The 144,179-nt window shown below is 44.6% G+C and overlaps 4 protein-coding genes across 14 annotated transcripts in view; 3 read left to right on the forward strand and 1 right to left on the reverse strand.

Moving 5' to 3' along the window:
- Window positions 1-21,496: 21,496 nt before the first annotated feature.
- Window positions 21,497-27,656, forward strand: FABP1 (fatty acid binding protein 1; the record flags this gene model as incomplete). Its single annotated transcript, XM_080683932.1, has 4 exons — window positions 21,497-21,563; window positions 23,481-23,653; window positions 25,346-25,438; window positions 27,546-27,656. 4 exons carry the CDS (start codon window positions 21,497-21,499, stop codon window positions 27,594-27,596), a joined length of 384 nt encoding a protein of 127 aa, XP_080540058.1. The 3' UTR covers window positions 27,597-27,656.
- A 14,216-nt stretch (window positions 27,657-41,872) lies between these two features.
- Window positions 41,873-87,364, reverse strand: SMYD1 (SET and MYND domain containing 1). Of its 10 annotated transcripts, none has more exons than XM_080683883.1 (11): window positions 87,151-87,325; window positions 66,092-66,268; window positions 61,997-62,210; window positions 57,708-57,838; window positions 55,657-55,695; window positions 52,128-52,239; window positions 49,029-49,121; window positions 46,876-47,039; window positions 45,749-45,917; window positions 44,149-44,318; window positions 41,873-42,399 (listed from the first exon to the last, which is right to left on the reverse strand). In XM_080683883.1, the coding sequence occupies exons 1-10, from the start codon at window positions 87,285-87,287 to the stop codon at window positions 44,160-44,162; spliced, it is 1,395 nt and encodes a 464-aa protein (XP_080540009.1). In that variant the 5' UTR covers window positions 87,288-87,325; the 3' UTR covers window positions 41,873-42,399; window positions 44,149-44,159. The 10 variants fall into 10 exon arrangements, with proteins under 10 accessions (XP_080540009.1, XP_080540003.1, XP_080540007.1 ...); XM_080683877.1 differs by having other exon boundaries at window positions 52,128-52,317; XM_080683879.1 differs by having other exon boundaries at window positions 41,874-42,241; window positions 52,128-52,317.
- A 3,862-nt stretch (window positions 87,365-91,226) lies between these two features.
- On the forward strand, window positions 91,227-107,989 carry KRCC1 (lysine rich coiled-coil 1). Its single transcript, XM_080684243.1, has 3 exons — window positions 91,227-91,362; window positions 102,958-103,071; window positions 106,889-107,989. The coding sequence occupies exon 3, from the start codon at window positions 106,911-106,913 to the stop codon at window positions 107,658-107,660; it is 750 nt and encodes a 249-aa protein (XP_080540369.1). The 5' UTR covers window positions 91,227-91,362; window positions 102,958-103,071; window positions 106,889-106,910; the 3' UTR covers window positions 107,661-107,989.
- A 22,390-nt stretch (window positions 107,990-130,379) lies between these two features.
- CD8B (CD8 subunit beta) overlaps window positions 130,380-144,179 on the forward strand; it is a gene marked incomplete at its 3' end in the record, with an annotated part of 14,596 nt that continues 796 nt past the window's right edge. Inside the window, exons 1-5 of one of the 2 annotated variants that reach the window (XM_080684603.1) lie at window positions 130,380-130,493; window positions 133,989-134,345; window positions 138,211-138,300; window positions 140,677-140,766; window positions 142,216-142,252. In XM_080684603.1, the coding sequence (XP_080540729.1) occupies window positions 130,448-130,493; window positions 133,989-134,345; window positions 138,211-138,300; window positions 140,677-140,766; window positions 142,216-142,252 (620 nt within the window). In that variant the 5' untranslated portion in view covers window positions 130,380-130,447. Of the gene's footprint in view, window positions 130,494-133,988; window positions 134,346-138,210; window positions 138,301-140,676; window positions 140,767-142,215; window positions 142,257-144,179 lie in introns of those variants that run through there. The other variant, XM_080684604.1, reaches the window with a different exon arrangement.

Here is a 144,179-nt window from a genome sequence, read left to right on the forward strand (position 1 = left end):
ACGAGCAGTCTGCCCTTGTCCGAGGAACAGCAGCCACGTAAGCAGCCGGCCCCATCCAAGGAGGAGCGGACATGAGCAACCCGTCCCCATCCGAGGAGCAGCAACCTCATAATCAGCCCACCCCCGTCCAAGGAACAGCAGCTATACAAGCAGCCTCCCCCACCAGCCAGAGGAGGCACCACTGCTGCGAACAGCACTCACCAGAGGAGCCGCTGCCAACTGAGAAGCAGCTGCTACCGTAACCGCCCAAGGAGCAACCGCAGCCAGAGAAGCCACTACCACCCAAGGAGCAGCCCTTGAACAGCTTGACATCTAGATCAGTCGGTGAGACCAAAAATGGGTAGACAAAGATACCCGCAAAGGAAAGAAAAGGAGGAATCGCCAGAAAAGCAGCTAAGTGAAACAGAGGCATGCAATATGTCAGAAAAAGAATTCAGAATAAGGGTCTTAGAGTTCATAAACCGAATGGAAGAAAAAATCAACACCTTATGTAAGAATCAAGAAGAAATGAAGAGTGATATAGCTGCAATAAAAAACACCATGGAGAGTTTCAACAGTAGACTAGGAGAAGCAGAGGACCGAATTAGTGAACTAGAAGACAGGGAAGCAAAACACAGCCAAACTGAATTGCAACTGGAGAAAAAAATTAAAAGACAGAAGGAGAGCCTAAGGGAGCTATGAGACAACATGAAACGAAGCAACATACGAATAATAGGGGTGCCAGAACAATAGGAAGAGGAACAAGGGTTAGAAGAACTATTTGAAGAAATAATGTCAGAAAACTTCCCTGATGTGGTGAAGAAAAAAGTCACACAAGTACAGAGAGTCCCAAACAGGATGAACCTGAAAAGACCCACACCAAGACACATAATAATTACAATGGCAAATATTCAGGACAAAGAGAGAATCTTAAAGGCTGCAAGAGAGAGACAGAAAGTTACATACAAGGTAGCTCCCATTAGATTACCAAATGATTTCTCAACAGAAACACATCAGGCCAGAAAAGAATGGAAGTAAATTTACAAAGTGATGCAAACCAAGGGACTGAATCCAAGAATACTCTATCCAGCAAGGTTATCATTCAAAATTGAAGGGGAAATAAGGAGCTTCACAGACAAAAAAATGCTAAGGGAGTTTATCACTACCAAGCCAGCAATGCAAGAAATGCTAAAGGGACTGCTGTAAAAAGAAGAAATAAAAAGGTAAGAAGGAACACAGACACAAAAAAATAAAAATGGCTACAAATAAGTTCCTTTCAATAATAACATTAAATGTAAACGGACTAAATGCTCCAATCAAAAGACATCGAGTGGCTGAATGGATAAAAAAAAAACATGACCCATATATATGCTGTCTACAAGAGACCCACCTCAGAAAAAGGGACTCATACAGGAGAAACCAAGATGGCGGCATAGGTAAGCACCTAAACTGCTGCCTCGCACAACAATTTCAAAACTACAACTAAAAGACAGAACGGACACCATCCAGAACCACAGGAAAGCTGGCTGAGTGAAAATTCTACAACTAGAAGGAAAGAGAGAAGCTCACAGAGAATTGGAGGTACGGCAAAGGGTCTTTGTGTGCGCAGAGAGGAAGGGCGGCTGAGAGCCTGGCTGACTTTCTCTGGTGGAAGGGAGAAGGAAGCCGCCGACCGCACTGAACCCCAGTTCTGACTGCACTGAACCCCAGTTCCAGGCGAGCCCCTGGGGACCCACGCTCTTGTGGGGGGAGTCTGGACTCTCGGGCAGAGACTCGGGAGCCGGGGAAGGCAGAGGTCTGAAGGTGCGCACGTGCCAGTGCGCACAAAGGCTGCGGAGGTTGCCACAGGCTTTCCCTAGTGGAAGGGAGTCGGAGGCTCCTGACTGCACTGAGCCCCAGTTCTGACTGCACTGAACCCCGGTTCCAGGCGAGCCCCTGGGGACCCACGCTCTTGTGGGGGGAATCTGGACTCTCGGGCGGAGACTCGGGAGCCGGGGAAGGCAGAGGTCTGAAGGTGCGCACGTGCGCGCAAGGGCAAGGCTGACGGGAAGCCAAGACTGAGGCTCCACCCCATTCAAGCTGAGCACAGAGGCTATTGCAATTTGGCAAGTCTAATCCTATAAGGCTGTCTCCAGCACCGAACTTCTCCCAGCATAGACACAGCTGATCCTTACAGCCAACTGGCCTGGAGGTCAATTCTTCCCAGTGATACCAACAACAATCAAGACTTAATTACAACGAGGCTGTACACACAGTCCACAAAGGGGTGCACCAAGAGTGTCCACCTCAGGTTAACTGGGGAGGCCGACCCACTGGGCCATATTGGAAACCTAGCACACAAATCTACCTTACCAACTCAGGGAAGCAGTGAAAATGCGGCGTCAAAGAAACAGATCACAAACGAAAGAAATGGAGGAAAACAAACAACTGGATATAGAATTCAAAACCACGGTTATAAGGCTTTTCAAGAATATCCTAGAAAAGTCCAATAAATATAATGAGACCCTTGAAGATATGAAAAAGGACCAACTAGAAATTAAACATACACTGACTGAAATAAAAAATATTATACAGAGACCCAAAAACAGACTAGAGGAACACAAAAATCAAGTCATAGAATTGAAATACAAAGAAGCAAAAAACACTCAACCGAAAAAGCAAAAAGCAAAAAAAAAAAAAAAAAATCCAAAAAGTTGAAAATAGTGTAAGAAGACTCTGGGACAACTTCAAGCGTACCAACATCAGAATTATGGGGGTGCCAGAAGAAGAGAGAGAGCAAGATACTGAAACCCTATATGAAGAAATAATGACCGAAAACTTCCCCCACCTGGTGAAAGAAATAGACTTACAAGTCCAGGAAGTGCACAGAACCCCACACAAAAGGAATCCAAAGAGGACCACACCAAGACACATCATAATTAAAATGCCAAGAGCAAAAGACAAAGAGATAATATTAAAAGCAGCAAGAGAAAAACAGTTAGTTACCTACAAGGGAGCACCCATACGACTGTCAGCTGACTTTTCAACAGAAACTATGCAGGCCAGACGGGAGTGGCAAGAAATTTTCAATGTGATGAATAGCAAGAACCTACAACCAAGATTACTCTACCCAGCAAAGCTATCATTCAGAATTGAAGGGCAGATAAAGAGCTTCACAGATAAGAAAAAGCTAAAGGAGTTCATCACCACCAAACCAGTATTATATGAAATGCTGAAAGGTATTCTTAAAGAAGAGGAAGAAGAAAAAAGTAAAGAGAAAAATTATGAACAACAAATACATATCTATCAACAAGTGAACCTAAAAATCAAGTGAATTAAAAACCTGAGGAACAGAATAATCTGGTGAATATAATAGAATCAGGGGCATAGAAAGGGAGTGGACTGATAATTCTCAGGGGGAAAGGGATATGGGGGGTTCATGAAGAGACTGGACAAAAATCATACACCTATGGATGAGGACAGTGGGGGGGAGGTAAGGGCAGAAGGTGGGGTGGGAACTGGGTGGAGGGGAGCTATGGGGGGGAAAAGGAGAAACAATTGCAATAATCTGAATAAAGATTTATTAAAATAACAATAATAATAATAAAAAGAAAAGAAAAAGGGACTCATGCAGACTGAAAGTGAAGGGATGGAAAAACATCTTTCAGGCAAATGGAAATGAATAAAAAAGCTGGTGTAGCCATACTTATTTCTGACAAAATAGACCTCAAAGTAAAGGCCATAACAAGCAATAAGGAAGGCCACTTCATAATAATAAAGGGATCGATACAACAAGAGGATATAACCTTGATAAACATATATGCATCCAATGCAGGAGCACCCAAATACATTAAAAAAAAAAAAAAAAAAACTCCTGGAAGATATCAAGGGAGAGATCGACAACAATGCAATCATAGTAGGGCACTTTAATACACCACTGACATCACTGGATAAATCCTCTAGACAAAAAATCAGCAAAGAAACAGCAATTCTAAATGACTCACTAGATCAGATGGACCTAATTGACATCTTCAAAGCATTTCACCCCAAAGCCACGGAACATACATTCTTCTCAAGTGCACATGGTACATTTTCAAAAATAGACCACATATTGGGTCACAAACAAAGTCTCCCCAAATTCAAAAAGATTCAAATCATATCAAGCATTTTCTCAGACCACAATGGCATAATATTAGAAATAAACTACAATAAAAACCATTCCAAAAAATTCAAACACTTGGAAGCTCAATAGCATGCTATTAAACAATGATTGGGTTATCAATGAGATCAAAGAAGAAATAAAAAACATCCTGGAGACTAATGACAATAAAAACACAACAATGCAAATACTATGGGACACAATGAAAGCAGTCCTGAGAGGGAAGTTTATAGCTCTACAGGCCTACCTCAAAAAAAACAAGAAAAAATGACAATAAATCATCTAACTCAACAACTCAAAGAATTAGAAAGAGAGCAACAAGAGAAGCCCACAGTGAGCAGAAGGCAGGAAATATTAAAGATCAGAGCAGAAATGAATGACATAGAGACCAAAAAAACAATACAAAAGATCAATGAAACCAAGAGCTGGTTCTCTGAAAGGATAAACAAGATTGATGAACCTCTAGCCAGGCTCACCAAGAAGCAAAGAGAGAGGACCCAAATAAACAAAATCAGAAATGAAAGAGGAGAAATAACAACAGACCCCACAGAAATACAAAGGATTATTTAAAAATACTATGAACAACTCTATTCTAACAAACAAGACAACCTGGAGGAAATGGACACATTCCTAGAAAAATACAACCTTCCAAAACTTACTCAGAAAGATACTAAAAATCTCAATAGGCTGATAACTATGGAAGAAATTGAAGTAGTCATCAAAAAGCTTCCAGCAAACAAAAGCCTGGGGCCAGATGGCTTCACAGGGGAGTTTTACCAAACATTCAAGGAAGAACTAAAACCTATCCTCCTCAGACTATTCCAGACAATTCAAGAGGAAGAAACACTTCCAAGCTCCTTCTGTGAAGCCAGCATCACCCTAATACCAAAACCAGATAAAGACAACACAATGAAAGAGAATTACAGACCAATATCCCTCATGAATATAGATGCCAAAATCCTCAACAAAATTCTAGCAAATCAGATCCAGCAGTACATCAGAAAGATCATACACCATGACCAAGTAGGATTTATCCCAAGCATGCAAGGATGGTACAATATCCGCAAATCAATAAATGTGATACATCACATAAACAAATTGAGAGATAAAAATCACATAGTCATATCAATTGATGCAGAAAAAGCATTTGACAAAATCCAATACCCTTTCTTGATAAAAACTCTCAACAAGGTGGGAGTAGAAGAATCATATCTCAACATAATAAATGCTATATATGAGAAACCCACAGTTAACATCATACTCAATGGACAAAAACTAAAACCATTTCCCCTAAGAACAGGAACAAGACAGGGATGCCCACTCTCACCACTCCTGTTTGACATAGTACTGGAAGTATTAGCCATTGCAATTAGACAAGAAGAAGAAATAAAAGGCATCCAAATTGGAAAAGAAGAAGTAAAGCTGTCCTTATTTGCAGATGACATGATATTGTACATAAAAAACCCGAAAGACTCCATCAAAAAACTAACAGACTTAATAAATGAATTCGGCAATGTAGAAGGATACAAAATTAACGCCAAGAAATCTATGGCATTTCTATACACCAATAGTGAACTTACAGAAGGAGAGAATAAAAAAGCAATCCCATTTACCATCGCACCAAAAAAATTAAGATACTTAAGAATAAACTTAACCAAGGAGGTAAAAGACCTATACGCGGAAAACTATAGGACACTGAAAAAAGAGATAGAGGAAGATGTAAACAGATGGAAGAACATACCATGTTCATGGATTGGTAGAATCAACATCATTAAAATGTACATACTACCTAAAGCAATCTCTAGATTCAATGCCCTCCCCATTAAAATACCAACGGCATATTTCACAGACCTAGAAAGAACTCTCCAAAAATTCATCTGGAATAAAAAAAGACCCCGAATAGCCACAGCAATCCTGAGAAAGAAGAATAAAGTAGGAGGGATCTCAATACCAGATTTCAAGGTGTATTACAAAGCCACTGTCCTCAAAACAGCCTGGTACTGGCACAAGAACAGACATATAGATCAATGGATTAGAATAGAGAATCCAGATATCGACCCAAACCACTATGCGCAATTAATATTTGACAAAGGAGGCATGAGCATACAATGGAGTCAAGACAGTCTCTTCAATAATTGGTGTTGGGAAAATTGGACAGATACATGCAAAAAAATGAAACTAGATCACCAACTTACACCATACACAAAAATAAACTCATAATGGATACAGGACTTAAATATAAGATGGGAAACCATAAAAATACTAGAGGAATCCACAGGCAGCAAAATCTCAGACATATGCCAAAAGAACTTCTTCACTGATACTGCCCCTAGGGCAATGGAAGCCAAAGAGAAAATAAACAAATGGGACTACATCAAAATAAAAAGCTTTTGCACAACAAAAGAAACCATCAACAAAACAACAAGAAACCCCACTGTATGGGAGAACATATTTGCAAATGTTATCACTGATAAAGGTTTAATCTCCAACATCTACAGACAGCTTATACAACTTAATAAAAGGAAGATAAATGATCCAATAAAAAAATGGGCAACAGACCTAAATAGAATCTTTTCAAAACAAGACAGAAGGAAGGCCAAGAGACACATGAAAACATGCTCAAAGTCACTAATCATCCGAGAGATGCAAATTAAAATGACAATGCGATACCATCTCACACTTGTCAGAATGGTTATCATGAACAAATCAACAAACAACAAGTGTTGGCAAGGTTGCGGAAAAAAGGAACCCTCGTGCACTGCTGGTAGGAATGCAGACTGGTGCAGCCACTGTGGAGAACAGTATGGAGTTTCCTCAAAAAACTGAAAATGGAACTCCCATTTGACCCAGTAATCCTACTCCTAGGAATATATCCTAAGAAACTAGAAACACCAATCAGAAAGGATATATGCACCCCCATGTTCATAGCAGCACAATTTACAATAGCTAAGATTTGGAAACAGCCTAGGTACCCGTCAGCAGATGACTGGATCAGAAAACTATGGTACATGTACACAATGAAATACTATGCTGCCATAAAAAAGAAGGAATTATTACCATTTGTAGGCACCTGGTTGGAATTAGAGAACATTATGATAAGTGAAATAAGCCAGTCAATGAAAGAAAAATACCACATGATCTCACTCATTTGGGGATAATGAAAAACATTATAAACTGATGAACAAAAAGATAGATACAGAGGAGGTAAAGCATCAAACAGACTGTCAAATTACAGCGGTAAGGTTAGGGAGAGGTGGGGGAAATAAGAGATCAACCGAAGGACTTATATGCATGCATATAAGAGTAACCAATGAATGCAAAACATTGGGGGGTGAGGGCATGTATGGGAGTGGGGTTGGGGGGCAATGGTAAGATACGTACACATATAATACCTTAATAAAAAATAAAAATTAAAAAAATAATAATTAAAAAAAATACTAGAGGAATCCATAGGCAGAAAAATCTATGACATATCCCAAAGCAATTTCTTCACTGATACTGCTCCTAGGGCAATGGAAACAAAAGAGAAAATAAACAAATGGGACTACATCAAAATAAAAAGCTTTTGCACAGCAAAGGAAACCATCAATAAAACAACAAGAAAGCCCACTGCATGGGAGAACATATTTGCCAATGATATCAACGATAAGGGTTTAATCTCCAACATTTACAGGGAACTCATACAGCTTAACAAAAAGAGGATAAACAACCCAATGAAAAAATGGGCAACTGATCTAAATAGACACTTTTCCAAAGAAGGCAGAAGGAAGGCCATGAGACATATGAAAACCTGCTCAAAGTCACTAATCATCAGAGAGATGCAAATCAAAACAACAATGCGGTACCACCTTACACCTGTCAGAATTGCTATTATCAACAAATCAACAAGTGACAAGTGCTGGCGAGGATGCGGAGAAAAAGGAACCCTCGTGCACTGCTGGTGGGAATGCAGACTGATGCAGCCACTGTGGAGAACAGTATGGAGTTTCCTCAAAAAACTAAAATGGAACTGCCATTTGACCCAGTGATCCCACTTCTAGGAATATATCCCAAGAAACTAGAAACACGAATCAGAAAGGATATATGCACCCCTATGTTCATAGCAGCACAATTCACCATAGCTAAGATTTGGAAACAGCCTAAGTGTCCATCAGCAGATGAGTGGATTAAAAAACTGTGGTACATCTACACAATGGAATACTAAAAAAGAAGGAATTCTAACCATTTGCAACAACATGGATGGAGATGGAGAGCATTATGTTAAGTGAAATAAGCCAGGCAGAGAAAGATAAATATCACATGATTTCATTCATTTGTGGAATATAATGAAAAACATAAACTGATGAACAAAAATAGATCCAGAGACAGAGAAACATCAATCAGAACGTCAAACCTCAGGGAAGGTAGGGGACAGTGGGGGTAAGGGGGAGAGATCAACCAAAGGACTTATATGCATGCACATAAGCCTAACCAATGGACACAGACAACAGGGGGGTGGGGGCATGAATGGGAGGTGGGGGGTAATGGGGGAATAAGGACACATATGTAACACCTTAATCAATAAAGAAATTTTTAAAAAAAAAAGAAAGAAGGAAGGAGAGAGAGAGAGAGAGAGAGAGAGAGAGAGAGAGAGAGAGAGAGAGAGGGAGAGAGAGAGAAAGAAAGAAAGAAAGAAAGAAAGAAAGAAAGAAAGAAAGAAAGAAAGAAAGAAAGAAAGGAAGGAAGGAAGGAAGAAAGGAAGAAAGGAAGAAAGGAAGAAAGAAAGAAAGGAGTCAAAACATCTCAAAGAGTTGCATTTATCTACTGTAAAAGATAAACATATCAGCTTGGGGAAGTGGCCCCAACTGTCCTTCTTTTTCAGATCCTAATAAGAATGGCCTTTCTAGATAAGGAATGATTTTGATAATGGCCTTGGTACATATTCCTCATTCCATCCATTGGCTCAGATTTTCTGGGAATGGGTAGGGCAATCAGTGCAGTTGTGAAGTCCAAAGGTCCTTAGCCATTTTGTCAAGCATGAGAAGACCTTTCATCCACACAGGAGCCAGGGTGCAGCTCTGCCTGTTATCTAGGGCCATCAGAGGCCTCTGGACTGAGTGCTGAGTTCAGAACATTTCAGGCCCCATCAAAGGAGCCATTGGCTCCTGCTGCTTCCTTAATCTCAAGGAGATTAATTTTATCTGCAAGTCAATGGTCATAGGACCAAGTTCTTAGATAGGAAGAGTAGACTCGGGACCACTAAAGCTGTGATCTGCCCACTGGGACGTGTGTGCTGACACAGGACTCCCAACCACTGCCCATCATTCTTCTCAGCCCAGAAAGAGAGGCCCCAGGTAGAAGGAGGGTGAGAACAGGGCAGATACATCAGAGTACTCACCTGCCCAAGATATTTATTTCCCCCATTCGCCTGCTGTCCTCCTCTTCTCATTCCTAGTCTGAAAACTCCACTATTACATCATGACTGGGTTAGATAACATACCAGAATAAGGTTACCAACTGTTCTATCTGCGATGATGCCTTTCTTTGTTTGTCTTTTTTGTTGTTGTTGTACTTATTTGTGATATGACATGATAGTCCATGGTATCTATTATTATTCTATTTTAACATCTTTGTAACAAATCTTTTGAAAATGTTACTGGTTTATGAAATCCAAAAATTGGGGCACAGGGTTATAAACTAAGGTTGGTAAAATGCCCCCCTTTACCATCCCCTACCCAAGTCCTTTTATTTTACTAGACTTCTTTTGTCACTTCATCTAGTTGACAATGAAAACCAAAAAGTAATAGGAATAGACAACATACAGAATTTTAAACCTCACATCTACATAAACATGATTCACAGATTTACCTCTACTCGACTCAGACAATAGGTACCCTCCAGAATGAAAGTCAGTATATCCAAGGTCATTATAACCCAACCAAGTCTACTTTTCCAATCTCACTTCTCACCACGTCCATCCCTCCCTCAAACACTCATCGCTCACAGTCAAATAGACTATTTGCTTTCACAGCCCTGCTTTTTCTTCTGCCTTTGGTCAATCTGTTGAACTCCTACTCATTCTTCAAGATTAGGCCTCAGTATCACTGCCTCTGTGAAGTCCTCCCTGATTTCTCCCCACACCTTTTCTTTCAGGCAAATCAAATGCCCTTTGTCCCTATGTCCATAGCACCCTGGACATCTCTCTTTTTTTTTCTAAAAGTAACAACTTTTTAATGACACATAATATATGAAAGGTAGAATACTTAGTGGGGGGAAAAGCAGAATGTAAAATTTTATATACAAGCTCAACTGTATTTTAAAAGAGAAAAAAAAAACAGCCCAGCTGGTGTGGCTCAGTAATTGAGCATCAACCCATGAACTAGGAGGTTATGGTTTAATTCTGGGTCAGGGCACATTCCCAGTAGGGGCGTGCAGAAGGCAGCGATCCATGATTCTCTTTCATCATTGATGTTTCTTTTTTTTTTTAATAAATCTTTATTGTTCAGATTATTACAATTGTTCCTCTATTTTCCCCCCATAGCTCCCCTCCACCCGGTTCCCACCCCACCCTCTGCCCTTACCGCCCCCCCCCCTGCACTGTCCTCATCCATAGGTGTAAGATTTTTGTCCAGTCTCTTCCCGCAGCCCCCACACCTCTTTCCCCCTGAGAATTGTCAGTCCCCTCCCTTTCTATGCCCCTGATTCTATTATATTCACCAGTTTGTTCTGTTCATCAGCTTTTTTATTCACTTGATTTTTAGATTCACTTGTTGATAGATATGTATTTGTTGTTCATAACTTTTATCTTTACCTTTTTCTTCTTCTTCCTCTTCTTAAAGAATACCTTTCAGCATTTCATATAATACTGGTTTGGTGGTGATGAACTCCTTTAGCTTTTTCTTATCTGTGAAGCTCTTTATCTGCCCTTCAATTCTGAATGATAGCTTTGCTGGGTAGAGTAATCTTGGTTGTAGGTTCTTGCTATTCATCACTTTGAATATTTCTTGCCATTCCCATCTGGCCTGCATAGTTTCTGTTGAGAAACCAGCTGACAATCCTATGGGTGCTCCCTTGTAGGTAACTAACTATTTTTCTCTTGCTGCTTTTAATATTCTCTCTTTGTCTTTTGCTCTTGGCATTTTAATTATGATGTGTGTTGGTGTGGTCCTCTTTAGATTCCTTTTGTTTGGGGTTTTGTGTGCTTCCTGGACTTGTAAGTCTATTTCTTTCACCAGGTGGGGGAAGTTTTCTGTCATTATTTCTTCAAATAGGTTTTCAATATTTTGCTCTCTCTCTTCTTCTGGCACCCCCATAATTCTGATGTTGGTACACTTGAAGTTGTCCCAGCGGCTCCTTACACTATCTTTATATTTTTGGATTCTTTTTTCTTTTTGCTTTTCGGTTGGGTTTTTTTGCTTCTTTGTATTTCAAATCTTTGACTTGATTCTTGTGATCCTCTAGTCTGCTGTTGGATATATGTATATTATTTTTTTATTTCAGTCAGTGTATGCTTAATTTCTAGTTGGTCCTTTTTTATATCCTCGAGGGTCTTGCTAAATTTATCGGCCTTTTCTAGAAAATTCTTGAAAAACCTTATAACCATGGTTTTGAACTCTATATCCCAGTCGTCTGCTTTCCTCCATTTCTTTCATTTGTGACCTGTTTCTTTGTCTCTGCATTTTGGCTGCTTCCCTGAGTTGATAGAGTGGCTTTGTGTGCTAGGTGTCCTATAGGGCCCAGTGGCTCAGCCTCCCCAGTTACCTGAGGTGGACACTCTTGGTGCACTCCTTTGTGGGCTGTATGCACAGTCTTGTTGTAGTTAAGCCTTGATTGTTGTTGGTATCACTGGGAGGAATTGACCTCCAGGCCAGTTGGCTGTGAGGATCAGCTGTGTCTATGCTGGGAGAACTTCTGTGCTAGAGACACCCTTATGGGGCAAGACTTACTTCAGTGGGGCTTTGGTGCTCACTGAGTCTGCCCCCTGAGTATGTCCCTTATGGATCTGAGGAGTTGTAATCTGGATGGTCCCACTCTGACCCCTGGGTACACTGGCTCTTGGATCTCCAAGGAGGTGCTAATTTAGCCTATGCCTGAGACCACCCAGGAGGAGCTATGGAGAGATCTGCAGATTTCTTTTCTTTGTTTGGGTTTTGAAGGTGCCCAGATAAGGCCCAGCTGTGAAGCAATGCAAGCTGCTGTGGGGCCTTGGACCTTCCTTTGGATGTTCTGGGTCTCACTGACTCAGCTGCAGTTTGTTAAGTAAGTTAAGAATGCAAAAGAATAAGGGCATTCATATGCAAAAGCCTCTGTGCTCAGCTTGGATGGGGCAGAGTCTCAGGCCGGAGCAATCAGCAATGGCTTTGTGGGGTGGGATCTCAGGGCAGAGCAAACAGCTATGGCTTCCCATCAGCCCTGCCCTAAGAGGCCCCTGTGTCTCAGTGTCCCGCGGTAATCGCTGCAAGCACCTCTGAGAGAAAGCCGCCCTTGAGTTTCACCTGCTGCCAGACAGTCCAGTTTCTCCCCTATGAGTCTGGGTCTCCAGAGTCTTGCCAGGAACTGTAGTTCAGAGCAGTTGGGAGCTTTTGTCTCCCTCCCAGTTGAGAAAGCCAACCACGTACTCAGTTGCCAGCCCTCTCCACACGTGCGCCTTCATACCTCTGCCTTCCGCAGCTCCTGTAAGTCTCAGTGTGCTTTTCTCTTTCCTTCTAGTTGTAGAATTTCCACTCAGCCAGCCTTCCTGTGGTTCTGGATGATGTCCATTTTGTCTTTTAGTTGTAGTTTTAAAATCGTTGTGCGAGGCAGCAGTTTAGGTGTTTACCTATGCCACCATTTTGGTTTCTCCCTCTGGACATATCTCTTGTTCAGCATGTAACACATGGCATTTGGAACAGCTGACTTGCTCTTCTGCTTTCCCTAATAAGCTACAACTGTCCCTCAAAGCCTTTACCACCTGTGTCTTTCTACATCCAGCATCTAAAATAAACTACTTGGCATTTTGTGCTAAGGAGATTATTGAATTCAAAAGAAACAGATTGAAGCAAGTAAAGCTTTATTGGCTAAAACCAACATCAACCATTATACTTAGTTAAAAAATTAAGAAAACTTAATAAAATTAAAAGTAAGGCAAGGTAACTTACTATGACCATTATTCTTATCACGGTTTTGGGGGTCCTGGCCAAGACTATAGAGCAAGAAAGAGAAACTATAGGTAAAAGAATTGTAAAGGAAGAGATAAATTGTTATTAGTTAAGATTATATGAACATCAACAATTAAAGAGAGAGAGAGAGGACTTCTGTTTCTGGCCATGATTAACCTTCCTGCCTGAAACAACCAAAAACTAACAAAATATATGAAACAACAGTTTTGAAGCTACTGGACAGCATGCAATGAGGAAAACTGATCTCCAAGAGACTGGAAATAGTTTATATGGACCTTACAATCGTCCCTATTTATGGCCTTGAGTTTCCAGGCTATGGCACAGGTAGGGGAAACCCAGACAGACCATAGTGAATTCCCTGAGCTGAGTTGAGGAAACAGAGCTGAAACTCCAGGAGGAATAAGTCAGCTGGAGTTTTCAGAACAGAGTACTGGAAAAGGGAGTGGCATAGGCAGAGAGCCCCAGAGATCTGCAGAGTGTGGCTGTAAGTATTCACCAGAGAACTGATCAACAAGGGAACTACTCAAAGCCAGCAAAGAATGAAGCAAATGGATTAAAGCTAACAGTGTCTGGTGTTTACATGGGCCCAGAAATACTGCCTGTTCTATGACATGATTTATGGAACATTGGATACATCACACTGAAAGGTCTTGTCTCAATACTGTGGAATAATTATCTCTAATCAGAACATTGATCAAGTCCTGCCTGTTGAATCTTAAGACCCAAAAGGATCAAATTATTTTGAAGTAATAAAACTATATCTCAGAAAAAAGGTCAAGAATATTAGTGGGAATGCAAAAATATCCACAACTCAACAGGGTAAAATTTACCAATAAAAAATTACCAAGCTTGGCCTTGGCCAGTATTGCTCAGTGGTTGGAGCATCAGTCCACATGCCAGTGGGTCTTGGGTTCAATTCCTGGTCAAGGGCACATGCCTGGGTTGCAGTTTTGATCCCCAGACCCAGTCAGGCATGTGGGGGAGGCAACCAATCAAAATCTATCTCTCACATTGATGTTTCTCTTCCTCCCTCCATCCTGCCTTCCCTCCCTTCCACTCCCTCTAAAAATCAATGGAAAAATATCCTCAGGTGAGGATTAACAACAAACAAACAAAAAATTACCAACCTTGCTAAGAGACAGGAGAAAACAACCCATAATGAGGAGAAAATTCAATCAATTATACCTTTTCAGACTGACATAGATGTTAGAATTGGAAGATAAGGATGTTAAAATGGTCATTGTACTTGTATTTCATATGTTCACTATGTTAAGTACAGATATCAAAGATTATTTAAAATCCACATTGAACTTCTAGAGATGAAAACTGCAATGTCTGAGATGGAAAATACAATGGAAATAATTATATCAAACACTAAATGAAATGTCAAACAAAAAAAGAGTGTATAAGATATGATTTCATTTGTATATAAAATTTTAGAAAATTCAAACTAATTCATAGTGACAGAAAGCAGACCAGGGGTTGCTTAGGTATGGGGGCAGTTAGTGGCAAGGAGTGGTGGGAGTGGGGGGAAGAATTACAATGGACATGAGGAGACCTTAAGCTGTGATAAACATGTTCATTATATTGATTATGGGGATGGTTTTAAGAGTTCATATATGTCAAACATAAAAGTATACATTTTAAATATGTACAGTTTATTATATGTTAATTAGTTCTAAGTAAAGCTGTTAAAAATTATCTCTTAGTATAAAATAGTTCAGCAAGGTTTCCAGCTTTCTATCAACCAAAAATAATTGCATTTTTCTGTATCAGGAATAACAGATTAGAAAATATGATAGCCCAGCCGAAACCGGTTTGGCTCAGTGGATAGAGCATCGGCCTGCGGACTGAAGGGTCCCGGGTTCGATTCCGGTCAAGGGCATGTATCTTGGTTGCGGGCACATCCCCAGTGGGGGATGTGCAGGAGGCAGCTGATCGATGTTCCTCTCTCATCAATGTTTCTAGCTCTCTCTCCCTTTCCCTTCCTCTCTGTAAAATATCAATAAAATATATTTAAAAAAAAAGAAAGAAAGAAAATATGATAGCCCAGCTGGTGTGGCTCAGCGTCAACCCAAGAACCAGGAGGTCATGGTTCAATTCCCAGTCAAGGCATATGCCCAGGTTGCCGGCTTGATCCCCTATAGGGGGCATGCAGGAGACAGCCAATCAATGATTCTCTCTCATCATTGATGTTTCTATCTCTCTCTCCCTCTCCCTTCCTCTCTCTGAAATCAATAAAAACATATTTGAAAAAAAAAGAAAATATGATAGCATTTACAAAATCAGCAAAAATCATACAGTATTTAGGAGTTAACATTATAAAACATATGATACCAGCCCTGTCTGAGTAACTCAGTGGTTGGAGCATCAGCCTAGGGTTCAACTCCCGATCAAGAGCACATACCTGGGTTGCAGGTTCCATCCCTGGCCCCAGTTGGGGTGTGAGACACAAAGATGATTTTTCAATCACTGCCTACATTTGGAAGATTTATTCAAACCCCATTCTGTTCAAAAGGCAGCTCGAACTGCCTTCATGCTCCCTGCTAGACAGTTAGTTCCTTTGTAGAGTCACAGTATAACCCCACATGAAATTACATGGTGGGTCAGAGTATGCTTGTTGAATAAATTATTCAGAAGTGGATGAGTCACCCTAACCGGTTTGGCTCAGTGGATAGAGCATTGTCCTTCAGACTCAAGGGTCCCAGGTTCCATTCCGGTCAAGGGCATGTACCTTGGTTGTGGGCACATCCCCAGTAGGGGGTGTGCAGGAGGCAGCTGATTGATGTTTCTCTCTCATCGATGTTTCTAACTCTCTCTCCTTCTCCCTTCCTCTCTGTAAAAAATCAATAAAATATATTTTTTTAAAAAAAATAAAAGAAGTGGATGAGTGGTGTGTGGCATGAATGGAACCTGAGGCTGGAGAAGGCAACCCTGGATGAGGAAAGAGAATAATGTGCATGATCACCACTGAGCACAGGTGTGTGCTTACAGAGTGACCCAAATGGGATGGTCTGGTAAGTCCAGTATAGGATGAACTACAGATCCCAGCTTCAAAACTTTAGTATTCAGTGAAAGTGCTTTGCGCTGTACCGCTACCAAACACATGAGCCTGGCTGCCATCTCAGGATCTTTCATTTCTTTGTGATCTCTCTTCATGCACATGGACTGTCAGCTTTTTTAAATTAGAGTAACCAGACATTTCTGAATCAACAGTCACCCAACAACCATTAATGATTCAAGAGGTCAATAGCACCTGGACTATTGTCCTATCCACATTTTCCAGACACGTCCTCCACAGAAATGCAATGCTAGGCTCTGGTTCGGAAGAATTTTCAGTAGAGTAACCAAAATGCACCTCTAAACATTATATTATGGAAATAATAAAAATCAAAGACACAAGCTTTGGAGTCCAACAGACTGGGTTCATTGGTCCTATTTGTCAGCTTTCGACTTAAGTAGCTGGAAGCAGTTACTAACCTCTTCATACCTTAGTATTCTCATCAGAAAAATGGGAATAATCTAATGCTTGCCTTACAATTGTTTTGAGATTTCAGTGTGACAGTACAGACAAAGCATCTACTTAGTGTTCAATTAATGGAAGCTGCTATTTTACCACTATGAATAGAACTAATGGAATAGAATAGAAATTGCTATTGGGGACACTGATCTAGAGGAGCTGAGAAAGCAGCGGAGCTTGGAGGGATGTCAGTGGAGTGGCTGTCCTGGCTCTGGAGGGCTGATGGCTCACAGCTCAAAAGCAAAGAGGATGCAGGATTGCAGGGTGTGGATGGCAAGTTAGCCAAGGATCACTTGGAAGAGATTTCTCTTTGATGTATCAGGCTGATCTGATGCCAACTGGACCAGCGTTCAACCCTCAGAGGGCAAAGGAACACAAGAACCCAGTGATACAAGACAAACAAATGCTATTAGCTTTTTACAACCAAAATAGGAGACTTATGAACTAGCCTTACAGGTAAGTTTTGAGTTCTTCCTTGATTGCATCAGCCCTCAAATGATCTCCACTGCCTGCCACGTAATCCACGGGTTTCCCTCTACTGTTCACAGCAAGGGAGATCCCACTGGGGACCTAAACTAAATCCTAATAAGGTCTCAATTTACACAATAAGGATATTTCTGAAAGTTATTATGTAAGAGGAAATTTTGCTGAGTACACTTTTCAGAGTAGTCTGTGTAGTCTGATTCCTTTTACAGTGCAAACCACCACCCACAATGTTTGTTTGCCATATGTGTACTTTTGACCCTCAGTGGGTCTATGTCTAAAATATCCTGGGCATTACATGGCTTTAATGCAGATCCCGCTCTAGGTACTGGACTGTTGTTACCGGGCACTCTTTAAGGAATTTACAGTGAAAAGAGACAGGGTAGGCATACGAAAGAAAAGGCTTAAGAATGTCTTTTAAAAGTTTTCCTGCCTTGACCGGTGTTGCTAAGTGGTTAGAGCACCGGCCTGTGGACTAAAGGGTCTCGGGTTCAATTCCCATCAAGGCCACGTACCTAGGTTGCAGGCTCCTCCCCAGCCCCAGCCCTGGTCAGGACTTGTGCAGGAGGCAACCAATGGATATGTCTCACATCGATATTTCTCTCTGTCTTTCCATCTCTTTCCCATTCTCTCTAAAAATCAATGGAAAAATATCCTCAAGTGAGGATTAATAAAAGAAATTAATTAATTAATTAATTAATGGCCCAGCCAGTATGGCTCAGTGGTTGAGTGTCGACCCATGAATCAAGAAGTCACTGGTTTGATTCCTGGTCAGGGCACATGCAAGGGTTGTGGGCGTGATCTCCAGTAGGGGGCATGCAGGAGGCAGTTGATCAATGAATCTCTCTAATCATTGATGTTTCTATCTCTCACTCTCCCTTCATCTTTCTCTAAAATCAATAAAAACATTTTTTTTGGTAATTAATGGGGAAAAAATCCTGGGGTGAGGATTAATAATAATAAAAAAAAAGATTTTCCTGAAGGATATATATCCTGAAATCCCATCAAAAGGATTTAAAACAGCACAGAATAGCCCAGCTGGCATGGCTTAGTGGTTGAGTGTTGACCATAAACCAAGAAGTCACCATTCAATTCCAGGTCAAGGCACATGGCCAGGTTGCAGGCTCAATCCCCAGTGGGGGGCGTGCAGGAGGCAGTTGATCAATGATCGTCTCTCATCATTGATGTTTCTATCTCTCGCTCCCTTTCCCTTCCTTTCTGGAATCTATAAAAATATATTTTAAAAAATAAAAACAAAAACAGCACAAAATAAAAACACAACAGTTCCAGGACCTACGACATGGCCAACAGAGCTAATGCAAACTCTTTACTCAGCACAGCTAGAAGGTACAGAAATACAGCTGAGGTCACAAACAAGGATTAAAATCCCAGGTGCCAGTAGCACAGAGGGCACTGAAGGTCAGAGCGATGAGCAGTGAGATGAGTCTGGGCACCTGGCGTGGTTGCCAGACCTGGAGACAGGCCCGGTGGCCAGGAGCATGGCTTTTCATACCCCTCAGGAGAGGAGACCGTAGGTCTGACACAAAGTGAGCTGTGAGACGCCTGGTAGGGCAGCTGCACCATAGTAAACCAGGGACTGGAGACACTACCCAATGGCCCAGGGAAATAGGAAGAAGCTTGTCCCCAAGCCCGGAGACAAAAATAAAAATTGGTCCTGGGCTGGTGACACCTGATAACCTCTGGACACGTGGCAGAAGCAAATGCAAAGTGCTCTGAGTCTCTTTGATATGAGCTCACGTTCTGTGTGACTGTCACACAGTGCTTTCACAGGTGGAGAGAAGTGGACACTCTGAAAGGCTGAAGCCTCGTCCAGGCGGAGAAAAGAGCTGGGCCCAAACCCAGTACTTCCCATCTGCAGCCCTGCCTCTCGCCGATGGGTTCCCAGGGCACACAGGGAAGTGGGCAAGCTAGTACTGTAGAGCGCCTGGGATCAGACACAGGTGCACAGGTGCCTCACTTAGAATGAATGCCAGTCATATCCTGGACATTATCTCCTCTCCCTCACCTCCTTGCTGCTCAGCTGAGAAGGGAGCGTGAGAAGAGGGGACATCTAGTGGGGACTGGAGGGGCACTGGAGCCTCTGGTTGACAAAAATCAGAAGCCGTTCCCATGAAGTGGGAGTCTCTTCCTTGAAAGCCACTTGAACTTTGTCATCCCAATCAAGCTTATCTCTTCTTGTGTTTGCTTAGCTCGTGGGTGGGAAATGTCATTCCCCTCTCCTCATTTTATGGAACACTGTTCACAAGTGATAAATTTTGAAATGGCCACTAACCTCCTTGGCCTCATAACTCACACACAAGAAACCTGACCAAAAGGAGGCTAGTGGGGGTTGCCTGAGGATTGCACTGTCAGCCTGGGGGTTGGGCGGGGGGGAGGGCCAGATCCTTGCCTTGTGACTGCCAGCTTTGTCTACCTGCCTCTCCATCTGTCAGACTTCCATTGGCGGCGGGAGCTGTCAGCTCTTCACTGGCTGTGCCAGACCCCTGACCAGGCTATGTGCGTTCTGCCCAGGCATTGCCTGGAGAAGAAGCACAGGCAGTCACAGGCCCCGCTTTTCCTCAGACCCCGGGAAAGGACTACCCAATGGATCCAGGCTTCCTAGAGGCCTCTGGGATGGGTGCTGACTTGCACTAAGGAGAAACTTTCTCAACCCTCCTTCCCAATCTCCACCTTAGAGCCCAGTTAGCAGCACTTGTTGGGGGGGGGGGGGCGGGGCGGGGTGTCACCTGACATCTGTGGTCATGGGAGAGGGTCTGGATGTGGAATTTATATGCCAGGTGTAAATCAAAATGAATTTGAGGCTGTAATAAAGAGTGCAAAGCATTTCTTTCAGCAAAAAGGGGCAGCAGCTCAGGAAACACAGATTCTAAATTGTGTTCCGCCAAGACAAAGGGGAAAGTTCCCCACCAGGTTCTCAATCTCCCGGCTGCCCAGCCCAGTGATCCCGTGGTTTGAGAGTGTGTGCCTACCGGACTACTCCATATCTCTCTGTGTCCCTTCTTTTCCTTTTATGGGAAGAGCTGTGGCCTCGGTATGTTTTGACGGCTTTATTTGTTGACCCATCATTAATTGGACACCTTTCAAGCGCCAGGTATTGGGAATCCCAAGGAAGAAGTGCCGTGAAAGAGAATACATAGAGACGTAATCCCAGTAGGGGTTAGAGTATAGGTGTTTGCCAATGCTCTCCGGGCCCAGAGGAATCCCAGAGGGGGTGAACAGGTGAAGGAAAGACGGGCACAGAGAGCGGAGTGAGAGCAAGCACGAGGCATGGGCAGCCCTGACCTGTCCAGTCGGCTCAGCAGGTACTGCCTTCTTTCTCTCCACTACCCTTTATCTGCCGAATAAAACGCATCTCAGTTGCCACACCGCTGGTTTAAAGGCTTACACCTTCTCTTTAGTATGTACTGTTCTAACAGTTCAAAAAGGAGACTGATGCCCTAGCCAGTTTGGCTCAGTGGATAGAGCGTCAGCCTGAGGACCAAAGGGTCCTGGGTTCAATTCTGGTCAAGGGCACGTACCTTGGTTATAGGCTCAATCCTCCGCCCTTGTCAGGGCACATGAGGGAGGCAACCAACTGATGTTCTCTCTCCCTCTCTCCCCCTTCCTTCCACTCTCTTTAAAAAAAAATCAATGGAAAAATATCCTCGGGTGAGGATTAAAAAAAAAAAGGAGACTGATTTGGACTGCGGAGGAGCCTGTCGAGGAGACAGTCCCTGGAATACAAAATAGCTCTAGGGGCTGATGGCATCTTTGTAAAAATTAAGTCTGTGGGAAGAGATTAAAAGGTTATGTAAATAAGGTGAGGTTTTGAGTTTAAAGGGATTATTTAGTATTTTCCTGTTTGTCTAGATACACACACATATATATATACACACATAAACATGTATGTACAGATATGTATACACACACACACACATATGCACACATTTCATGGGTGAGTAGCACCTTAAAGGCTGCAGGACCATAGGGCTTTGCACTTGATTGACACCCGTTAATGTTTGCTGAATTAGAGCAAATCTCTGCTGTGCCCATCCTGTGTGTTTTTTATCGTTGACCATTGCTCTCGAGTTAATATTTGAACCTGGCCATAAAGGAGGTGACAGATGCTGACCTATGGCCAACACTTCAAGGGGAAATAGCCTCTTATAAATCAGCCCACACTGGACAGTCCCACCAGCAGAGCTGCCGATCAACTGTGGAGGTAGACTCATCACCACCATGAATTTCTCCGGCAAGTACCAGCTGCAGAGCCAGGAAAACTTTGAGCCCTTCATGAAGGCAATTGGTGAGTGCTGACCTGGACACCATGCCGGCGGTCATGGCAATCAGTGTCTGACCTGGCAGGTGGTGGCCAGTCACAAATGCAGGCTGGATGCTGGGATGGGAGGAGAGGCTCTGGCTTTATGCAGACCAGGGCCATGCTGTACTTGCTCCTTTTGCAGTCACTGGCAGCTTGTGCTGGTCCTCACTGGATGAGCCACTCATAGGCAAGTGAACTAGTGAAGGAGCACTGAACTAGTGTCTGATTTGGATTGAAGCCACCTCTGCTAGTAATTCATTGTGTGACCTTGTTCACTCATTCATTCATCCAGCCAGCCATTCATTCTCCTAACATTGATCCAAGGCCAACCGTATTCTAAGCACTGTGCTGGACAGATACAAGGGAAACATGTCAATGAGCCACATTTCCAAAGTCACAGTTTAGCGAGGAAAAGGAGACGAAATAAATACAATAAAGAATCTCCTAATGTGTACTGAGTGTTGACTCGGTGCCAGGCACTGTGCTAAGCCCTTGACATGCAATATCCCACTGAATCCTCAATGAAAAACTCTGAGTTGGGTACTATTATTTCCCCCATTTTACAGTCAAAGCAACTGAGACCTTGAAAGGTTAAGTAATCCCAACCAAGGTCACTCAGGTAGGAAGTGTTTGCACCAGGAATTGAGGCAGGCACTGGTTCCCAGAGACCCCACTTTCACCTGCTGTGTCCCCCAGAGGATGTGCAGGAGGATGTGGTGCTCACAGGAGGGCAAGGAGAGGAGGTTTGATGGTGATGACGGTGAGCCTTGACTAAACCTTGGAAGATGAGCGGGTGTCCACTAAGGGACTGGAAAAGGGGATTGTACTCCCGGTAGAGGAAGCCTTATGAGCAAAGGGGCCATGTGACAAGGAAGGGTGCCAAGAGGGAGAAGGGTGGGAAAAACAGCAAAGACAGAGGGAGGAGGACCTTCAGAGAGCTTGGATCTCCTATAGGGCAAGTCATGCTACCTCTCTGTGGTTCACATCCCTCACCTGTGCAACAGGACCCCCCGCCCACTATCAACGCATGTGGGTTTATAAACCTCAATTCATATGACACCACAGACATGCTCTGAAATTTGTAAAGCTCTGTCCTAGGGAAAGAGACTCCTGATACCTCCTCTTCGAGAGCCTTGCCAGCAGAGGTCAAGATAGGCCTAGGTGGACAGATGTTGACCAGGACAGGCCCAGTTGGTGCATGTTGCTCTGGCATAGTAGCATCCCCAACCCCACTTCTCACTCTCACGAGTGATATGGCTTGGAAGATAAACTGTATCAGCCAACTTGAGTGTGGAGGATGAAATGCTTATACTCAAAGAGCAAATTCTCTGGGTGTTAAAGGAGGAAGAGTGGGGAAGGAGAGTGAGCAAGAACCAGGTGCTCACAATGGGAGAGGTCTTCAGCCCTAGCTGGTTTGGCTCAGTGGATAGAGCATCAGCCTGCAGACCAAAGGGTCCCAGATTCTATTACAGTCGGGGGCACGTACCTTGGTTGTAGACTCCTCCCCGGTCAGGGAGTGTGCAGGAGGCAACCAATCGATGTGTTTCTCTCACATAGATGTTTCTCTCTGTCTTTCCCTCTCTCTAAAAGATCAATGGGAAAATATCCTCTGGTGAATATTAAAAAAAAAAAAAAAAAAGACAGGATTGGTCTTCAGGCCAGAAGAGTGTCTTCTTTATAAACCAACTGACAAGATGGTGAGCTGGCCAGGGCAGGTCAAGTTGGGCCACTGACCCTTCCTTTCAAAGGTCAAGGCCCATGTTACTCACAGGACTCCATGCCTGTGGCCTCCAGGGAGACACAGCACCTCCCTCTCCCCTCTGTACTACAAACTTTCTCTGTGACCACTGCCTTGCAACTCCCACCTCTGCCGGTCTCTAAACCTCAGATGGTTTCCACCAGGTCTGCCTGATGACCTCATCCAGAAGGGGAAGGACCTCAAGGGAGTGTCGGAGGTCGTGCAGAATGGGAACCACTTCAAGCTCACCATCACCACCGGATCCAAAGTGATCCAGAATGAGTTCACCTTGGGGGAGGAGTGCGAGCTAGAGACCATGACTGGGGAGAAAGTCAAGGTAGGAGATGCCCCTCCAGCCACACTCTGCTTCTGGAACTTTTCTTGGAGCTTGGTCCCAGGGCTTCCTCCCTCGAGGGTCACACCTCACATTCCCACCATGGACGCCCTATCTCTGAACTTACTTCTGGGGTGAGAAGCAGGAAGACAACATCAGCTCCTAAGGAAGAAGCTCTTAGGGAAAACTTCCCAAAGGACTGATGATGAGGGTGCTCTGGCCCAAGAATCTGAGCTCTCCCAATACTGAAGAACTGGCAGGACCATGCATACAGCAAGGGACTAAGTCCCAGGTTCTTCCAGGCCCAACAGTGGGCAAGTGGGGGTCAGTGAAAAACCTTTCACAGAACCCTGGGTCTCCTTGAGTCCAAATTAAACTGGCTTTGTTAGGCCTCGAGCCATTAGTCCTGGGGAGAAGCTTCCTGGAGGAGGTGCTGGCAACTCCAGAATACCAAGCCTTCAGGGGTGACCCCCGAGCCTCCGACCTTAGCTACCTCATCTGTAAAACAGGCACCGTCACCCTTCCCAGACTGAAGGCAGGGCTACATCCTTTCCGCTGGGCGGTGGCTCAGGTGTGTAATGAGCACTGGGTGCGGGCTGTGTGAGCGTCAGCAGGCGCTGGCATGGAGATCCAGGCACTGGGGTGCCCCCCACCAGGAGCCTCTCTTCCTTCCTTAGAAACTCCACCCACCCTAGCATGGCCAGCACCGCTGAGCAGCCGCCTCCACGCCTCCCCTCCAGACAACTTCTTGCATTGGGCTCAGCACGTCGGTATTTTTTACCTCTGATCAGTCTTTATTTCTGCTTCTCCAGCTACAACATTACAAGTCAGGAAATATGTGATAAAATTTAGGAGGAAAATCCTTTCCATGTGCCCATAGGAAGGGGCACGTGGTCATGGATTTTACCACAGATCTTTTCTGATTGTCCATTTTGGAGGCAAATTTTTAACATTGGCCAGTGTCTTCTGCTCCCTGTTTCCTCTTCCCGGGTTTCTGTTACCTCTCCCTGAATGCATAAAGCTTGAGAAGGATACCCCAAGAAGAACGATAAGCATGCTGGAATGTGCTCTCACAACAGGCCAGTTCTGAAATCTTGTTACCACCTTCCTCCATTAGCTTGGAGAATTGAGATTTTACTCAAGTTTGCTTCAGTGTTTTGAGCCAGTTAGGTGTTGTATGCTGATTTCTAGATCACCAAGCATAAATTTAAAAGTCTGGCAAAAGATAACCTGATTGTTTCTTCCAGTTATTTTCTCTTAAGTAAATTTTTTAATGTTTTTATTGATTTCAGAGAGAGGAAGGGAGAGAGAGAGAGAGAGAGAGAGAGAGAGAGAGAGAGAGAGAGAGAGAAACATCAATGATGAGAGAGAATCATTGATTGGCTGCCTCCTGCATGCTCCCCGCTGGGGATCAAGCCCACAACCTGGACATGTGCCTTGACCAGGAATCGAAAGGTGACCTCCTGGTTCATAGGTTGACGCTCAACTGCTGAGCCACATCAGCCAGGGCTTCTTTTAGTTTTTAAATACAATTCACTTCTATTATGAGTCAGAGAGCTGGGAGGTTGGCCTTATATAAAGATGAGCGATGGGTTGTTGTAAGCAGAGACCCATGCCGGGGAGCCAACCTCATTAGCAAATGCCTTGCTCCCTGCCAAACCCTTCCTCACAGGCCATCTCTTCTGTCCCCTGCAGGCAGTGGTTCAGTTGGAAGGTGAGAATAAACTGGTGACATCTTTCAAAGGCATCAAGTCCGTGACAGAACTCAATGGAGACACAGTCATCCACGTAAGTTGCCACTCTGAGCTGTGGCTCCCAGGGCTTGAGGGAAGAGGTGTAGGGCCAAGTGAAGAGCCACCTTTCCCCCCACCTTTGCTGCTGTTCATCTCTGCTGCCACCTCCTGAGGACCCACTATGTACCAGGCAGTTGACACACATATCTGCAATCTTTCCAGTAACCCTGTGTTTTCTAAATGGGGACACTGAGGCAACAAATAGCGAGGAAAGGCAGAGCTAGGGTTCCTCTGAGTGGGGTATGTCTCACAGGGCTGCCACCCACAGTTACACCACAGCACACCTTCAGGGGAACCACTCCCCTTACAGACAGGTTAGACTTGCACACTTATTACAATTGTGCAGTGTCTGCCAGTCAGGAGTGTTAGCCTAGGAGTTCAGTGCATTAAGGTAGCTTTCCAACAGATCAGTGTCTTGAGGAAGGGGCACCCTTTTCTAATTCACCAGACTTCACATGTGCGGGCAGCGACCCCCGCTGGGGCTTCCCCACTCTCCCTGGGCTCCTTCGGGCTGTCCTTCCACCACCACATTCCTGGTCCAGATTCACCACTCCAGCCTCCCCGTTTCCTTCTCTCCTCGTTGCGCTACCCTTCCTTCACCAAACCTAAGTAAGATGGGGCAAGAGAGGTGCTCTGTAGGAGACTCGGGGTCATGTAGAGCTACCAGCACAGCCCACCCTCCTCAGTCTCCACTGGGATTTGACCTCAGGACACACTCATGGGCTTGAGGGCAGAAATCCACTCGTCGCTTCCTGTGTGCCTCTGATTCACAGAACAGCCCTTCCACTGACACAGAACCCACATGCAAGGAAGGCTTTATTTGGCCAAAAGTTGGGCCCTTTTGTTGCTTTTTCTGTTTTATGACAGTGCAATGATTATTAGCCATAGCTCTTCTCTTCTGCCTCCACACTCACCAAGAAGCCACAAAGACGTCTATGTGCCCTACAAGCCCAGGGAAGGCAACAAATGCCTTTGCCCATTCGGCGTTAATAAGGAGAATCATATTCATGGCAGTTTTATGGCAGCTTATGAATCTGGCACACTGTCGTGGTGTGTGCCATGTCATCTTTGGTGCCTGGCTGCCAGCCACTTCTGTCTCCGACCCAGTGCAGTGTCTCTCCATCAAGTATGTCCCCTGGCTCTTCCTTGCCCCAGACTGTACTTTAGGGAGTAACAGCCGGGGTCTGTCATCACTCAGTCCAAGTGGAAAAATCCCTCAACTTGGGAGAGTGTGAGCACCCCCCACCCCCCAACCCCTGCATATTCACAGCAGATCAGGGAGGCACCAGCAGGGGAGCAGGAGAGGGTCAGTCCTGGGCTTAGCCTTGGCCAATGTCCTTGAATACTCTCCATCTCTTCTAATCCTCACATCTCCAATGAAGGAGGCAGGATGAGGGGTTTAATAGACAGGTTGACCTGTCCAAGGTTATCTACAATGAGTTGTAGAACCAAGGTTCAAACCCAAATCTTTCCATTCCATTCCATTGCTGCAGAAACTAAGAGACTCCTTTTTAACTCTAATGACATTGCCACAGTCTTGTTCAAGAGAATCAGTGGATCAGTGGGATGGTGGGAGGGGGAAAAAGGGAACATGCCTCAAAAACTGATGAGCCCAAGAAATCTAGTGTTTTTATATGCTTTGCAGCTTTGGAGGAAAATTATGTCTATCTGCTATGTTCCAGGCTGGGTGCCTCAGTGTTTCCATATATGTGTGTCCTTACTATTCAACATGCGTTTGGTACATAGTAGGCACTCAATAAAACTTTGAGAAATTGGATTGGACAAAACTGGTTTTGATGGTCTTGCTCTAACAGCCATTAATGTAGAAAAGTCTTCAGTAAGAGTCAGGACAACTCTCCACATGAGGAAGGAAGGTGACAAAAAGTTGGCCTGGGATTTTAGGAAAGATTGCCAACCCTTTCTCTGGTCCTATAAAAAAAAGAGGACTCTTTGGCCTGTTACATATGATAGCATATTTACAGCTATTTTGATGACTTAGTCATCTTTTGCAATTCAACATCAGATGGTTAGAGAGGTTAGATTGTATACTTATTACAATTTTGCAATCATACTTATTGCATGATTTCTTTTCTGACTTTCAGACCATGACATTGGGTGACATTGTCTTCAAGAGAATCAGCAAGAGAATTTAGACATCTTCACTTCATATTCTTTCACTGTGTAAAATTAATGTAATAACGTAAACTTTGTTTTAAAAAAATGTCTTTGTTTCTTGGTGGCCTCTCATGGATGGTGTTATTGACATCAGTAAGCACTGACCACCTATATTTTCATAAACTTTGATAACCTGCACATTCCATCCTCATGGGGTCAGGTCTGAAGCAGACCCCAGGCTGCCCACTTGGGCGACCCCACAAATATCATGAAATGTGGCTGGATTTGTAGAACAGCCTTAAATGACCTTTCCTAGGAGTTGGGGCAAATGGATACGCAGTGTGCTGGCCCAAAGGGAAGGGTGGGTCCCTGTGGGGACAGAGAGTGTGGCCACAGCAGCCTCCCCCACCAGTGGACATGAACAAAAAGAGCGGGTGCTGGCCCAACAATGAACAATTCTCCTCCTAGGGGAGGGCTGAGTGAGGAGCTTAGCAAGGGGTGCCAGAGTAAACAGAGGAAGCTCAGAAGGAAATCCCCTACATGCAATGAGCAGAGGCAGAATGTGGGAGAAGAATGATTTCTCTGAACAGTACCTTGTACCATGCTCTGGTAGTTGTTATGGGTTAAGCTGCATCTCCCCCAAATTTGCATGTTAAAGTCCTAACCCTCATTACCTCCAGACTGGGACCTTATTTCAAAACAGGGCCATTGCAGATGCACGAGTCAAGTTAACATGAGGTCATACTGGAGTAGGGTGGGCCTAACCCAATATGCTGGCATCCTTAGTAAAAGGGGAAATTTGGACAGAAACACCTCCATGGGGAGTACACAGCGTGAAGATAGGAGGTGTGCTGTCCCAAGCCCAGGACCCACCAGAAGCTGGAGCGGGGCCTGGAGCAGGTCCTTCCCTCGAGCCCTCAGAGGGAGCACGGCCCTGCCAGCACCTGCTCTCAGATGTCTGGCCTCCAGACTGGAAGAGGACACCCTGCTGTGCTGTAAGCCGCCCAGTCTGTAGCAGTTTGTTATGGTAGCCCTGGCAAAATCACAGTGTTCATCCCCCAACTGCCATCCTCTGACATTTCCATCTTCTTCACACCTTTCAGCTCCCAGAACTTGCCCAGCTCACAGAAAGCTCAACAAAAAAGCTATTTGGGGAAAATCCAGTCTTCCTCTTCTGTTTTCACACAGAACACTTTATTCTTTTTTCTCTTTTTTTTACAGTATTGTTGAGTATTTTTTTAATTTATTTTTTTAATAATTCTTTTTTTTCAAATTTTTATTAAGGTATTATATGTGTACATATCTTACCATTGCCCCCCCACCCCACTCCCATACATGCCCTCACCCCCCAATGTTTTGCATCCATTGGTTACTCTTATTGTTGAAAGTATTACATATGTCCCCTTTTCCCCCCCAATTAACTCCCTCCAGGCTGCCCCCACCTCCTCCTGCCCTGCCTCCCGCCCCAGGCCTTCAGCACCTTATTGGGTAATGCATATATGCATACAAGGTCTTCGGTTGATTACCTCCCACCCACCCACCCTCCCCCACCTTCCCTCTGAGATTTTGCACTCTGTTTCATGCTTCCATTTCTCTAGATCCACTCTGTTCATCAGTTTATTTTGTTACTTAGATCTCACATATGAGTCCGATCATGTGATACTTGGCTTTCTCTGATTGACTTATCTCACTTTGCATGATACTCTCCAGGTCTCTCCATGCTGTTTCAAAGGGTGAGAGATTCTTTTTTACTGCTGCATAGTATTCCATGGTATAAATGTACCACAGTTTTTTAATCCACTCATCTATTTATGGGTATTTGGGCTGTCTCCAGATCTTAGCTATTGTAAATTGTGCTGCTGTGAACATAGTGGTGCATATATTCTTTCTGATTGGTGCTTCAGGTTTCTTAGGATATATTTCTAGAAGTGGGATCACTGGGTCAAATGGCAGTTCCATATTTAATTTTTTGAGGACACTCTATACTGTTTTCCATAATGGCTGCACCAGTCTGCATTCCCACCAGCAGCAGAACACTTTATTCTGATATTTCTGATCACCAAATGTGTGTGTGTGGCGGGGGGGGGGGAGGGGGGGGGCAGGGAGAATGTTACCCACACCAAGCAATTTTAGGACACCAGCTGGGTGTGCTACAATTTAACTCAATTCTGACACTGTCTACCTGGAGATAGTGTCAGATCCCACAGTTAAGGGCTCAATCCTGTGAGACAGCCACCCTCCCACACAGGTTAGAGACCAATCGCAAGTATCAGGCCCCAGGTTCCCCACTGCTTCTGTCCAACTTGGCTGGAAATGACCTTCTCCACTTTGGATCCAATTATTTGCTGAAATAGCTCACAGAACTCAGGGACACACTCACATTCATCTGTTTATTAAAGGATATGATAATAAAAAAAATACAGGTGTGCAGCAGCATAGATGGACCTGGAGAGCATTATGTTAAGTGAAATAAGCCAGGCAATGAAAGAAAAATACCACATGATCTCACTCATTTATGGAAAATAAAGAACATTATAACCTGATGAATAAAAAGATAGATACAGAGGCAGTAAAGCACCGAACAGACTGTCAAATTACAGTGGGAAGGCTGGGGAGTGTTGGGGAGGGAGGGAAATAGATCAACCAAAGGACTTGTATGCATGCATATAAGCACACCAATGGACACTGTGGGGGTGGGATGAGGGCATGCGACAGCGGGTAGGGGAGGCTGGGGGAAGGTCAATGGGGAAAAAAAAGGAGATATATGTACTAATATATGTAATACTTTAAACAATAAAAAAAATAAAAAGAAAAAGAAAAAATACAGGTGAATAGCCGGATGAAGACATACATGGGAGGTCTGGGAGGGTCTGAGCACAGGAGCTTCTGTTCCTGAGGAGTTGGGGGTTGTCACCCTCCCAGTACATAAATGTGTTCACCATCCTGAAAGCTCTGAACCCCATACTATTGGGGTCTATGGAGGCTGCCTCATATAGGCATGATCCAGTATTAACTCCATTTCTAGCCCCTTTCCCTCTCTGAAGAAGTGGGAGATGGAGCTGAAAATGACAACCTTGGTCTTTCTTACTGCTTCCTCTTTCTGGGGACCAGAACCCACCCGGGAGCCACCCGGGAGCCCGCCCCAAGTTCCCTCATGGGAACAAAAGAGGGTCCTCGTGTTCTTATGACTTGAGAAGTAGGAGGGTTTCAGGAGCCCTGTTTCAGGGACTGAGGATGAAGACCAAATACATATTTCTTATTATAAATCACAATACCATAATAAAGGAATGAATTAACAAATGAATCTGCCACATTTTTCCCTCCTTTTTTCAACTTCTAGATTTGAAACCCAGTTAGTTGTTACTTAGATTATATCACAGTCAACCTAAGGCATCTCCTTCTCTCTCTCTCTCTCTCTCTCTCTCTCTCTCTCTCTCTCTCTCTCTTGCCTGCAAACCTCCACCCTGCTCATAGCCATCTTCCCCATAAACAGGGCTGATTCTATACTTCCTGGTTCATTGCCCAGCACATAAGGGTCAAACTCCTAAACCTGCATTCAAGTCTCTGTATCAGGCGTCAGTCATCTCTTTCTATAAAAACCTAGAAGGTGAACAGTCTCCGTCACCACCCTCACTTATGCTGGTGCAGCATGGAAGCAGCCACAGACAGTACACAAATGGGCGTAGCTATGTTTCAAGAAGACTTTACTTATGGACGCTGAAATGTGAATTTCATATGGTTTTTATGTTATAAAGTAATCATCTTCTTTTGTGTTTTTTTAATCGTTTAAACATGTGAAAACCATTCTTAGCTGATACGTTGTACAGAAGCAGGTGGCAGCCACATCCGAGCCATGGATGGTAGGTAGCTGGCCGACCCTCGCTCGATCATAGCTGCCCCCTCTTATCTAGCTTCGCTCCCTTTCCTGTAATATGCACACCAGCCAAGCCAAACAACCGCTCAGTCCCCTTGTGATTTAAGTGCCACCTCCTGCAGAAAAGCATCCTGCACTGCCCAGTTGTCATTTTATCTGCACCATTCTTGTAGAATGAAGTTCTTCCTGCCTTCCCCTATAGTGTTCTCCATACATGTGCCTTCCTTCTCCCACGTGGATCAGGGTCTTGTGGAAAGGGGAAAGCATTATTTCAGGAGCTAAGGCAGACTTAAGGAAAGAGCTTCGGAGCTTCAGTAAGGACTCAGGGTTGGGAGACACACACACACACACACACACACACACACAAAATCCAAAGAACTAATGGCATACTACAATATACAGCTCACAAAAATAAATTCCAGATGAACTAAAGAGCTAAATGAATAAATGTGAAATATTAGAAATAGACATAATTATAGGTAAGCAACTTGAATTGTAGAAGACCTTAAACACCATGCAAAAGCCATGAAGAAAAAGATTAATTCATTTTACTACCTCAAACATTTTTAATTTTATATGAAAAAAAGACACTGTAAACACAATTTCAAACAAAAGCAGCCATGTGGGAGAAAATATTTATGGCTTACGTAACAGAGGTTAATAGATGGAATATAAAAGCCTCCCCAAATTAATAAGAAGACCAACAAGTCAATGGCAAGGTGGGCTGAGGACATTCATGAGTAATTCACAATACGAGATACGCTTAGTGTCACAGTAATCAGGAAGGGGGGATGTAAGATGAGCTATCATTTTACAAATCAAACTAGCAAAAAGTAAAATGACTGGTAGTATCCAGTGTTTGCAAGGTGGTGGAGCTAGGAAATTCGTACAGCCCATATGGAGTACCATTTAACTGTATTCATTACTTTTTCTCAGCGTGACTTCCCTAGCACCTAGCAAAGCCACTGCTGTGTATCTCCCAGAGAAATGCTTAAACACATGCACAAAGAAGCATATAAAAGAGCAACATTAAAAACGGAAAACAAATGCCCATCAGTAAGAAAAGGTTAAATCAACTGGTAGATGAATTGGACATACTCTGAAATACCCTCTGGTAGATGAACTGGACATACTCTGAAATAACTTCTGGTAGATGAATTGGACAAGGCAGAGCTATATGGACTGTTATAGAACTACCTCTAAGACAAAGCTTAATCTTTTTTATTTAAAAAAGCAAGTTTTAGAACAATATCAACAGTATAATATCATTCATGTAAATTTTGTTAAAATGTGAAACAAAATTATCTATTTATATGTGTGTGTGAGAGAGAGAGAGAGAGATAATAGATGATTATATACTAGTAATAGCCATTATTCTACAGTGGGAACAGGAATTGTGTGGGAGGTCAAGAGAGCTTTCTGCATTATTTATATTGTTTGAATCTTTTGCAAGAAAGTAATTTTGTGGAACTATGTTTTTTTTAATGAGCAATGATTTTTTTTTAAAAAAAGCAGATGATGTAAAGTAAAAATATTGGGCTTCAAGATATAGTTCAACTAATCTATGAATTTCTATCTCAGTTTTCTCATCTGTAAAATGGGCAATACAATACTTCTCTCGTGTCTTTTATAAGAAGCCTATGAAACAATGCAAACACCATCCAAGTGAAACATGTTATTATTTCCACTTGGATTCCTCAGGAAACTGCAGTGGGTTTGACATTCAGACCATGAGCAGAAGCTCTGTTATGCCCAGAGGAACATCGGTGAGTAGATGAAGGGGCACAGAGAGGAAAAGCAGTTTGCCTGGGACGACCCAGCTGGTAAATGGTGAAGCTGAGGTCCTGGGACTCTCAAGACACAGGAGGAGCGAAGTGGTAGAAATAAGGTACCTCAGCCAGGTCTCTAGGCAGCTGAACAAATCCCCAGTCTCCTCCTAATTGGGAACAACGCCGGGTTTAGAAGGGGATTGTTTATATGTTTTACCTGAAAAGGAGAATAAATTTTAAATGCTGAACTTAGATTTTGTACAGGTGCCCGAAGCCTGCTTTTAGAAAATTGAATAAACAGCTGTTGGTTGTATCAGCTATTGTTACCCCCTTTTTCCTCCTGACCCTTCTGCCTTCTCTCTCCTGCTGTTCTGTGTACATCGCACCAGCAGAGGGCACTCCTTCTCAAAGCTAATTGATTTGAGAAGAGCCAGTTTGGGTGTATATAGCCACACAAAAGTAGACATTTCTGTGGGGTTTCTTCTTCTTTTTTTTTTTTTTTTAATATATTTTTATTTATTTCAGAGAGAAAGGGCGAGGGAGAGAGATATAGAAACATCAATGATAAGACAGAATCATTGATTGGCTGCCTCCTGCACACCTCACACTACAGACAACCCTGGCATGTGTCCTGACCGAGAATCGAACCATGACCTCCTAGTTTATAGGACGATGTTCAACCACTGAGCCATGCCAGCCTGGCTTTTCTTCTTCTTTTTAACTGATTGCCATTAGAGTAAAGAAAGTGATTTTTTCTTTTTTGTGGGAAGGTGGCTCTCAGTCCATACTTAGTCTTCAGAGCACTTTTCTATACATACTTGAGGTAGAGTGACCACCCGATGATTTTCTAGGACTTCTTACCAGAAAAACATGGAGACGTGGAATTTATTTATCTGCTTTACAACCTAGCCTCGTTAAGCCAAGTCAGGGCAGGGCAGCACTCAGCTCTGAGGACACAATGGTCCCTGGGAGACTTGCTGGCTAGCAGGGAGGTCAGCCCATAATCCATATGGTGACAGTATGATCTGTGCCATGACGCCGGTGTGAGCAAGCTCCAGAGCCTGCCTACCCAGGAAAACGTCTCAGAGGAGGTGGCATTACACCTGACTCACAAAGCGTCCAAGGAGATTTCTTTGGCAGGGAGGGGTGGTAAAATGAAGGCTTGGCAAGAGATGAAGCAAAGAAGGACAGAGTCTCTGCCATGAATAATCCTTTTACTCTGGCAAGGAGGTTAGACTTGAACCTGGAGACCATGGGGTGTCATTGAAGGGTTTTCAACTACAAGAATAGCATGATACTAAGGGTGTTGTAGAAAAATTATTCTGGCTGTGCTGTTGAGAATAATGAGAAAGGCCAAGGCTGAACACAGAGAGACCATTAAGAGATGGTGGAAGCCTAGCTGGTGTAACTCAGTGGTTGAGCATCAACCCATGAACCAGGAGGTCATGGTTCGATTCCTGATCAGGGCACATATCCGGGCTCAATCCCTAGTAGGGGGCATGCAGGAGGCAGCCAATGGATAATTCTCTCTCATCATTGATGTTTCTGTCTCTCTCTCCTTCCTCCTTCCTCTCTCTGAAATCAATAAAAACATATCTTTTTTTTTTTTCTTTTAAAGAGACGGCAGCAATGGTCCAGGCAAGAAATGTTGAAAGTCTGAACCAAGACAGTGCCTGGGAGAACAGAGCAAAGCAGAAAGGTTCAAGAGCATTTAGGAATTGGAATCAATGGGCTCTAATAATTAGATGTGAGAAATGTGTTAGAAAGATGTATGTCAGGGTTGTGCCTGCAGGAAGTAAGGCACACTCAAAAACAGAAAGGGTTCTCTTTTTTGGTCAAAATGGTTCTCTTAATGAAAATTGAATGCAAGCTCCATCCATAAAGGTGTAGTTAAAGTAAGAGGAGCCGACAAAATAAGTGAGACGCCCAAGGACTAGCCACCACAGAAAGTCATTACCGTCCATGGGCCTGGAGGGGTAACATAGGGATCAGCATTACTGGAGCTCAGTGAGAGCTGGAGCCATCAGAACCAACAACAGGAGTTGAATCCTTGCTGGCAAGGGTTTGATTGCCTGGCCTGAGTCACATGCAATGGTGCGTTGGAGCTAGATAGCACTGGCTCCCAACTCAACATACAGCGTGGTAGCTTGACATTGGCCATGGTGAGAGTATTTACAATATGGAAATCAGCAAATGTTACAAACATTTACCAGCACACCACTGACTCTTGGGCCATCACTGTATGTCAGGAAATGCTGTGCTGTGATAGATTCAGGCTGGGTCCTGAGCCAAGCCATCCCAGCAGTCTCCTAAGAACCTCATGGTGCAGAGGAATGGCTCTAAGAGCAAGCATGTCAAACTCATGGCCCGTGGGCCACATGCAGCCCACAACGAATATTTTTGCGGCCCAGACAATATAATGGTATGTAAGGAACGTTTTAATAAAAATTTTGTAACTTAATTTTTACAATATCCTGTTATACATAATTATTAATAACGAACTACAACATTCACTAATGACTGATTACTATAATCATGTTGCATTCATTTCCCTTATGCATAGGTGCACCATTTCTCTCCACTAATACTAGCAGTGAATATTTTAGCAGCTGATTGCCATATCATTTGTTTTGTACTGACTTGTTTGGTGTGCGAAACAGGAAATATTTCGCTTTCAGAGAACAAGAAAAATAGGTTTATTTGTGTTATGCTTATTAATTTGTGCAGTTATTCAGTGTCTGGTAAGTTAATGTTCAAAAATATTAATTTTTTGTTAAAATGTTCTATTATTTTATGTTAACAATGACTCATTTATTTCAGCCCTTTGTATTCAGCATGTCTCTATGGAAATAAACCTACATTTCTATGAAAATTGAAGCTTTTGGTTTTTTGTTTTTTTTTGTTGTTGTTTTTTTGTTTTGTTTTTTTGTGTGTTTTTTTTATGCATAGATTATGTACTTTTATTTATTTATTTATTTTTTTAAATTTAATAAATCTTTATTGTTCAGATAATTACAATTGTTTCTCCTTTTTCCCCCCATAGCTCCCCTCCACCTGGTTCCCACCCCACCCTTTGCCCTTACCTCCCCCACACTGTCCTCATCCATAGGTGTACGATTTTTGTCCAGTCTCTTCTTGCACCCCCCATTCCCCTTTCCCCCTGAGAATTATCAGTCCACTCCCTTTCTATGCCCCTGATTCTATTATATTCACCAGTTTATTCTGTTCCTCAAATTTTTAATTCACTTGATTTTTAGGTTCACTTGTTGATAGATATGTATTTGTTGTTCATAATTTTTCTCTTTACTTTTTTCTTCTTCCTCATCTTAAAGAATACCTTTCAGCATTTCATATAATACTGTTTTGGTGGTGATGAACTCCTTTAGCTTTTTCTTATCTGTGAAGCTCTTTAACTGACCTTCCATTCTGAATAATAGCTTTGCTGGGTAGAGTAGTCTTGGTTGTAGGTTCTTGCTGTTCATCACTTTGAATATTTCTTGCCACTCCCTTCTGGCCTGCATAGTTTCTGTTGAGAAATCAGCTGACAGTCGTATGGGTGCTCCCTTGTAGGTAATTAACTGTTTTTCTCTTGCTGCTTTTAATATTCTCTCTTTGTCTTTTGCTCTTGGCATTTTAATTATGATGTGTCTTGGTGTGGTCCTCTTTGGATTCCTTTTGTTTGGGGTTCTGTGCGCTTCCTGGACTTGTAAGTCTATTTCTTTCACCAGGTGGGGGAAGTTTTCTGTCATTATTTCTTCCAATAGGTTTTCAGTATCTTGCTCTCTCTCTTCTTCTGGCACCCCCATAATTCTGATGTTGGTACACTTAAAGTTGTCCCAGAGGCTTCTTACACTATCTTCAACTTTTTGAATTCTTTTTTCTTTTTTTTGCTTTTCCGGTTGAGTGTTTTTTGCTTCTTTGTATTTCAAATCTTTGACTTGATTCTTGCGTTCCTCTAGTTTGCTGTTGGGTCTCTGTATAATATTTTTTATTTCAGTCAGTGTATGTTTAATTTCTAGTTGGTCCTTTTTCATATCTTCGAGGGTCTCGTTGTATTTATCGGCCTTTTCTAGGATATTCTTGAAGAGCCTTATAACCGTGGTTTTGAATTCTATATCCAGTCGTTTGTTTTCCTCCATTTCTTTTGTTTGTGATCTGTTTCTTCGTCTCCCCATTTTTCACTGCTTTGCTGAGTTGGTAGAGTAGCTTTGTGTGCTAGGTTTCCTATATGGCCTAGTGGGTCGGCCTCCCCAGTTAACCTGAGGTGGACACTCTTGGTGCACCCCTTTGTGGACTGTGTGTACAGCCTTGTTGTAGTTAAGTCTTGATTGTTGTTGGTATCACGGGGAGGAATTGACCTGCAGGCCAGTTGGCTGTGAGGATCAGCTGTGTCTATGCTGGGAGAAGTTCGGTGCTGGAGACAGCCTTATAGGATTAGCCTTGCCAGATTGCAAAAACCTTTGTGCTCAGCTTGGAAGGGGTGGAGTCTCAGGGCGGGGCAGACAGTCTTGGCTTCCCGTCAGCCCTGCCCTTGGGCGGGTCTCCAGACCTCTGCCTTCCGAGGTTCCCGAGTTTCCTGAGTTTCCGCCTTACAGTCCAGATTTCCCTGGTAAGAGCGTAGGTCCCCAGGGGCTCGCCCGGATCTGCGGTTCAGTGCAGTCAGGAGCCTCTGACTCCCCTCTGCCAGGGATAGCCCGTGGCAACCTCCACAGTCAGTCTTTGTGTGCACTCACGCCTCCAGACCCCTGCCCCTGCCGCCGCGGCTCCCGAGTCTCCGTGTGCCTTTCTCTCTACCTGACAGTCCAAACTCCCCCTGTATGAGCCTGGGTCCACAGGGTTTCACCCGGAACTAAGGTTCACTGCAGTCGGAACTGGGGTTCAGTGCAGTCGGGGGCTTCTTTCCCCCTTCCGCCAGAGAAAGCCAGCCAGGCACTCCACCGCCCTTCCTCTCTGTGCGCGCGTGTCTCCGTACCTCTGCTTTTTGCCGCTCCTTCTCCCTGAGATTTCCTCTTTCCTTCTAGTTGTAGAATTTCCACTCAGCCAGCTTTCCTGTGGTTCTGGATGGTGTCCGTTCTATCTTTTAGTTGTAGTTTGAAATTGTTGTGCGGGGCAGCAGTTTAGGTGCTTACCTATGCCGCCATCTTGGTTTCTCCTCAGATTCAGCTTTTGGTTTTTTGCAGCCCACATAAACTTAAACCTTGTTTATTTGGCCCATGTTAGCCTTGGAGTTTAACATGCTTGCTCTAAACAGTGGTTTTCAACTTTTCTAATGCCGCGACCCTTTAATACAGTTCCTCATGTTGTGGTGACCCCCAACCATAAAATTATTTTCGTTGCTACTTCATAACTGTAATTTTGCTACTGTTAATGAATCGTAATGTAAATATCTGTGTTTTCCGATGCTCTTAGGCTCCACAGCAGCGGTTCTCAACCTGTGGGTTGCGACCCACAGGTTGAGAACCACTAGCAGGGTTGCGACCCACAGGTTGAGAACCACTAGCAGGGTCGCCTAAGAGCATCGGAAAACACAGATATTTACATTACGATTCATTAACAGTAGCAAAATTACAGTTATGAAGTAGCAACGAAAATAATTTTATGGTTGGGGGTCACCACAACATGAGGAACTGTATTAAAGGGTCGCGGCATTAGAAAGGTTGAGAACCACTGCTCTAGAGGAAGGGTTGGTAGCGTTATCAGAAGTGGGGAGAAGTTGAGCTGAAAAGATAAGCTACAGAAGCTCATTATAGGGGGTGAAGGAGAGGGAAGCATCTAAGATAATATCCCAGATCTTGGGGAGCTAAGTAGATGGTGAGGTGGTGAGTAAAGGTATAGAGGGAAGTGATGAGTGAGTTCAGGTATGAACAAGTTGAGTATGAGTCGCCTGAACACCTAAAACCACAAGGAAGGCAATAGTCTTCCATTTAAGAAACATACATTCTAACAAGACAGATGGTGAATAAAATGCAAAGGACTGTCTTACAAGGCCAAATGCAAATGCCAGTTAAAGTCATAAACATGTAGCTGGAATTCTAGCTGCTGCTTCAAATTGCAGTTCCCTGCACTGCCCCAGCTCTTTGCCGTACTCGGGAAGGTGCAGGGTCTGCAGGAGGATTCAGGACTGGTGGGCAGGGGGAAGCACAAAGACTGGCTGTGATGTGCTAAGTGAGAACTTAGAAACCCTGACTTGGTGAATGAGGAAGAGAAAAAGGCCGATTGGACATGGCTGTCAGTGTGACGGATAGGAAGGAAAAGTCGTTCTCCTGGTGCCTGGGAATCAGGACTCCAGTCCCAAGCTGTGCCTGCATGACTGGTCTGAGGGTTGAGAGCAAGCCTGCTGGGTGGCAGAATGATGGCCTCCAAAGCTGTCCATGTGCGAATGCCTGGACCTGCGAATGTGTTCCCTTACATGGCAACAGGGTGTTTGCAGATGTGATTAGGTAAGGACCTTTGAGAGGACGCGGTTATCCTGGGTGATCCCAGTGGCCCCAATCTAGTCACAAGGGTTCTTATAAGTGAAAGAGGAAGGCAGGAGGGATGCAATTGCTGGCTGGGGGGCCACAAGCCAAGGAATGGGGGCATTCTAGAAGAAGATTTTAGAAACTGAAAAAAGGTAAGAAACAGATTCCTGACCTGGCCTGTGTGCTTAGTGGTTAGAGCATCTGCCTGTGCACGGAAGTGTTTCGGGTTCAATTCCTGGTCGAGGGCAAGTACCAGGGTTGCGGTTTGCACCCCTCCCCCAGTTAGGGCATGTGTAGGAGGCAACCAATCAAAGTATCTCTCACATCAATGTTTCTCTCTCTCTCTCTCTCTCTCTCTCTCTCTCTCTCTCTCTTTCTCTTTCCCCCCTCCTCCCTCCTTTCCACTCTCTCTCTCCGAAAAGCAATGGAAAAAATATCCTTGGGTGAGAATCAACAAACAAAACAAACAAATAAATAAATAAATAAATAAATAAATAAATAAATTCCTCCCCTACAACCTTCACGAGGAACACAGCTCTGCTGACACCTAGATTTCAGACCCATTTGGACTTCTGATCTAGAACAGTAAACTAATAAATCTGCATTGTTTTAAGTCACTAAATTCATGGTAATTTGTTATAACAAAAGGCAACAAATACAACTCCTAAAGACCTCTGAGAAACTGTGCCTGGACCAGAATGTTCTGAGACCAAGCCCTGTGAGGTGGAGAGGTTGAGGCTGACAGGGAGGACTAAGTTCATGCCAGAGTCAGTGAGCCCAGGTGTTGGCTGTGGTCATGCTGCACATGGTGCTTTCCTGAGCTTGATGAGCGCTCCTGGACAACCTGAGATCCGGTGATTTGTATGCAATGCTGCGCCAGGAGGAACCAGGGGCCTCAAGAAGTGCTGTTTATCTCCATGCACAGGGTGTTCGTCATTCACAAGTGTGCACACCGTGGTCCGGAAGCGTGCACCTCTGACTGCCCTCAGACATGGCACGACACTCTTTTCTGTGCCCCAACCACACGGATTCCCTCCTGCACCCTATAGAGAAGTCAACCCTGAGCAATTCTCCCAATAGTGGCTGTATCTGGGCTTTAATAGTTGTGTCTGTCAATGCATTGGTGGCTTGGTCTGAAGGGTATGAATCAGAGGTTTTACACTGGTTTGTTATGACCCGGGGGTAGAGGTTTCAGAATGCAGATTTCACTCCAATTTAAGTAAAGATTTCTTTAATGGTCTCTAACTATCCATTCTGCTACTTCCATATAGCAAACCCCATTTTACAGACTGAAACACTACCAATTAATGTGTTCTTCCAACGTTAAGCCAGTTACCGTGGTGTAAATATTCCCACCATGGCCAATGTCAAGGTATCAATGTGATGTTGATGAATGTAGAGTTGGGAAGAGATGTGTACTATCAGCTCTCACAGGCTGGTAAAAGCTGGTTCCAGCATACACTGTTTATCTCTACCCTTTACCTTCACTCTCTGATTAGGAGAAGGAACACCCCAACAGTAGCAAGGTTGAAATGCTCATGGAGTGCTTATGATGGGCCAGGCACTGTTCTAAGAACTTTACATTTAAAACATTTAATTCTCGCCCAGCCAGTGCGGCTCAGTAATTGAGCTTCAACCTATGAACCAGGAGGTCGTGGTTCAATTCCCAGTCAGGGCATATGCGTGGGTTGCAGGCTTGATCCCCAGCAGGGAGCATGCAGGAGGCAGTCAATCAATGATTCTCTCTCATCATTGATGTATCTATTTATCTATCTCCCTTGCTCTCTGAAATCAATAAAAAATATTTTTAAAAAATAAAATATTTAATTCTCATAGCAACTCTGTGTGGTGGGTAGAAATGAGGAAACTGAAGCATGGGTGAAATTACCAGTCCAAGGTAAGAGCTTGTGATATAAACTTAATCTGTTTCAGTGTCCATAATCTTAAAAACTACACTAAATTATTCTCTAAAACTGCACTAATACAGTAGCCACTAGCCACACTGGCTATTTTAATTGAAATTAAATAAAATTAAAAATTCAATTCCTCACTCATACCGGACACATTTCAAATGCTGGATAGTCTCATGCAGCTAGGGGCTACTGTATTGGGCAACACAGATATAATACATTTCCATCATCACAGGAAGTTCTATAGACAGTGCTGCCCTAAATAGATCTTCAGAAAGAAAGAAGCCACACATATCTGTTTGGAAACAGTGGGTTTAATGGCCTTTGTTGACGGCTGTAACATAAAAACTCAAAATGCACAGTCCCTATCTCTTCTGCTCTGAGAAGTAAATTCATTCACTTATTCATTCATTCATTCAACACACATTAACTGAGCACCTACTATGTTTCAGGACCTGTGCTAGGTTCTGGGGATAGAAAGATGAATAAAGGGACACAGCTCCTGCCCTCCAGGAGCTCACAATCTGATAGAGGAGGCAGAGAATAATACTGCCATGAGGAGAGAGTTATGATGGGAGATTCGAGGGTAATACCAGAGACTCAGGCAGCCAGCTGAATTGAAGGCATTCAGGGAAGGCTTCAGAGATGGGGTGATTTCCAAACCAGATGCTGAAAGATGAATAGGAGTCGGCAGGTTTTAGCTATTTTAGGTAGAAAACTCAGAGAGGCATGGAGAACGTGGGTCACTCAGGGACCGGGGCGTGAGTGGGTTCGACTGAAGTCTAGGATGCAACAGAAGCAGAAGTCAAGTGTTCTCAGGTGGTGTGCTGAGGAGGGATGGATGTTGGGGAGGGGAGATAGGAAAGAGAAAGAGAAAAAATTTTATTCTAGATGTGCTGAGTTTGATGTGCCTGCAGAACATTCAAGAGGGTGTGTGGGGCTGGAGTTCAAGAGCAAGGTTGGGAAATACGGATTTAAGACCATCAGACTCAAGATACAGAACACACCAAGGGCCTGGCGAGCTCCTGCAGGGAGTGTGCACAGACTGAGATGAAAATAAAGTGAGAGTGACCGGATGAACAAAACCAACTACAGGAAATGCCACATATCAGGGCACGTGGAGCAGGGACAAAGGGAGACTGAGAAACCACATCAGAGCATCAGCACGAGGAAGTGGTGTTCCAGAAATCAGTGTTGGGAGTGTCAACTGATGCAAAGATGCCAAGTAATGCAACAACCAAAAAAGACCCACTAAAATTGACCTTGGTAAAATCTCTTCTAGTGGAGTTCAGGAAGCCAGCCTGCAGTGGTTTCAGGAAGAAATTAAAAGTGAAGAAGAGAAGATGAGCCCTGGCCAGTTTATTTCAGTGGATAGAGTGTCATCTTGCGGACCAAAGGGTCCTGGGTTTGATTCATGTCAAGGACACATACCTGATTGTAGGCTCCTCTCCGGCCCTGGCCCTGGTCGGGGCTCATGCAGGAGGCAACCAATTGGTGTGCTTCTCTCACATTGATATTTCTCTCTGTCTTTCCCTCTTCCACTCTCTCTAAAAATCAATGGATGAGGGTATGTGACAGGGGGTAAGGGAGGCTGGGGGAAAAAAAAGGAGATATATGTACTACTATATGTAATACTTTAAACAATAAAATAAAATTTTTAAAAAAAGAAAAGAAAAATATCCTCTGGTGAGGATTTTTAAAAAAGAAAAAGAAAGAAAAGAAAAGGAGATAACTATGGGAGACAAACCCTTTAAAAAATACTCAGCTGTGAACATTATCACTGCAGATCACCCCCAGCATATTTACTGACAGCATTGAAAAAGCTAGAAACATGTCAAGGATCCAGGGTGGAGAAAGAGTAATAAGTGAAGCCGGGCCCAAGACATAGGGGAGGAAGGAGTCCAGAGCACAGGTGGAGAAGGAGCAGGGCTCCTGTCCACTGGTGTGAGAAGGAGGGGTAGGTGCAGGCATGACATGTGTGACTGTAGGAAGAGGAAATTGAGGGAATCCCAGGTATATGTGTTTCCAAGTGTCTCCCTCAGCTTCATCCTGAAAAGACTTCTCCCATCCTCGTCACCCAAACACTGAATATCCCAGACCATGGGTGAGACCAACAGCCCCAGAGACACCTGCACAGTTGGGTGAGCAGCCACCTGAGACTCCAAGCACCGCCACCCTCAGCTCAGATGTGATCCCCTCCGTGATAGTCCACACACCCACCAAACAGGCCCTCTACTGCACCCCTCTCTCCATACAGCTTATATCGCATTATTATTACACGGCGCTTTAATTGTCTGTTTACATTTTGCCTCCCCATCTACTTTTGGAACTTCTTTATCTCTAGGCCTACAAATACTTGCAGGATGAGGTGAGCTATAAGATGAATTAAATTGAATTAAACTGAGTTGAAATGAACCAACATGACACTGAGGAACACAGAGCACAACATTCCCTTAGCAACAGGGTTGAGCAATACTCTAACTTCACCATCAAGGGTCTCCCCAGAAGCCCACTCCCTCCAGAATGTCTCCCCAGTTCCCGAGCCACAGTGCCCCCACGCACACATACACACACACCAGGCAGGTCCTCATTGCTTCTTATGGAACAGAGATGGCGCCGGGTCGCTGCTGGGCTCAGCCATGACCTGCATGGGCTGGTTGTTCAGGGCAGCCTCGCGCATCTTGCGGTACATGAACTCGTTCTGGTGGAACAGGCGCAGCTCCATCTCTGTCTGCATCCGCATGGCCTGTGGGACGCAGACACACCAGGAACAGTGATGACAAGCCCCAGGACAGGGTGGTCCTGGCCTCCCTGGGCCCTTTTGGAAAAGGCAGGCAATGGGTGAAATGACTCCCAGTCACCAAGATTCAACTGTGCCCCCTCAGAGGATACATCCACCAGGGGCCTAGAGTCCTGGCCGCAGGTCAGCTTGTTAAAGAGTCAGACCCCTGAGAGAGTAGCTGAGGGGTTGTTCTCAGGAACCATCCAGTGGGGATCTAGATTTGAACCCTGGCCCCTGCACTTGGGTCCCACCTTATGCAAGGAGAATCCCTTCAGCCCTCGGTTTCCTCATACATGAAAGGGGTAAGATGTCTTCCTACTTCCCAATAGACCAGGGAAATTACAATATGTGACACACACAGGAAGTTCTCACTTCCCCATGTGTTCTTTAAGAAATATCTATTGCTCAGCCAGTGTTGCTCAGTGGTTGAGCATCCACCCATGAACCAGGAGGTCATGGTTTGATTCCCAGTCAGGGCACATGACCAGTTTGTAGGCTTGATCCCTGGTAAGGGGTGTACAGGAGGCAGCCGATCAATTATTTCTCTCTCATCATTGATGTTTCTCTCTCTCCCTCCTCCTCTTCCTTCCTCTTTCTGAAATCAATAAAAGCATATTTTCTTAAAAAAGCATACTTAACAAGCACCAGGCATCACTGAGGGGCCAAGGATGCAGCAGTGAATAAGACTGGCAAAAACTTTGCCTTTGACAAGCTTAAATCACTAGACATGAAGTCTGTCTCCTCATACACTTTATGACACCAAGTCTTTCATCTTTCACTACACTGCACTGTCTGAGGACAGCTCCTTGAACTCAGTCACTCTTGAATAAACCAGCCCTTCAAAGCAGAGACTGAGAGCATGCCATGTGCCAGGCACAGTTCTCAGTGCTGTTCACAGTCATTGCACCCTCCTTACAACTCTCTTCTCTTTCTCCAGTTTACCAACGAGGAGACTGAGGCACACACATATTCAATATTTGCAGTACATGGCTAGAAAATGGCGAAGCTGGAACTCAATCCCAGCAGTCTGCCTCTAGAGCTTGTGCTCCCCAGTCCACTCATTCTGTAATGCACATTTTGTCACACACACACACACACACACACACACACACACACACACACACACACCATTATTTAGGTTTTCTCAGTCAAGCCTGGAACATCTCAGGGGTCAAGTCTCAGCTGTCATCCACCAGCTATTTGACTATGAACAGCTTACTCCCCTTCCCTGAGCCTCAGTTTCCTCATATGTAAACAAGGGGAGTGGCCTTTGTGAGCTCCCTTCAGGTCCAGCTGGCAATCTAGGGACTTTCCCAGAGCACAGTTCAGAAGTCAGCTCTCATCCTCAGAGAGCTCAGAGCAGGCAGGGGGCCCAGCGTCAAGGTGCTACTTGCCTCCAAGTCCTTGGTAATTGGGTGGGTGGGTCCATGTGTCACCAGGAGAATGGCATAGGCTTTGCAGATCATACCGTGCCCCACCTCAATGTTACCAGCATGCCAGTTGGTCAGCCCCGCCCGCATCACGGCCATGCCCAGTTGGGCATTGTTGGGGTGGTAGAGCTTCCTGTAGAGGCAATAAAATAATCATAACACATAATCCCAGCCTCCCTTACATCTGCAGAGTATTTGACAAGTTATAAAGTGTTCTTATTGAAGTCCTTCTTCTTTCCCACCAGTGCCACGAAGCATCTGCAGCCCACTGGGAGGGGACTGAGGCACAGACAGGTGGGAGATTGCCAGAACCCCACACAGGGAAGCTGTAAGAGCTGAGACTCTCACCTGAGTCTCTGAGCCACATCCTCATGGGGACAGGAATCAGGATTGTGCTCTGAACGTTACTACGGGAACCTGGGAGCTCTCGGTGCACCCAGCCCTCTCCTGGGAAAGCAGTAGAAAGGCCAAAGGGAAAAAAATAACTAGAATGTCCTTCTTGGGACAGAAGTGCATTTTTCCCTCCTTGGCACCTTCTTAACAGAGCTTCCTTTTAATGTGTTATATAGTTTTCCCAGATTTTATTTATGAGTAACATCCTCCCCCCAAAAATGAACCTTCTTGTGCCAATGTAGTCATTTAGCCAGATATGCAAATTCACATGCCAATGTGAACAGAGTGGACATCAACAGAGGGAAGGCAGGGACATTCTATTTTATACTTTACAATTTTAATGAATGAAAGCTCACAGGATTTTCTGTGTTGGTTGTTAGGGGGGACCCTTTCTAAACATTTAAAATCAAGCTGGACTTGGCCATCAGGAAATCAGAAGCCACCAGCAAATAATAGATGTGCTGCAGGATTCGGGAAAGACCAGGGATGACAAATAGGTTTCATTTTAGGTACCAACTCTGAGTATTTGGTCATTATTAAGAGGAGCACCATGATAAAAGAGCATTCCACTGTAGAGTTCCGATTACCGCTGTTTTCTGTGGTACAGGAGGAAGAGGTAGCAGTATGCGTGCCCTCTATTTGTCCTGCCTGGAGTAGACACATTTCCAGATTATCTGACACCCAGGATTGTCACCTACACATAGCCATCCACCATCCTCCTGGCGTAGTACGAGGCCTCCTCAAACGCCTGGAGGTAGGAGAGGACCTCGGAAACAATGCTCAGCATCCTCAGCATGTAGATATTGGTGTCAGCAAACACCGAGTCCTGCTTCTCCAGGCACTCCCGGCACAACTTCACAACCTAGAAGAGACGCAGGCCCTGTTCGTTACCAACACGCCATGACACGTGCTTAATTCACATACAGGAGCAGCACAATGACATTGAACACTCCTTCTTTGAAAGTTGAGGAGATTGCTTACAATTTGTGATTTGAATAGCAAAATGGTCTTATTTGGGTAAGATGTAGAGATGGAAAGGGTAACACGAGAAGTTTCCATATATAAGTCAGTTGGTAGCAGGGAATTAGGAAATATATATATTATTATATATTTTATAAATATATATAAAGATATATATATATAAAGATATATATAAAGATATATTTATTTTTTTTATAAATATATATAAAGATATATATATATATATTTATATCTTATAACAGTGCAATGAGATAATTACTATGAATATTCCCATTTTACCAGAGTCTCTGCTCCTATGATTCTCTACTCTGGCTGTGCTCTAGATTAACCTAGACACCTTTCTAAAAACATCAATGTTTAGGCCTTACCCTCAGACCAATTGAAACCAAATACATGGGGGAGGGACCCTGGCCTGTATAGTTTGTATAAGCCCCTGGTGGTCTTTATGCACAGTGGGGGCGAACAATCAGGTTGTCCTGCTTGAAGTGTACAGGATGGATAGACAGACAGGGAGGCTCCCGGGAAGCTAGAAGACCCATCAGGAGATCACCCCATTGGCCCTGGTGAGAAGTAAGATGGACCTGACCCCAATCAGCTTGGAGTCAGGCATTTCCAACTGATTCACATATAGACATAGGCTTGGGTTGCACTCTACAAAGTCAGATGGTCCTTAGACTTGGATTTCTCACTGTTCTCTTCTCTTTCCCTTGCCACTCTCGTGGAGAAATGCCACACACTTCTTTCCATTTTAAGTGAATGGAAACTAACTTTGCTCTGAGACGCTCCCAGAGGCCCATGAGGCAACTGGGTGGGGGTGGGGCAACATATGGGCTGGCAATCAATCCATCCTGAAGGTAGCATCCAGCCCTACACCTGCCCTAGCAATTTTGAATGGAGAAAAGGATAAATGAAGAGGAGAGAAGCCAGAGGAATGGAGTGAGCAGAGCCCTCCTGATTGCTCTGGCTCCATTATTGTGCTTCTGACATACACTTTCCATATTGTTCAATAACACTTTGTTCATGTGACCGTCTCCCCTGCCTAACAGAACTCCTGGGAGTCAAGGAGCATGTCTTGTGTGGATCACCCCAGAAAGGCCTCAAAAATGTGCAATGAATGACTGAGTCAAGGATGAAAATGAAGACCAGATACATACCTGAGTTGCTTAAAGAGCTTGGAAAAAATATGGATTTATGGTCCCTGTGCTCTGTTGCAGATAAATTATATCTTAGGGGGTGAGCACAGGAATCTATGTTTCTAAAAAGCTGTCTGGGTGAGTTCAATGCAAGTGCTCTGCAGGTCAGTATTTGGCAGTGGGTCTCAACTTTGGATGCACTTTGAAACCACTTTCGAGCTCTAAAAATCCCAATGTCTGGGTCCCACCCCCAAGAGATTCTGCTAAAGTGTCCTGGGTCAGGATCTGAGCAGTAGGATTTTTCAGTGGTTATAGTATACAGCCAGCTGAGAACTCCTGGTGCTCTGAGAGCCATGGCTGAAGGCTCAGTTACTGGACACTGGAAACTGAAGCTAGGACATGCATTTAATTATGGGAAAGCGAGCAACCTACTGCCATCTCCATTTCTCCATTTCTAGTGCCAACTTGTAATACCACAACCCCCCAGGGACATTTGTCAGGCTGCCTGAATTCTTCCCAGACCAGTTTCAGCGGTTGAACAGTCACTGAGAACACACCCCTAAGGAGTGCTAAGAGCTTGAGGGCAAGAGGAGTCCTGGTCTCAACAAAAGGACATCTTCAGAAAAACAACCCGCTTGGCAGCCTCTCCATCTTCAGCCCACCCCATTTCCCTCCCTTCCTAGAGAACCTTTCTGCCCTCCTCCCCACCCTTACCCACCATAAACATGAATCCTTACCTCATGGTACAAGCCCTCGGAGCGAGCCTTGTCAATCTTTTCTAGTGTATCCTTGGAGACTTGTATCATCTCTTTGACCACATCCTGAGAGGACTGAGAGAAGGAGGGACACTGAGTTACATCTTCACATAGTCGCATCTTTTACATTCAACGTAATACAAAATTAATGCCTTCCACATTCTTTTTTTTTTTAATATGTTTTTATTTATTTCAGAGAGAGGAAGGGAGAGAAAGAGAGAAACATCAATGATGAGAGAGAATCATCAATCAGCTGCCTCCTATACACCCCCTACAGGGGATCAAGCCTGCAACCTCAGCATGTGCCCTGACTGGGAAATCAAACTGTGACCTCCTGGTCCATGGGTGGACACTCAATCACGAGCCACACCGGCCAGGCACCTTCCTCATTCCAAATGCTTCACTTCCATAAATGCTGCACAAGATCCCTGTAGCTTTTCCAGCTCCCTCATCATGCTTCTGACTCATGCTGTCCTTTCCATTGACCAAGTCCCAGAGCCTTGCTGCAGCCAATCACTCCTGCCCTGTGCTCATGCCTGGGCTTTGGACCCAGTGCAGAATCTGACACTGACCCCTGTTGTATTTTCTCTGGCCTTTGGATTCTTATTCTATCATCCAAAGTATTTCCCACTTTTCCTTCATACTTCAAGTCCACCATATATACTAAAGATATCCCCTTGCTTTTTTGTCTTTTCCCAAGTCATTGATTTAAATACTAGCCAGCCCAGGACTGAAGACAAAGGCTGAGGACTTGACTAAAACTTTGTACTCCAGTTTTCCATCGGAGTTCATGAAAGATAGCCTTTGTGGCTATGGGTATCCAAACCCTTCCAGTGTCTTAGTACCCAGTTCATGTTTCCTTGTTTTCACCAAAAACATACTGTGAGAGACTTTGTCAGCTGTCTCTGTGAAATCTAGATTCATTAGGCTTACCGCATTTGCCTGAGCAGTCTAGTGATATTGTAAAAAAAAAAAAAAACTTTTAATGAGGTTTTAATATTTGAGGCAAGGAGGTACCATAATCAAGAAGTCCATGAGGGTGCCATAATTTCAAAGAAAAAGTGCCAAATTTGCTTAATGTCCAAAGGAAAAGTTTACTGGCTATGCTCCTCCATATTAGAAGCTCTTCTCTGATTTTCTTTTCCTTAGGCAAATCTGATAAAGCTTTTTTTCCAAAATGAAAATAACTTTATTGTTTATTTTGACTGTAAAATAGGCATGTGGAAGCTGTAAAAAATTAAAACATATGAAAAAAGTAAAAATCCCCAGAACCTACCCAAAGATTGACACAGCATTTTGAGGAACATTTATATATATATATATCTTACAAAGTATTCCCACCAATATTTCCAGTACCCCCCGGCACCATACATAGCTATTATAATATTATTGACTATATTTCCTATGCTATACTTTACACCCCTGTGACTATTTTGTAACTACCAATTTGTAGTTCTTAATTCTTTCACTTTTTTCACCCATCCCTCAAACCCCCTCCCTCTGGCAACAATTAGTCTCTTCTCTGTATTTATGGGTCTGTTTCAATGTTGTTTGTTTATTTACCTTGTTCGTTAGATTCCACATGTAAGTGACACCATATGGTATTTGTCTTTCTTTGACTTATTTCACTTAGCATAATATCCTCTAGGTCCAGCCATGCTGACTCAAATGATAAGACTTCATTCTTTTTTGTGGCTGAGTAATATTCCACCATGTGTATCAGTGGTCGGCAAACTCATTAGTCAACAGAGCCAAATATCAACAGTACAACGACTGAAATTTCTTTTGAGAGCCAAATCTTTTAAACTTAAACTTCTTCTAACGCCACTTCTTCAAAATAGACTCGCCCAGGCCGTGGTATTTTGTGAAAGAGCCACACTCAAGGGGCCAAAGAGCCGCATGTGGCTCGCAAGCCGCAGTTTGCCGACCGCTGATGTATATGTACCACTTCTAGCAGGCCTCACGGGGCAAGCCGCCCTCTACACCTGACCTGGTGCACAGTCTCTGAAGGGTGTTGCAGTCAAGCCCTCAGGCCCTGCTGGCTGCTCCTGCTCTTAGAATATTTGCATTCCTAGCCCGGGCACCTTTATTCCTAGTCTCTTTTCCTGAGGCCTCGGGCAGAGGTCTTCTTTAGGCACTTCTACCACCGAGGCCTCCTTACTGGGGAGGGGTGGGGAGACTTGCAGACACTTTTCCCTACTCTCACTCAGTGCCCAGCGCTTTTCCGCTCCTAGCCCTTTCCCCATGCCCTCTCCCCAAGCCCCGCATCTCAGGGTCCACAGCCTTTTGTTCTGGGTCCCTCAGCAGTGAAAGGACCCCTACATCTGTGCTGATCCACCTGACCCTCCACCAGTGTACCTTCCCATGGGAGCTAATGAAGTAGGGGGAGTGGCGCCTGCCCCAGCACAGCCTCCAGCTTTCCCACGGCAGGAAGTGATGGAGGGCATACTGCTTTAATCGGCCGCTTTAACACCTGCAGCTCCACTTTCTCCCAGCTTCGCTGAGCTCCTGACATGCCCCTTAGCAAGCCTTCCCACTGCTCAGTGGTCCCACCATCCATTAGGCAACAGCTCCTCAGGACTTAGGCAAGTTAACCAATCTAAACAGTGCCCGATCTTCATATTGCCCATTTCCATGGGACTAGGAAAATCTTTGTGATAACCAGACAACGAATCTCTGCCCATCTGGTCTCAATATGTGCAATTCCCAGCATTATCTAAATGGCAAAGGGGCAAGGAGAGGACTAAATTTTACTGAGTGTCTACTCTCTATGCCATACCCTTTACATATGTAATTGTGTTTAATGCTCAGAACAACCCCTTATCATGGTTGCCATCATCCCTATTTTATAGATTAGAAAACTGTGTAATATCCCCAAACTCAAACACCTAGCAGGTGGCAGTGCCCGAACACTAGCGGGGACCTATGGGCATTGCACTGTCCCCCACCCCTACCGCCTTCCCCGGGGTTACAGGCTGGTCCTCTGGGAACTACTGAGCAGGGTGCATTGATTAGCTGTGGGATCCCATGCCTGGCTCCTGTGGAGGTGGCACAAACACCCTCCAGTAGGGCTGTATGTACCTTTGGGTCTTCTTTCACCCCCAGGAAGAGGTCGTCCTTCAGCCCTTTCTGGCAGTGCTCACACGTGCAGTCGAAGTAGTACTGCTTCTTCAGCTGCTTCTTGCGTTCTGCACTGACATTAAGGAAGTCGATATAGGACACAGTCAGCTCTTCGCCTTCTGAGATCTTGCCCAGGGCCCGGAGCTCAATTCTGGAGCAGGGCAAAAGGAAAGAGTAAATCAAGTCCACGGCTCCAGAGTGGCATCTGTGCTCTTCCGGGTTCGAGGAGTTGAGTCTCAAAGACAATGACTTCCACTAGCACGTGAGGAAACTCCTGTTCCCTCCAACTTAGGGGAAATGTGGACTAACGGGCAGTTTTCTGAATAATTCTGTTCCACTCATTATAACAATCAAATCTGCTTCATTCCGTAAATCGCCCTGAAATATGCTCAAATAGATTCCCGGGAGAGGACTGGTCTTGGTCTTAAAACCACATATTGCTTCCATGCCCGCAATCATCCCTGTACATTCAGCTACTGGTTGTTGACAAAGAAAGGGAGAAATAATAAGGTGAAAACTCAAACAGCAGAAGACTCAAGAGTCATTCCCGCTTAGTTTGGGGACTGCTCGCTCAAAAACACACACATTCATTCTCCGCCAATCTTGGCCTATTCTGTGAGTGACTGTAAGTCCCTTCTTACCTCAACCAGTGGTTGAGGAGACTTATTCAGCAAACAAAGGCTGGCTCTGTAAGTCTGATGCATTGTTCACTTTTGTGTTTATTGGGGGACAGGGCTTTGTGGTCGAAAGTGGTTAGCAAGAGCAGATGGCATTTCAATCCCCTTCCAGCCTAGACCTGACCCTCCAATGACCTAGAGCACAATCCACTTTGCCATGTAATAGATGCAGAATATGCTGAAAACAAAAGCCCATGGTGAAATTGACACCCAGGTTAGCCAACCAAGCAGAGATCAGCCTGTGGGCCTCTCAGCCATGCACAAGGCCAGAAGCTACAGAAAACAAGTGGTGAGCCCTGAGCTGTGCTCCTGTGTCTCCCCAGGATCCTGGGGCCTCACCACCCAGTAGAAACCATCCCCCAGAGAGTGAGTGGCAGGATGCGGAGGCTGGGAAGAGCATCTGCAGAGAGGTTCATAATAATTTTTTTGCCTCCCAGAGCGGCTGTCTGACACTGTGTGAAAGGCCGGGACATAATTTCAGCACCACAGAAGGGTCCCAGTCAAAGGCATCCCCTTCCACGTGCTCTAAAGTGACAATCAAGCAGGCAGCTACTGAACCGCAGTGACATGCGTGTCCAAGTGTCAGAGGTGACATGCCTTCTCTCAAAGTGGAGTCCACTGACATGCCAAATAAATGTGATACTATATATAAAAACAACTCAAATGGCACCTGCCAAAATGTATGTTCCCCTTCACCTCCTGTTTCTTCTTCCATTTCTTCCCACCCCAAGTTTTGGCAGCAGCTGGTACTGAAGGGATGAAAGGCAAGAGGGAGGGGAGGGCCCAGTGATTCTACTCCCAGGTCTGCTTGGAATCCTAATATGTCCAAACTGCAGGCAATCAATCTTCTCAATTCACAAATGAGGGTGCTGATACCCAGAGAGGTGAAGTAACATCCCCAAAGGTCCCATACACTTTGGCCACAGAGTCAAGATTAGAACTCAAGTGCCATTCACACCTCACCACATCGTATTGGCCTGATGGTTTTCAGTCTGCTTCCTGAGTCTGCAATGCATGGGAAGTGAGGCGCACCAAAGCCCTCAATTTTAGGACTCTGATAATGTCCTAAGTACGTCCATGTGAGCAACTTTAGAGCCAAGGTTGAGTGTGGATCTTTGGCATTTGGTCCTGGTAGGGTAAGGAAACTGCTAACCCGACCCACCCCCTTTAAAGAGGCAGTTCACCATAGTAACATATCCCCATTCAACAGTGACTCAATGGCCAATAAGTTAGGGTTTCCAATAGCTTTACTTTCTATCATGGTTAAGCTAGTTCATACAAGGTTTCGGAGTGTCTCAAATTATTTCAATGCTGTTAGCGAATTTTCAAAACCAAAATAATTTAATGTCACGTAAATACGAAAAATGCATACCCCATTTACTAACTTGGAATTGGGGATCAAGGAATGAATAGTGACTACCGCTCCATTCTGGACCCCAGACCCCTCCCATCTGTAATGCTCTGCAATTTTATAGTTCAGTCAATTCAGCCACGAGTAGGCAAGTAATTTAAATATTTTTTTTAGAGATTGGGAAGGTCCCTAGAGATGCTCTCATCTTGACCTTTGCTCTATGGATGTGGAACAAAATGCCCAGGAGATGATGTTAATCGTTCAAAGTCACGTGCAATGCATGCCAACACAGTCTCAGGTGCACAAACCAATCCGCCCCTGCATTCCCAAAGCCCAAACTCACATGCAGCATTTTGTTCTAAATCCAAAGAGCATTTCAAGTACTTTTAAGCCTCGTTTGAGAAAAAGATCCATCTGGGACCTTTTGGTTGTGATTAAGAAAAGTCAAAAGTAAAATCTAACCTAAACCACGAATTCATAGTTGGCCAGAGCAGTAAACAGAATACTATCAATAAAAATTTATGAATAAAAGTTTATCAATATATCACAGTTATGAGTGCGATTTTCAGAACCCAGTCTGGGTGAGAGATTGGGGGTTATAAACAAACACATAGTCCTTTAGTAGGTCAGTAGTATCAGCAGTCCTCACTTCATGGTAAGCAGGGTTTAGAGGGAAGAACCTGGGTTTTTGCCAAGATGATGTGGACCAGAAGAGACAGTCACGCTTTGAGGTTGGAGGAACAAAAGAAGTAAGGCGTGAAAGAGGAGAAAGGAAGAAAACAAAGTAGCCCTGGCCGGTGTGGCTCAGTTGGTTGAGCGTCATCCCATACACAAAAAGGTTGACAGTTCGATTCCCGGTCAGGGCAGGTGCCTAGATTGCAGGCTCAATCCCCAGTAGGGGGAGTGCAGGAGGCAGTCTGTCACATTGATGTTTCTCTTTCTCTCTTTCTCTCTCTCTAAAATCAATAAAAACATTTTTTAAAAAAAGGAAAAGAAAACAAAGGCATGTCAGGTAGTGGGTGAATAAAGAACAAAATGATTAAATGCATTAAGAATAGCCCTGGCCGGCATGGCTCAGTGGTTAGAGCATAGGCCCAAGCACCGAAGGGTCTCAGATTTGATTCCCAGCCCCAGTCAGGGTGCATACGGGAGGTAACCAATCTATGTGTCTCTCTCACATCGATGTTTCTCTCTCTCTCTTCTCTGACTCCCCTCCCCCCTCCCTCCTTTCCACTCTCTTTGAAAAAGCAATGGAAAAAATATCCTCGGGTGAGGATTAACACCAAAAAAATTCTTTTTTAAAGAACAAAGAATACAGCATTCAAAAAAGATGAGACTCTGGGGTACAGAAGGACATACAGACAGACAGCAGCCACAGAATCTTGGGAAGGGGCATCTTGGGAACCAGGCAAGTGAGGGAGGTGGGTCAGAGGAGCAGGGAAGTTTGAAAGAACTGACCCACCTCATCTGGGTGTGAAACATGGATTTCACTGCCTCATGACTGAAAGACAAAACAGACACCCAAATGGACATCATTACTATTGACGGATCCCACACAGCTAGCAAAGGTGCACAGTATTTCAGATGCAATGAAAGCTTTGGCCATAACAACAATCTCTAGCCCAGCCCCTGTCGTCCAGCCCCTGTGGCTGGGCTCACTTGAAAAGATGTGTCTGGTATAGTGGAAATGTCACTGGATTTGGAATGAGATGTTCTGAGTTCAAAAGTACACAGCCCTGGACAAGTGACTTCCCTTCCCAGGCCTCTGTTCTCATCTATAACCGGGTAGTAAGACTCATGAGACAATGCATTTAAAAGTAGAGTACTAAAAAAAAAAAAAAAAAGGTATGAAAAGCATATTATCCCACTAACAAGAACCTTGGACAGATAAGTGTTGCCTCTTTTGATGTCTATCTCATGGAGAGTTGGAACCATGTATGGAGGCTGGGTAAGTCACACAGGTAGTAGATAAAATGATTGGGGTGTGAATTGGGCTCCTAACATCATGACCAGTGTTCTTTCCATTATGGCAGGAAGCTAGACATGACTGAAAAGTCACCTTCTCTTGTACAACAACCAAGAAGCCCGGGTAAAATATGGCTGCTCCAAATTAGTGGCTGCATAGAAGCCCACGCAGACACTGGAGCTGATCTAGAAAAAGAGTTCCGGGTTCCTGGGGCAGTTACATGTAGCGAAAAGAAGAACCTGGGTCACCATTGCTTAGTGAAAGGGGTTCAAGAAAGACCAGCCCTGTATGTGAGTGAATTTGACCCTCTCTACCAACCAGGCTAACCCTGGACAACAGCTTGTCTGGGGAGCATTCCATGAAGTGACCCCAAGAGGCATAGGAAGGGAAAACACAAATGCTGTGAAAAGATTATCATCTGGATCCAAAATAAACTTCCCTGTCTTGAGTGATTTTCTCAATTGCTGAAGAGCCTGGTGTCATGTGGGCCCTTGCTTCCAGAAATAGGAAGGAAAAGGGAAACTAGAGTCCCCGCTATATTGGAACTTAAGCTTGAATCTTGGCTAAGAACCAAAAACCATTGTCTTTGTTTTCCAGGAAGTTTGCGGGGGGAAACTTGCTCATTGTTGATGACTCAGTCAACTTGTATCCGTCATAAGAGCTTGTCTCTAAGAGCAAAAGCAAAATTGCTCAGGCCTCGTTCCCCAAATCCCCCCAGCCTAAGCCAGGGAAAACCGGGGCTCACCCTCTTTACTGACTCTTCTCCATTTGTGTCCCACCCCCAAATTCCCTTCTGTCCCCTCTGTGCCTTATTTGGAGGAGGGTGCTAACTGACCTCTGAGGACTTCATCACCAGTTTCCTTTGCCCTCTGGCTTCTAGTTGGGGTTTGGCCAATGGGAAGAGATCAGGAGATGGGAGGAGAGTGGTTGGGCTATTTAGTCTCCTGGCTCCCTCTCTGCCTTAGTGTGGTTCTAGCAGTGGCACAGCCACACTGTTGGAAAGGATCTCTCCCGTGGCTCTCAGCAAGCACAAAAACAGTACTTCTTCCATTTGCCCTTCCATTCTAGAGGTAATAATGGTTTCATGCTATAGCAAGACCCTGGACACTTCACTGTTCTTTATTAGTTGCTTAAATGCTACTCGCACTTCTATGAATAGTCCTTTTATTAAATTCCATTCAGGTAAACTCTGGGTATGCCTTTGGATTTCTGCTGGGACCTTGACTGATATATGCTTCTCAGTTGATGTTTTGTAATGACCTCTAGGGATCAAGGCATCAAGTTTTAAAATAGTAGTTAGAGGTTTATCTGACATAACTAGGCAACGTCAAGAAACATACAAAGACTCAGAAATTACCCATGTGGAGTTCTCTACTAGCTTCCCCATTACCTTTCTCCTAACCACAAATATTCTACAATAAAATTTCTATTTTTTTCCCATTTGAAAACCATTCTAGTTCATGAAACTTTGCCTTAAGTCAAGTGGCGAGAACACCATGAGGTCTCCCCACCCCCATCACAGCACCCCCAGTGAAAGACATACTCACTTGCCGTTGTTAAAGATGACGGTGCAGTTGGGCCAACAGTCATGGTTCACCAGGCCCAGGTTGGGGAAGATGCCCACGCCCACAGCCTGCAGGCCCCTCTGATCACTGAGCGTGAAACCATTACAGTTAATCTACCCAGAGAAAAAGACAAAGAGTCAGCTAACACACACAGACTAGGGACACAACACCATCCTCTCTACTGAAAGGTGCTTTTTAAAAAGTAGAAAACCAGTCTCATCCTGGAAATGCTTAGAGTCTGGAAAAAAAAATGTCTCTGTTCTCTGTGTGATTCTAAATGACCCTCTAAATTAGTATCATGGGAGACTCCCATGTTTGCTAAAATGCAGCACTGCCTTGAAAGTTTTGGGTAGCTGTATTCTAAAAAGTCCAAAGATGTCTGGCCAGTGTGGCCTAGTGGTTGAGCATTGACCAATGAAGCAGGAGGTCATGGTTCGATTCCTGATTAGGGCACATGCCCAGGTTGTGGGCAGGAGGCAGCCTATCAATGATTCTCTCTCATCACTGATGTTTCTCTCTGTCCCTGCTGGGAGCCAGTTGCAGCATGTCATGGTTACAAGAGTTTCATCAAAAGGTTGATGAAGCTTGGGGGCTCAACAAGGGCTGAGTCACATATGTGGTTGCCTGTTGGAAAGGCTAAAAAGCATCTCCCCCAAACCTGAATAGGATAATCGTTTGCTGCCAGACAGCTCAGGGCATCTTAATCTACATGTTATTGCCTCCTGTTGGCCAAACACCTGAACAGCTGTAGGCTATTCCCCAATCTGACAATCCTTCTATAAACCCTACCCTTTGAAACCCTACCCTTTGAAGTGTATTATCTCCACCTTGCCTTAGGACAAATTGTGTTAATAAAAAGCACGGGGTCCTGAGACAAAGGAGTCTTTAGCTCCTTTAGCTGAAGCTCCTCTGACCCCCAATGCCTTTCAAAACTATCTTTCATCTTTGGACTCCTCCTTATTGAATCTACGCACAGCCTTTCTCCAGATTGCTGAACCCTTCGTAATGCTGGGACAAGAACCCCAGCAATCCCTCTCTTTTCCTCTCTGAAATCAATAAAAAAATCCTATCTAATAAAGAGGGAATATGCTAATTGACCATCACTCCATCACAAAGATGGCTGCACCCACAGCTGAGGCCAAGTTCCCATAAGGAGCCTTAACGAGCAATCAGCAGGGACCTGAGGCTACGCCCTCCCCTGCCCCCATGGGGCTTGACAGGGGACCTCGGGCTGCACCGCCTGCCCTGGCGTCAGGCTGGGGGACCTCAGACTGCACCCCCCGCCCCAGTGCCAGGCCAGGGGACCTGAGGCCACGCCCCTTGCCCGGCGGGGCTTGACGGGGGACCTCAAGGTGTGCTTCCTGTCCTGGTGCTGGGCTAGGGGACCTCAGGCTGCTCCCCCCGCCCCAGCATCAGTCTGGGGGACCTCAGGCAGCACCTCCCACCAGGTGGGGCTTGACAGGGGACCTCAGGCCGTGCTCCCCACCCCAGCACCGGGCCAGGGGACCTGAGGCTGCACCCCCCTGCCTGGCTGGGCTTGACAGGGGAACTCAGGCCACGCCCCCGCCCAGCAGGGCTTCATGGGGGACCTGAGGCTGTGCCCCAATGCCTGGCGGGGCTTGACGGGGGACCTCAGGCCATGCCCCCCACCCAGCAGGGCTTGACAGGGGATCTCAGGCCATGTCCCCCACCTGGTGGGGCTTGATGGAGGACCTCAAGGCACGCCCCCACCCTGGTCTGGGCTGGGAGACCTCAGGCCACGCCCCCCATCCTGGCACCAGGCCATAGGACCTGAGACTACGTCCCCTGCCCAGCAGGGCTTAACAAGGGTGGGACTGGTCGGGTCTGGATCTAGCCCAATGCGGGGGGGCCGGCCAGGTCTGGGTTTCACGCAATTTTGAGGCGCATGTGGGTGGGCAAGGACTTGACTCTGGGTCCGGTGGTGTGCCCCAGACTCTGACAGGAGGAAGGTTTTCTTATACATTTTACTAATTTTCTTTCATCTCTGACACTTCTATTATAGAGAACGGGCAAATGGCAATATTAAATTATTTCCTCTAATTAATCCCCTTTTAATGTGCACGAATTTCGTGCACCGGGTCACTAGTGATAAAAGTAAAAAGGCCAAAGATAGAAATGTTGATTCTGAAAGTCTCTCCTTTTCCTGTACCTGGGTCTCACATGAGTCTTCCCCAGTATCTATTTGGTTTCTCTCTCCATGAGCTACTCTGCCTTACTGTGTGTGTGTGTGTGTGTGTATGTGTGTGTGTGTGTGTCCGTCCCCTGCTTTCTTTGTCTACCCACCCTTAACTCCTATAGCTGTTCATAAGAGAAAATTGACATTTCTGTTTTATTGTGTCTGCTGGATATTTTATACTCCCTGTTCACAATTTTAAATTCTGGTAAGTGCAACATTTACTAGTATTTATAAATCCAAGACAAATCAAGTTGGTTATTACTCATGTGACACTCGATTTATTTCCTTTCCCTTAAAAATAAATGGTTCTTTATAGAAACAGATTCCAAATATCTGCTATCATGGTATGAAAATGCATAAGAATAAATATAACCTAAACTACATTGACAACTGCACAGAAATTTCTGCTTTATATATAAATAATAAACAGGAATAAATACTATACATAATAAAATATACATTTACATGTGTATATTGATATGTACAGCACATGGCTATTTGCTATAAAATTGGAGGACTGTCACTTTCTCCACTCAATCTCCTCAGTCATTCAGCAAATACATACATGAAGTTAAGCCTGTCAGTACTAACAAGCTGTGTTACCTTAGTTAAATCTCTTTCTTCTCTGAACCCCATTTTCCCATCTGTAGGTTGAGTGAGTTGGACCAGATGATCTCTACGGTCCTTTTAGCTCTACACTTTGGTAATTATGCCATTCTGTGGCTGCAGCCACCAGGCCCCTTGGGGTTACCCAGGAAGGTCTATGACACCCAAGCCTGTGGAGCCTCAGTGCTAAGAGGAGCAACTCTGGCACCAGGCAGACGGCTTCTAGCCCTTCCATGGACACCAGCTCACTGTGTGGCCTGTGGAAAGCATGTAAATCTCTCTGGGCCTAGGCTTTCTATTGATAAAATAGGAATGTTAAGCACAAATTTCATCTTGTGTTGTAAAAATTGCATAAAATAATACATGGGAAGCTATGATGGTTAATTTTATATGTCAACTTGGCTGGGCTGCAGTACCCACATATTTGGTCAAACATTATTCTGTGTTTCTGTGAAGGTGTTTTTTTGGATAGGTTAGCATTTAAATCAGTAGATTTTGAATAAAGCAAATTATCTGCACAACGTAGGTGGCCTCGTGATCAGTTAACAAACTTAATAGAACAAACACTAACTTCCAATGAGCAGGAAGGAATTCTGCCAGCAGTCAGCCTTTGGACTCAAACCACAACTCTTTTTTGGGGTGTCCTGCCTGCAGGCTTACCGGCAGATTTTGAATTTACACTCTATAATCTCAAGAGCTAATTCATTAAAATAAATCATGTCTGTCAATAGGTAGGTAGATAGATAGATAGATAGATAGATAGATAGATAGATAGATAGATAGCTGACTATTTCTCTGGGGAACTCTGACATTACAGAAGCACTGGCACATGATAAAGACTAGAGATATTGGTTCTGATCATGCTGTTGTTAATATTAAATAACCTCCCTCTTCAGCCTGTTCACCAACCCCACAGAAGGTGCTGGCCCTGCCAGAAAGAAGACATCTATCCTTACAGCCCAAGACCTGGTGACCCACTGGACTCCCACCCCCACCTCCTGGACACTCAGGGAGGCAAGAGAGGGGCCCTTACTCCCCTCTCTCTGGCTTCCACACCCACTACTCCCATTATCCTTCCCCTCAGACCTCAGAAAAGGAAGGGCCTTATTTTCAAGGTGACTAAAGGCAAGAAGGGATGGTAATTGGGTCTTTGTTTTCAAAGTGGGAAGGAGAGAATACAGGACATGCAGATAAACAAGGAGGTAAAATAACATCCAGGTCTACAGTTCAGAGATCATGGAAAGTCTTGCTGGGATGCCAATGTCAGATAGGGCAGGAATGGCCTCATAGTAAACAAGACCAGAAGGACAGAAGACAGGATGACAGTTGTTCATTCTAGGGCTCTGTCTCCCTCCAGTTCTTCTCTTGGCCCCTCTTCCCCACTCTGGCCTGGCAGCACCTGAAAACTTATTCGGTGGACAATCCCAGCTGTCACTCACCCCCACCCCCACTTCCTGAGAAACCATACCACGCCGAAGATGTGCGAGATATACTGCATGCTGAACTGCTGGCTCTGGGGCAGCCAGTACTGCAAGAAAGTATCCACATCCACCCGCAGCTGCTTCTGCTCCTCCTCTCCAAAGTTCTCCACGTGGTTCTGCAGGTCGTCCACGGACACCAGGCAGCCCTCTGTGAGCCCGGTGCCCTCTCTCTCCACCCGCCACATGATGCGTGCAGCCAGCCTGAGGAGAAGGGCAGGGTTAGGGAGACCCACTGCTTCCATTCATTCAAGAAACACATACTGAGTGCCTAATGCATGCCAGGCACAGTGTCAGGCCCAAGACACAGTTTTGAACCAGACAGAATTTCTTCTATCATGAAGTTTCTTATAGTGGGGGAGACAAAAATTTAAAAGATCATTAAACTAGTGTTAAATGCTATGCGGAAAATAGAATCGGGTAACATGATAGAAAGTGGCAGGGGGTGGAGGAGAAGACAAGGGGACCCAGGGAGGTGGCAGGGGTGAGGCACACTCAAGCTGAACAGAAGGAGCCAGCTCTGTGTGCGATGGAGAAAGAGCAGCGAGTACAAAGCCTCTGAAGGAGGAATGAGCTTGGCATGAAGGAAAAACAGCAAGAAGACCAAGGAGGCAGGAGCACAGGGCATGAGGAGTAAAAAGCAAATAAAGGGGAGAGGTGGGCAGAAGCCAGGTCACGTGGGTCTAGGAGACCCTGCATGGGGCCTGGGGACACCATGAGGTATGGCAGCCTGGGTCTCGCCTGGTAGTATGGCTAACTGAGATGAGCACTGGTGAAGGAGCCTAATGACCTGTTTCCACTTCTTCCTGTGTGACCCTGGGCAAGTCATCTGACCTCCCTGAACCTCTCTAATGACCAGTAAAATGAGGGTAACATACTATATTCCCTGTCATGCTAATCTCCAGAGGCATTTGGGAGATCTTTGTGTGTGAACTTATTTATATTCTTAATGACTGGATAAAGAGAAGGTGAAGAAAACAATCTAGATGGGGAGACAGTATAAGCAAAGGCCTGGATGCAGCCAAGAGCATGGCATAAGCAGGAAGCAGGGCGGGATCTGGCCTGGCTGGAGCAGAGGGCTCAGGGCTTTGAGTGTGAGACAGAGGGGTGTACTTAATCCTAAGGGCAGAGAGGACCCCCTGTTAACTAGTAAGCAGCCCATACCCACAAGATGAAGCCTGTAACCAAGAGACACTTTGGCAACTCTGCCATTCACTGGCCAGGCACCAGGGAAGGACTGGTGGCCTAGAACAGAAACCCCCTGAAGAGGAACCCCCTTGGCAAAGTATGGCCCTTTTTTCCTCTCATTTGGGTCAGGGGGTTATTTCCACAGAGATGCCCTGCCGGGGACCCCAGCACCTGAGAACCAAGATGTCCCCACATGGAGTGCAGGATACAACTGGGGAAAATAAAACTCAGGCTGGGGTGTCTGCTACCTCCAAATGTTAGGAAGAATGTCACAAAGCTCAGAAATTAAGACTAATGGGCGACATACTTCAACCCAGTATCAGAGGAAATTACCAGCTGGGACTGTGCAGCTGGAGGGAGAGACCTCCTCGTCACAGGAGGGAACACTGGCTCCGGGCCTTAGAGACAGGTAAGTTATCAGTGAGATACCTGCACCCCGTGTTCACTGCAGCAGTATTCACAATAGCCAAGACATGGAAGCAACCTAAGTGCCATCAACAGATAAATGGGAAAGGAAGAGGTGATATTTTTTATATGCAATCATGAGAAAGAAGGAAAGCCTGCCATTTGGGACAACATGGATGGACCTTGAGGACATTATGTTAAGTGAAACAAGTCAGACAGAGAAAGACAAATAGTGCATACTTTCCCTTATATGTGGGATCTTTAAAAAAAAAAAAAAAAAAAAAAGCCAAACTTACAGAATCAGATAATAGAAAAGTGTTTGCCAGGGACTGGTGGTTGAGGAAAATAAGGAGAAGTTGGTAAAAGGACACAAACTGGGGTGATAAACACATGATATACTATACAGATGATTTATTATAGAATTGTACACCTGAAACCTATATAATTTTATTAACCAATGTCATCCCATTAAATTCATTTTAAAAAAGGATACAAGCATTCAGTTACAAGATGGATATGCTCTAAGAATCTATAATAATAAAAGCATAATATGCTAATTAGACTAGACAGCCGAACATCCTTCCAGACAAAGCCGCGGCAGCCGGCAGTGGCAGCAGAGGTGGGGTGATGGGGGCAGCGCCTTCCCCTGATCGGCCCGGTCACCTCCTGCAGAGGGAGGCCAGATTGTGGGGAGTGGGCCTAAGCCATCAGGAGGAAGGGCTCCCGGACTGTGAGAGGGGGCAGGCTGGGCTGAGGGACACCCCCCACCCTAGTGCATGAATTTTCATGCACTGGGCCTCTAAACTAATATTAAACATGATGGTTGTATTGATAACATTGTATTGTATAATTAAAATTTGCTAAGAGAGAACTTAAATATTTTCACACACACACACACAAAAAATAAACATGTAGGGTGATGGCTGTGTTAATTAAGTAGATGGGGAACATCCTTTCACAATGTACATGTATATCAAATCACCACGATGCACACTTCAAATATCTTACAATTTTATGTCAATTCTACCTCAATAAAGTTGAAATTAAAAATAAATAAAGCCCTGGCCAGTGTTGCTCAGTAAATAGAGCATCAGCCCACACACCGAAGGGTAGTGGGGCTCAATTCCTGGTCAAGGGCACATACCTGGGTTGCAGGTTTCATCTCCGGCCCTAGTCAGAGTGTGTGCGGGAAGCAGCCAATCTGTGTCTCTCTCACGTCAATGTTTCTTTCTTTCTTTCTTTCTTTCTTTCCCTCTCTCTCCCTCTCTACCTCTCTCTCTCTTTATCCCCCTCCCTTCCTTCCTTCCACTCTCTCTATAAATCAATGGAAAAATAGCCTCTGGTGAGGATTAACAAATAAATAGATACATAAATGCATAAATACATACATACACACATGCATACAATTGCATGTGAGATTACCAAAAAATGCAGTAGGATTTCAACAGTTGGAAGTAATGGGGATAGGGAAGCTGACTGAGCCATTTTCATTTTGCAGTTTCCTAAAAATTATCGTCACAGCATGTCTGGTTTGGCTCAGTGGTTGAACATCGACCTATGAACCAGGAGGTCACGGTTTGATTCTCGGTCAAGGCACATGCCTGGGTTACAGGCTCGATCCCAGGTAGGGGGGCGTGCAGGAGGCAGCCAATCAATGATTCTCTCTCATCATTGATGTTTCTGTCTCCCTCTCCCTCTTCCTTCCTCTCTGAAATCAATAAAAATATATTTTTTAACAATCACCAGCATATGATGATTCCTGTCTGTGCTTTAACGTCATATCCTACAAGCATGATAAAGATGACCCCAACTTCCCCTTCCCCATCTCCCCTGCTCTCCACTGCCAGCTTCATAAGCCCCTGGCCCTGGTAGAGCATCAGGCCCTCCCCTGGTGGAGCCTCAGGACTTGGGATTTCTTGAACTGGGGCTCCCAAGGCATTAGCCCTGAAATTTCTGGCGATGGCTGCTCAGGGAGGCCACTAACTGTTGCAAATGCAAGTGCCTTTCGGTGCAGAGGGCTGTGCGTACAACCAGCAGGACAAGTGAGGCTGTGGTTCCTTGAAAAACTCCATATTTTGTAAAGGGGGTAGATGTATTGAGCTCTAGCTCATTTTGCCAAATCTTCAGATATTTTTCCAAAACAGGCCAAAAAAACCTATATTTTTTAATGTGAAATTTCCAATTTTTGAACTTTGGCAGATCAATATTTTTAAATTAAATATTAGGGAGCCATACAGAATGAGTCTGCAGCCAGCTCCAGCCTGGGTCTATATTTTGGAGCCATTAACCCGTCCTTCCTCTTAGACAGGCTCCCAGACCTAAAGGGAGCTCATAGACGTGGCCATATCCGGTCTCTTGGGGGCTCTGACCTCCTTTGCACTTAGCCAGGCTTCCTTGGGCCTGGGAATGCTGTCACTGCCACCCCTCCGCCCCCACCCATCCCCACCTGGCATCCGGAAATCCCAAACATTTCCGCAGGGCCCCGCTCTGACCTGATGTTCTCATTGGGTACCTTCCCGTATCTCTTGATGGCCAAACACTCCTTCTTGTGGTTTACCCACGCATCCTTCTGGCAGGTGCGGTCACAGTAACGCGCAAACTTGCACTGCCCACAGTGATGGAGCTTCTCCTGCCTCTTGAAGCAGGTGTGGCACACAAAGTTAACGAGGCTGGAAACAGAGGGAGAAAAGGTGACTGAATTCGGGGGGTACCATGAAAAGGGACCACACTGGCCTTTCAAAGACTGGGGGCCATCCTTGTCTTTCTAAGCTTCAAACGCCCACTTTTCAAAGAGAGGGGCTGGGCTTCCGAAGGCCCTTTAGCTGTAACTATCTTTTTAGCAGATATTTTAAAGTGAACCAAATGGGAACACTACTGAGCTCTGCATATACTAGTAAGCCCTTCAATTTAACTCGGCAAGTATAGGTGTAGGACCTACAGGCACCGGGACTCCCACAAGTGACCAGAGGGACAGGGAGCTTGCAATCACCGTACAGTGTGAGGAGCGCTGTGATAGGTGAGGCACAAAGTGTTCCTGGCACACACTGGAGAAGACACTTGAGAAACAGGGACGTCTTCTAGGCAAAGGGAGTGAGTGGAAATTCCTCATGGTACTGATGTCAAAATGCACAGGTTATTGGTACCGTGGCATGGGAGGGGCGTTCTGTGTGGCCTGTCCTTCTCATTGTTGAAATGAACTGTCCCTTTTCCCAAAGAATAAAAAATCATAACTATCCAGAATATGATGCAACAAGAAACATGATATATTTTATACAAAATTAGGTCTACACATTATGACATATGTCATAGTTCTGTGTTTTTGCAGCATTAAGAATCACCAGGTTAGCCTGGTCGGTATGGTTCAGTGGTTGAGCATTGACCTAGGAACCAAGAGGTCACGGTTAGATTGCAGGTCAGGGCACATGCCTGGGTTATGGACTCCATCCCTAATAGGGCGAGAGCAGGAGGCAGCCAATCAATGATTCTCTCTAATCATTGATGTTTCTCTCTCTCCTTCTACCTTCCTCTCTCCAAAAAAATAAAAATTAATAAAAACATATTTTTTAAAAAAGAATCAGAGGGTTACTGATGTCACTGGTGTTATCTGATGTAGTCACCCAGTTCAGAGAGAGTGGAAGTGATGTAGAGGAACAATGCATGCCCTTTCGGTGGGTGAGGAAGAGATGTGGGAAGATGCTTCTGACTTCCCAGAGTTTCCATTGGGGTCCCATGCCTCCCCATGTTAAAGCCATGATTCAGACAGACGAGGTCATGGGCTAGCATGAAGGAAATATATTTCAAAACATAACTCAACACCCAGGATGAGTGAAATCTGGTGTTCACGGGGCCTATAGATAATGCACAATATCTACAGCCCCAACCGTATACTCCCACAATGTGGGAGAGAAATCCTGGCCGAGGAAGCGGAGAGATGACGGGAAGAAGTTAGGTGACATACAGAGAAGTGTTGAGCTCCCTGGGAGAAAGTGGGTATGGAAACTCAAGTTGGGGCTAACAATCTAAACATGGGTCTCTAAAGTATAAGAAAACAAGGGCTTTTAGAAATGTGAAATTCTAGAGCCTGCAGGAAGAACCTTCAACAGAATATACAAGTACAGAAATCCCTTGTGTCTATCCCTGACTATGACTTTTAATTCCCATAGTGACAAAGAGTTTGCTTCTTCCAAGAACAGTTCATTGTTGGCTAATCCTAATTACTGTCAACCTCCTCCTTGTGTTAAGCTTGAGTTTGCTTTCCAGAAAAACAGACTCCTATAACATAATTTGGCCATCTGGATCCTTGTCTAATGAAACAAGCCCTTCAATAATTTGAAGACTGCCCAGGCGGTGTGGCTCAGTGGTTGACAGTCAACCCATGAACAAGGAGGTCACGGTTTAATTCCCAATCAGGGCACAGGCCTGGGCTTCGGCTCAATCCCCAGTAGGGTGGGTGCAGGAAGCAGCCAATCAATGATTCCCTCTCATCATTGATGTTTCTCTATCTCTCCCTCTCCCTTCCTCTCTATGAAATCAATAAAATATTTTTTTTTAAAATTTGAAGACCACTGCCATGCTTCCCCTTCATTTCCCTTCTCCAAGCTAAACATTCCCAGCTCCTTCAGCAGTTCCTTATACACATTTCTGAAAATCTCACACTGTTCTGATGTTCTCTGATGTGCCTATTGCATGTCCCTGCAGCCAAAGGAAAGTGAGCTTAGCAGGGTAATCAAGCAAGATCCAGCAGCCAGTGCTAAGGCATCAGGCTCAAGGACCAGCCCAAAGGCTAGGCCCAGTGGTTCCAACATAGTACCAAGGGATGGAGAGACAGGCACTACATGGGCTACTGCTCCAAGCGAAGGGCACTACATGGGCTACTGCTCTAAGCTAGATCCTGGGCCTAGAGTCCAGTTTTCTGGAGGCCTGTGGGTGGTCAACTTAACACACTGCTGTGTCCCCATCACCAGTAATCCTCCAATCTAATAAAAGAGTAATATGCAAATTGACCATCACTCCAACACACAAGATTGCTGCCCCCATGTGGTCAAAGATGGCTGCCCCCATGTGGACACAAGATGGCCGCCACAAGATGGCCAGCAGGGGAGGGCAGTTGGGGGTGATCGAGCCTGCAGGGGAGGGCAGTTAGGGGTGACCAGGCCAGCAGAGGAGGGAAGTTGGGGGTGACTGGGCCTGTAAGGAAGGGCATTTGGGGGGGACCCAGGCCTGCAGGGGAGAGCAGTTGGGGGGGACCAGGCCTGCAGGGGAGGACAGGGGTGACCAGGCCTGCAGAGGAGGGCAGTTAGGGGTGACTAGGCCTGCAGAGGAGGGCAATTAGGTGCAAACAGGCTGGCAGGGGAACAGTTAGGCATCAATCAGGCTGGCAGGGGAGTGGTTAGGGGGTGATCAGGCTGGCAGGCAGAAGTGGTTAGGGGCAATCAGGAAGGCAGGCAGGCAAGCAGTTGGGCGCCAGCAGTCCTGGATTGTGAGAGGGATGTCCGACTGCCCATTTAGGCCCGATCCCGGTGGGATCGCACCTAAATGGGCAGTCGGACATCCCTCAAGGGGTCCCAGATTGGAGAGGGTGCAGGCTGGGCTGAGGGATACACACCCCTGTGCACGAATTTCATGCACCAGACCTCTAGTTTGTTAATAATGATAAAGTACTCAAGGGCCTGAACGGTTATTACTTATTTGCAGGTTAGATCAGATTGAAGGTTATTCCCATAACTATGTCTTCATCACTACTTCGCATTCTTTACACTTTCCTAATGAGAGAGGAAGGAGAATCACACACTGGCATACTTAGTGAGTTGCATAGAATCCACAGCCTATCCTAACTATGCCACACAGGGTACCCTGCTCAAGAAGGTCATTTGTCCTGAATACCCAGCAGAATAGAATACAAGGGACTCACATGAGACCCCGACCATTTAGTGGGGTCTCCAAGCCCCTGGAGGAGGGGAGCTATGTATGTCTCACGTCTGTCTCAAGTCAGGATTGCATTCTCTGGGAAGAACATGAGGTTCATGAGCACGGACTGGGTTGCTGAAGAACTCAGGTAACTTGGATCCCAAAGAAGCTCCAAATCTTATCACCTGGCCACTCAAGGGTGAGACCCTGGGTCACGAAACTTTAAATTATGGTGCCCAGAACAGAGTATGGTTTCCAGGTGTGGTGCTATTCACACTTCCTGGATCTGGACATTGTGATTCCATTAGCTTCTTTAGCAAAAAATTCACACTTATTTAAGGTCAAATTACAATTATAGTCACTAGAACCTCCCAGCTTTTCTCAAGGGCTTTGCAGCCAAGTCAGAGCTGCCCTCTGTTTGTCCATTTGTCATTGCCTTTTTAAACAGCTTGATTAAAGTATAATTGACATATGTAAACTGCATGTATTTCAAATGTGCAATTTGATAGTGAACATGTCCACCACCTCCAATACTTTCTCATGACACTGAATTTTTTAACCTGAAGTGAGATCCTCACCTTCACCCCTATCTGATTGCTTTCAGTGTAGTATTCCAAACTGTTCAGATCATTGTGAATTTTGTTCTGTCATCATTATCTCACTATGCTAATCTTCGAGTCATCTGCAAATCAGAGAGCGTGTCTTAGGCTGGGAAGGGAAAAGAGGAGCAGTTGCCCACCTCGAGGGTATCAGCATCCAGACCAGGAATACAAACAAAGCAGGACAACCAGGAAATGGCTGGAGAAGAAGAGCTAGAAGCAAGCACAATCATGCTGGCTGTCACCTACAACTTATCACTTGGAACCCAATGCCAATCTGCTAAGGGGGCGCCCAGCATAGAACAACCCCACACTGAGCCTGCTCTAATATTTTACACCCATATGATATTTTTTTAAATAGTTTAGTATAATGTTTCATATTTTTATTCAAATACATATATATTCACATACACATTTCATGTATAAACTAAAATTTGTATCTACCAAACATATATATTACACTTCATAGTTCTCACACTGTTGCATTGTTTTACATTTTAAATGCTAATAAGCCCTGGCCTCCGTGGTTCAGCCTCAGTCGGTTGAGCGTCATCCCATGCATCGCAATGTCGCCTATTCAGTTCCTGGTCAGGGCACAATGCCCAGGTTGCTGGCTCAACCCCCAGAGCCCCCAGCAGGGGGCGTGCAGGAGGCAGCCGATTGATGGTTCTCTCTTCCCTCTCCTTCCCTCTCTAAAATCAATAAAAACATATTCTTTTAAAAGCTAATTAAAACTCCAAGTGGTCACCTAGAATAACAGAACTTCTGCTTCTTTATCTTTTACTGCTGATTTCTAAGCTATTTACACTGCAGGGAGATGTGGTGTCTTGGGGATTGGAGACATCACTGTGGCCAGCGTAAGCTCCAACAACTCTGAACCTTAAAAACTTACCTGACAGCAAACAGTGCAGTCAAGTGCGCATGTGTTAGGGGCTGGCGATCCAACTGAGAGTCCTCCAAATTAACTTCCAGGCAGAATACAATGTTTATTCAAGGATAAGTAATTTCAAAATGTGCTGATTTGAGGTTTACTCAACAGCAATCTTTTTTTTTTAGAGCAACATAGATTTTTTTTTTTCAAGGAAGCGTATTTTATCTCTGACATTGTTTAGAATTGCTAGTGCACCGTGACAATTGACTTTTACTAGTTTTGTTATTGTTTTTCAATCCTGTGCAGAGAGCGCCCCCTTATTGCCTGCACTGGGTATGCACCCCTGGCACTGCCCTCTCTGGCTGACACTGCTTGGGAGTCTCATTAGGGCAGATCTTCCTAACCTGGCACAAAGCGAGAGAATACACCTGCCATGGCACTTGCCTCCAGGCTCCTGTGAACTGACTTAAAACACTACTAACAGGGCCTGCTTAGAGAATAGTCTATCTGCCATGAGCTACAGGTATGTCCATAAGAAATTCAGTTGGAATGCCCCTCATGTCTTCAAAGTCACTAAGAACCACTTTGTCCAGGAGAAGGGGAAGACAGAGCCCTGGAGTGATGCAATATAAACTTCCCCCAGCCCAGCACAAGCTGGGCTTGCGGGCTCATCCCCAGTAGTGGGGGTGCAGGAGGCAGCTGATCATTGATTCCCTCTCATCATTGATGTTTCTATCTCTCTCTCCCTCTCCTTTCCTCTCTGAAATCTATAAAAATATATTTTAAAATAAAAAAGCAAAGAAAGACTTCATCCCAGACTGGGTGGTAGACCTTTACAATCATGTATATAACCACTTATCAGGTCTTGAATCAATTCAATATCAGTTCAATAATATGTCGCTTTCATATTAGCTCATGAGATTCTTTACAATCACTCTGCTATAATAAACTTTTCATTACTTTTCAGAAGAAGAAAATGTGTCCTGGCTGGGTAGCTCAGTTGGTTAGAGCGTCGTCCTGATACGCCAAGGTTGTGGGTTTGGTCCCTAATTAGGGCACATACAAGAATCAACATACAATGTTGATTCACATACAATGAATGCATAAACAAGTGGAACAACAAATCTCTCCCTCTCTCAAAGCAATAATTTTTTTTTAAAGAGAAAGAAAATGTGATGATTTTGAAATGATTCTTTTTCTCATGATGAACTCATAGTGGGTTCCAAGTGTTAACTTCCAAACTATTGTCTACAGGCTCACACACCTGTTTTAGATTCCATTCCACAATTTTTCTGGAGCCTAGAGTCAAGTTTTAAAAGTTGGAGAAACCCAGCAAGCATTGAGTAATCTCCTAATTTAGATCACCGAAGAATGAGGCTGACCTTTCTCTCCATTACCTCACCTACTCTTAAGGCTTAACTGAGAAGGAAGAGAGAAGTCTGTGTGATGCAGAGCAGGGCTTCTCAGACTCTGGTGGGCATCATGTCATCAGAGATCTTTTAAAAACTGGGTTCTAATTCAATGGGTCTGGGGTGGGGCCTGATACCCTGCATTTCTAACAAGCTCCAGGTGATCCAACTCTGAGCAGCAAGAATCTAGAGATGAGAGAAAACCTAAATCCCACTCCTTCCGGTGGGGTATGCAGGGAAGTATCAGGTAGGCAGGAATGGGAAGTTTTAAACTTGTGTCCTTCTGATCTCCATCTCCTTACAGGGGTGGCAGGATGGGTATTATGGAAAGTCAGACCTGGAGTCAGTCTGGGTTGGGTTCAATTCCTGATACTAGTATCTACTGGCTGTGTGACCTCAAGCAAGTACTCTAACCTTGCCCTAGCTGATTTGGCTCAGTGGATAGAGCGTCAGCCTGCGGACTGAAGGGTCCCGGGTTCGATTCCAGTCAAGGGCATATGCCCAGGTTGTGGGCTTAATCTCCAGTAGGGGGCATGCAGGAGGCAGCCGATCAATGATTCTCTCTCATCATTGATGTTTCTATCTCTCTCTCTCCATTCCTCTCTGAAATCAATAAAAATATATATATTTTTTAAAAAGTACTCTAACCTCTCTGAGCCTTGGTTTCCTTATGTGAAAATGAGAATAGCAACAGCTAGATCATTATAATCTCTTAGACGAATGACTATTACTTTTTTAATGAAACATACTTACTATTTTAAAAATTCAAGCAAGAAGAAAATTACAAAGAAATTCCAGGCCCAGCCTGTGTGGCTCAGTGGTTGAACATCGACTTATGAACCAGGATATCAAGGTTTCATTCCTGGTCAGGGCACATGCCCGGGTTGTGGGTTCGATCCCCAGTAGGGGACATGCTGGAGGCAACCAATCAATGATTCTCGCTCATCATTGATGTTTCTATCTCTCCCTCTCCCTTCCTCTCTGAAAATCAATAAGAATATTTTTTTTTCAAAAAGAAATTCCAAAATCTTACCACTCTTGAAGTGATTTGGAGGGTTAAGTAAAATAACGAGTAAACTAGCTCAGAGCCTGGCACAGGATGAGTGCTCAGTAGCCGCCAACCCCGTTCCCCATCCATCTGTCACATAGCCACGCTGAGCCACGTGAGTATGAGCTTCTGCCCCCCTCCAGCACCCACTGTTTCCCTGGCAGCCAACAGAGAGAAAGACCTCCGGGCTGGAAGAGGACCCCTGTGGGGTGAAAAAGGTACTTCCTCCACAGAAATACATTATCCCCTTCTTTACAGCTCACATAAGAGAAAATCCAAAAGACATGAAGCCCTAAAACCTTGTGGATTCCAGGAGAAAGTGCTTCATCAGATGGCGTGGCTGGTCGCCAGCAAGTCTCTCTTCTCCTAGTCTCAGTTTCCCAGGCCCCACAAGAGTCCCATTCACACCACACTTTGAAATATGTCTTCAAGCAATTCTCTTTTGTTAAACCTTCACAACAACCCTTTCGATCAACATCCTCACAGGGATGTCATTCTCAGAGGGGCCTCTGAGGCCTGACACTGCTCCCAGCACACAGGGCAAAGGAAGCCGCCAAGCCCACCTGGTTTGCCTGCAGTGTGCTTGCCCCAGCCAGCGGTCCCCACTCACTCTTTGCTCTGCAGGCACTGGGTTATGTCATCTGTCACAGTCAAGAGGCATGGAAGGGCAGCTGCTGCTCAACTCCTTGTATGGAAATAACCAATTACTGGACAGATAAACACACAGAGAAGGTCTCTGCAAGTGAGGCGAGCCCTCTAGCCAGAGAGCACGGGACCAACAGTTCTGGCTGGCTGGCTGCTTAAAAACTCCCAGCCAGCCAGGAGGACTCCCCTCAAAATCCAAGGGGCAGGAGACATATCTTAAAGAACATCCCATCCCTCAAGTACCCAGAGAACTTTACAACATTTTTTATTTTATTTAAATATACATATTTGTTGTTGTTGACAGTATTACAGATGTCCCAAATTCTCCCCACCTTTACCTCTCTCCACCCAGCCTCTACCTCTCCTCCTAGGCCTCACCACACTGTTGTCTGTACCCATGGGCTAGGCATATAAGTATATAAGTACTTTGGTTTATCTCTTCTCATTCCTCACCACCCGCCCCCAAGATATGTCAGTCGGTTCCATGCCTCCATGCCTCAGGTACTACTTTGTTGGTCAATTCATTTTGTTCATTAGATTCCACAAATAAGTGAGAGCATGTGATATTTGTCTTTCTCTGATTGGCTTATTTCACTTAGCATAATAGTCTCTAGGTCCATCCATGCTGTCCCAAAGGGTAAGAGATCCTTCTTTTTCATAGCTGCATAGTATTCCATTGTGTAAGTGTACCACAGCTTATTTATCCACTCATCTACTAATGGGCACTTGGGCTGTTTCCAAATCTTAGCTATTGTAAATAATGCTGCTGTGAACATAGGGGTGCATATATTCTTTCTGATTGGTGTTTCAGGTTTTTAGGATATATTACCAGAAGTGGTATTGCTAGGTCAAATGGCAGTTCCATTTTTAGTTTTTTGAGGAAACTCCTTCTGTTTTTCCATAATGGCTGCACCAATCTGCATTCTCACTAATAATGAACTAATGTTCCCTTTTCTCCACATCCTCGCCAGTACTTGTTGTTTGTTGATTTATTGATGACAGCCATTCTGACAGGTGTGAGGTGATACCTCGTTGTGGTTTTAATTTGCATTTCTCTCATGATTAGTGACTTAGAGCATTTTTTTCATATGTCTATTGGCCATCTGTATGTCCTCTATTCAGAAGTGTCTATTCAGGTCCTTTGCCCATTTTACAATATTTTCAATTACTTCTCTCCTTCCTTCCTTGTTCCTCCCACTCTTCCTTCCTTTCACAAGTAGTTATTGGGTAACTATTATGCACTGTGCATCTAGCTAGGTGATGGAGGGCCTTAAAGATAGACAAGGCACAACCCGTGCCTTCGAGCAGTCCCCAGGCTGGGCTGGGACATAAACACATGTAAGCAAGGTGAGGCATGCAGGCCAGGAGTGCTGTAGGGATGATGGAAGAAGACCTGACTCCCACTGAGGTGAGGCAGGGAGGAATCTGGGAAGGCAGTCATCCAGGAGGGAAGGAGACATGGTTCTGATCCTCTGAAGCTGGGCCAAGTTTGTACTCAGAGAATGTCAAGTTCTCCTATGGACAGCCATTGCAATTAGTCAAAGGCGTCCATGTAGAGAACAGGCTTGTATAGGAGACAAAATAGCTATTTGACGAGATCATAGGTTGCACCACATTGGGAAATAATGTTAGAAAGATGACTAGACTATGGGGAACCTGGAATTCGACTCGCAGAAGTATATCCTTACTTCTGCGATCGAATTCCAGGTTCCCCATAGTCTAGTCATCTTTCTAACATTATTTCCCAATATAGTCATCTTTCTAACATTATTTCCTGTCTGCAGGCAAACGGGCGCTATGGAAGGCTTTTGCAGAGAGAAGAGAGAAATACAGAGTTGGTTTCTTTTCCCAATGGCATTTACCTAATGTCATTTTTAAATGGCTCGTTTAAACCTTTGAGGAGCATTGCTGAATTCTTGTTTGCACTATTATCATATTTTAATGTAAAAAGTTTGGTGGTACTGCTTCCTTACATCAAGCCTAGGGATTGCCTATTGTCTGTTTGTTTTGCCACTTAAAGAAACACTATGAACCCAGTAAAAAGTATGTCATGGGACAAAGGTTAGCAAATGTTTGCTTTCCTTTTTAAATAATTAGAAAAAATGTATAATTACAGTTGATATTCAATATTATAGCTTCAGGTACACAGCATAGTTGTTAGGCATTTATATAATTTACACGGTGATCCCCCTGATAAGACCAGTACCCACCTGACACCATATATAGTTATTACAAAATATTGACTGTATTGCCTATGCTGACTCTGTGACTAATTTGTAACTGCCAGTTTGTACTTCTTAATCTGTTCTGTTTATTTATTTTGTTATTTTTAGACACTACACAAGTGAAATTATATGGCATGAAATCATATGGTCTATTTCTATCTGACTTATTTCACTTAGCATAATACTCTCTAGGTCCATCCATGTTGTAGCAAATAGTAAGATTTTATTCTTTTTTATGACCAAGTAATAATTCATTGTATATATGTACCACTTCATCTATTCTTTTTAGAAAATTTTTAATTTTTTAAAATATATTTTTATTGATTTCAGAGAGGAAGGGAGAGGGAGAGATAGAAACATCAATGATGAGAGAATCATTGATCAGCTGCCTCCTGCATGCCCCCCACTGGGGATTCAGTGCGCAACCCAGGCATGTGCCCTTGACTGGAATAGAACCTGGGACCCTTCAGTCCCCAGGCTGACACTCTATCCCAGGGGTCCTCAAACTTTTTAAACAGGGGGCCAGTTCACTGTCCCTCAGACCATGGGAGGGCCAGACTATAGTTTAAGAAAAAAACTATGAACAAATTCCTATGCGCACTGCGGGCCCGGGACGAGTCGGCTACTAAGCAGGACAGGCAGCAGCACCTGGCGGGCCGGATAAATGTCCTCGGCGGGCCACATGTGGCCCGCGGGCCGTAGTTTGAGGACGCCTGCCACTGAGCCAAACCAGTTAGGGCTTAAATTTTTTTCATTTTTCAGTTACAGCTGATATACTATCTTACATGAGTTTCAGGTGTACAACATAGTAATTACACATTTATATACCTTACGAAATGATCACTCTGAAAAGTCTAGTACCCATCTGACACCATACATAGTTATTACAATATTATTGGCTATATTCTCCATTCTGTACCTGAAATCCCCATGACTGTTTTTAATCCCCTCCCCTTTTACACCTGTCCCCAAGCCGCCCCTCCCACCTAGAAACCATCAAAACATTCTCTGTATCCATGAGTTTGTTTCTGTTTTTTTGTTTGTTTGGTTTTGTTTTTTGTTTACAGTTCCACAAACTGTAAGTGAAATCATATGGTATTTGTCTATCTTTGTTGACTTATTTCACTTAGCATAATACCCTCTAGTAGGTCCATCCAAGTTGTCACAAATAGCAAAGTTCATTCTTTTTTATTACTGAGTAATATCCCATTGTATATATGTACCACATCTTCCTTATCTATTTGTCCATCAGTGGACACTTAGATTGCTTCCATATCTTGGCTATTGTAAATAATGCTGCAATAAATATAGGGCTGTGTATGTCTGTTACAATTAATGTTTTGGATTTCTTTGAGTGAATACCCAAAAGTTGGACGGCTCTGTTATATGGTAGTTTATTTTTAATTTTCTGAGGAACCTCATACTGTCTTCCACAGTGGCTGCACCATTTACAATCCCACCAACAGTGCACTGGAGTTCTCTTTTCTTCACATCCTTGACAACACTTGTTGTTTGTTGATTTATTGATGTTAGCCATTCTGACAGGTGTGAGATAATATCTCATTGTGTTTTTAATTGAGCATCTTTTCATATGTCTATTGGCCATCTGTATGTCCTCTTTGGAGAAATGTCTATTCAGGTCCTTTGCCCATTTTTTAATTGAACTGTTTGGGTTTTTTTAGTGTTAATTTGTATGAATCCTTTATATAACTTGAATATTAACCCCTTATCAGCTGTATCATTGGCACAAATATCATCTCCCATTTAGTAGACTGTCTTTTTGTTTCGCTCCTCGTTTCCTTCACTGTACATAAGCTTTTTATTTTTATGTATTTTTTTATTTGTAGTTAATCCTCACCTGGGGATATTTTTTCCATTGGGTTTTTTTAACTATGTATTTTTATTGATTTCAGAGGGGAAGGGAGAGGGAGAGACAGAAACATCAATGATGAGAGAGAATCATTGATTGGCTATCTCCTGCATGCACCCTACTGGGGTTTGAGCCCCCAACCTGGGCATGTGCCCTGCTGGGAATTGAACCTGGAACTCCTGTTTAATGGGTTAACGCTCAACTACTGAGCCATGCTGATCAGGCTCCATTGATTTTTAGAGAGAGTGGAATTGGGGGGGACAGAGAGAGAAAAACATCGATTGAGGGAGTCATGCACGAGCCCTGACTGGGGCAGGGATCAACCCTGCAACCAAGGTACCTGCCCTTGACTGGAATAGAACCCAAGACCCTTCAGTCTGCAGGCTGACATTCTAACTTCTGAGTAAAACCGGCCAGGGCTTTCTTTTTAAATGTTTTTATTGATTTCAGAGAGAGGAAGGGAGAGGGAGAGAGAGAAAAAAACAATGATGAGAGAGAATCATCAATCATCTGCCTCCTGCACACCCCCTACTGGGGATGGAGCCTGAAACCGGGGCATGTGCCCTGACCAGGAATCCAACTGTGACCTCCTGGTTAATAGGTCAATGCTCAACCATTGAACCACACCAGCCAAGCCAGAAGCTTTTCAGTTTGATGTAGTCCCATTTGTTCATTTTTGCTTTTGTTACCCTGGCCCAAGGAGAAATATCCAAAAATATATATTACTCAGAGCAATGTCAATGAGTTTTCCTCTAGGAGTTTATGGTTTTGCATCTTACATTTAAGTCTTTAATCAATTTTGAGTTTATTCTTGTATATGAAGTAGGAAAGTGGTCTAGTTTCATATTTTTTGCATGTATCTGACCAGTTTTTTCAACTTATTGAAGACACTATCATTTCTTCATTGTATAGTCTTGGCTTCTATTTTGTAAATTAATTGACCATAGAAGCAAGAGTTTAATTCTCTATTATGTTTCCTAATCAATGTGTCTGTTTTTGTGCAATACCTTACTGTTTGTTTATTATTATAGCCTTGTAGTATAGTTTGAAATCAGGGAACATAATATTCCCAATTTTGTTTTTCCTCAAGATTTCTTTGATTATTAGAGGTCTTTTGTGGTTCTATATAAATTTAGGGTTATTTGTTTTAGTTCTGAGAAGTTGCTTATTTATTTTTAAAATCTCTCTTATTAAAATAGGAATCCTTAAACTTTTCTCTGCCACAGGTCACATGATGAGATTCACACAATGCACTCAAACCTGTATGCATTTCCCACACTCCAGCTGCAACCAAACCCCACTTATTTATTTACTTATTTATTTATGTATTGTTAATCCTCGCCAGAGGATATTTTTTCATTGCTTTTTCAGAAAAAAGTGAATAGGAGGGAGGAAGGCAGGGTAGGAGGGAGGGAGGGAGGGAAGGAGGGAGAGAGGAAAAAGAGAGGGGGAGAGAGACACATCTACTGCTAGTTGCCTCCCACACGTGCCGCAACCAGGGGCAGGGAGCAAACCACAACCCATGTAGTGCCCTTGACTGAGAACCGAAGGCCCTTTGGTGTGCAGGCTTATGCTCTAACCATTTAGAAACACTGGCCAGAGCCAAACCCCACTTCTCATGCTCAGAACACATCTTCAGATGCAACTGAGGGAAGATGACAATGTTATGGGGACAAACTGGCATTTCCTTTAATCTATGTTCTAAAGGAAATTATTCCCAAACTTCTACATTTAAGGATTATTTAGTAAAATTTAGCAATACAGTCCATAACAGGTCATGTGACATTATCAACATGTCTTACCTTCACAGCTACAAGTGCCAAATTAAGGGCATAGTTCTGAAACTACTGTGGTTATCCTCATCATCAAGCACAAACAATTAATGTTATAATCTGAAAACTTTAACAGTTATTCATTCATTTTCTGAACTAACTGTTCAGGAATTTCTCTAACCCCTTTATTAAATTATTTCCATTTATAGCATCATTTCTCCCTTACCACCCATCCACCAGCTGTTACCAGATTAAAGGCCACACGAGTGTTTGTGCAAATGCCACAGCTAATCCTAGTGTTCCCACAGCCCCACATAGAACTGCACTGGCTAAAAGCCCAGCTGTCTTCACTGGCCCTGAAGAAGTTCATAACTCGTCTGATTTTCACAAAAAAACCTGCTGATGGTACTTGCTTTTTAAAGTACTCTACTTTTTTCCATGTTCTCATCTTTGTTGTTCTCTACACACATACACATTTACATAATCTCCTGGGCACTTTCAACTCTTTAAACAAAATCGTTCAATAGCTAGGAAAATTTTTGTCTAAAGAACTTTAGAAAAAATTCACTGTCTTTGCTCCTTCTTTATTTTTTTTTTCTTAATATCTTTTGTGATAAATTTGATTAACAGGAAATTAATATTATTGGCTACGATAGGCTGGCTAGCCTCCACAAAATGTCAGTGTCTTAATCACTGGAAACTTTGAATAAGCTACCTTATCTGGCAAAAGGGACTTTGAAGATGTGATTAGGAGTAAGATCCTCAAGCTGGGGAAATAATCTTGAATCATCAGGATGAGCCTAATGAAATCACAAGAGTCCTTATAAGAAGGTGGCAGAAGTGAGGAGAAGCCAGCTGGCTTTGAAAATAGAGCCCAGGGCCGAAACTGGTTTGGCTCAGTGGATAGAGCGTCGGCCTGCGGACTGAAGGGTCCCGGGTTCGATTCCGGTCAAGGGCATGTACCTTGGTTGCGGGCACATCCCCAGTGGGAGGTGTGCAGGAGACAGCTGATCGATGTTTCTAGCTCTCTATCCCTCTCCCTTCCTCTCTGTAAAGTATCAATAAAATATATTAAAAAAAAACAAAAAAAAAAAATAGAGCCCAGGAATGCAAATTTGATTCTGCACCCAATTCCAATGTGTGTGGGAGTAGTTTCTTACACCATCCAAACAATACTCCGACACTAGCTGGGCATCTTACAATTCAACTCAGTTCTTAGAGTAACTACCTAGAGATAGCATTGGGTCCCACAGATTAAGGTCTCAGTCCCACAAGTCTCTCCCCACAACCCCCCAACACAGTATCACAGCAGGCACCCTGTGGAAGCTAGAAAACTCAAGGAAACCTAACCTTGTGGACCCATTTTAGATCTCTGACCTCCAGAACTATAAGACAATAAAATTTGTGCTTATACCACTAAAATTCCAAATTTGTGGAAATTTGTTATAGCAATAGCAGGAAACTAATACACTGGTTTGTTACTATAAACACTTTTTTTTTTTTTTGGCTATGTAATCGCATGTATATTCTTGTGTTTTTTACCTATGTAATCGCATGTATATTATTGTGGTTTTTTTCTGGATCTAACCATTTTCAGGCTCCAGAACCAGATTTTGATCCTTCTGAAATTGATGGATGGGTACTCTTCCTTTTATTAAGATTAAATATTGTTAATTGGACTGACAAGAATAAAAGAAAATTAAGTAGGCAATTCTGGGTCCACTTGTGGAGAATGAGTAGTGAGAGATGATGCCTGGACAAGTCCCTGAAGACTTAGTCCTGCCATATGACTCACCCCTGTGTGACCTGGGGAAGGCCCCTCACCTCATAAGCCTTAGTTTCCCCATCTGTAAGCGAGGATCGAATAAATTCAATGGTTCTCAACCTTCTTCTGCGTTCAAAGTAATTTTGAAAGTGATGAAAGCTATGGACTTTCTCCACAAAAATGAAAGACATGCATGCATATCCACATAAAACTTTGATCTTCCAATCATCAGTGTTTCCCTACCTAAGGATCCATGGACCCAGGTTAGGAATCTGTAAGCTAGATACCCTCTAAATTCAAGACACCTGGGACTGTTTAAAAAAAATAATCAAATAGTATTTTTGGCTCCTAGAACGGCTCACAAGCACCATTCCTGTGACATCTCTTGTATTTAATGCTAAAATAAAATAATAATCAGAACAAGTTCCATTCCTATTTTAGCCTAACACTCCTCTCCTGCTGCACTGGAATTCTTTGCATATAGAAGATATCATGCAACCTATAGAATCCCAGGCTGGGAAGAGATCTTAAGAGTCACATGACCCAATTCCACTCTATTGTCCGACTCTGTGCATACATCATCTCTGCCAGTTATCACGAGGAAATGCACAACCTTGGAAATAGCCCTTTTCATCTCCAGACAGCACTAACATTCTCATTCTACTCATTAGGCAAATAGAGGCTCAATGTCAAGGCACTAAAAGCTTGTAGGTAGTTCAGGAAAAGTTTAGCACTGATACTTTTTAATGGTTCCCCAAAAAAAATTTAAGGCAAAAACAAAAAATGCAAAATGGAAATTAATAACAATTTTAAAAGCAAAGTTATAAAAACCCATTCAGAAGTTATAAGCAAAAACTACATTTTGATATATTGTGAGGTGGTGCATCTAAAGGTAAGGGTGTCCAGAGTCTATTTAATTCTTAAATGGCTTGAGGTCTGACTAGCTTTCCAACCACCCCATCTCCCCACCCCATTTTCACCTGAAATATGACTCTAACTTCTGCTTAAGATGCCTGGTTCTCACCCTTCCATCAATTAAAAAAAATTCAGAACCCTTTTTCTTCCAAGTGACAGTCATTATTTGTAGATAGCTATTAGGAGTAGTTCTCTGATGTTACTGTAAAACATGCTTCAAATTCCTTCACCTGCTCAATTCTGAATCTATTCCAATTTGGCCATGTATCTATTGGTTATGGGTATTGTTTGAAGATAATGACAACTATGGTGACAGTGATGATTCAATTTTATTCATATTGTGAAAAGTTGTGCCCAATCTTAGTCTGTTGGTCAACTGGGCTAACCAACTAATTGATTTTACATTTTGGAAAAGATGGAGGTTCTACTTCAGAAGGCTAGAAGAGTCCTTCCAAGACCAAGCAGAGGAAAGATAAGGATCTAATCTTGCTGAACTCCCTGCATTCTTAAGACTAAAACCGATTATCTTCTCATTCCATTTGACTTAAAATTAACTAAATAATCCTGGCTTGCAATAACATGTGTAATAAATAATATAAATGGGCCCAGCTGGTGTGGTTCAGTAGTTTGGTGTCAAACTATGAACCAGGAGGTCACAATTCCATTTCTGGTCAGGGCACATGCCCAGATTGCAGGCTGGATCCTCAGTCTCAGGTGTGCAGGAGGCAGCCGATCAATGACCTTCTCTCATCATTGATGTTTCTATCTCTCTCTCCCTCTCCTTTCATCTCTGAAATCAATGAAAATATATATTTTTTAAAAGAAATTGTTTTTTTAAAACAACTTTTGAAACAGGGCAAAATAGCCTTCGAATTGGGCCTATAGCAACATTATAGCTCAAAGAAAAGTTTGCAGAGATAACAAGAAAGCAGATATTATGACTATCGGACTGAAAATTACAAATATTCTTTAGAATTAGTGTCACTATGTTAGCTTATCTGCACCAGTAGAAATGCCTTCCTTCCATTAGTGTAATTGTTCCCCTTCCATTACTCACCCATGCCCATTGCTTTTGTCTCCTGATCAGAACACTATTTGGGTTTCCACTTGAACCAGTGTGTCCTGAATAGCTATTCTTTTTTTCTTTTCTTTTTGTTTAATCTCAAATAGATGCATGTTGCCTCTCACTTTTGGCCTTCTATTTTTAGGTTAACACATGGATTTGAGCCTGCCTCTTTTATAGAATGACTTTTGTGGGTGACTCAGTCCTACCTCCTCAGTCAGGTTTCTCATCTACAGTAGCAGAGTCTCACAGAGAGGGAGGACCGCATGTACATGGTTATCCTTTGGCACTTCTCCAGGCTGTCTCAGGTATACCCAAAGAAAGAGTCTACCCTCATCTTTGCAGGGATAAATTTGGGCAAATCACCTTTAAAAAGTATCTCTTTTAGATTTTAAAAAATTATTTTAAAGATTATTTACCACAATCATTCTAATTTTTATTACTATTGTAATGATAATATTTTATGTAGCAGTTTATCTGTGATGTCCACTAAGGTTGGTTTTGTAGTTATTACTTCAAATGAGTGATTAGTTATTTATAGTAACAAAAACATGTAAACAGCCTAATTGTCCAGTCATAAAAAAAAAAAAAAAAAGGAGAGAGAGAGAGAGAGAAGGATAGTCCTAACCGGTTTGGCTCAGTGGATAGAGCATCGGCCTGCAAACTCAAGGGTCCCAGGTTCAATTCCAGTCAAGGGCATGTACCTTGGTTGCAGGCACATACCCAGTGGGGAGTGTGCAGGAGGCAGCTGATTGATGTTTCTCTATCATCGATGTTTCTAACTCTCTATCCCTCTCCCTTCCTCTCTGTAAAAAATCAATAAAATATATTTTAAAAAAGAGAGAGAGAGGATATCATGCAACCATTAAATATTATGCTTGTGAAGAGTGTCTAGTGATACAGAAGGTAATTAAATTATTAAGTGAATAAAGAAACATAACATTTTGTAAAGTAAGATTTCAGCTGTGTAGTAAAAACAAATGCCTCTCTTTTAAAACAAGCTGGAAGAAGCCCAGCAGGTGTAGCTCAGTTGGTTGAGCATCGTCCCGTGCTCCAAGAGGGTGCCCATTTGATTCCGGTCAGGGCACAAGCCTGGGTTGTGGGCTCAGTCTCCAGTGGAGGACATACAGGAGGCAGCCGGTCATCAGTGTTTCTGTCTCTCTCTCTCCCTCTCCCTTCCACTCTCCCTAAAAATCAATTTTTAAATAAATGAAAGTAAAACAAGCTGGAAGGAAATAAATAACAATGTTAAGTATGTGAAGATATGTTTTTAAAAATATATTTTTATTTACTTTAAAGAGGGAGAGAGAGATAGAAACATCAATGATGAGAGAGAATCATTGATCAGCTGCTTCCTGCATGCCCCACACTGCGGATCGAGCCAGCAACCCAGGCATGTGCTCTGACCGGGAATTGAAACATAACCTCCTGGTTCATAGGTCAATGCTCAACCTCTGAGCCATGCCAGGTGGGCCTGAGTTTTACTTTTATACTGGAAAGAAAACTCACTCAAATCCAAACATTCATGAAAGGGAAGCTGTTTGTCTAAATTTCCTTTGGGGAATTGGAGGCACCAGTGTAGGTGTTCTATAGAAGGCAAAATGACAGCATCAACATCATTGTTCAGAGTTTTTGTTTTTCTAGTTTTTTATATCTAATTCTGAATACAATTGACTCCTTAACTGTACTCACCTCCATCCCCAACACACACACACACACACACACACACACACACATAAATTAATAAAGTAGGACAAGCTCCCTCTGAAGAGCTATTACTGTCACCTAAGCCCCCTTATATTCTTCAAATGGTGGTCAGCCATATGCCCCATATATTCACTGCTTTTTCCCTGAAAGTCTTGGTAGGCAGAAAGAAAGAAGAATTTCTCCAGAATCAAATGTAGTCAAATTATGTCTGAAAAGCAATGTCCATTCTCAGGATGATCAGTCCAGTGAGCCAACCCCAAAGCCTAGATTATTTATCAGAGGCCATCCTGATTCAGACCACATAAAAGTCAGGCAGGTCACCCCAACTTTGGGTTCAGAGAAGTTTGTCATGTTTAATCACTGTGTAGGTGGGTTTTTTAAAAAATAAATATTTTAAAAATATATTTACAAAGAGAGAAAGGGAGAGGGAGAAAGAGAAAGAAACATTGATGTGAGAGTGAAACATCAATCGGCAGCCTCCTGCACACCACCTACTGAGAATCAAGCCCACAATCCAGGCAAGTGCCCTGACAAGGAATCAAACCAGCAACCTTTCGGTGTACAGGCTGAAGCCAAATCAACTGAGCTACACCAGCCAGAGCTAAAATAAAGATTTAGTATAACTTTAAAAGTATGAGGTGTTGCCCAGCTAGTTGTCAATAGGGGACGAGACTCTTAAAAGTGTGTAGTCAGGTGTGAACAGGGTGTGGGGAAGTGGGAATGTAAATCTAACAGAGCCACTTTGCATAGCCTATTAGAACTGAAAACAGCACACCTGAGGGCACAGCAATCCCTCCTCTGGCCATATATCCTGGTGAGTCATCACACATGCACACGTGGACATAGGCAAGGGTTTTAATCTCAGAAATGTCCATTTTTATGAAAAATGGGAAACCACAAATGTCTTTCAATGGAGGAATGGATAAAGTTTCACATGTTCATAGGGTGGAATATTTACAGCAGTTAATCCAGATAGTATATGGATATATCTACATGTGGGTAAAAGACGTAGATCTTTGTGGATTTAAAAGACATATCTATAGACTTATAGTTCCCATGAGAATAAGTATCAAAAACATGTTTAGTGAGAAGAGTCAGTTCTAAAATGACATCTGAAGAATGATACCATTTCTGTAAAAAAAAGTAATAGACAAACTACAGCTGTACATTTTGATAGGTGCAGAAATATGTATGTTATAATACAAGAACATTCTAGAAGGAAACACATTAAAACCATTGCAGGGATTATCTCTGGGAAAGATAGAGGGGACTGGGGTTAGGGGTGGGAAAGGCAAAAAGGGATTCCAGCTTTGTTTGTGAGCTTCTAATTTTTCAAAGGTAAATGCATTTCAGTGTTACTTATGTATCTACAATTCCTTTTTAAAGTCTCACCAATTAGGAGCTTCCTGTAAGAAAGTGTTTTCCACAACACTACACCCACTTTTCCACTCCTTTCCCTCCACCCTCACCACAGCCAGCACACCCACTCAGCCTAGTTCACTGGTGTTGTAAGAGAGTGCCCCAAAGCCCTTGCTCACTTTTACAATCCTCCTAGGGACCAGAGCAAATCACACTGGCAATGAGTCTTTGCAGAAAAAGTTATGTCAGCAAACAGCTGGCAGAAACACCATTTGGTTCCAAATGATCCCATGGATTTTATATCCCTTTCCTGATGACTTTGAGAGCAAAGTATGTTAGAGTTTGGCACTAGCCAAACCAACAGGAGAAAAGAAGTCAACTCCCCACAGTTCATACCTGTCGAAAACCACTGCAGAATATGCCCGCTCGGCAAAGATGACGTCCGAAGCCCAGAACTCCTTAGTGGCCTTCAGACCCCTGCCTTTGCCTTCAGAAGTGAAGACCTCCACATTCTCCATTTTCCCTATTGTCATCTCACAGGCTTTCAGGCAGCAGGGCAGATACCTAACACTGAGCCAAGTCTCTTGTCCTCGCTGCTATTTTAGCACCTTCAGCATCCCAAAGAGCAAGCCTATAAATGGGCAGGCCACCTCCCCTTCCCACCCCCTCTGGCCACCGGGCCCTCACCTCCCCCTCTGCCCCTTTTCCTGGAGGCAGGGAGGGGGCAGACAAGAGGACAGTGATGTGGGAAGGGTCTCACTCATCACCCAGCAAAGCTGACAGAGTGGAAGATGACCATGGGCTCCTGTGGCTTGGGGATTGGGTTGGAAAAGCTCTTTTGCAAGAAGAAGCTCAGTCCTGATGGCTGTCATGCTGAGCTTTAGTTGGAATAGGGAGTACTTGTTCAGTAAGATATTTTTAGCATCCAGATGCCTCTGTCAATCCAAAGCAGACAGCTGAAAGGGTCCAGAAGAGGCGATGCCTGCTGCTATGGGACCCTTCATCAGTCAAGGCTTACACCTTCTCAAGTGAGGTGGCCCCTTGTCCCGCTGCCTTTCGGAAAGCTAAAGGTGGATGTCAGACACCGAGCCACCCCTTTGGCATACACATAACAGTACTAGTTAGACTCCAAGGGCATCTCTCTTCTCCAACATTTCTTGGGGTTCCCACAGCACCCCCACCAAGGCATAGAAGTCTGGAAATTACCTGATAATGCACATGTGCTGGGTGCTGGGTGCAGGCTATATGAGAGGAGGCAAGCCTTGAAAATAAAAACCCTATTACTATCTTTCTATCAAATCTCCCTTAACATGTGTTTACTGCCAGGAAAATCTCAAAAATGCCCTGTGCCTCTTTTCCAGGAGTGATGACACTGGAGAGACGATTCTAAAATCTCCAGTGAACTAAATACCAGCTCTCGCTCAGGTTGAAACGGGAGATCCTTGCAGATCTAGGGCTGTAGCTTATCTTCCATGTAATGTTTTTAGTTTCTGGGATGCATCTATTTCTGGGAGGCCTGCTCTGGATCTCTGTGAGTGCGGTCCTTCTCAAGCACTAGCTTCTGAGTCAGATCCGCTTTTGAATGCTGAGTCTACCACTAGGACTTTGAGATAGAAGCTGTAAAAAAAGGATGATAATTTCTGCCTCTCTTCCACCATGCCAGGACACAATGAGAAGTCTGCACCCCAGAAAAGGGCCTTCACCAAGACTCTACTGGCATCCTGATCTAGGACAGCCAGCTTCCAGAACTGTGAGAAATAAATTCCTGTTGTTTATAAGTTATGCAGTCTGTGGTATTTTGTTATTGCCACCCATATGAACTAAGACACAAACCTAACCTAATAAGGGAGAAATATAATGAAAGTTATCCTATAATAAAATATATAGTCACTAGAGGGCCGGTGCATGAAATTTGTGCACAGGGGAGGGGGGTGTCCCTCAGCCTAGCCTGCACCCTCTCCAATCTGGGATCCCTCTCACAATCCAGGACTGCTGGCTCCCAACCGCTTGCCTGCCTGCCTGCCTGATTGCCCCTAACTGCTTCTGCCTGCCAGCCTGATCACCCCCTAACCACTCCCCTGCCAGTCTGATCAACGCCTAACTGCTCCCCTGCCGGCCCATTTGCCTCTAATTGCCCTCCCCTGCCAGCCTGGTCACCCCTAACTGCCCTCCCCTGCTGGCCTGGTCACCCCTAACTGTCCTCCCCTGCAGGCCTGGTAACCCCCAACTGCCCTCCCTTGCTGGCCTGGTCACCCCTAACTGCCCTCCTTTGCCAGCCTGGTTGCCCCTAACTGCCCTCCCCTGCAGGCTTGGTCCCCCCCAACTACCCTCCCCTGGAGGCCTGGTCGCCCCCAACAGTCCTTGTCTGCAGGCCTGGTCGCCCGCAACTGCCCTCCCCTGCTGGCCATCTTATGGCAGCCACCTTGTGTCCACATGGGGGTGGCCATCTTGTGTGTTGGAGTGATGGTCAATTTGCATATTACCTCTTTATTATATAAGAGGATTGTTAATTAAATATGTCAGTGTGCTCATTATGCATATGCTTGGTTACAACTACACTAGAAAATATGATAAAGTCAGATGTTTGCTCCTAAGTAGAATCATTGTGATAGTTGCGAGCTGGTTGAATCTGGAGACACAAATTCCACACAGAGCATTGTTGTATATGACATGGTTTCCTGAAATGGTGAATGACGCTTAGTCAAGGTCTGAAAGAATAAAAGTATAATCTTCCTTCAGTTAACAAGAAGTTGCATTCCTGGGAAATGTTGTGAACTATAAATTTTTACAAAAGCTACTCTATCATTGAATATAAAACAGAATCCTGAAATAAGCACCTGGATCTTTGAGGTTGTGCAGGATGGGCAAAGATTCTTCACTGTATCAGGGTGTCCCTTGCTTCCCAAGACATCTAGCATCTTTGTCCAAGGTCAAAGAGGCAAGGGGTGTTGGCACTGTTATCAGTCTTTTGGCTGGTAATGCGGAAGGGGACACAGGGCCCTGTTATGTTGCATAGCAACACAAATCCTATAAGCTGTGTTTTTTTCCTCATCTGCCCTAGTTCTCCCTCCCCTCCATTTCAAAATCACTGTGAACGACAAGATCAAGGAAAAAGTGCTTGTGCATATGTAGTAAAAGTTTAAAGAAATGCATGGGAATGAGAAATGCTTCATTCAGGATAGTACTTACTTCTGATGGGAGGAGAAGTTCATTAGAAAGTAGGGACAGGACATTCCAGGAAGAGAGAGAAGCATATACAATAAGTTGAGTTTGTGCAATAGCTTGATATTTACAGGAATCAGTAAAGGTTGCTGGATCATAAAGTGAAAGCAGGGTGGGGAAGGGGAGGCAACAGGAAGAAAATGAGACCAGAGAAGTGCACAGAAGCCTGGTAGTACTCACTTTTGACTTCCCCAACAGACAATGGGAGCCAGTAATGACTTCTAGATAGAACCCTTTGGCAGCAATATGGGCAGTAGATGGGAGTTGGTAAAGTCAGAGGAGGGATGTCTGTTAGGCAGCTACTGCCCTGGTTCTAACCCAAGATGATGAGAAGCTGAAATTAGACAGTGGCAGTGTGACAGGAAAGGATACCCAAGAGTAACTTGCACAGTGCACCAGGAGACATGCCCATCAAGAAATGGGTAGAATATTGTACAGCAATGAAACAAATAAATAATACATATACTACAGCTTGACGGACCTCAAAATGTTGAGTGAAACAAGTCCCAGAATTGCATAGGGAAAGACATAAATCTTATGAAATTCAAAAATAATCTAAACTTTTTAAAGTTACATGTATTTGTGATAAACATATATTTGTAAGGAAATGATGACTACAAACAGGATAGTGATTTCTTTGGGAGTTGGGGAATAAGATGGTGAGATTTACATGTGTATATGTACATACATGATTACATACACATATTTGATAGAGAGGGAAGGAAAGAGGGAGAGGAAGGGATGAAAGGGGGGGAAGAGAGAGAAAGAGAGAGAGATCATTTATGGACCAATGATGACAGCATATCAGGACCAAGGGTTTTGTTATAACTACTCTATGTACTAACGGCCCTAGCGAAGGAAAGAAAGATTAAGCAGATTATCTAGTTTTCAGATGCTCTGGAATAGAACCCGTAGATTCCAGACTTTTCTTTTGTTTTAGGTGGGTTTAGATTCACTCTGAAAGATTGGAGGCCCCGCGAGCTTCTCCTTCTCTGCAACCGGAAGGCGGAGGAGGGTCTGCTAAGGAATAAGGAAGTTGAGAGAAATTAGAACTAAGCCCCAGAAAGGCGGGCGAAGGGGCGGGGCAACCGGAAGGCGGGGCGAAGGGCTGTGTGGGCGAGGAGACCGGCGCAGGCGCAGTAGCGCGCCCCTCCGTCATGGCGTCGGCGCCGGCCAGTCAGCCGCCGCTGCTGGCGGCGACTTCCCCTCCGGAGCCCCGGTCTCCGCCTCCTCCTCCTACTCTGCCTGCTCGGCGGCGGAGGCGGCGGTGGCGGCAGCGGTTGTCCCTGCCTCTCCGCCACCTCCACCTCGGCCTATCTCCCGGCCGGCGGCGTTGGCGGGGAGGGGGACAGTAGTAGTAGACGCCCGCCCCTGCCTCACAAGAAGGTGAGTGCCCGCCCCGGCGGCGGGGGCGGCCCCGCCTTCAGCCCCGCGACTCCGCGGCCCAGAGAAGGCCCGGCGCGCTCCGAGGGGGCAAAATGGCCGACCCGGCGGCCCGAGTCCTTCCGCTCTCCACGCCCGCCGCCCGGAGAGGGCGCCGGGGCCCCCAGTGGAGTGTGGAGGAGAAGGGGCGCCTCGCAAGCTGAGGAAGCCGAGGTGTGCGTGAGAGAGGCGGCCAGGGAGAGGCCGGTGGATCCGGAGTGTCAGGGAGGAAGGCGCATCGAGGAGGAAGCCCAAGGTTGAGGGGACAGATAAACAGATGGAAGGCCTGAGACCTGGAGCGGAGCAAACCTCACTGGGAAATAGAAACCTCACAGGAGGGTCGCTAGGGAGGAACGGAGTTAGGGATGGGGAGTAGGAAGTAGCATGGGAGCTCGAAGTTGTAAGGACCTGGGAGAAGGAAAGGGGGTGAATGTTTTTGTTAATCCCCACCCGAGGACATTCTTGCCGATGATTTTTAGAGAAAGTGGAAGGGAGAGAGACATCGATGTGTCGATTAGTTGCCTCCTGCGCGGCCCCGACCGACCGGCTGGGGGATGGAGCCTGCAGCCCAGGGCCGTGCCCTGTACCGGACTCCCACCTGCGAGCCTTCGGTCCGCGAGGGAGGCTCCATCCACTGAGCCAAACCGGCTGGGGTGGCGGTGAGGTTTTTGCGGGATCACGTTGGAGTTTCCCTTGGCTTTTTTAGGGTAACGCCCTGATTAAAGAAGCTAAGATTTACAGGCCTAGGGATCTGAGTTTTTACCTACCAATGTCAAATAAGACCAAGGTGGACATTAGTTGGCGGTGAAAACTGAAATAACCACAGGCAGCAGGGGAAAGCGCTGAGCTCCATTCGGTTTGCGCAGACGCGACTGGGCGTTTTAAAGGGAAAAGGAAGGAATGGGAGAGGGGTGGGGTTCAAGTAGACGCAGGGAAGTGACAGGTGACAGGGGTGGTTAGTGTGAGTGCAGTTAGCTGTGTCTGCTGGCTGGCGTTAGGAAGTTAGGATTCTTTCCTCCCACCGTCACTGGGGGACTCAGGCCTGTATTTCCCGATTATTGCATTTCAAAGGAATGACTTTCAGGTCCTTGAGAAAGACAAGCCTGAATTGTAGGAGACACACACATACATCTTCAAGGGCCAGAGGAAGGATTCACAATTGAAAGCCCGTTTTAGTAAGTACTCTTAAAGAGAGATCAGGAGCCCTTTGAACTCGTCTGTAATAGTGTCAACAACAAAAATAAAGTTAAAAAATAAAAAGTTTTTAAAAAGAGAGATCAGGAGCCTATCATCAGGTGTTGGCTGGAACAAACAGTAAATTTCTTATGACAGTCCTGAGCTTTTCCTAACAAGCTCAAAAGGGACTAGGTCATCCCAGGAATTTCACCTTAGGCTGCTGAGACCATGGTTAAAATTTGGGCAAGTTTCTTGGTGCAGGGGTTTGGGAGGAGTGACCCTGCTAAAAGTTTTGACAATTCTCATCAACACATTTCCTATAACATGAAATGCTATTTCTTTTTCTTTTTTTTTAATCCTCACCTGTAAATTTTTTTTCATTGCTTTTTCAGAGAGAGTGGAAGGGAGGGGGGAAAAAAACGTGGATATGAGAGACACATCCATTGGTTGCTTCCCTCAATGAGGGAGGTGGGGGGGGGGGGGGCGGTGAGCAGAGCGGAGGCAGGGAGAGGAAGCAACCCAGGTACCAGTCCTGGACCCCAGGAATTGAACCTGCGACCCTTCAGAGCACAGGCAGACGTTCTAACCACCGACCACACTGGCTAGAGTGAAAGGCTATTTTTTTCTTGTTTCCATCTAAGAGATGTTTAAATTCTTACAAGACTATACCTGCCCACAGCTTATTCCAAACTGAGATAAGGCTGTAAAGATGGAGTTTGAGCCTACTGCAGAAGATCTCAGTAAAACATTTAGCCATCTTCATTTTAATAATTAACTTTTAGTATTTCCTGTGTTGCCTTATGTTGCTTTTTGTCTACACAGTGAAAGATGGTGGGAGCCAGAATACCTTAGTATAATTCCCTTCTTCTAGAGCAGTGGTTCTCAACCTTTCTAATGCCACAACCCTTTAACACAGTTCCTCATGTTGTGGTGACCCCCAACCATAAAATTATTTTCATTGCTACTTCATAACTAATTTTGCTACTGTTAATGAATCGTAATGTAAATATCTGTGTTTTCCGATGGTCTTAGGCGACCCTGCTAGCGGTTCTCAACCTGTGGGTCACGACAGGTTGAGAACTGCTGCTGTAGAGCCTAAGACCATCGGAAAACACAGATATTTACATTACGATTCATTAACAGTAGCAAAATTAGTTATGAAGTAGCAATGAAAATAATTTTATGGTTGGGGGTCACCACAACATGAGGAACTGTATTAAAGGGTCATGGCATTAGAAAGGTTGGGAACCACTGTTCTAGAGGGACAACAGTAAATATAATAGGCTCATAAAAATAATTTTGTTTTTACCCTCTTCAATGATATATTCCATTTTTGTGTGCTTTTCCATAATCTTTTACACATTTCACTTTGGAGGACTAAAAAAGTAGTAAAATATACATTTATTTTTTTTTTATTCCTCACCCAAAGACCTTTTCATTGCTTTTTAGAGAGGGAAATGGGGAGAGAAAAAAAACATCACTCAGAGAAATAGCGATGGCTTGCCTCCCACACCTACCAGGGCCTGGGATCAAACCTAAAACCCAGGCATGTGCCCTGACTGGGAATTGAACCCGTGACCTTTCAGTGTATGGGAGGATGCTCCTACCAACTGAGCCACACCGGACAGGGCTAAAATACTAATTTTTTAAGACATTTTGTAAGCACTTCATATAAATTTCATTCACTAAAAATGAAAATTAGAAATAACCAGATTGTGTTCCATTAAGTATCTTACTTAGGGAGGACAATTTGGAAGATTAGATTTAGTATCCAGTGAGATAAAAAATAAAATCTGGATTCTTTGTTTTCATATCATCCTGCATATCACCAACAAGCCTAAGTAGTTTATAGATGTCAAGACTATAGTTCAATTTGGCTGTCATAACCAGATCACAGGAAGATTTAGAAACAGTTTCTTATTGAAAAAAAGCTTTTTGCCTGACTGCAATTTCTGTTTTGATTGGGTTTTTTGTGTGATGACTGAGTATATGCAAAATTACTAAAGACTTAATTATGTCAGTTCACACAATGCTAGCAATAACCTTTTATACTACTTCTGGATGTTGTAATGAGAATAGTGAAATAAGAGTCTTTGCTAGTAATAGGTTGTAGTGCTAGTTTCTCCACTAGCTGTATGACCCTGCGTAAGTACCAAACTTTTAAACTTTCACAGTCCTAAACTTCTTTTCTTTGGAGTTTTATCATCTGTGGAAAGGGGTAATTGGATTAGCCCAATTGGGTGGTTTTCAACCAGGGGTAAACCTGTCCCCAAACTCCAACGCAGAGGACATTTGGCAATGTCTGGAGACATTTTTGGTTTTTATCACTGGGCAAGGAAGCATAGTGAGAGCAGGTGCTACAGGTTTCTGTTTGGTATAGGCTGGGGATGCTGCAAGCATCCTAAAATGCACGGGGTAACCATACACACAAAGACACAACCAAGGATTCTCCTACCCAAATGTCAGTAATGTTGAGGTTGAGGAACTCTACACTAACCAAATCCTGGGGTCCTTGACAGTTTTAAAATTGTGAGCTGATTTATAGTTTTGTGTTGATAATCATTCCACATCTTGGTTGTTCATAAAACTATGAACTTGGACCAAAAAATGGCCATCAGATGGCATTCAGAGAGTAATGAAATCTGTTGATTTAGGATTGAGACTATTCACTAGGATTTAAAAAACAATATAATTTATTTCAGTAACTGTTCAGTTAACTGGTACTTAACAAATGGTAAATATTTGATATGTTATAGGCCTTGACTGGTTAGAGCATGGGCCCTGGCACAGAAGGGTCTCGTTCCATCCTAGTCAAGAGCATGTGCCTGGTTTACAGGTTGGACCCGGACCCCAACCTGTTGGATGCAGGAGGCAACCAATCAAAGTGTGTGTCTCTCTCCCTCCCCCTTTCCTTCCCCCTTTCTATGCTCTAAAAATCAAGGGGAAAATATCCTGGGTTAACAAAAACACTAGTAAGATTCAATATATTTTCAGTTTAGATATTTATAAAAGCCTTAAATAAGTGACAAGAGTAAATGGACAAGAAGAGAAAAGAGTGTAGCTTGTTACTTAGCCAGTATCTTATTTTTCTTTAAAAACTTTGTTAGGAGATTGTTCTAGGATTTTAGCAATTACAAAGATCAATAGAAATCTGTAATATGAGATCAAAAAAAAAAAAACTAAGCTAAATGCAATGGTAATGAAGATAGTGTCAAGTTTAGGGGAAGTGATAATTTCACTGTACACAATAATCACAGTCTGTGTTCTTCAAACTGTAGAATGCTACAACCTTTGTAATGAGTAAATAGTATTTACTATGCAAAATAATACAAAATTTAAAAGTAGCATCAAAATTTTCTGAGGGAAGATTTTTTTCAACACCTGGAATTTACTACTATGCCATCTTTCCTCAAATGGCCCTGTTGCCCACCATGTTCACAGAAGTTTGGCACATATGTATTAGTTCAAGTGCCCAACTATGTTAATTTGTAATTTTGTAAGGAATTTCATGGTGCATTAAATACCTGCAAGTTAATTAAACCCAGTTTCACATAGAGGAATTGAACACATGGAGGAATGGGACATAGAGGAAAAGGAAGGACAGATGTGAAAGATACTGATAGAATCGGAGTTTATTCCGAAATCACATTCATCTTTTTTAATACTGTGCTTTTCCACTCCACTTCCCACTTCCCTCCTGGGGAATAATTACAACAGCAATAGTAATTTATCTTCCTCTTCGTTATTCTCTGACTTCAATGGGATGAAATCCTTAGAACTGTCCATGCTTCCCCCCTCTTCTATCTGCTCTCCCCCCAACTATCAAAAATTCCTTTGATTCAACTTGCAGAATGTCTCTTAAATTCTTCCCTTCTTTTCTGTTCTCACTACCACAATTCGGGTTCAGCCCAATAATCTCTTGCCTGCCATACCCTCCTTACCATTATCCCTATTTTGAGTCTCTTCTTCCCCTATTGACTGCAGAATTAAATTTAAATGCCCAAATAAGGCCTATTATGATTGGCCCATTCTACCTTTATAGCACTGTCCTTCTCTGCCTTCTGCATATCTTATTTATCTAAAGTGGATATGCCTTTTCTAATGCCTTCCTCCAGAATACCTTTTCTTTACTCATTTTTTCTTTATATTTTGCCTATCTCCTAGGGATCAATTCAAATCCATTCTCCACAAATTCTTTCCCAAACTCCTAAGCAAGAAGACATTGTACCTTCCTACGTTTTATAGCACTTAACAGGTTTTTATCCTGCATTGTAGTTCTTTGCATATAATTTTACAAAATTGTAAATTCCTTGATATTAGGAATTGTCTTCTTCCCTAATTTATAATTCTCAACGAGTGGGACAACCATGTATAATAGAAAGAGTCGAGATAAACCAAAGTTTAAGATCCAGCTCTGTCATTTAACACATGTGACGAACTATTTTAATCTCTTTGTATCCTGATGTCTTAATCTTCAAAATGTGGGAAATTCCAGTTATCTTGCAGAGGTGAAAGATGGAAAGAATAATCTATTACCTTGTTCGACATACAGTAGTCAATAAATACCTCTTTTTCCCTATCCTGTCCCACAGTGCCCACCATGCTACCTTAAAGACAAAATTAAATTAATAGTGATAAAGTTTAATAAAGCCCAAAGGCATGGAGAACTTGAACTAAGTCATGTTATGGGAATTGAAAGAGTGAAGAGATAGCCCAGCTGGTAAATGGCTCAATTGGTTGGGCATCGTCCAGTGCACAGAAAGTTTTCTGGTTTATTCCCGGTAGGGGGCATGCAGGAGGCAGCCGATGCATGTTTTGCTCTCCAATGGATGTTTCTCTCTAAAAAGCAATAAACCCTAGCAAGTTTGGCTCACTGGTTAGAGCATCGGCCCTTGGACTGAATGGTCCTGGTTCGATTATGGTCAGGTGCACATGCCTCCATCGCGGGCTCGATCCCTGCATGTGGGCGGCAACCAGTTGATGTGTCTCACATCAATGTTCCTCTCTCCCCTCCCACTCTCTCTAAAAAAATTTTTAATATAAATCAATAAAAAAATTAAAAAAAAAATTAGGAGGTAAATTTGATAAAAAACTTTATAAAGCTAGAATTGATATGAATTAGGACTTGATAGGGAGATATATGGCTGAGATTTTGAGCTTGGGAATATGATACTATTTAAGAGAGATAATGACAAAGTAAGAGCTTGGTGAGTGAAGGAGTTAAAAGGTGACTCAAAGTTTCTTATTTTAGTGTCAGCTGTCGACAAGAAAACGTCCAAACCTATAGAGAATTTTTATGAGTTTATCTGAGCCAAACTGGTAACACATACCAGGAAGCAAGATCTCAAATGCTACAGAGAATAAGTTTTGCAATTTCTTTTATGCATTTGAAATAAGGAAGGAACTAAGGAAAATTACATGGGGTGGCGGGGAAGCAAAGTAGGGACTGAATTACAAGATAGTTAAGGTGATATGCTTTCTTGAGATGTGGTTATTGCAAAGATGTATTGACCTAGGTCAGCAATTTTCAACCTTTTTTCATCTCATGGCACACAGTAAACTAATTATTAAAATTCTGTAGCACACCAAAAAAAAAAACTTTTTGCTGATCTGACAAAAAATAGGTATAATTTTGATTGATTTACAACCCTTTTTGTTTCCAAGTGACTTTTTTTTTTTTTAATAAGGTTTTTTTATTTCAGAGAGGAAGGGAGAGGGAGAAAGAAACATTAGTGATGAGAGAGAATCATTGATCGGCTGCCTCCTGCATGCCCCCCAGTGGGGATCGAGCCTGCAACCCAGGCATGTGCCCTGACTGGTTCATAGGTCGACACTCAACCACTGAGCCTGGCCAAGTGATTTTTAAAAAATCAGGTGCCTAGTCCTGGCCAGTTTTCTCAGTGGTTAGAGCATTGGCCCTCAGACTGAAGTGTCACGGGTTCAATTCCAATCAAGGGCATGTACCCCAATGGCAGCCTCGAGTTCCGAGCCCCAGTCTCTCTTACATCGATATTTCTCTCTCTGTCTCTCCACCTCCCTTCCACTCTCTAAAAGAGCCCTAGCTGGTTTGGCTCAGTGGATAGAGCGTCGGCCTGCGGACTAAGGGGTCCTGGGTTCAATTCCGGTCAAGGGCACATGCCCAGGTTGTGGGCTCGATCCCCAGTGGGGGACGTGCCAGGGGCAGCCAGTCAGTGATTCCTGTCATCATTGATGTTTCTATCTCTCCCTCTCCCTTCCTCTCTGAAATCAATAAGAATATTTTTTAAAAAAAATAAAAATCAATAGAGAAAATATCCTCAGGTGAGGATTAACAAAAAATAAATAATCAGGTGCTTATATTTGTATGTAAGAATTTCTGGTACCAAAAATTAGCCAATCAGAAGCAACCGTATTATGCAACATAACCAATAAGATGCAACCCTGTTAAATGACCTGTAAATTTATGGTTCAAGGCGTGGCTCTGGTTGAGCATGAACTGTGAACCAAGAGGTTACTGTTCAATTCCCAATATGGGTGTCGCATCATTGATGTTTCTATCCCTCTCCCTCTCTGAAATCAATAAAGTGGTCCCCTAAGGGGGCTTCTCCTTTAAAAAAAATAGAGAGATACAGGGTATTCACACCCAAAGGCTATTGTTGTGTTGGCTGTTTTGTTTTTCTTTTTTTTTTTCTTCACATTCTAAGGGAAAAGAGGTCAGTGCCCCTGTCTGACTAGTCAAGTATTGCATGTTTAAAAAATTCTTGAGGCACACAGGTTGAAAATCTCTGACTTAGAAACAATGCATTGTTTCATGCACAGAAACAGTGGTCAGGGCTTGTTTAAAACAAAAATAAACCTTTTACTAAAAAGTTGTATGCCTGAAGCATGACTACCCACCATGACCTGCCCTGATAGGAATTCATGGTCAATCACCCTGTGAGATTACTTTCCATAGAACCTCTTTTTTTCTGTCCACACAGTTTAGAACATTCACTTTCAGGAATTAGGCAATGTGGTATTAAGGGTTGAATAGTGAGGGAAATTGTTCTAATTTAGGGTATCCTGAGCTTCCAAGTGACTAGTCTTCAGAAAACTTTCCATCTGTGCTAGCTTTAGTTGTTACAATATTTACCTGTGTTATTAAACATTTTTAATGTCACATCATCATGTTCAAGTTGATTATATTAATTCTGATTCAAGGGAAGTTCTGAAAGTCCTTTTAGTTAAATTTTTTACCTTGCCTAACTTAAGGGTCAAATGTAATTTACATTATATACTTTTAAACAACTCAAAAATAATTTAGAGGAATACTATATATTATAGAGAAATATTTTTAAATATTCATTAAATCCTTTATAATACTTTTCTGATTTGTAATTCTTGAACATAATATTTTTAAGCAAACCTTTTAATCTATACACTGGTATTGAAAAGTAAGCTTAGTTTGAAGATTTCGTGTAGAACCTTTAAATAAATTTATTACAGCATTTTTTATTACAAAGTAATATATGTTCTTTGCAAAAATTTAAACAGCCCTGGCCAGTGTGGCTCGGTTGGAGCATCGTTCAATTCCCAGTCAGGTCACATTCCTTGGTTGCGGGTTCAATCCCTACTTGGGGTGGGTACAGGAGGCAACAAATCTCTCTCTCTCTCTCTCTCTCTCTCTCTCTCTCTCTCTCTCTCTCTCTCTCTCTCCCCCTCTCCCCTTTCCTTCCCCTCCCTAAAAAAAAAAAAAAGGCATATCCTTAGGTGGGATTAAAAACAAATTTTTTAAACAATACATGTGCAGAGAGCAAAATGTTGAGTGTTCTCCCATACTCTTTTTCTAACTCTATTTCCCAAACTCCATTAAGTTTAGTGTGTATCTTTTCATATTTTTCCTATGGGTGTTGAGCTAACACACAAGATGAGACCATCAGATCGGACTCAAATAAATCAGTAATATTAACTAGTATCAAGGTTTACTAATTCAAGGGTACAGGCAATCAGAGGCTTTAATGAAACAGCAATGTCTAATACATGGAAGATGGCTTCTCAGACCATGTTTTCCCACATTGATCATGCATCTCTGACCCAGAATAACAGATGAGGTGTCTAAGTGAGAGTCACCTCACACAGTGGAAATGTTAAAATTATGAATCTGCATTTTAGCTTATATGACAGTCTTCAGGAAATTATGCCTCAGGGATCCTGGATTTATCTATTATAGGTAATCTGTAGCCAGGGACATCTTGCTGAGAGCAGTTCAGATATAAGTTCCCCTCCTCCTAGCAAATATCATTTGACTCTTTACCCAAGGTCCAGAGATCACCTGCCTTCTTCCCTCTTCCTCCTCCCAGGAAAGGGAGTGAATGGATTACAATCCAGCTCTAACTCCTCCATATAGTCAATAAATGTGTATATACTTAAATTTTGTTCTATATGTTGAGTTTTTATATTAAAATTGGACTTTAGATCAATAGGTAGATATGTAGGTAGATATTTAGGTAGGTAGAGTTCTACATCTATACACAGTTAATACATCAGACATTTCTCTATGTGGTTCCAACACATTTATTTAAATGGCCATTTGGTATGTATTTTGGTGTTCCATGATTTGCATTGTATTTATAAACTAGTAAACTTCCATAAATAAATTTCAACCGTTAGGAACTCTAGGTAGTGGTATAGACCTCAAGTGTAAATGTACGTAGTAATTTTGACATAGATTATTTATTGTGGTGAGAAACACTTTTAGCAAATATTCTAGAAGTTAATATGTGAATATGACTGTAGCCGTGAGTGGCTTGTCTAATCCTTGTTTAGTGAGCCTTGCTTATGGTCATGTTTGTGCCAAATGTGGAGGACAGTTGCCTACCATGGGTAACAATGGTTTGTGGTTCCTTCATGGAATTCTCAGATGACATTAGTGGTATAACTCTAATTAGTGACTATCTTAAAATAGACTATTTCTTGAGATGGTCCTCTATAAAAAAACAAAATTCCAAGGCTGGATTTCTTAGACCAGCCTCTCAAAACTAGAACTACAGATAATTTCCATAAAGTCCAGATTCCTACTGGTGACCCAGTAACTTCTCCTTCAGAATAGTTTTTTCTGGACTAAGTAAAAATATCTATATATATAAAAGGCTAATAGGCAAAGTGTCCCCTCAGGAGTTCAATCACTCGCTATGACATGCTCTGACCACAAGGGGATGACAATGAAGGAAGGCCCCAGCCAGCAGCTGGGGAAGGCAGGCCCCAGCTGGCAGCCAGAAGGAAGGCCCCAATTGGCCCTGATTGCTGGCCTGGCCTAGGGACCCTACCCATGCACGAATTTCGTGCACCGGGCCTCTAGTTAATTATCATATTTATTATCATAGGCTTACTAAATGTTTCTATACCAAAGTTCTAATGAGCAAAAAGCTAATATTATGGTCTTCCAAGCACTCAGGAAATTAAGATTTGAGATGGTACATTTGAGATGCTACATACCTAGTTGAAAATTAAAAGTACAGCCCTGGCTGGTTTGGCTCAGTGGATGGAGTGTCAGCCTGCGGACTCAAGGGTCCCAGATTCGATTCTGGTCAGAGGCGCATGCCCGTGTTGTGGGCTCCATTCCCAGCGGGGGGCGTGCAGGAGGCAGCCAATCAATGATTCCCTCTCATCATTGATGTTTCTATTTCTTCCTTTCCCTTCCTCTCTGAAATCAACAAAAATAAAAAGATTAAAGTACTATCTTAGGGACTCTTTCCCCATCCCCACGTGGGAGTCCGTGCTGTGAGATTCTTTCCCTTTCCCCACGTGGGAGTCTGTACTTGTTCTTCAATAAATTTCCACCTTTGCTATACCATCTTCAAAAAAAAAAGTACTACCTTAAATTTTAATATGATCTATCTTACCTTCCTTTATTTTAGTCATAAATACCACTTAACTGAACAAAAACTAAACTTTTTACAGATACCTTTTGTAAAAGGCATATCTGGAGTAGTAATATAGTTTGAATCACAAAGGATTTCACATTATATAGTAGGTTGAAAATAAAGGGCTTCTAAATCAGGATTATTTCTACTGAAGCTGATACTTTAATTTGAAAATAAGCAAAACTATTTTTAAACTCTTAGTTCAGACTAAATATATTAAAAATTATGAGGTGTAAATTTGGGGTCAACTTTGTTCTAAAATAAACTAAATATTTTCCAGGGTAAAATGTATGCTCAAAAAGTGAGCTTTACTTTCGGATTTACAGGAAGCAAAATAAGCAATTGAAGATGGAGTTTGTGAATTTTCAGATGATCTTTGTTGATATAATTCTAAACTTTGAATGTTTTAATCTTTAAAACAATATTTTGGTTGTTTCCAGGTGACTAGGAGTGAAGTTATGGACAAAAATTAGTTTTCTAATCTTTGTATCATGTTTTCTAGCTCCCCAGTTGTTGCACAGTCTCACTGTTTGGGGAAAGTTTATGCTAGAAAACTGAAGGCAATTAATGGGTGAATATGATCAGATTTCTCCACCAAGTTCTCAGCCTGATAAGGGTAAGATTCCATTTACCTCTTTATTGATCTCTGCACCATCTGTGGTCTTTCATGACTCCTTTTATTTAGCATGTCTTCAAGGTTCATACATGTTGAACCATATGTCAGTACTTCATTCTTTTTTATTGATAAATAATATTCCATTGTATGAATATCCACATTTTATTCATTCATCAGTTAATGGACATTGAGTTGTTTCTACTTTTTAGCTGTTATGAATAATGCTGCTATGAACATTTGTATACAAGTTTTTGTGTGGATATAAGTTTTCAATTCTCTTGGGTATATATCTAAGTGTGAAATTGCTGGGTAACTATATGTTTAACATTTTGAGGAACTCCTAAACTTTTTTCCAGAGTAGCTACAGCATTTTATATCTCCACCAATATTGAATGAAGTTTCCATACATAAACTTAATGTCATTTGTCATTTAGATGATTTGTCATTTTGATTAGTCATTCTAGTGAGTGTGAAGTAAAATCTTTTTTTTTCCTTTTCTTATTTTTTCTTTTTTATTGAATTTATTAGAGTGACATTGGTTAATGAAATGATAGGTTTCAGGTGTACAATTCTATAACTCATCATCTGTATATTATACTGTGTATAAAGTCTTTTTATTATTAAAACTTTCCAAACAGAAAGTAGAGAAAAGTAGTATGAACACTCATGCACCCATAATTCAATTTCAATAATTATCAACATCTTTTCAATCTTGTTAGTGGCTTTTTAAATACAGTTTTATTAAAGTATAGTTGATATACAATAAGCTGTACACATTTAAAGTATACAATTTGATGGTTTTTGACAGATGTATATGCCCATAAAATTACCAACACAATCAAGATGGTAGACATATCCATACCAAAAACAATGCCCTTTATAATCATTTCCTCCCACCTCTTCCTGCTTCATCTCAAAGCAGTCACTGTTTAAAAAGTCACTACTACTATAGTTTAATTTGCTTTTTCTAATGTTTTATGTAAATAGTATCATCTAAGTACTCTTTTGTTAGACTTCTTTCACTCAGCATAATTATTTTGAGATTCATCCATGTTGTTCAGTGTATCAATAGTTTATTCCTTTTTACCACTGATAGTATTCCATTATGAATACTAGCAGCCCGGTGCATGAAATTTGTGCACGGGGACGCGTGGGAGGGAGGTCCCTCAGCTCGGCCTGGACCCTCTCGCAATCCGGATCCCTCTCGCAATCTGAGACTGCTGGCTCCTAACCACTCGCCTGCCTGCCTGCCTGATTGCCCCTAACCACTCGCCTGCCTGCCTGATCACCCCTAACTGCCTCTGCCTGCCTGCCTGACCGCCCCTAACCACTCACCTGCCTGCCTGATCACCCCTAACCACCTCTGCCTGCCTGCCTGCCTGATTGCCCCTAACTACTCGCCTGCCTGCCTGATTGCCCCTAACTGCTCGCCTGCCTGCCTGATGCCCCTAACCTCCTCTGCCTGCCTGCTTAATCACCCCTAACTGTTCACCTGCCTGCCTGATCACCCCTAACCGCCTCTGCCTGCCTGCCTGATTGCCCCTAACCACTCGCCTGCCTGCCTGATCACCCCTAACCACCTCTGCCTGCCTGCCTGAGCGCCCCTAACCACTCACCTGCCTGCCTGATTGCCCCTAACTGCTCGCCTGCCTGCCTGATCTCCCCTAACCTCCTCTGCCTGCCTGCTTAATCACCCCTAACTGTTCACCTGCCTGCCTGATTACCCCTAACCACTTGCCTGCCTGCCTGATTGCTCCTAACCACACTGTCTGCCTGATTGCTCCTAACCACTCTGCCTGCCTGCCTGATCACCCCTAACCACTCCCCTGCCTGCCTGATCGCCTCTAACCACTCTACCTGCCTGCCTGATCACGCCTAATCACCACTGCCTGCCTGCCTAATCACCCCTAACCACTCTGCCTGCCTGCCTGATCACCCCTAACCACTCTACCTGCCTGCCTGATCACCCCTAACCGCTCAACTGCCTGCCTGATCACCCCTAATCACCTCTGCCTGCCTGCCTAATCACCCCTAACCACTCTGCCTGCCTGCCTAATCACCCCTAACCACTTTGCCTGCCTGCCTGATTGCCCCTAACTGCCTCTGCCTCAGGCCCTGCCGCTGCGGCTTCTTCTGGAATGACGTCCAGAAGGTTATTCGACTGTCTGGTCTAATTAGCATATTATGCTTTTATTATTATAGATACCGGTGTTTATTTGATTTATCCATTCGCCTGTTGATCAACATTTGGTTGTTTTCCTTTCCGAGGCTATTACAAATCAAATAAAGCTGCTTTGAATATACATGTATATGTAGGTCTTTGTATAGACATATATTTCCTTTTCTTTTGGGTAAATATCTAGGAGTAGAATAACCAGCCCCTATAGTAGGTATCTGTTTAACTTCTTCAGAAACTGCCAAACTGTTTGTGAAGTGCTTTACCATTTACATCCCCACCAACAATATAAGAGAATTCCAATTGTTGTGCATCCTCACCAACACTGGTATTGTCAGTCTTTTTCATTTCAGTCATTCTAATACGTGTATGGTGGTACCTCATTATGGTTTTATTTGACATTGACTTGACAGCTAATGATATCTTTTCGTGTGTTTTTTGGCCATTGCATATATTCTTTTCTGAAGTGTGTTCAAATTTTTGTAGATATTTAATCAAATATTTGTTATATTATTTTATTCTATTCAGAATTGTTATACTCTTTAAGTTGAATAGTAGCTAAATTTTCTAACTCACCAAATTAGGCTTCATGTAGACTTCCTTTTTAATCTCAAATGTCCAGATAAGATATCATTAGTGACTCTGGAGTGCTATGTTAGGCTTATTTTTCTTTTAAAGGGAGGACTGTTCAATTCTGCACAGGTTATGCTAATTTTTGGAGATAAAATGTATCACCAGAAATATCTAGGAATTATCATCTCATAATCAGTACATTCTCTGCTGTATTTGTACTTAGGCAGGATTTTAGGCAGTGTAAAGAAAGGGAGGCAGGAATAGTACTGTCTCCCCCACAAAAAAAAAATCAAACAAGCAAATAAAAACTAGTATATGCACTCTAATGTTTTTCTGAAACTTTTCTGTACATCAATTTAACTCCCTCTCGGCTTTCATCTCCTTTTCCTCCCTTAGCCCTCCCACCAGTAGTTTGATAAGAGAACAAACCAGAAGGCATCCTAGAATGCTTTCCCACCAATCACAAGTAGCGGAATGAAATCCAAGTCCTACATAGAAGAGACGGAACTCTGTTCTCTCATTTTCCCTCGTGCCCGATATCTGAGAGTTTTATCTCATAGCTGACTTTCCAATTTCTAGTGTTCCCAAACCATTTTATAAACATCCTTTTATTTTTTAAGTTCTGTAGTACTCTAGTCAGGTGAGTATGTATGTTTATTTAATTTTGTTTGGGAGAAAACAATATACAGAAACTAATTAATCAGAACTATAGAAAATATATGAACATTTAGATCAGGCTACCCACCATGTGTTCCTATCACACATCTCTACATACCTTACATTTTCAGCCCTACAACAAAATCTTATATGTCAGCTCCTTTCTGCCCCCTCATCCCTCTTCTGAGAAAGATCAAGTTCCTTGTGAGTAGCCTAGGAGATATTTGACTATCCAGATGTTCCTTTTTGGCATATAAAGTCATGATATTTAACTTTTATACTGAATTAGGTTTTAATTTGTTTGGACTTATATGTTTTGTATTGTTTTGTTTTGAAGCTCTCTTCAAGAACAAAGATATATTCAGAATAAAATAATCTAATAAAAATAAATTTCTTTTATCTTCTTTACAGAAAATCCCTTGTTGTCAACCTAATGAAGCATTCAAAGAAGACATATGACTCTTTTCAAGATGAACTTGAAGATTATATCCAAGTGCAGAGAGCCAGAGGCTTAGAACCAAAGACTTGTTTCAGACAGATGAGAGAGGACTATTTGGAAACCTGTAGGGACAAAGAGGAGGTTGATTTCAGACCCAGGTATAGAAGGTTTGATCAAAGACTCCCAACTGAAACCATCCAGACCCACCCAAGGTCATGCAGTGTTTCACAAACAGTGGAAAACCAGTTACCTCAGTGGCTACCAACTCATGACAGCATGAGATACTGTCAATTCACCAGGGACTGTTTCTCAGAAAAACCAGCACCCCTGAACCTTAGTCATCAAGAGTATAACTATAGCTCATACTGTGTAGAATCTAGAGTTTACAAGCACCTCTCAGAAAACAGTACCAGTACCCATAAAGCTGGTCATGAACGGATGCACCAGAAGAGAAAACGGCACCCAGAAGGCAGAGAAATATCGGAGGAGAAGCAGCCCGAGCATAAGAGGAAAAAAGATTGTCAGGAAATAGGTTTAGACAAACACAGGAGCATCCAAAAAAGCAACACCAAGGTAGAAACAGTCAGGATCAGCACAGAGAAGCTTAAGAATCAAAGGGAGAGAAAAAGACGAGATGTAGCCTCTAAGAAAGAGGATCGTAAGCGTAGAAAAGAGAAAAAGGAACAAGGCAACGAAAGGACAGAGGAGGAAATGCTGTGGGACCAGTCTATCCTTGGATTTTGAAGCTCTTGAGTTGATTCTCCTGAGGTTAAACTGAAAAATCATTGAGGAGCTTGGCTTTATGATGTTCATGTTCATAGCACTTTTCTCATGGAACAGGTACTTTCACTTCTAACAAAGGCCAAGTGAACAGAGAGTATTTAGGCCTTGGCCAGGTAGCTCAGTTAGTTGGAGTGTGGTCCCACTAAGCCAAGCTTTCAGGTTCAATCCCTGGTCAGGGCATATACAAGAAGCAACCAATGAATGCACAAATAAGTGAAACAACAAATTGATGTTTCTCTCATTCTCTCCCTCTCTCTCTCAAATAAATAAATAAACAATTCTTTAAAGTATTTGATATGCCTGATAACTCCAACATGGAAATTACTTTTCATTTTCTAGAAACTTCATTACATTTTTCCTACATATAATGTAATTTCCCTTAATGAGAGTGGCTTTGCTTTTATTCATCAAATTGCTACGATGGTGGAAATATTTTTCCCTTGGGAAGTCATTTATTTTGAATTGGAGGATTAATAGGCTTTATAGAATCTATTTCTTAATTGGGTTTTAGTTTGGGGTGGGGTATTTTTATATTCTTTAGTTTTCTCAAATCAATTTACACTTTTTTCCTCTGCTAGATAGATATTTTGTGGGGTTTTTTTGAAGCTCTTTTATAGATTAAATAATGAAAAATGAAATACATTAAAATAATAGGTTACATATACTTTTAAAAGTTTCAAAGAGTATACAAAATCCATTTATAATAAGTGTTTATAATAAAGTTCTAATTTCTACATTTGTTGTTCTGTATCAATGATCTGTTCCCATTCAATGATTTTCTTCTGGAAGAGTAATAACTGAGCAGTTTGTATATAAAAGGCAGGTCTTTTGGGTAGGCCACACTACAGTTATAAAAATTCCTTATCTGCCATACCTTGCTCATTCATATTTAAACCCATTTTATTCCTATCTCTCAATCCTCTTTCATGTAACCAGTCTCCCTACCTTTGCTGAGCTACTGCCTTACTCAGCCTTACTCCTCTCTGGGTCACCATCTTACCTAGCCTTCTAAATCACACACACACACACACACACGTCTGTGCCACCATTCTCTGAATATTCTCTCATATACTCTTGAGGCCGGTGACTCTCCTTCCCTTGGAGGCCAATGGTAAACCTGTTTCTTCACCCATGGTCACTCCAGGAAGTCTCTAGACCCCCTGAAATCCAGCCAGCACCTATCTGCAGGGTACCTCTATACACCACACCTCTTGGATTCTATCCCCGCAAGGAGCAGGTTCAAACTTCAGACTTGGAAGGAGACTGGACTAGGCTCCAGTGTAATCTCTGCGCTTCAGCATCCCTCCATGTAAAATGGAGAAAGCAATGCAATTTCCTTTACGGTGGCTGTGGAGATGAAATGAACAACAATGTTCAGTGCTTGCCAAAGCCAGGGCTACCTAACATCAGCTGTTATGAATTCTGGTCTCCAGGCAATCCAGGATACAGTTGGGTATCCATCCTGCCTGTGAGGGTTGTCCTCCTATTTACCTACTAGAGGCCCGGTGCATGAAATTCGTGCACAGAGGGGGGTTCCTCAGCCTGGCCTGCACCCTCTCCAATCTGGGACATCCCTCACAATCCTGGACGACTGGCTCCTAACCACTCGCCTGCCTGCCTGCTGGCCTGATCGCCCTACCTTGCCCCCCTGCCTGCCTGATCGCCGCTAACCTCTCTGCCTGCCTGCCTGATCGCCCCTAATTGCCCTCCCCTGCAGGCCTGATCTCACCCCCAACTGCCCTCCCCTGCTGGCCTGATCACCCCTAACTGCCTCTGCCTCAGCCCCTGCCACCATGGCTTTGTCCAGAAGGAAGTCGGACATCTGGAAGATGGCCGGTCAACCCGGTCTAATTAGCATATTATCCTTTTAGTAGTATAGATAGAATATATAGGATAGGATTGCTTAAATGGGGGGAAAGCCTTTTTCAGCAGGAGGAGATGCTCTTGGCAGACAAAAACACATAATCCCTATATCTGGACTGATAGCCAGCTATATGCACTATACTGCCAAACCAGTCATTAAAAAATTAAATCACTTTCTTTTTTTTTTAATATATTTTATTGATTTTTTACAGAGAGGAAGGGAGAGAGATAGAGAGTTAGAAACATCGATAAGAGAGAAACATTGATTAGCTGCCTCCTGCACACCCCCTACTGGGGATGTGCCTGCAACCAAGGTACATGCCCTTGTCCGGACTTGCACCTGGGACCCTTCAGTCTGCAGGCCGATGCTCTTTCCACTGAGCCAAACCAGCTAGGGCGAATCACTTCCTGACACCTTACACCAAACAGCTGTTGCCCTTAAAACCCCTCCTCAGCCCCCACCTTAGGTTCTGCCTTCACAGTTCACCCAGAGTAGGTTCTGATCGGTTGGTTTCTATGCCAGTCAGTGTCAAAAGCTCCACCTCCTAGGCAGCCATTGGCTCCTCACAATTCACGCAGATTTGGTTCTGATTGGTCAGTTTCTATGCCAGTCAGCATCTCCAGGCCTATCTCCAGACCTGATCATAGAGGCGGGGCTGATCAGCAGCCACCCCAGGCTGCTGGCGAGCAGGCTGAACTGTTGACCTCTGGGAGAGATAGTGGCTTGGCTGCTGGTGAGGGAGAAGCAGGGTGTGATCAGCGTGCCTCTCTCTCTCTCTCTCTCTCTGAGAGGTCAGCAGTTCAGCCCTCTCACCTGCTGTGTGCACAGCCTAGCAAATGGTGGAGCCTCCCTGTCATTGCAGATATGATGGACACAGGGTTTTTATATATTAGGATGCTCCTGGAGGAGCCAGCTCAATTATTGACTGCCCCTGCCTCAACCATTTCCAGGGGAGAGAGTATGGTGGGGAGGGGGGGACAGGCAAGAGCCTAGTCCCCCCTCTCTGCCCCTCCCTCCCGCCTAAGTGATTAGTGCTATCACCTGGAGTGGGCAACTTCCTGCCTTGGCCACTGTTCTCCCATCCTTCTAGTTCTTTCACATGCTTTCTCATCATCTAGATTGCTCACAGAATACTAAGCAGTGTGCCCAGCCTGAGGGCAGAACCATTCCAGTATGCAGAGCTTGTCTTTATTATGTTGAGTATTTATGCTGTGCCAGCACCACTGTAACATTATATATATATATATATATATATATATATATATATATATATATATATATATATATTACATAATATATCCATATTACATAATATATCCATATTACATAATATATCCATATTACATAATATATCCATATTACAGATGAGAAAACAGACTCAGAGCGACTAAGAAACACACCTAAAATCATGTAGTGTGTAAGTACACTTTGGCTGCCTCATAAACCATCTAACAACTTACGATTTAAAACAGCAAACGTTGCCCTAGCCCAGTGGTCGGCAAACTGCGGCTCATGAGCCACATGCGGCTCTTTGGCCCCTTGAGTGTGACTCTCCCACAAAATACCACGGTCTGGGCGAGTCTATTTTGAAGAAGTGGCATTAGAAGAAGTTTAAGTTTAAAAAATTTGGCTCTCGAAAGACATTTCAATTGTTGTACTGTTGATATTTGGCTCTGTTGACTAATGAGTTTGCCGACCACTGCCCTAGCCAGTTTGGCTCAGTGGATAGAGCGCAGGCCTGTGGACTGAAGTGTCCCAGGTTCGATTCTGGTCAAGGGCACATGCCTGGTTGTGGTCTCGATCCCCAGTAGGGGGTGTGCAGGAGGCAGCCAATCAAAGATTCTCTCTCATCGTTGATGTTTCTATCTCTCCCTCTCCCTTCCTATCTGAAATCAATAAAAATATATTTAAAAATAAATAAAAATAAAACAGCAAACATTTATTTTTCACGATTTTGTGGATTTTCTGGGTTGACTCAGTAGGGGCTGGATGTCCACAGGGCCTAGTATCTGGGGGTGGGGGTGGAAGAAGGAGTTCAACATCAGCTGGGTGATGGGAACATGCCGCAAATCTCTCATTATTCCGAGGGGCTTGTACAAGGTGGCTGAGTTCCAAAAGCTGCATGAGGGCAAGCACAGGCACTTTCCAAATATAGCTGGTACCACATTTGCTATTGTCCCTTTGGCCAAAGCAGGTCATAAGGCCAAGCCCCACAATATGTGAGGGGACTGTCCAAGGGGTAGATACAGGGAGGGAGAATTGCTGCTGCCATCTTCTCTGACAAATCTACCATATATAACTTATAAGTGTACAACTGGAATTCAAAACCAAGTTGTCAGATTACAAAGTTCAACTGCCTGGCTGGTGTGGCTCAGTGGTTGAGCATCAGCCCATGAACCAAGAGGTCACCAGTTCGATTCCTGATCAGGGCACATGCCTGGGTTTAGGGCTCAATCCCTGAGCAGAGGGAGGGGTGGGGGGGGGGTGCAGGAGGCAGCCCATCCATGTTGATGTTTCTTTCTCGTGGATGTTTTTGTCTCTCCTCCCTTCTCTCTAAAAAAATCAATACAAAAATATTTTTTTTAAAGTTCAAAGCTGTCTTGGAGTTACTACCCAGGTCTGATAATCCAGAACACTCGATGCATTGCCGAACTAAGCCAACAGCCTTTTGTACACACACCCGAAACTGTTTTGCATATTGTCATTAACAAAGTAAGTGAAAAAGGTATATCTTTAGCTTATAAATGCTCCATCGATTGGTTGCCTTCCACAAGCACCCTGACTGGGGTCAGGGATAGAACCTGCAACCAAAGTATATGCCCTTGACCGGAACTGAACCCAAGACCCTTCATTCCACGGGCCGACACCTTACCAGGGGTCCTCAAACTACGGCCCGCGGGCCACATGCGGCCCGCCAAGGACATTTATCCAGCCAGCCAGGTGCCACTGCCTGTCCTGCTTAGCAGCCGACTCGTCCCGGGCCCGCAGTGCGCATAGGAATTTGTTCATAGTTTTTTTTTAAAACTATAGTCTGGCCCTCCAACGGTCTGAGGGACAGTGAACTGTCCCCCTGTTTAAAAAGTTTGAGGACCCCTGCATCCACTGAGCCGAATGAGCTCAGGCTCCTGAGTTATAATAAACTGGCAATCTAGTAAGTAAAACTATTACTGGGGAGACACAAAGACCCTGATTCTTGAGGGAAAGATTTCAATCAAGAGACAAAGTATAGAAAAGCAAGCAGAAATTTATTGAACACAGTGAGATCATACTTAGGAGAGTGACACAAGGAAGGGCATACAAGAAGCAGCAGGAGAGCCGAGGCTGGGCTGCTCTGGATCACTGGGAAGTCAGAGAAAAGGGGGCCTTGGAGACAGGTCCAGGGAGTTAGCCTGGGACGAGCCACCACTGTCTGTTGCTCCACTGGTTTCGATTCTCCTGGGTTCCCTTAGATTCTAAGGCTTAGAGGTTAGGGGACAGGTCTGTGGGGGAAGGAGAGTGGAAGGGAATGGCACAGGAGTGCTTGCTCCCTGGAGGGAGAGAGCGCACTGGGACTTCGTTTTCAGGTGTTTTAAAGGTTGGGCGTTTAGGGCAGAATCAATAGAATATTCATCAGCTTCATGCTGATGTAGCAAAATGAGATTTATTTTCTTAATTTGTCTGTCCTTGGGTGTGGTTAGCAAATGGCACTTAATTGGATTTCTGTAATCTGTCTTCTTGATTAGGGTGATTTAAGCTATTTACCCTCTGGTTGGGGAGGACAACTACCCTTAAGTGTCCCTGGTTTAGGAAAGATAGGATTTTCTAGGTTACTGCAAATTGCTAGTTTCCCTGTTACACTTGTCCTGGAATTTTCCAAGCTTCTTACTATTTTATAAAGACCTATTATTAGCCCTAGCCGGTTTGGCTCAGTGGATAGACTGTTGGCGTGCAGACTGAAGGCTCCATCCCTGGTAGGGGGCGTGTAGAAGGCAACTGATCAATGGTTTCTCTCATTGATGTTTCTCTCTCTCTCTCTCTCTCCCCCACCCCTCTTCCTCTCTAAAATCAATAATAAATAAATAAATAAATAAATAAATAAATAAATAAATAAATAATAAAAACCTATTATTAAACCCTAGTACTAGTAATTAAGACAGAGGGATATTGAGTGTGATGCAAAGATACAACAGAACTCAGAAGCAGGACCATGAACAGATGGGCATTTGATTAATAACAAAGGCAGCACTTCAGAGCACTGAGGAAGAAAGACTTTTCAATAAATATGGGAAAACAAAATTAAAATAAAATAAATGAATATGGGGGAAAAAATGAAGTAGGATGTCTATGTGGGGGAAGAAAACTTTTCCTGCTACCCTTCTAGGTTCTTCAGCTGGTCTAATAATCAAATTAACATAAAACACATTAACAGGAGAAAAACAAATATTCTCTGCTAATCTAAATTTAGAAAAAGAACTCTCACCATTCTCACTTCCACCAGACTGCACAGGCAGACGGGTCCAGGAAACTGGTGTGGTAAGAATTCTTTCTGCAGGTGCTTGTCAGAGGTCCCGGGACCACTCAGCAGCCCCAGAGCAGCAGTACCCAGCCAGTGAAGTTTCCTAGCTGGCTCACCAAAATCCTAGGCCCTAGGGGGAAAAACGTTTCCCTTCTTCCATTCTGGGGTTCTCTGGCTGGCCTAATAATTAAATGTGTTGTAGGCGGTGGGAACGGAACCAGGTGTTTGACAGGTGGGGTCAGACCCAACCTGGGTTCAGCAACCTCGATCTTGGGTTCTGGCTAGGAAAGAATTCAGAGCCAAGACCCAAACTGTAAGAGAACATTTATTTGGTAAATCACAGAGGTAGAAGTAATTCCTAGAAGAAATGGGCTTAGGAAACAAGTTATGGAGGCACATGAAGGGCCCTAGGAGCTTAGGCGTGAGGAAGCTAATGGTAAAGTGCCCTGCAGGGGAGGAGGAGGGAAAGGCTCCAGTGTGCTCCCTGGAGGGAGAGAGTGCACTGGGTCCTCAGTCCTAAGGGTTTTAAGGGTGATGAGCTTAACTGTCCCAAAATCACTTTAAAACTCATTGGATTTGTTTCCCTCTAGAGCCTGGAACTGTGCTAAAATCCAAACTCCAGAGACAAAGAAAAGGGTGTGCCCTCCTGTTTCCCTGCTCCCAGGGCAGGGTGGAGAAGTCTGAGCAGGAAGGAAGTTGGGATTCTTCTCCTGGAGCCCAGAGTGCAGCTTCCATGTGAAATGGGCACCTCACTTCCTTCTGAGGTTCTAGCCAGTGAACATCTGCTCTCTGTGGGCCCACAAGACTTCCACTTACTCAACCCCAAAGACTTGTGGGCTTGAAGAGGTGAGGGTTCCATCTGTTTGTGGAAATGTCTTTCATAAACTAGGGCATAGTGGTGATTCCAGGTAAGAGGTCAACCAAACATGTTTCTCTTTTGCTGTAAGGTTTGGTGGAATTCGGAGGGCTACCTGGAGGGAGGATGGCTGTGGAAGGTAGAACTCCTTGGGTCTGAGGTTCCTAGTGGACCTGCACAGGTAGAGGGGAGGTCAGGGCCTTTCTTTGCCTGTTTATTCATTCAGGGAGTACTTATTAATCATCTACTTGCTGTTAAGCAAAATTTGATGTGTTGAAGATACAGCAGTGAATGAGGAATTTCTGCTTGGTGAGGAACTTATATTCTACTGGGATAAAATAGAAAGTAGACCAATTTTTAAAAAATTGATTTTTAGGAAGAGAGGATGAGGAAGGGAGGGAGAGACAGAGAGAGACATCAATGTATTATTCCACTAACTCATGCATTCATTATTTGATGTGCCCTGACTGGAGATCAAACCAGCAATCGTGGCATATTGAGGTGATGGTCTAGTCAACTGAGCTACCCAGCCAGGGTGAAAACAGACTCAATTTTAAAATTAGATGGTATCTTAGACCCAAACTCCCTTGGGAGTTTGGTAGAAAGGCAGAATCTCAGGCCCTGCCCCAGACTCACTGAATCAGAATCAGCATTTTAACATCTCAAAGCTCTGTTAGGTGGTGGTAAGCACACAGGAGGAAACTGAGACGACCCTGAGAGAATAAGACAGTTATGCAAGTTGACACATGAGTAAGCAACTGGCCTGGCTCCAATCAACATCTGCCCAACGGCACTCAGACCAGGAGCAGGCTTGCTGAAACCCAGCCCCAGCCTGTACCTGTGGGTGAGCCCTGTCTTAGCATTGTGGCACCTTCCTCTCTGGCCAGCACTCTGGACACTTGGCCACCATTTAGCACTAACAAATCATTCACTGTCTGCTTTTTCACTCTTCCTCATCCTTCCATATTCAGGAAGTGACCTGAGTCCTCTCTAAAATTCCATTTCACCTCCCCAGAACCCAGAATCAAAACACCCTCTACACTGCCCAGCCAGTGTTCCTCAGTGGTTAGGTGTTGAACTGTGACCCAGGAGATCATGGTTTAATTCCCCGTCAAAGCATATGCCCGTGTTGTGGGCTCGATCCCTAGTAGAGGACATACAGGGGGCAGCAGATCAATGATTCTCTCTCATCATTGATGTTTCCATCTCTCCCTCTCCCTTCCTCTCTAAAATCAATCCTATCTAATAAAAGAGTAATATGCAAATTGACCATCACTCCAATACACAAGATGGCTGCCCCCATGTGGTCAAAGATGGCTGCCCCCATGTGGACACAAGATGGCCACCACAAGATGGCCAGCAGGGGAGGGCAGTTGGGAAGGACCAGGTCAGAGAGGAAGGAAGTTGAGGGCTTGCAGGGAAGGGCAGTTGGGGGGGACCCAGGCCTGCAGGGGAGGGCAGTTAGGGGTGACCAGGCCTGCAGGAGAGGGCAGTTAGGGGCAAACAGGCTGGCAGTGGGGTAGTTAGGCATCAATCAGGCTGGCAGGAGAGTGGTTAGGGGTGATCAGGCTGGCAGGCAGAAGTGGTTAGGGGCAATCAGGAAGGCAGGCAGGTGAGCAGTTGGGAGCCAGCAGTCCTGGATTGTGAGAGGGATGTCTGACTGCCAGGTAGGATCAGGCCTAAATGGGCAGTCAGACATCCCTTGAGGGGTCCCAGATTGGAGAGGGTGCAGGCTGGCCTCTAGTATAAAAATATATTTAAAACAAAAAACTAAGCCACTCTCCTGGCAAATTCAGTCTAACTTCAGGTTCTATTTAGGGAAGGATGTTTCCTCCTGACAAGTAACATTTTAGGATCAGACAGGCCAGACCCTGGCTCCAAAGCCTCACCTCTCAGCTGGCACCCTATGTAGCCACATGGGCCTAGGGTACTCAGTGTATACAAAACACGGCTGCTTTGTTGGCCACAGCTGAAAGATAAGAGCAACCTAAATTTGCAGGGATTTTGTTTGTTTGTTTATTTATTTATTTATTTATTTATTTATTTATTTTAATGATTTCGAAGAGGAAGGGGGCGGGACAGAGAGATAGAAACATCATTGATGGGAGAGAACCACTGATCGGCTGTCTCCTGCATGCCCCCTAATGGAGATCGAGCCCGAAACCTGGGCATGTGCCCTTGACTGGAATCCAATCCAGGACCCTTCAGTCCGCAGGCTGACGCTCTATCCACTGAGCCAAACCCGCTAGGGCAGGATTTTATTTTATTTTAAATCATGGTCCTTACCTGCCCGGATACTCTAAGCAACCCTCTTTAAAATGAGGTAGATTCTTTATGCACTGAAACAGAAAATGGGTCTAAATATATTATTTGGAAAGAAAAACTGACTTGCAAACTAGAATGTACAATCTGACCTCACACCTATTGGCTGCTAGGTCAGAGTCCCAATAAAAGTCTGCAGTGATACCATGATATGTATACCCAGTAGTTAGCTCTAGAGGGTGGAATCAAAGAAAATGATTTTGCAATTGCTATTGTAATTTTTAAAAAATCAGCATAAACATGTATTTGTTTTTTATTAAATGGGAAGACTGATAAAAACAATGAAGGAAAATGGAGACAATTTCTCAAAATAGACCACCAGTATCACATTAAATGCTTCTGGCCCTCATCCCAGCATCCTAATGAGAATATTAATAGCCAATAGTCACTGGCCAGTTGCTCGGTGCCCAGCACTGTTCCAAGCCCTGCATTTGTAATCTCTTTTTTAGTCCTCACACCTGTAAGGTTGGTATCACTACCAGAGTGGTTAAAGGAAGTTCTGAACCTCCTCTGCCTGGGTTCAAATCTTGGCTCTTCAATGTTGTGACCTTAAGTGTATTATTTGAACTCTGTAACTCAGTTTCCTCATTTGTAAAACAAATAATAATAGGTCCAGATTTTAACACAATAAATGGCATCTTCCTCTGTTCTTTCACCCCAGTTATGAGATTAAAATATATATACACACACTCACATAGTGATATATAAATAGTATGTATAGATACACACATAACATGTGTATATGTGGGAGAATGCCGGTGACCCCTATTTCTTTCTTGGCACATAAGCACAGGGACCAGCCAGTTCTGTTTTTATAGAACTTATGAGGGATTCTTAGTTTAATTTAGTTGCTTGACATTCTATTTTTGTTTTCTTAAAATGACTTGAGTTTCTTATTTTTATTTATTTATTTTGTTAAAAATATGTTTTTACTGATTTTTTAAAGAGAGAGGAAGGGAAAGGAATAGAGAGATAGAAACGTTGATGAGCGAGAGACATGGATCCACTGCCTCCTGCATGCTTCTCACTGGGGATCGACCTGGGCATGTGCCCTGACCAGGGATCAAACCAGGGATTTCTTTTTTTTTTTTTTAAACATATTTTATTGATTTTTTTTTACAGAGAGGAAGGGAGAGGGATAGAGTTAGAAACACCAATGAGAGAGAAACATCGATCAGCTGCCTACTGCACACCCCCCACTGGGGATGTGCCCTCAACCAAGGTACATGTCCTTGACCGGAATCGAACCTGGGACCCTTCAGTCCGCAGGCCGACGCTCTATCCACCAAGCCAAACGGGTCAGGGCTAACCAGGGATTTCTTGGTTCATGGGTTGATGCTCAACCACTGAGTCACAGAAGCCGGTCTCTCATTTTTATTACAAAAGTAATAGTATTTATGGCAATAACAACAACAACAAAAAATCACAAACTATAATTAAGAAAAACTAAAATTATCCATAATCCCCAAACCCTAGGGATAACCACTGATAAATCTTATACACTTATATATGTCTAGGTCCTAAATTTACAGTGTTTTAAGATTTACTCCTTTTCTTAGTCCTTTTATTTTATTATTTTCAGTCTGTGTCAAAAATATACATTTTCAGCATCAATGTCTACACAGTGTTTACATATATGAACATAGTATAATCTCCACTAGAGATTTGAGAACCTGACCTTTTCATGGCAGATACATTCATAGCAAAATAATACATTTAACAGAAAGGGTTTCCTTCATCTTCCCCAACAGAGATTCGCCCATAGTCCACAGAATGGAAAACTCTGCGACTTACGACGCTTTTCAGCGTGAACTTGAAGACTATATCAGGAAGCAGAAAGCCAGAGGGTTACAACCAGAGATCCGCTTTAGGAAGGTGACAGAGGGCTCTGCGTACGGAGAGGGACCGCACTGCGCCCGAACCCCCAATGCTGGAGCCGAGCCTCCCCTTCAGGAGTTCCCACGGTTCCCGAGTTCCTACAACAGGCTGAGGACAGCCCGATGGTCCAACATCCATCGCTCCGCACCACGCCTGGAATCTCTAATCCACGGTCAGAAAAATCACTATTTCTTCAAGAACCCGTGGCTTCCAAGCCCACCTGTGCGAGGCAGGAGCACTGGCCCCCACGCAGCGCGAGGCAGAGATGCTGCCAGCCGCCTCGGGGAGGGCCGCCCGCGCGTGCATCAGGCCAGCGATCAGGACCGAGGCCAGGGGAGAAGGTCCAGGGAGGAGGGAGGCGACCTCAGCCAGGAGCACCGAGCAAAGCAGCGGCAGAAGAAGCGTGGTGCGGAGGGAGAGGCCTGCAGAGAGAAGGGGAGAAGGCCGGAGGGGGAGCCAGGGAGCGAAGAAAAGCGAGAACGTGGGAAGAGCGACGGAGAGCAGGGCGCCCCCAATGAGGGAAGCCGGTCCCGCAGAGAGAAGCAGTCCCCGGGCAAGGGGAGCTCGCAGGAGAGGGGCCTGTGGGACCTGTGGGATGAAGCGATCCTCGGCAGCTGCTGCGGATAGGACATCAGTAACATTATTCCGATATTAAATGATCGGGATCCGTTGGGAAGGCTGGATTAAATGACAGTGAAGCCACCAAGAAATCAAATTTAGATTCCCAACTCAGACTCTGTGTAAATACAAAACCCAGGTGATTTAAAGATATAAATGTAAAAACTAAAATGTAGAACTAGTAGAGGAAAGTAGGGTTTTTGATTGTTGTTTTCTTGTTTGTTTTCCTTGTTGTTGTTATTTTGTGTTGTTAATCCTCACCCGAGGATATTTTTCCATTGATTTTTTAGAGTTGAAGGCAGGGGAAGAGACAGAGAGAGAAACATCCGTATGAGACACATCAATTGGTGGCCTCCCGAACACACCCCTACTGTGCCAGGTATGGAACCTGAAACCCAGGTACTTGCCCTTGACTGGAAATGGATCCCAAGCCCCTTGGGGTGCACAGGCCTATGTTCTAACCACTGAGTCACCCACCGGCCAGGACTAGACTAACTTTTTAAAGTGTACATTTAGCCCCATCCCATTTGGCTTAGTGGATAGAGCAGGGGTGGGCAAACTATTTGACTCGAGGGCCACAATGGGTTCTTAAACTGGACCGGAGGGCCGGAACAAAAGCATGGATGGAGTGTTTGTGTGAACTAATATAAATTCAAAGTAAACATCATTACATAAAAGGGTACGGTCTTTTTTTTATTATTATTTCAATAGTTTTATTCATTTCAATCATTTTAACAAGAAGAATGTAAACACTAATTATTATAATTTGAAACTTCAAAAAATGGAGGAATCATAGCACAATAACATACCTTATATTGAAGATGGCAAAGGCAAAATAAAATTGCCTAACAAAGGAAAGGTACAAAAGCCTTTCAAATTAAACTTAAATATAATAAAATAATTTAAAACTAAAACAAATAGAAAAGAACAAAATGTGTAAACAGTAAATTAAACATTTTCTTTAGAAAAAAAAAGGAAACCAAGATGGCGGCATAGGTAAACACCTAAACTGCTGCCTCGCACAACAATTTCAAAACTACAACTAAAAGACAGAACGGACACCATCCAGAACCACAGGAAAGCTGGCTGAGTGAAAATTCTACAACTAGAAGGAAAAAGAAAAGCTCACAGAGAATTGGAGGTACGGCAAAGGGGCTTTGTGCGCGCAGAGAGGAAGGGCGGCTGAGAGCCTGGCTGACTTTCTCTGGCGGAAGGGGGAAGGAAGCCTCCGACCGCACTGAACCCCAGTTCTGACTGCACTGAACCCCAGTTCCGGGCGAACCCCTGGGGACCCACGCTCTTACGGGGGGAGTCTGGACTCTCGGGCGGAGACTCGAGCTGGGAAAGGCAGAAGTCTGAAGGCGCGCGCGGGCCAGTGCGCACAAAGGCTGCGGAAGTTGCCACAGGCTTTCCCTAGTGGAAGGGAGTCAGAGGATTCTGACTGCACTGAGCCCCAGTTCTGACTGCAGTGAACCCCAGTTCCAGGCGAGCCCCTGGGGACCCACGCTCTTGTGGGGGGAGTCTGGACTCTCGGGCGGAGACTCGAGCTGGGGAAGGCGGAGGACTGAAAGCGCACATGCGCGCAAGGGCAAGGCTGACAGGAAGCCAAGACTGAGACTCCACCCCATCCAAGCTGAGCACAGAGCCTATTGCAATTTGGCAAGTCTAATCCTATAAGGCTGTCTCCAGCACCGAACTTCTCCCAGCATAGACACAGCTGATCCTTACAGCCAACTGGCCCGGAGGTCAATTCTTCCCAGTGATACCAACAACAATAAAGACTTAATTACAACAAGGCTGTACACACAGTCCACAAAGGGGTGCACCAAGAGTGTCCACCTCAGGTTAACTGGGGAAGCAGACCCACTGGGCCATATTGGAAACCTAGCACAAATATCTACCTTACCAACTCAGGGAATCAGTGAAAATGCGGGGTCAAAGAATCAGATCACAAACGAAAGAAATGGAGGAAAACAAACGACTGGATATAGAATTCAAAACCACGGTTATAAGACTTTTTAAGAATATCCTAGAAAAGGCCGATAAATATAATGAGACCCTCGAAGATATGAAAAAGGACCAACTAGAAATTAAACATACACTGACTGAAATAAAAAATATTATACAGAGACCCAGAAACAGAATAGAGGAACACAAGAATCAAGTCAAAGAATTGAAATACAAAGAAGCAAAAAACACTCAACCGGAAAAGCAAAAAGCAAAAAAAAAAAAAATCCAAAAAGTTGAAGATAATGTAAGAAGACTCTGGGACAACTTCAAGCGTACCAACATCAGAATTATGGGGGTGCCAGAAGAAGAGAGAGAGCAAGATACTGAAAACCTATTTGAAGAAATAATGACCGAAAACTTCCCCCACCTGGTGAAAGAAATAGACTTACAAGTCCAGGAAGCCCACAGAACCCCAAACAAAAGGAATCCAAAGAGGACCACACCAAGACACATCATAATTAAAATGCCAAGAGCAAAAGACAAAGAGAGAATCTTAAAAGCAGCAAGAGAAAAACAGTTAATTACCTACAAGGGAGCACCCATACGACTGTCAGCTGACTTCTCAACAGAAACTATGCAGGCCAGACGGGAGTGGCAAGAAATATTCAATGTGATGAATAGCAAGAACCTACAACCAAGATTACTCTACCCAGCAAAGCTATCATTCAGAATTGAAGGGAAGATAAAGAGCTTCACAGATAAGAAAAAGCTAAAGGAGTTCATCACCACCAAACCAGTATTATATGAAATGCTGAAAGGTATTCTTAAAGAAGAGGAAGAAGAAAAAAGTAAAGATAAAAATTATGAACAACAAATACATATCTATCAACAAGCGAACCTAAAAATCAAGTGAATTAAAAACCTGAGGAACAGAATAATCTGGTGAATATAATAGAATCAGGGGCATAGAAAGGGAGTGGACTGATAATTCTCAGGGGGAAAGGGGTATGGGGGGTTCATGAAGAGAATGGACAAAAATCATACACCTATGGATGAGGACAGTGGGGGGGAGGTAAGGGCAGAAGGTGGGGTGGGAAATGGGTGGAGGGGAGCTATGGGGGGAAAAAGGAGAAATAATTGTAATAATCTGAATAAAGATTTATTTAAAAAAAAAAAAAAACATTTTCTTTAGTGCAACTTCCAAATTATGCCCAGGACGTAGATGTAGATGGCAATGTAGACTGGGTTGAAAGGTTTTTGGTCTTTAAAACATCAACTTCAGTGGGAACAGTGTTGTTGGTCTCCTTTTTAGCTAATGCTCTGATGTAGAGGTGTTCTCTCTTTTCCGTGTCCAGCACGGAAAAGGAACAGGTCCGGTTCCTGAGTGGAGGAGCTGGGGATTAAGAAATAAAAGGAAGAAAGAGACCAGATAGAAAGATAGAAACAAAGCTGGGAGCCAGGTGGGACGCCATCCTCTCTGATGGAGAGGCAGGGACCCCGGAGCCCATGCAGCACATTTATTTTATACCCCCAAATACCAGGAAGTATCACCAAAACTTAGGATCAAAGGAGCTTATTTGCATTCTTGAGTAGGCCCTAGTATTCCTGGTGCTTGCCTAGATTTACATATCAAAGCCTGCTCCCCGGCACCTGGACAAAGGTAAAATGTCAGTACTGATAACAACCCCCACCTTCTTGGAGAGGGCGTAACTGAGACTCGGCTCTGCCAGTCGCCTCTGGCTCAGCTGACAACAATTTAAAGAAATGCCCATGTGCCTTCCCAGGCAGCCCTCTACACTCTGATACTGTGCTCTCTAGGGGCGTGTCTCCCTACATCACCACGATAACGTGTCTACGCATTCCCAGGGTGATGTCGGGAGACGCGTCTGGTCCGCAGGCATTACAAGGAGCCTCTGGAAGATTGAGAGGTTGTCCGCCCACTCAGAAGAAGGAGCTGCGGCCGTGTTTCCCGACGTTGCCATGTTAACACTGCTGCTGGTGAAGGAGCGGAGGGGAGAGCAAGAGAACCCTCCGCTCTTTCGGCTCTGTGGGCCGGATAGAACAGCCGAAAGGGCCGGATCCGGCCCGCGGGCCGTAGTTTGCCCACGGCTGGGATAGAGTGTGAGCCTTTAGACCAAAGGGTCCCAGGTTCAATTTCAGTCAAGGGCACCTACATTGATTGCAGGCTCCTTCCTGGCTGGGCCCTGGTCAGGGCTTGTGCAGGAGGCAACCAGTCGATACGTTTCTCTTACATAGATATTTCTCTCTGTCTTTCCCGCTCTCTTCCACTCTCCCTAAAAAATCAATGGAAAAATATCCTCGGGTGAGGAGTAACAACAACAACAACAAGAAAGGTGTACATTTATTTCTTTTTTTAAATATGATTTTTTTTGGGGGGGGGAGAGAAAGGGAAGGGGGTAGAGAGAAATATCACTGCCTCCTGCATGCCCCCTACTAGGGATCTAGGCCGAAACCTGAGCATGTGCCCTGACCTGGAATCCAACCACGACCTCTTGGTTCCTGGGTCGACACTCAACCGCTGAGCCACACCAGCTGGGCAGTGTACATTTGTTTATTTTAAATGTTTTACTACATGAGACTATTTATTACCTTTTCAATAAGAAAATGTTTTTAAAGGCAAGCTACATATTGGGGAAATATTTGCAACACCCTATAATAGAATCTCTTGTGCCAGTTATCAAATTATTGTCTCTTACCTGCAAACCACTTCTTTTTTTTTAATATATTTTATTGATTTTTTTACAGAGAGGAAGGGAGAGGTATAGAGAGTTAGAAACATCAGTGAGAGAGAAACATTGATCAGCTGCCTCCTGCACATCTCCTACTGGGAATGTGCCCACAACCAAGGTACATGCCCTGGACTGGAATCGAACCTGGGACCCTCCAGTCCGCAGGCCAAGCTCTATCCACTGAGCCAAACCTGTTAGGGCTGCAAACAACTTTTTGCTCAGTTTTGTGAAATTGGACCCTGGCTTCTCCTTTGCCAGTTGTCTTGATGTTGGTCTGCCAGTAGAGGGCGCTGGAGGGACATCTTAAACTGGGAGCAGGAGGCGGGGACTGCTTTTTCCACAGTTGCCAGTTTTCTGGGGCAGCAAGCATGCGCCTCTGTGTGTGAGAGATCCAGCTGCCTCCCCCGGCCTCTGACAAGTTTCTTTGTCAGTGGTGGGCTGTGTCACCTGTGGCATCCACGTTCTCTGCAGCGGTCTGAATCCGCCATGTGGGGAGCCCCCCTTCCAACTTTCTGACCCTTTCATGTTCACCCCCTATCAAAGGTCACAAATGGGCGAAAAGCAGCCTGCAGGCCAAATATCTCTGCCCTTCATCTAAGAATGGCTTACGCATTTGAACTCCAACTAAGCAAAATGTTATCCCAACAAAATGGATCCCATTCAGCTTAATAAAGAACCATATTCCAAAGATTATACTCAATTATTCTATTTTTAATTTTATCAATACAAAAGTGAACATTTGTTTTCTGTGTTGTTACATAATTACTTACGTAATATATTTGGCTGTGCCTGGTACTACACAAAATCTAAAATATTTGCTACCTGGTTCTTTACAGTAAAAGCTTGCTGATCCCTGCCCTAGAGTCTTCTTGTACCCCCTTTTGGTAGTTAACCACCTTTTATTAGTTACACATTCTTTATCTTTACTTTTCTCTGTTTAAGTTACTGGTATGGCTTGTCTGCTGATTTGGCCCTGACTGATATAGCCCTAATAGACAAAATTTCTGTCAATGAATAAAAAATAAATAAATAAACATCCCAATAGGAAAACAGTCATTTACCTATTTGTTTAGGTAACACGTTGAATTCCAGTCATTGTTCTAGGCACTAGGTTAAAGTCAAGAATGAAATACAAATGAGATACAAAGAAGGAAAGAAAGATGTAAGTGAGGCTTTGCTGATGTATAAAATGGACCTGGGTCATGAGGAGTGAGGTACCACACCTGAACACAGGTCTGGAAGGACTCTGAGAGCCTTGCAGGTTGTGGGAGCTCATTGCTTGTTATTTGGTGCCACCCCACAGTTGTAGAACTGGCATCCTTAGTTCTCGTCTACTAAATGCCAATAGCTCCCCCTCACTACCCAAACATGGAGACAATCAACATAGGCCCCCATAAATCTACAAAATGTGCTCCCTCCCACTGTTTCCTGTTCCCCCTGAGAATGCCTGGCTTTGTCTCAGAGTTCAAGTAAACAAACATTTGAAAAATAAGTCCTGCCCTTGCTGGTTTGTCTCAGTGGATAGAGCATCGGCCTGCAGACTGAAGGGTCCCAGGTTCAATTCCAGCTAAGGGCACATACCTAGGTTTCAGGCTTGATCCCCAGTAGGGGGTGTGCAGGAGGCAGCCGACCAATGATTCTCTCATCATTGATGTTTCTATCTCTCTAACCCTCTCCTTTCTTCTCTGAAATCAATAAAAATATTTTTTTAATTAAGTCCTGCTTCCCTTTGTCCCTGTAGACAGTCCACTGAGATAAGCAAGGCTGGTATCTTATCTCCATTTATCAAATGAGAAAATCAAGACCCCGGTACTGGAAGATCCAAGTAAGGTATTGATCCAACTAAGATCCTTTGAGACCTGACCCACTGCTCGTCCCATCCACCTTTGTACAAGATCAACACAGAAAATCACTTTTGTTTCCATACACTAGCAACAAACACGCTAACAAGGAAATTGAGAAAACAATTTCATTTACAACAGCATCAAAAATAATAAAATGCCAAGGAATAAATTTAACCAAGAAAGTGAGAGACTTGTAAGTTGAACACCAAAAAACAGTGCTGAAGGAATTAAAGAGGACCTTAATAAATGGAAAGACATCCTGTGTTCATGGATTTAAAAACTTAGTATTGTTAAGATGTCAATACTACCCAAAGCAATCTACAAATTCAGTGCAATCCCTATCAAAATTCCAACAACCTTTTCTGCAGAAATGGAAAAGCTGATTCTCAAATTCATATGAAAATATAAGGGATCCCAGGTAGTTAAAACAATATTTCTTTTGGTAATCCTCACCTGAGAATATTTTTTCATTGATTTCTACAGAAAGTGGAAGGGAGGGGGAGAGACAGAGAGAGAAACATGAATTGGTTGCCTCTTGCATGTGCCCCAACTGGGGCCGGGATGGAGCCTGCAATGGAGGTATGTGCCCTTCACGGGAATCAAACTGGGGACCCTTCAGTCCTCAGGCCAGTGCTCTATCCACTGAGCCAAACCAGCTAGGGCAAAATAATATTTTAAAAAGAGGAACAAAGTTGGATAACTCACACTTCCCGATTTTAAAACTTTCTACAAAGCTACTTGTATTAGCCTTCAACAGAGAAACAGAACTAATAGGAGACACTTATAAGAGATTTATTGTAAGGTGTTGGCTCGTGCAATTATGGAGACTGAAAAGTCCCATGAACTGCTATCTGCAAGCTGGATACCCAGGAAAGCTGGTAGTGTCATTCGAAGACCTTAGAGCCAGGGGGCCAATGATGTCAATTCCAGTACAAGTCCAGAGGTGGAGAACCAGGAGTGTGGAGGGCAAGAGAAGATCGATGTCCCAGATCAGGCTCACAGGTGGAGGGAGGGCAAGTCTGACTTTCCTCTGCCTTTTTGTTCTGTCCAGGCCCTCGGAGATTGGATAATATCCACATTGGAGAGGGCCATCTGCTTTACTCAGTCCACAAATTCAAATGCTACTTTCTTCCAGAAACAATTTCATAGCCACACCTAGTGAAGTTGACATAAAATTGATTATCACACTAATAAAAAACAGTGTGCTGCTAGCATTCAAATAGACATGCAGATTAATGGAATAGAATTGAGTGTCTAGAAATAAGCCCATGCAGGTATGGTCAATTGATTTTCAACTAGAGTGCCAAGACAATTCAATGGGGGAAGAATAATCTCTTCGACAAATGATGCCAGGACAACTTGATATCCACGTGCAAAAGAATGAAACTTCATAACACATATGAAAATGAAACCCAAACGGATCAACAACCGAAATATGAGAATTAAAACTATAAAACTCTTAGAAGAAAACATCAGGGTAAATCTTCATGACTTTGAATTTTGCAATGGATTCTAAGATATGACATCAAGAGCATATGCAACAACAAAAAATAGATAAATTGGACTTCATAAAAATTCAAAAAATTTGTGCATTAAATGACATTATCAACAAAATGAAAAGACAACCAACAGCATGGGAGAAAATATTTGCAAAACATATATCTGAGAAGGATCTAGGATTTAGAATATAGAAAGGGGTTTTATAACTCAACAATAAAAAGACAACCCAATTTTTAAAATGGGTAAAGGATTTGAATGGACATACAAAGAAGAAATACAAATAGCCAACAAGTACATTAAAGGATGTTTAACATCATTAGTCGTTAGCGAAATGCAAATCAAAAGCACAATGAGGTATCACTTTATAGCTACTAAAATGAAAATAGATGTGTATATATACATGTATACATATATATACACACATATGCATATATATGTGTGTATGTGTGTGTGTGTGTGCATGAGTGTGTGTAAAAAGTGTTGTTGAGGATGTGGGGAAATTGAAACCCTTAAACATTGTCAATGAAAATGTAAAATGATGCAGCTGCTATGGAAAACAGTTGGACGGCTCTTCAAAAAGTTAAACAAAAAGTTAAAACAATAGATGAATGGATAAACAAAATGTTGAATATACACACAACAGAATATTACTCGGCTATAACAAAGAACCAAGTACTCATACACGCTACGACATGGATGAACCTCAGAAAATATTATACTGAGTGAAATAATAGAACTCTAAAAAAGCTTCAATAATGGTTTCACTCAAAGGGGGAGACTATGTAGTTTTCATAAATAAACCAACTTACTAAGTATACTCATTTTACTTAAGGCTGATGATTTTTTAAATTAATTTCATATAAAAACCAAATAAATTTGTGAAAATAATTTTTTAGGTGGGACAAATATTTAAAAAGAGAAAAAAAGAAACCAGACACAAAAGGCCACATATTGTATGATTCCTTCTATATGAAATGTCTAGAATAGGTAAATCCACGGAAACAAAATGAAGATTATGTGACCAAGATTTGGGGAGAGGATTAGGGGGCAATACAGGGTGACTGCGTAAGGGGCACAGGGATTTCCTTGTGGAGATGAAATGTTTTGGAAATAGACATGGTGGTTTTATGATATTGTGCATGTGCTAAATACCATTGAACTGTACACTTTAAAATGGTTAACTTTATACAGATGATGTATTACAGAATTGTATACCTGAAGCCTATATAATTGTATTTACCAATGTCATCCCAATAAATTCAACAAAAAACTAAAAATAGAATAAAATGGTTAATTTTGTGTTATGTGAATATCATTTCAATTAAAAAGAAAAAGGCTCACTCGTATGTGGTCTCCCAGGGCGGTCTGCCCTGTGTATGCTCAGGCCTCGGCCCCTGGGTCCAAGGCAAATGTCCAGGGAGACGTTGGCCTCGGCTGGGCTGTAGGATCAGCCCCACACTAAGGACATAAAGCTCCTTCTCCCTTAGTGACCTTGAACTCCGCGCCTGGCTCAGCAGTGCCTGTCACCAGCAGGGGACAAAGGAGCTGGCGGGATGGGATGGGAAGGGGATTGGCTTTGGACACTGAAGCTGACAGTGTCCCTGTCACACATGTGCCTGCTTTAGACCTCCCGTGGCACCATCCCCTCTTAGAGAAACTCCAAGCTGTTAGGGTGACCCACAGGGCCTGCGTGAATAGTCCTGGTTGATCTTGTGGCCTCCCACAGCCCTCCCCAGGCTCCCTAACCCCGGCAGGCACTCACACACCCAGTAATCCTCCTTGGAACGCCTTCTCCCCCACCCCCACCCCTGCCCAAACCCCTTCCTCTGTGTAACCCCCATTTGAACAAGAAGACTCCCTGACAAATGTCCCTGAGGGGCTGATGACACACCAGCAGATGGCTGCCGGGCATGCACGGAGCAGGAGAGCAAGCCACACACGCATGTGCATACACACACACACACACACACACACAGCTTCAATGTCAGCATCTTTGTCCATCTGCTAATCTCCCACTTTAGTGCTATTTTAACAGTAATTGCACCTGTGAGAACCATAGGGGAGCCCCAGAATCTCAGTTTATCACGGCTCTGAAGGGCAGGGTTGGGGCCCCTCTCTGGAACCTCAGCTTACCTTCCTCAAGCATCACACTGCGTGGCAGTTAGTGAACTTCCCTTTGTCCCCCACAAGTGTGCGCCCTTGAGGGCAGGGCCTGGGTCTTGGTCACTCCAGTCCCGCTAGCAGAGGGCACCCAGGAGGCTCACAATAGCTACTCAAAAAGAAAAGAAGGGACTGAGTTAGGGTTCCACTCCACCGCTCACTCCTGGGGGATCGTGAACACCCTGACCTCTCCAAGCCTCAGTTGCCTTAACTGTCACATGAATCATGGAGGCGACCACACACGTGCAAGGGTGGACCCGGGACAGTGGTATCACCCCCTTACCTGAGAGCAGGGGGTCCTAGTGTGCTTTTTGGAAAGGGAGGGAAGACCTTTGAAATGCAGAGAGGATGAGGGTGGAGACCTTGCCATCCTCACACCAGACTCTCACCAGGTCCCGCCTCCTCCCTGTAGCCGCCCCCCCTCCCCTGCCCCACCCGCCGCTCACTGCTTGCACCCACCCCAGGACAGTCTCCACAGGGCCCTGCAGGGACCAGGTGTCTAGGTGCCAAGATGCGGCTTTGGCTCTGGCTGCTCCTCCTCGCAGTGCAGCTAGCAGGTAAGGTGGGGAGACTGAGGGGCACGGGGCCTGGGAGCGGGGGAGGGGTGTCTGCACTGGTCCCAGCAGAGCCTGAGCCAGGGAGTTTAGGAAGGCTGTCCTGGTAGGTGCAGAGTCTCGAGTCCTGGATGTAGGACGCCTGGGGCAGCTTGGCAGGCACCATCCCTGAGGGTGGAAAGAAAAGTCCTCCGGGAGCTCATTCTCCCAGGGACCTGGGGATCCCCAGGGCTGAGCCACCTCTGCCCAAAAGCCTGGAGCTAGGAGAAGGGGAGACAGGAAGAGGGGAGGAAGGGAGGGAGGGAAGGAAGGAGAAAGAGAGGGAAAGGAAAGAAGGACGGAGATAGGAAGGAAGAAGAGGGAAAGAGTAAGGATGTCCAGAGAGGAAGGGAAAATGCCGCTATTCAGGGACAAGGCGGTGATGTGATCCCAGGAGGTGCAGAGGCCCAGGCCTGGTTTGGGTGTCCCACACTTGGCCCAGGTTCTGTAGACACGTCTTTATTACTTCCGGCAAGTTTATGTAGTACAACCTGCCAAATAGTAGGCTGTTGCCAGCTCTCCGGCAGGTGTGGCGGGGTATTCCCTCAGGGCCCCTGTTCCCTATAGTCCCTGGGCTGGGTGTGCAGTGTGACTCCAGCACCCGGCAGTATTAGGGTTGGAAACCCAGACGTGGATGGAGCGGGGAGTCTCCACGGTCCCTCTGGCTCAGCCCAGTCACACTACCTTTTAGAAAAAACCCCTCCACCCCCCAAACTGCCCACTAACTTGTGGTCGATCTGCTCCCTTGCCCAAAAGCCCAAAGCCGGACATCCCTCCAGGGGTGACAAGGCCTGCCCGCCCGGCTCTGGCCCAGTGAGCTCAACAGCGTCTGAAGTAGAAGCCGATCCAGGCCATTCAAAGCTACTACGTTATTGCCCATCGTTTTAAAAGCAGCAGGTTCCTCTGAGAATGGGTTACTGAGAGGAAGAAAAGAACCAATGAGACCACACGTGTGGCAAGGCCTGGCTAGGTGTCTGGCACATAGGTTAGGGGTTTGGCCATGGCTGGATGTTCAGCCCCAGGGGCTAAAAAGCAAGTGGTCACCAGAGAGAGACCAGGGTGTGTCTCAACCAGGAAGTCTTCGTGTCTGGGCGCAGGAGGGGGAAGGGATACGAACAGCCTGGCACCCCTTCTGACCTCTGTGCCCCTGAGGAGTCACTTATGGTCTTTCTTGGAAGGTCTTTGAGTCTGTGTAGTTGTGGCCCCACTATGTGCACACGAGCACATGACCACGATCCTGGAACCACAGGTTTCCTCAGTTCAGCGAGTGTCAAAAAACTCAGGTTCTGGAGTTGCAGACCGGGATTTGAATCTGAACCCACCACATCCAGGCTGTGTGACCTTGAACATGTCTTTACGCTTCCTGAGCCTCCGTTGCCTCGTGTATAAAATGGGTGGGAAACAGGGTTTGGCGAGGATTAAATGTGATCATTCCTGCACTGTGCTTGGCACGGTTCAGTAAATATTAGCATTTTTTATTCTTTTTATCTCCCCCAAAAAGTCAGCGACCCAGAACAGGACAGAACCTCTACTCTGCTGACCAGGCAGGAGGATATTTGGGGAGAAAAGCAAAGGCCCAGCCACCGCTGAAGCCCCAGGTGGCATCATTTCGTTCTTGATGCAAGCGGAAGCTCAGAGCGGCCTGTGAGTGGAGTCAAAGAGTTTACGTGCATTTCGACAGTATTAGGAAAGGCTATGGGGCCCTGGAGCCGAGAACAAGTATAGGTAGGATTGTGAATATGGGCCACCACCTCATAAGCCAGCTCCTCTTGAACGCGCGCGTACACACACACACACACACACACACACACACACACCATTCTCTGGCCTCTTCTGCTCACCCAGGCCTCAATGCTTCTGGGACTCTGCCCACTCTCCCTCTACCTGCAGATGAAATGAAAGGCTCACTAAGTCAGATCCAGTTTGTTGGACTTCACTCTAACACCCCTCGCTGAAATTTCACTTGCGGCCAGTGACAACCCCTGGACACGTGGACAGTGATTTACCATGTACAGTACTTTACAGTTTGCTTTCTGGGACACTTGAACTCTCAGAGGCAGTCAAATCAATGGCCTTACGCTGCACTCTACTTATTTATATATATTTACTTATTTATTTTTAATGTTTTTATTGATTTTTAGAGAGAGAGGGACAGAAACATCAATGAGAGGGAGACATCAATTGGCTGCCTCCTGCACGTCCCCCACTGGGGATTGAGCCAGCAACCAGGCATGTGCCCTGACCAGGAATCAAACCATGATGTCTTGGTTCCTGGGGTCAATGCTCAACCACCGAGCCACACAGGCCGGCCAAGCTGCCCTCTTTTTAAAGAGAAGAGACAGGCTCCATGTCTTGCCTCCGGTCCTACCACTGGTGCTGGATGGAGGCTGGGTTCAGGGCCAGGGCTGTGAGTTCTGCTCCAGTTTTCCGTGAAGAATTCCCTACTTACAGTGCTTCCTGTCTGCGATTAAAGTGAACTCCCGGCCCTACTTCTGGGGTCTGTCCTTCCACTCAGGAAGAGGATCCAGGGAGCTATCGGTGGCTGGGTTGGGAGTGATGGTCATTAGCCCACCATGGAGGAGTGAGTGCCACTGCTGGTTGTCATTCATGTCCAGACACTGTGCTGGCCCTCTCAGGTTGGCCAGCCCTGCCCTGTGCTCCGCCTGTGATTCTGAGTGCCTCTCCCAGCTTGCCTGGGTTTCCTTCTGCTTCTTGGAGCCTGTTGAAGGTCTATACAGTGAGTTGCAGCAGGGCAAGGTGAAAGAGACCACACGTGTGACTGAATCTTGGAGTTTTTTGTTGTTTTTTTAATCCTCACCAGAGGATATATTGAGAAAGAGAGAGAGAGAGAGAGAGAGAGAGAGAGAGAGAGAGAGAGAGAGAGAGAGAGAGAAACATCAGTGTGAGAGAGAAACATCAATTGATCAGTTGCCTCCTGTATGTACCCGGACCGGGGATCAAACCTGCAACCTAGGTATGTGCCTTGACTGGGAATTGAACCGGCAACCTTTTGTGGCATGAGACGACACTGCCACCAAAGGAGCCACCTGGCCAGGGCAAATCTTTGAGTTTGAATCCCAGGTCACTTACTAGCTGTCAGCAGGGTTTTGAACAAGTAACTTCATGCCACGGTTTCCTCATCTGTGCAATGGAGATAAAAATCCCAAAGTAAGTTTGAGGCTCGATTGAGATAATTATGCAAAGAGCCAGGTTTATAAGCACTCTGTCAGCAAATGGCAGCTCTCCCCTGCCCGCTTTGTAAAGCTGGACAGAGTGAACACCCGCCTTGCAGATGGTCTCCTGGGGGGTGAGTCCAGGAACCACCGGCTAATTTACAACAGCCTCCAGATTCTGCAACTGGGCTGGTTCTTCCACGGCTTTTCCTTAGATACTCGATTCGGGGTGACTCTGAGGCCAGGAAAATGAGCTGATGGTCTCTGCTCCTTCTGCTTCTTACAGCTCTCCACGGCAGCTCTGTACTCCAGCAGACCCCTGGGGAGAAGGTGGCTCTGACCAACACAGTGGTGAGCCTATTCTGTGAAGCCAAAACCTCCCAAAGCACACGCATCTACTGGCTGAGACAGCGCCAGACCCCAAGCACGGACAGTCACTATGAGTTCCTGGCCGTCGTGGATTCTATGAAAACGCCTGTGTATGGCAAGAATGTGAAGCAGGAGAAGCTAAATGTGAGTCAAGTGGCAACCCAGTCCGTTCTCACTCTCGGAAGTGTGCAGCCTGCACACAGCGGTGTCTACTTCTGCATGACCATCGGGACCCCTGAGCTGACCTTTGGGAAGGGAACTCAGCTGACTGTGGGTAAGACCCTGGCTCAGTGTTATCGACAACATTGAGTACCTACTGTGTGTCAGACATGGGGGCCGCCCCACTCAGCAAGCCCATCTCTACGGGAGGGATGATGGCCCTGAGCAATCGCGCTACAGCTAATAGTAACAGAAAATATATTCTGAGACTGACCCAGGGTCAAGCACATGAGAATGTTTATGTCATTATCTCTCTTAATGCTGCCAGACATCCTGGGAGGTAGGTACTATTATGATTCCCATTGAAAATGGAATGCTTAGAAGCATCGCTGCTTCCTATGGGGACAGAACGACGCTGTCCTTCAGCCACACCAGTCCCTCTGCGGCTGTGGCTGGATTGGGTTGAGTCCCCAGGCCTAACCATGGCCTCAGAACCTCCCTCCAGTGTGCACACAGGCAATGTAGGGGTGGGTGCCCACACATTCTGCATGTGGACCTATGGCTCAAACCCACACCCAGAGATGCAGGGAATGAGGAAACTGGACCCCAAGCTCAGCTGCAAATTCTGCTGCAAATCCACTGTGTGCCTTTGGGCAGGTCGCTCCGCTCCCCTCGATGGACCTCAGTTTTCTCATCTGTGTCATGGGTTGCTATAGCCTCCACGAACAACCCCCTCCAGCTTCCAGTTCTTACACGCTGCAGTCCTCATGAGTTAAGTCAGCACATCCAGTAGAAATATACCGTGAGCCACAGATATAATTTTAAAATTTTTGATAGCCACGTTTAAAAAAAGTAAAAAGAAACACATGAAATTAATTTAAATGATATGTTTTATTTAACCCGATTTATGAACAATATCATTTCAAAATGTAATCCAGGTAAAATTATGACTGAAATGTTTTATGTATTTTTTAACATATTTTTATTGACTTCAGAGAGGAAGGGAGAGGGAGAGAGAAAGATAGGAATATCAATGATGAGAGAGAATCACTGATCGGCTGCCTCCTGCATGATCACCACCACCTGGGCATGTGCCCTTGACCAGAATCGAACCCGGGACCCTTCAGTCTGCAGGCTGATGCTCTATCCACTGAGCCGAACCAGCTAGGGCGTGACTGAAATATTTTATCTTCCCTTTCCCTGCTAAGCATTCAACGTAGGTTTTACATGCAGAGCCCATCTTGGGTCAGGCTGGCCATGTGCACGTGGCAGGCGGCTGCCGTATCGCAGTGACCATTAAAGCCACCAGAGGTGCCCAGGAATCAGGGCAGAAATTCTCCCAGGCCCATGCTTGACTGAAGCCCTTCCTCAGGTTAGCCCATGCCAGAGCCAACCCCTGAAAGGCTCCCACTGTCCTTCTTCCACAGGGGGGCACTGAGAGTAACAAGGGGGCCCCCAGGGATTCGACCACTCAGCACGGGCTGAGCAGGGACAGCAGCACAGTGAGGAAGGCAGAAAACAGAGCGATGCCCCCGTGGCATCTCGCCAGCCGCGGGCCTTGGATCAGAAGGTGAGAGGCGGCGAGGTCTCTGGGCAGCAGCTGAGCATGTCTTGGGGGCCGCTAACTGATTCCTGTATTGAAAATCGGCTTTGGGGGGCTAGGGGTTTCGGTTTGGTTTATTGTTATTGCCTCTGTAAGACACATCTTTCCATTCATGTGATGTGAGGGGCTGAGAAAGGTGGATGGTGAAACAGCACAAGTGGCTTTCAGAAGCTCCCCACCGCCACCCACGCACTCTTGTTTTCGACGTTTCCAAAGCCCCCCCTTCCCCCCCACCGCCCCGCCACCCCGCTCCCAGGATGGCAGGGCCTCCCAGAAGCAGGTACCATATCATCTCCCGGGGCAGGGGCGCCAGAGCTGAGCCCACCCTCCAGCCAGAAAGTCAGGGCGCTTTGAAGGAGGAAGGGGAGGGGGGGCAGGAGAGGGGGAGAGAAAGGATTCAGGCCCCTTACGCGCACCATGGTGTCAAAAAAGGCCTGTCCCTTTCAAAGAGGAGGAAAGGGGGAGATGGAACTGGGCAGGGGCTGGTGGATCAGGAGGAATCAAGGGGACCTGTTCTGGACAAGAAGTTAAAGTGGACAAGCCTGTCCACAAAGCCCCACCAGACCCAGAGCACCGGCTGGGCCGGCCAAGGCACTGAGTCCTGCAGGGCCACCCCCGGCAGGCTCGCCACTGGCCACTGAGCGCCCTCTGCGCCTCCTGGGCATGAAGTAAGGGGAATGGACATGCCAGGGCCGTGAGGATGAGGAGATAGCAAAGCGTGGTGACCCCTCGCAGAGGCCAGCCCCTCGCACGCTCCCGGGGCCCTAGAGCCGATGGGGTTGTTCCTGCCACACTAGTGTCCCCCGCAGGCTGGTGACCAGGGCCTCAGGTCAACCTGGTGAGCTTCACTTCTTTGTGCACAAACATTTGCACAGGGTGGCACAGCGAGAGCCTAGAAAGGGAGCCTTTGGACTCAGCTCCCAGCTCTGCTGTGTACTGTCTCGGACTTTGGGCGAGTGGGTTCAGCGCTCTGTGCCTGGGCTTCCCCGGGGGTAAGATGGGGACAATCGTGCCCATCCCCAAAGCTGTGGGGTTCAGTGAGCTCAAGCTGCAGTGCTGGGTGCTGCCACTGGCTCGCGGGAGAGCTTGGCAAGTGCTCATTCTATTTAGCTGGCTCTTCTCGGAAGTCCCTGGAGCAGGCAGAGCACGTCTTCTCCTCCTCCCCGCGGAGGCACATGGTGGGGAGGGTCCGAAGGGCCCACTTTTATACGCAAGAAGCCAGCCCCAAAGTGACCGATTTGTTGGCTGCCACCCTGTCCCCTTGATTAGAGTTTAAGTTAATGGGTCGCCCCCTTCCCTCTCCTCTCATTTTATAGAAAATCGTTTCCGTGAAATGTCTTTCCTCATCCCACAAAGGCGAAGGCTGAATGTGGTGGCACCCAGTGCTCACGCCATTCCTCTGCGCCTCAGTGCCTTGGAGGCTCCCTCTGCTCGTGTACTTGTCCTATTTTATCCCCACACTTAAAGCATGTGACACTGAATTAGAACAAAAACAGAGGAGTGACCCACCCGAGAGACAGGAGAGAGGTTTGGGGTCCAGCCCAGCACTTTCCACTGAGGGCCCTGGAGGCTGGTCCTCCCCTTAATTTCGTTGGTGTTACCTTTGAAATGAAAGGTTGAGAGTAAAGATCCCTCTGGCCCAGCCGGCATGGCTCAATGGTTGAGCGTCCACCTATGAATCAGGAGGTCACGGTTCAGTTCCTGGTCAGGGCACATGCCTGGTTGTGGGCTAGATCCCCAGTGTGGGGTATGCAGGAGGCAGCTGATCAATGATTCTTTCTCATCATTGATGTTTCTCTCTCTCCCTTCCTCTCTGAGAGTATGTGATTTTTAAAGACACATGAGAAGGAAAGGAACCCCCAACATATTCCACCTGCATGCAGGTACAGCAAGGTCCCCCACTCGCTTAGGGACCAGCAAGGCTTGTGGACTCTGGCTTCGGCCGGGCAGAGCCGCGTCTAGTGCACACTCATCTGGACACACGGCCCCTTTAATTCTCACAACAACCCCAAGCAGGAGGTGGAGACCACCTTTATTTCAGCAGATAGGACACTGAGGCACAGAAGAGCGATCGACTTGCCCCAGGTTACACAGGTTGATCAGGGGTGCTAGGTTCTGTTCGGGTCTGTGTAGCTCCAGAGCCCCCCTCTCTCCAGAACACCGAGCTGACCCCTATCCCTAGGCCCACAGATAGGTCTGAGAGTTGGGGAAGCATTCCAATGCTTTATTGTTCTGTGACCCTCAAGCTCTGTAGCAGCCCAGGGAATGGTCACGAGGACTTCAGTACCTGGAGGTAAGAGGTGCAGTGTTAAGTCTTGTCTCTCAATCCACCTGCTGCTCACCTGGCTAAGGTCTGTGTCTTGCTTGCTTTCTGTAGTTGATGTCCTTCCCACCACTGCCAAGCCCACCACCAAGTCCACCCCTAAGAAGATAAGGTGCCGGCCCCCAAGCCCAGTGACTCGGAAGGGTGAGTTCCCCCGTCCCCCTGGACTCTCAGAAGCACAGCATTGTCACTCACCGCTTTCCTTCCTTCCTTCCTTCCTTCCTTCCTTCCTTCCTTCCTTCCTTCCTTCCTTCTTTCTTTCCTCTCTCCCTCCCTCCCTTCCTCCCTCCGTCCTTCCATAAGCCCTTCCCAAGTGCACAGTCTTGAGCCTGTTCCTCCGGCACTGAGCTGGGGTCAGTAGGGAAGCTGTGTCCTCCAGGAGCTCCAGTCTAATGGGGGACACCCTCACCAGTCGTCACAGGACGAAACTTAATGAAAGACATGTCCACTCAAAACTTGCACACAAATTTCCCCAGCAGCATTATTCATACTAGCCCAGAAGGGTAAACAACTCAAATGCCCACCATGATGTGGATTTACGCAATGTGGACTAGACATACAACGGAATAGTATTTGGTCATAATCAAGAATTTAGTACTGATACACACTACAACATGGATGAATCTTAAAAAGGTTATACAGTGGAAGTAGCTAGTTATAAAAGACCATATATTATATGACCTCATTGATATGGAAAGTCCAGAATGCGACATTCCATGGAGACAGAAAGTAGATTAGTGGGTGCCTGAGGCTGGGCTACTGGGGGAGGGCTGGGGAGGGACTGCCAATAGGTACAGGATTTCCTTTTGGGGGGATAAAAATGTCCTAAAATTAGATTATGGTGATGGTTGCACATTTCTGTGAATTTACCAAAAAACATGAAATTATACACATGAAACAGGTGAACTTTATAATATGTGAATTATATCTCAATAAAGGTGTTAGCTAACAAATAAAAACCCCACCCAAAGGAACAGAACGTTAAACTTTCCCACTTTTGATGCCTAGCTGCGGACCTACCACACCGTATGTGCTTGATATGTTTGTTAATGAGCGAACAAGCTCGCCGCTCTGTCCTGTGAGCACCAGACACCGAAGCTGGAGCACACACATGCACATGCACACACGCACACATGCACGTGTACATACAATCTGCGCGCACGCACACACACACACGCACACACACACATACACACACACACACACACTTTTCTTGAATTCATAAGCCAAATGTGTTTCTGGAAAAATACTGACCTCTGTTCCCCAAAAGTTAATGGTGACAAACGGAAAATGCCATCTGCTCCAACTCAGAGAACAAACCACAGCAGTCACCCCAGTGGCCTCGTGCTGCTGGGGGTGCTTTGCCTTAAATACATGTAAAGTCCCAGGAGCCTGGGAGAGGCCCCTAACAGGATCTAGGGGATGGGAGGGGTAGCTGTCCTGTTAGGTCACAGTAAGAAGAGCATCAGAAAACCCCAAGCAACATGGCACCACCAGTACCCCACAAACACACGCCACAACACAGTGACAGAAAGACACAAGCCCAGGCATCAGAGCCTTCAGCTGGGCTTAAATTCTAGAAGAAACATGCTTTGTTCATCCTCGTGTCAGGACTGCTGAATGATATCGAATTCAGTGAGACTTTTATAAATGATGGATGAAAGGTCTTCAGGTGTCTTGCATCAGTTCTAATATTAATCCTCAGTAAATCCTGGGCAAAGTGCAAATCCAACATTAGCAGGTTCTTTAGAACAAACAGGTGGCCACGTGGAGTGGAGGGTGTGGGTGGTAGGTGATGGTTGCATTGGGGAGGGGGCCTTGGAGCAATGTACCTAACAGTAAGTCAGTCTGGCCTCGATTGGAATCCCTGTCCACCACTGCCTATACTGGGTGACCTCTCTGAACCTTCGTTTCCTCACCTGTGAAATGGGGGTGTTTACCTGGCTAAAGTGAAGGAGGAGTAAATGAGATACTATTCACAAGGCATTTTGCTTGGCAGGGCACCCATGCAGACCTCAAGGCGTATATCATGAATAAAAGCTTCGTGGGCCCCATGGAGGGACCGGCTTCCTAAGGCTTAGGGTTATCCTTTGAGAGGCACTGGGAGGGCCTGGGGGTCCATTTCTAAGCCGCTGCCTCAGGAGAAGTATGGGGAGATCAGACCTCGGGAGACCCCGGTGAGGGAGGAAGCCGGGCTGCCTGTCCTGTCGCTGAGGTGGCTCTGGCTGCTGGCTCCCTGCCCGAGTGGGCTCTGCACCACTGCAGTGGGAGCACCAGCTTTCCCTGGAGTCACCTTTGGGGAGGTGGCTGTGGCCCATTCGGTTGTGACGACCCTTCAGGAAGGCAAATTAAAACATAATCACATATAAAATTATCTCAATGCGGTTGAAGTGCCTAGGAAAAAAAGTCTAGAAGAAAATATACAGACAGTGGTATTCTCTGGGTGGTGGGCTTTTAGTTCATTTTCCCCTCTTTGTGTTTATCTTTGTGTCTCAAATGTTCAATATGTGTGTCTCCCAGGCCTGCCTTGTGGCCCCCTGACCCTCGGCCTGCTGGTGACGGTCGCCGTGATTCTGCTGGTGTCCCTGGGTGTGGCCATTCACCTGTACTGTAAGTTGTCCCCTCTTGGGCGGCCATGGCCAGCCCTTTGTGCGTTGGAGGTGTGCCTGAGGGGCCTTCCTTCTCTAGGGGAGCAAGGCAGATGTGAGCCCAAGGTAGCTCCACAGGTGATTCTGGGCCTGACCAAGCGGAGAGCTCAGAGACCACCTGTCTCTGGAGTCAGAACTCCCTGGGTTTGGATCCAACCCGGCTACTCCCTGACTTAGTGACCTTGGGTGCGTGCCCTGGCCTCTCTGAGCCTCCCAGGGTCACGCAAGGGGGATGCTCCCTCCCTGCCAGGGTTGCTGTTGGTGAAGTGCTGCCCTACGTGCCCAGCTGGGTATGTGCTTAGTGAGCGGGAGCGCCTGTGGGCAGTCGGAATAGAAGCACACGGAAGAGACTGAGATGGGGTTTGAGTTATGTTCCAGAAGCTAGAAATCCTGCCTGTCTGTGAGGCTGATGGGAAACTCAGAGATGGCTGCTGCTCTTGGCCATTTCCGAAACAGAATCACCTCCTATGCCCCTCCCCGCCCCCACCGCTGCAGGGGAGGCTGCACAGCTGCCATGGAGTCCAGAGCCCCAGCCCACCTGTGCCACCTGGAGCACGTCACTCACCCTCTCTGGGTTCTATAAAATGGGAGGGTGGCCTGCCGGCGTACGGGCTAGAGTGGTGGCTCATTTATAGGTCACGGACTCCTTTGAGCATGTGATGACAATTTCCTGGAGAAATGTGTCCTGGGCATGTTTGTGCACACATTTCCACCCACAAAGGGATCCATTTACCCAGTTCTAAGAACTCCATTAGAGTTCAGTGGTTGCAAACTTGTTTTAAAATTTTATTTTATTTTTTTCCCCATCGCCAAGCGAACTTTTTTGATCAAGGACCTCATTGGTAAAAAATTTAAAAATAATAAACACTAATTTCAATGAACTGTAGTTATTTATTTAATACGTTATGTGTGTTATTAAATGTGCTTCTAAAGTGATACAGGATAAGGTAAACTTGTAAATAGTCTTGTCCATGTTTCCTTCCTTCATCCCAATGGGAAACCTTGCGTGTCTCCCAAATACACATGCTCTAGTTCAAGACCACCTGTCTGTACAGCCCTTCATTCTGACCTGCTGTGAAAGGCAAAGCGGCATGTTTAAGGATGCACAAAGGAGCTGAGTTTGAATTCTGGTTTACCACTTACTAGCTGCGTGACTTGGGGCAAGTGACTCAATAACGGACTTGCTCCGTGCCTTAGTTTCCTCGTAGACAAACGGAGATGATAAGAGTACTATCTGACTCCCAGGTTTACTGTGAGCATGAAGGGGTTAAACATATGCAACTGAAGCAGAGCCTGGCACCAGGGCAGTGTCTGAGGTGTGAGCTGTCCTCATCACCCCTCTTGCTCTCTGGGGCTGGGTGTCAGCGGCCCACAGTCCCTGCTGACGGATGTTGTTGGTTTCTTCTCGTAGGCCAGCGGAGGAGATCCCGGATTCGCTTCATGAAGCAGTAAGTGGTGGGGCTTGGAAAAGTGCCCAGGACAGGCCCTGGGTGTGGTCCTGGCTTCCTCAGCCCCTGCTGCTGCTCACAGCCTCTCATGCAAGGAGCCAACGCCAGGTGCCACCTTCACAAAATCACAGGGTGTATAAATCCAGGGGTGATAGAGCTCCAGAAACTTAAACTAACAAACGAGAGTGCTGATGAGTTGTTAAGTGCATTTCAAGTGCGGTAAGATACAGCTCTCAGACCTCTTGATGGTAACAAGCAGCTCTTGAGGCAAGGAACAGGGCAGGCTATCCCAAACTCCTTCCCACCCATCATCGTATCCAGTTTGGTCTGGCAGGACACAGGAGGCTTATTTTTACCATTTGAAAGACTTGCTCTAAGCATTTGGGACAGGAAAGAGCAGAACTGAGCTGAAAGCAACAGCAAGTGGGTCCCTCCAGGGCGGTGTTCTCCCTGCTGGGCTGTGTGTTGTGCTGCCTTCCCTGGACCCGTCTTCCACCCTGGACCCTGCTGGACTCCCAGGAGTTGGCAAACCCACCATCTGACGCCCACAGACATGGCTAACAAGACCTTGTCCATTGGGCCCACTGAGCTATATAAGCACAGGCAGAAGCCAGGAGACTGAGAGGCCAGAGGCTGTCGGTTGCCCCAGCCTCAAGGACTTCCAGACCCCAGTTGGGCTATGGGCACTGTTCTCGGATTGGTTTTTCTTCCTCAAAAGAGAGAGTGTTTCACATCTACCCATCTCATTACTTGCAACCCTGTCCACATAGGGTTGTGGGAAAAAAGAGAAAGCCCAGACCTCTAGACTGCAGAGGGCAGCTGGGCCTCGTGCCCAGGAGCTCTGGCTCCAGCAGGAGGCAGGTCTGGGTTTTGAATCCTGCCGGCCACTCATCTACCATGTGATGGTAGGCGAGTGGCTTCCCCCCCTCTCAGCCTCTGATTCCTCATCTGCAAAATGGGACAACAGTACCAACCATTGTGAGGACTTACTGGGGTAAGCAACTACACCATGCTCAGCCCCGGGTCCCAGGGAGCAAAGCACAGACTCATGTCGCTGAGGAAAGTCAGCTCTACAAGCCCAACAACCAAGAAACAAAAATTTTAAAATACTCTAAAATTATAAGTTCTCCACAGATGTGCTCCACGTTATTATATATACCATCTTTGTATGTATAGATGCTTAAACATGCCTGCTGTATTTTATGGGCAGTTTTCGATGATAGTTTTGATTGGGTACAATCTTCAACCTACGTGCTGAATTTAGAAACCGCCCCCTACCTACAAGACAGTAACCCCGAGTGTATTTGTCTAAACCGAGGCCTCCAGAAGGTTCTTTTATGGAGAACCAGTCCCCCTCGGGGAACCGCCTGTGGTTCTGGCCCCCTCTCACTCTTCATTTCAACTTGTTCCCCAGTGATCTGACCCCAGTTTGTGGACATCATGCCTTGGCAAACGAAAACATCTGTGGATCAACTAAGGCAGAGACGGAGCTGAGGGTGGTCCTGGGTGTGGCCCTGCGCGTCCTCAGCCTCTGCTCACAGCTCTGCTCCCATCTGTTGCCTATGGTTACACTTCCCTGGGAGACATCATTTGAACACAAGGATCTGTGGCTACAAAAGTTTGAAAACCACCTCTGGTTTTGCTGTCATGATCCAGGTGTGGACAAAACGGTCTGTGGGCCTCACAGACAAGCTGCTCCAAATTCAAGTTGCGTTTTGGAGCAGACGTTCCCGGCCTCTAACTGGCCTTAGAAAACCGTCCTATCATAGGCCGCCTCCTGGCCCCTGGGTGTGCATCTGCGAAGAGCCTGTCTTAGAAGGCACTGCAGGAAGTCACACCATTCAAGCCAGAGTCCTTTGGGCTGCCTTTTTTTTGCTTAAAAAATTTTTTTAATGACTAAGATGAGCCCTAAAAACAGAGTAACACA

This window comes from Plecotus auritus (assembly GCF_963455305.1).
Source record: "Plecotus auritus genome assembly, chromosome: 8".
Lineage (NCBI taxonomy): Eukaryota > Metazoa > Chordata > Mammalia > Chiroptera > Vespertilionidae > Plecotus > Plecotus auritus.

Bases quoted from the DNA above. Each gene is read 5' to 3' on its own strand.
- KRCC1 (XM_080684243.1), top strand. From the start codon at position 106,911: ATGAAGCATTCAAAGAAGACATATGACTCTTTTCAAGATGAACTTGAA.
- SMYD1 (XM_080683877.1), bottom strand. From the start codon at position 87,287: ATGACAATAGGGAAAATGGAGAATGTGGAGGTCTTCACTTCTGAAGGC. The intron at 52,318-55,656 runs GTGGGTCAGTTC...GCCCTGCTCCAG, and splicing joins ATGTTTCACACCCAGATGAG to AATTGAGCTCCGGGCCCTGG. The intron at 47,040-49,028 runs GTAAGGATTCAT...CGTCTCTTCTAG, and splicing joins CCGAGGGCTTGTACCATGAG to GTTGTGAAGTTGTGCCGGGA.